Below are 144,179 nucleotides of genomic sequence, written 5' to 3' on the forward strand. Positions count from 1 at the left end.
AAACTCAACTTCACGTTCATTGTGACATTTATAAAGAAAGACTCTGTAACTAACGTAAGTCAATTATTTTAATTTTCTTAGACAGGAACCGAGTTCCTTCATTATTATTATTATTATTATTATTATTATTATTATTATTATTATTATTATTATTATTATTATTATTATCAACACTAAAACATGCAAGAGAGGCTTTCTTTGCAGATGTCATAAACAAAAACATTAACAATGCTGGAGCTTTATTTGCAACAGTTGACAGGCTCACAAACCCTCCTATTACATTACTACCTGAATTTTAATCTAATGCTGCCTGTAACAAGTTTTCCAGCTTCTTTTCAGAGAAAATTTTTAAAAAATCAGAGGATTAATCTGCACATCAACTCTAAAGCCAGAACCATTGCTGTACCCAAACAAAATAAATACAGAAAAAATGACCCATTTTCAACTACTTCATTATAAAACTCTAGACCAAATTATAAGTCAATGAAGTTCAAGCTCCTGCTGTCTGGATGTTCTAGATCTATAACTCTAGAACATTTCTTTCAGAAAGTCCTGCCTGTTATTGTTACTGATCTGATCCAAATAGTAACTCATCACTCACATCAGGCGTTTTCCCCCAGGCTTTGAAAACAGCAGTCATCAAACCACTGCTAAAAAAGAACAATTTGGACAAATCACTACTGCAGAATTACAGGCCGACCTCTGACCTCCCATTCATCAGCAAAGTTATTGAAAAAACAGTGTAAACAATTAAATATTTCCTCATGATGACCAACTGCTTTGACTCTTTCCAATCTGGTTTTCGTGCTCACCACAGCACGGAGACTGGCCTAGTCAAAGTATTCAATGATATCCATATAAATACAGACTGTGGGAGAACCACAGTGCTGGTTCTGTTGGACCTCAGTGCAGCTTTTGACATATTACTGAATGGACTGGAGAGTTGGGGGTTGGACTCTCTGGTTCGGTGCTCGACTGGTTTGAATCCTACATAAAGACAGGGATTTCTTTGTTTCAATTGGAACTTCTCATCAAAGAGGTCAAAGGTCACAACCTAGGTTCAATCCTCTTATTCAATATTTATATTCTCCCTCTAGCTCAGGTTATAACAGGAAATAATATAAGCTACCACAACTATGCGGATGATACTCAGCTCTACATTATGATGTCACCAGGTGACCTTTGACCCCATCCAATCACTGAATAAATGCTTAGAACAGATAAATGTGTGGATGTGCCAAAACAAAACTGAAGTCATTATTTTTGGACCTAAAGAGGAACGATCTCTAGAGCTATATAGATCTAGATCTAAGAGCTGATAGAGCTATAGATCTAGAGCTACAGATCTAGAGCTATAGATCTGGAGTCAATGCACAGCTTCAGTTATTACAACTAAAAACTAGAGATCAAGTCCGAAACCTGGGAGTAGTGATGGACTCAAGACCTGAACCTTGCGAGCCACATAAAGACAGTTACAAAGTCGGCCTTCTATCACCTGAAGAACATCTTCTGCAGCAGCTTCTGTCTGGCTGCTGCAGCTTCTGCCTGGCTGCTGCAGCTTCTGTCTGGCTGCTGCAGCTTCTGTCTGGCTGCTGCAGCTTCTGTCTGGCTGCTGCAGCCTCTGCCTGGCTGCTGCAGCTTCTGCCTAGTTGGCAGAAGCATCTGCCTGGCTGCTGCAGCTTCTGCCTGGCTGCTGCAGCTTCTGTCTGGCTGCTGCAGCTTCTGTCTGGCTGCTGCAGCTTCTGTCTGGCTGCTGCAGCTTCTGTCTGGCTGCTGCAGCTTCTGTCTGGCTGCTGCAGCTTCTGTCTGGCTGCTGCAGCTTCTGTCTGGCTGCTGCAGCTTCTGCCTGGCTGCTGCAGCTTCTGCCTGGCTGCTGCAGCTTCTGCCTGGCTGCTGCAGCTTCTGTCTGGCTGCTGCAGCTTCTGTCTGGCTGCTGCAGCTTCTGCCTGGCTGCTGCAGCTTCTGCCTGGTTGGCAGAAGCATCTGCTTGGCTGCTGCAGCTTCTGCCTGGCTGCTGCAGCTTCTGCCTGGCTGCTTCAGCTTCTGCCTGGCTGCTGCAGCTTCTGTCTGGCTGCTTCAGCTTCTGCCTGGCTGCTGCAGCTTCTGCCTAGTTGGCAGAAGCATCTGCCTGGCTGCTGCAGCTTCTGCCTGGCTGCTGCAGCTTCTGTCTGGCTGCTGCAGCTTCTGCCTGGTTGGCAGAAGCATCTGCCTGGCTGCTGCAGCTTCTGTCTGGCTGCTGCAGCTTCTGCCTGGCTGCTGCAGCTTCTGCCTGGCTGCTGCAGCTTCTGCCTGGTTGGCAGAAGCATCTGCCTGGCTGCTGCAGCTTCTGTCTGGCTGCTGCAGCTTCTGTCTGGCTGCTGCAGCTTCTGTCTGGCTGCTGCAGCTTCTGTCTGGCTGCTTCAGCTTCTGCCTGGCTGCTGCAGCTTCTGTCTGGCTGCTGCAGCTTCTGTCTGGCTGCTGCAGCTTCTGTCTGGCTGCTTCAGCTTCTGCCTGGCTGCTGCAGCCTCACAGAACCCCACTTTGTGCGACATCAATAACCGTCCTCCCAAAACAACATCAGGAATCAAAAACAACAGACATGTCAATTCAACAAAAAGTTTTTTGAGAAGGTTCATAATTATTATAAAAAATAAGTAAATAAAATCAACTCCGCTACATAGGCACTCGGGTGGATTTGATAAGAGGTAGAGAATCAGATATTGATCTGACCTTGGTATCTCAATTTTTGCAGATAGATGGAGCTGGAGGGTATGTAAAAAAAGTACAATAGAAAGTGATCATTATCCAATTTTTTGTTAAGGTAGGAACAAATATAGAAGAAGACCAGGTAGAAGTTGAAGGGAAATGGAAATTTGGGGAGGCAAATTGGGATAAATCTAACATAATAAATTAGATTAATATAATAAATATAGATTTGAATAAACCGATAAATGAATTAAATTTAGAAATTAGTAAAAGCACTATTAATACAGCATAAATAGTCATTCCTAGAAGTAGTGGTACTAAAAAGAAGAAGATAATTCCTTGGTGTACACTAGAGTGTTCAGTAGCAATTAAACTGAGAAATAAGGCTTTTAAAACACTTTGAAAAAATTATTTGTTTCCAAAATCTAATAATCTAATAATAGCATTTATAATTCCGGAGGTAGATATTATGAGAAATAAAAGAATAACAGATAAGTTGATAGTGTATACCAGTGAACTAATGGCTATATTAATGGCTTTAGAATGGATTGAGGAAACGAGAGAGCGAGGTTTTAATTTGCTCAGATTCAAGTAGTGCATTAATAAGTATTTTAGAACTAAATTCAGAATCAAAGCAAGATATTATATTGGATAGTATTCATTCAATTTTTAGGATGCAGCAAAAAAGAGTATTGTTGATTTAAATATTAAAATAAGCAAAAACGAGGTTAAAACTTTAGTAAAATGTATATTAAGATGAAATGGTAGGAACAGTGGGATAGAAGAAGCAATGCAAGATTTTATTATAGCTTCCAAAAAAAAGTTGGGGAATTCAGGAAATGTAAGAGGAGTAAAAAAGAAGAGGATAATATATCTAGATTAAGGTTTGGACATGTAGGATTAAACAGTACTCTTAAAATAATTAATAAATGTAGAACAGGTCTTGTAATTATTGTGGAAAATTAGAAACAATACAGCATATGTTTTTAGAATGCAGTAAGTACGTTCATGAAAGGGAGGTTTTAATTCATGATCTAAATAAGAATAAAAATAAATGAGATATTATGGATTTGCTTCAAAGATATTCTGGGGATGTAGTTTTTAATAGTATATTTAGTTTTTTAAGGAGAACAGGTATTATAGGAAGATTATAGTGGATTAACATCTTATCCATACTCCAGTCTGGAAGGTGGCGGTAATGAACCTGTAAGTTGTTTGCCAACTGCCATAAAACAAAAAGAAGAAGAAAAAGGTCCGTCCCTGCCCGTTTCTGTTTGCTGCAGCGAGGTCCTTCTCGCCTGGTCTTTCTCGCGAGTTCTTCTCGTCTGGTCTTTCTCGCGAGTTCTCTCGTCTGGTCTTTCTCGCGAGTCCTTCTCGGTGAACTTGCTTCCTGCAGCTGCTTCTTCGTGGAACCATTGTATTAACCACAGACGTTGAGGCCAGTCGGAACAAAACAGTAGGAACACAAAATGGCCGCCTGGTTGCTGCGTTCAAGTCGACTTGGTGCACTCAAGGTAATATTTAGTTATCTGATACAAAAGCTTTTAAACTGTATTCTATGATGATGTTAGGTCATTAACGACATCATATAAGTAATTTTTTAAAGCGCATGCTTGGAAGCTGATGTTGTGACATGATGGGCGGTAGCGTTCCTAATGACCCTCAAAGTTGCAAAAAAAGAAAAATGAAATTGACAATAGATTTTTTAAAAACTAAGATAAACACATCTTGAAACTATTTATGTGTTTTAATTTAGAACATAGCGTTATTGAGAAGTTATGACTCCTGTAATAAAGCAGAAAAAAGCACAGCCTTATCCTGAGACTAGGGCTGAACGAAATAGATTTAGGATTTATTGCGATATTTTGTTGTATTATTGTGATAGTGAATAAAGTGAGAGCTATTTCTCAATACTTTTAAGTAACTTTATTTATGGCTGTGTCCCATGACCTCAATCATTGTTGCACAAGTTGTTTTAGACATCTAGAAAAATAGACTTCAGGGATTTTGTTTATTTTCTTGGTCAAAGCAACCAATAAAAACCTCCGATAATTTTATTGAGCACAACAATCCCATGAAGAAATTTTAAAGGTGATAATCTCAATAATCAAATTTTCACAGCATCAAGTAAAATTTTCATTGTTTTAATTTGTAGAGCTTATCAGATACAGATCATAAAATGTTGCAAAAGAAAAACAGTACAGAAGTTACAAAAATCCTAAAATCTTATTGAGTTAACGTTCTCTAAATGGCTGAGTGAACTTTTTGAAAGTAATAAATTTGCAAGAAGATAGTGAGAGAAAGACTCATGTGACATGAAAAGGTGTTTTGTGGGTTAATCTTTTTGTTTTTTTTGTGTAGAACACATTTCCATCATTTCCACTCAAGATTTACACACAACAAAAACATTGAATACTGAACTGAAATATTATTTTACAGTTAATTCTTTAAATTAAGGGACAACCTGTTATATTGCAGGTATTTTGACAGCTGTCAATAAGATTGGACTACAGATGATTACATGTCTTCTGTGACATCAGTACACCAACATTCATTAATTTAAAAACAGATTCCACCTCTGAGGTGCAGTATGCCCCAAAAAGCTGGAAGCACAACATCAGAAGTGGATTGTCTGGGTTGTACTCATTGTTCAATGTTTTAGTGAAGCAGAGGGCAGAAAATCCTTGATAGTCTAAGTTTTTAAAACTTGAGAAGTGACAATTTGTCCACTTTGTTAGGGTGGACATAAAACAGGTGGATTGAGGACAAAGGTTACAAACTCCTTATTTCTGAAGCTTCACAAGCACATCGAAATTCCTTAGTGGGTTTTGTTTGGAGTTCTTTTCTAGTTTAAGTGTCCACATACTGTAAAAGCATAGAACATAATAAGCACATAAAATACTCAGGCTGTCATTATCTGCACCATTTTCATGTTGTTCAGACAATAAAATATATAATTTGTGATTTTAATTTTTTTTTTTTTTTTTTTACTTTTACTCTATTTACAGTCAGTCGTTTTGTTCACATTCAAGATTATTCCCACCCCCTTCTACAAAGCATTCTATGGAATCCATATCATACACCCAATTACTGCAAAGTAATAGCACCGATGCCAGGAGTGTGTCCTCGACCTGAAAGTTTGAGGTGCACAGAGAATAAAAATATTGATGGAAATTTAGTCCCATATGGTGTGCTGCTGACTCCTGGGTTAAACACATAACCTTCCGTCTCACAAATTGTTCTCTGTGTGTCATGTAGACATTGATGGAGGCAATTGTTGAGGCCTCTACCTCATGGAGTTTCTAACAAACCTGTCTGAATCGTGTCAAATGCAATTCCTCCTAATTTGAGTCAACTGAGCTGGCTGGAACTTTATACTTTGTTCAATGTTTTTGGCTGAAAAACAATATGTAATACTTAAATTTGTTTGTACAGTATTTCTTTCCAAAACTTTCTTCTTTTTTTTTTTTGTTCCTCCAGTTTGACAGCTGGGGCACTCTGAGACGTCAACCCCCTGGTTTGTTCTGCAGTGAAGCTAAAGAGTCGGTAAAACCAGTGAAAAATACAAAGGATCCAGACAAGAGTAAGGCCAGTTACATGTGGTGATATTATGTTTTACATCTTTCACTCTAATGCCGCGTATGTGTTCAGCACGTAAAATAAGTAGGGCACACGTCAATGTTTTTCTCTGTAAAAAAAAAAAAAAAATCTGTAACGAGACTAAGTGTTGGAAGTGACCCAAGTAATTCACACTCAGAAAAGCTGCCTATCGAACATAATGGTAGTTTCATATTGTTATTTTTTTATTTTGACAAATTCCCTTCAAATTGTGAGGGTTTATGGGGTCTCAGTATCACACACCCTTGTTCCTAGATGGGTTGAGTGGGGTGCTGGTGCGTATCTCCAGTGGTCAACGGGAGAGAGGCGAGATCACCCTGGACAGGTTGCCAGTCCATCACAGACAAAACAATAATAACCAATTTGATCAGTTTACCCCCATGTCCTTTTGTGAGAGCGATCTGAAACATCAGGGAACATTCTACCAAACTTATACAATAAGTTCAGTAGAAGAATTTAAAGTTCTGTTTCATGTATAGAAATCGTAATGGGGAAAACCCCATTACAGATCTCTCCCTAACCTGTGGAATTGAATGTCTGCTGTAGTTCTTTTATAGTTATTTTGCCAAGGGTTGTGCAGTTTATTATTATTATTTTTTTAATTTAAGAACAACTTAACGAAAATGTGTTTCATGTGTTCACAAAGAGCAATACAATCTTTTACATTTCTCTGGATATTACCACTTCATAATCACTTTGTGATTATTAAATATCTGGTATCCTGCAGTTTATTAATTAAATTTTTTGCTAGTTATGGCGTTCCATTTTCCGGGTGGTGTCTTTTATGGTGTACGATCCTCGACTCCAACTCACGTCAGAAAGAAATGGGATATGTTCGACCCTTCTGCTCCTTTTGTCCTTTTTGGTTGGGTTGTTCTCTTCTACAAGCATCCAGTTTCTTCTTATATCCCTCCTGTGTTTCATTCATTGATTGCTCCTTCTCTGTCCTTCCCGACTTGGCCCACATCACACTCTTAATCTTGTCAACCCAGGTTATAGATAGTTGGATGACGGTGACTTTGAAGCCTCAACTCACCATGTCTTTTATTGCTACAGATGTGTAGTTGCAGAGACGTGTGTTGTTCTCGTAAAATACAATCAACTTGGCTGGGAATGGGGTCTGGAATTCGAGCTTCGTTTCTCAGAGGACCAGCTTCACTTCAACTTGTACTTGTCTATGTTTTAGCAGCATGTCTGGGACACAGCCATTGTCTATTACTCTTTTCCCTGCCAGCTTAAAGCCTTTCTTTTGCCAGGCTCGTTTCAGTACTTCATCTTTGAACTTGACTATTATTGAATATGAGGGAGCATCAGGTGGAAGCCTGGATCCCAGAGAGAGGTGAGCTCTTTCAATGCCCAGGTCAAATAATGTCAGAATATCTCATTTGTCTTATAGTAGGATCTCTATGAAGGCTGCCATAGAGGAAGAACTGTGCTCAGAATCTTTTACAATGCCATGGAGTCTCGATCTCCCTCGAACTCAATTAGTTCAGCTTCAAGCTCATCCTGTGATTTACTTAGCTTCACAGCTGGCTCTACAATCTGCTAGATCCGTCCAAAATACGTCCAGTCTCCCGCTTGGTTTTTTTCCTCTTTAGCTTCTCGGAAGCCCTCTGCATTTTCACAATGTGATTCTCTTAGTTCTTGGAGAACAGTTTGTAAATTAGCTGTCTCGTCAGCTATATCGTTAGCTGCCAGTAACGCTTCCAAGTCCGAGAGGCTAGTCATGCATTCTTCATTCATTTTTTCTTCTTGTAAAATCAACTGTTGAGACAGTAGAGCTTATTTGTATTTGGACTTAGGCATTGTGACTCACTCATTAGTGTATTTTATGTCCTGCATAGAAAAAGGAAACTTTTAGAATTTGTCAAGGAGCTACTTTGCTGAGCTTTTAGCATCTCATTTGCTCATCGGAGGTCCTGGGTTGTACAGTTTTAAACATTGTTTTAGTTGATTACAGCTTATGATTAATTCCTATATCACAATGTTAAGAAAACTTGTGATCATGATGTTGTGTATCATTAACCCACATTTTCCTTAGATTTTTTTTTGTATTTCTGTAGCATTTTTCTGTTTTCTTATGTGCAAGTAACTATAGTCTGTCACTTTATATTGAAATGAATTTTAATGGTCTGTGTGTATGGAGATTAATTTTAAATGGGCTATGCATCACTTGCATCATTGTTTTTTAAATCTGAAATTATCATTTTAATTTGTATTTTGTATATAAATGTACTCCTTACTTTTTAGTAACTCATAGTGATTTTATTTCATTTACTTTTCAGTGCATGTGTTTTGGAAAACATTATACATACCATATTTTTAGCTCTCTGTAAGATAAGCCAGAAGTAAGCTAAATATGTATTCCGTGGTCTTTCTGTGGTGAATTTCAGTAAAGTTTGTTTGCAAAGTGTGAGATCAAGATTTTGGAAAATAGTTTTTAGAAAAATGTTCTGTTTAGTAACATTTGCTAGCATTGACCTATTTGTGTACAATTTATTTTCTTCCTCAGCAGGTGAAGATGAGAGGGCAGCTATGTGGACTTACAAGACTACTGTGGCCTTTCCAGTTAAATTGTTGGAACCTGGAATTTTGCCAAACTTTCTAGGTGTAACTAAAGAGCCAGTCCACTTCACTGCCACATCAGAAAAAACTGCAGCATCTGTTACAGCTTCCACTAAATCTGCTGGAGAAAATCACCGACTGTCACTGCTTCATCTGATCTGTATCAAAGCCAAGAAGAAGTTTCTCAGATACTTGCTCATGATACTTTACCGGTATATGTACCAGCAGAAGAAGCTTCAGTTGAGGCACTTTGTAAAGGCTCAGTGCCAGAAGACATTCCTTCCCTTGCTGTGACCATAGATGATGTTGTAAAACCAACTACGGTTTCTTCTAAGCTTGGGAATTCAGCAGCTGAAGAACTGTCTTCCTCATCATCCAGTGAATCTGATTCAGACTCAGACTCAGACTCAGAGTCCTTTCCTGAAGATGAGAATTTAGAAACCCAAACCAGAAGCTTTTCTCTGGAATTGCAACTACCAAGTCATCAAGAACAGAGAGAAATGAAAGAGTTTACAGTTAGCGGAGTGACAAAGGGCCTACCTAATTCAGAGGAAGCAGAAGATCAATCTGTAGTAGAGGCCTCCAAAGATAATTTGCAAGTCTTTGATATCCTTACTGCTACAAAGAGTGCAGCTGAGCTTACCAGTTCTGCTTTTTCAACCCATACTGCTCCTACTGATACCCTGTGTGAAGCTCAGCTGTACTTGTGAGAGCAACATGAAGCTCCAGAAAAAGCCCAGTCAAATTCTCCTTTAAAAGCAGCAGATGTGCTTATGGAACTTGAAGATGGCTTTGTGGATGCTGGTGAAGAATCATGGGAAAAAGCTTCTACTATTGGGCCTGTACAGTCAAAAACTGTCTCTGCTGAAGTAGTGGCTGATCATCCAGCTGAAGTTGGCCTGTTGAGACGGAGGACTCTGCCCGGGCGCTCGTGGAAGCTTCTGGAGAGGAGCTGTATGAGGAGACCTCTGCTGAACAGCCTGAGGGTATACAATACACCCGCCTTGCCCCTCACTCCAAACTTTTAATGCTGCAGATAGGCTTTGTTCTTCCTGTCCCTAAGAATAAGGTCTTTGGCAGGTTCCCTCACATTCTCTTTCACTCATATACTGTTAAACTTTTATGACTTTAACATCTAACCTTCAAACTTATTCCTGGCATCCAGCTAATTTGAGGGAAACATCTGAGGATACTTTTCCTTGACTTTATGGTTCATTCCTTCTTCTGGTTTGATTTAATTATGTATGTACAATGGATACACAAAGTAATCAGACTTCTTTAAAATTTTCACTTTTTGATCACAGCCATTTTCTAAAATCAAACAAGTTCATATCATTTCTCATGAATGTACACTCAGCATACAATTTTGACAGAAAACCCCCCTGAAATGTAGACATTTTTGAAAATTTATTGAAGGACAAAAACTGGAATATCACATGATCATAAGTATTCAGACTGTGGTGTGACGGGTCGCAGCAAAGTGGCATATAGCCTGAATACCTTTTGTATCCACTCTGCATGGAAATATATACACTCTTACTGCCAAAAGCATTTGCTCACCCATCCAAATGATCAGAATCCAATGTTCCAATCACTTCCATGGCCACAGGTGTATAAAATGAAGAACTTAGGCATACAGGCTGTTTTTATAAATATTTGTGAAAGAATGGCTCACTCTCAGGAGTTCAGTGAATTCCAGTGTGGGACTGTGGTTAGAGGGCACCCGTGCAACAAATCCAGTTCTGAAATTTCCTCAGTCTTAAATATTCCACATTCCTCTGTATTATAAGAAAATGGAAGTGTTTGGGAATGACAGCAACTCAGCCATGAAGTGGTAGGCCACATAAAATGACGGAGCAGGGTAAGGAGACGCTGAAGCGCAGAATGCCAAGAGGTCAGCAACTTTCTACAGAGTACATCACCTAGTGCAATGCAAAGCCTTGGATGCAGTGGTGTAAAGCACACCACCACTGGACTGTAGAGCGGTGGACATGCGTCCTGTGGGGTGATGAATCGTTCTTCCCCATCTGGTAATCTGATGGACGAGTTTGGATTTGGCGGTTACCTTGTCTGACTGCATTGTGCCAAGTGTAAAGTTTGGTGGAGGGTTGTTTGTCAGGAGCTGGGCCTGGCCCCTTTGTGCCAATGAAAGGAACTCTGAATGCTTTAGCATACCAAGACATTTTGGACAATTCCATGCTCCCAACTTTGTGGCAACAGTTTGGAGCTGGCCCCTTCCTCTTCCAAGATGACTTTGCACCAATGAACAAAACACACAGTTCATATAGACATGGATGGCAGAGACTGGTGAGGCTGAACTTGACTGGTTGGCACAGAGTCCTGACCCAACAGATCACCTTTGGGATGAATTAGAGCAGAGTCTAAGAGCCAGACCTTCTTGTCCAACATCAGTATGTGACCTCACAAATGCGTTCTGGAAGAATGGTCAAAAATCCACATAAACACACTCCTAAACCTTGAGGACAATAAAGGAAGAGCTAAAGCTGTTCAGGCTGCAAAGGGAGGACCAGCATCATATTGAACCCTATGGATTAGGAATGGGATCTCACTTAAGCTCATATGTGAATTAAGGCATGTGAGCAAATACTTTTGGCAATATAGTGCCAAATATTGCCAAAGGTTATATACACACTAATATATATGTAATCAGGTGATGTGCAACTGACTAATATTTCAATTGCTCTTGAATTTTTTTCTCCTTTGGTTGTGAGCTTGACATTTTCATTGCCAGCAGTTTTCCAGTGATATTTAGATGTAAATGTATATGACTAAATATGTGCTGATTTTTCAGTTGCCCCGCCCCCACCCCGCACCCCCATTTTCCTCATGTCCTAATGAGTCTTGTCAGTGGAAGTTTCTCTGTGTTGTATTTTACTTTTACAGGCTTCTATTTAATATGCCATGAACATGAGCCTTGAGGTCTTTCCCACAAATGTGTCTTCATACAAGCCTTGTTATTTTGGGAAATGTGATATTATAAGCTTCTTTATCAGAGCATGTGAATATGTAACTGCAGCCTCCAAAAGTCCTCGTAGTCCATTTCTGATTTCTTCCTGCTTATTGATGAATGCCTGCCAACAGTTTGATTTTAGGGGAAGAGAAAAAATGCTTCCAAGATAATTGACCTGGTTTGTGTTTCATGTGTGAAATGCAGCAAGATGCATCTCCGTCATGAGGTTCTCATTTTCTTCTGCAGAGTCAGCAGCAGTACCTCCAGAGCCTGAGAAATCTTTTGACAACAGCACTTACAAAAACTACCAGCACCACAGCTACACCAGCTACACATTTGCAGACCTGGATGTAGAGATGGCCAAGTATCGTCCTCAGCCCTCGTCCGGAAAACTGTCACCCAGACACTAGGGAGTAGGTGGTGTGCACAGTGGTGGTGGTTATGTTGCTAAATCGTTTGTTAAAATGTGATATGATTAAAGAAGTGTAAGAAATTAAGTGTTTTTGTCTGATGCAATGGCTCCTTTCTTTAGTGCCATGTAAAAAGAGAACTTGCTTATGATACCCTGCTGGTATTTCTACCAGCTGAAGAAGCTTCGGTTGAGGCATGTGGTAATTAAAATGTGATTTTTTTTTTCATTTTTTTTTTCAAACTTTTTTGTAGGCTACTTCTAAGCCTTGAGGGGTCGTGAAAATAGAGCAGAATGAGCACATGGTGTATATATTTCTATTGTAATGATTATTGTTTTAAACCAGTTGTCCTGATTAGAAATGAATCATACGAATGTTAGCTCATTTTTATGAGCTAACATACTTATGTTACGTATCTTAACTGAAATGTAAATGTTGAAATCAAAGAAATCCTTATTCAAATGAGCAAAAAATCGAACTAAAAACATCTACCGACGACGCCAAGCGTCAGGACGTCATTTCTCCGCCCGCCTCATACATATACATGAGCATAGCGCAACAACGTGCCCTTGCGTGATGACGCAACACGACAACTGCGGGTCCCGATTGCTGCAACCGCTTGTCAGTGTGACGAAGATTGGCACTCAGGTAAGCTGTCACTCAAAATCCCTCTTTTTCCGTTCCCTATCAATCAAACAATCTGGGCCGCACGCTAAAATGCCCCGGGGCAAAGAGCGTGAACCTGGGCAAAACAGCCGAGACTGTTTTTGAAATGAAGTCGAAGCGATAAAGCTATTGTGATAACTTCTATCTATCTATAGGTCTCTATATTTTTTATATAAATATGTATATAAGGGAGGGGGTCAAGAAAAACCTCTGCGTTTTCGGGGCAGAGGAGAGGAGGATTGTGCTGAAGTAAAGGGCCACAGTTGTAGATTAGGCCCGGCAGTGTTGGCGCAGAGGGGAGGGGAGAAGAGACAAGGAGACGGCAGCTGTCCCTGCATGATTGATTGACTGATGGGAAGGATTTGAGCTCAAAGCAAGCTGCCGTCATGTGCTGCTAACGTTTTCCTTCTTCTAATCTATTTTCAGTAGAGAAAACTAACAAGCACTTATTGTTTTTTCGACCAAAACCAAAATGAAACGTTTCATATCCGTTGGTCTTGCTGCATATCAATCTGCTGCGGTCTTATTTTCCGTAGCCGCTTAGTTACGTTAGTTTTATTTTTGCGATATATTTCTACACTTATTTAATAATTAGATCTTCGTCTTAATGTGATACTGTCGACGATTGTTGGCTATTGCCGTCCAAGACTAGCAACTAGCTCACTATATTTAGCATTAGCTGGATGTTTTGCATCAGACTTGTATCGCAAGCTAACGCTAACGTGGTGCTATCGTTACAGCACAGCTAAGAAAGCGACTTCATTCAAACTTTGCAGCTTATAATTTTAAACATTTGCATCCACGTGTGAAAGTAGTGTGTTAAAATTGTCCCAAATAATGAAATGTATTGTGTACAAAATGTCTGTCGCTAACATCGGGTAAAAGCTAATTCATGGTGGGTGTGTTAACACGGTTGCACGCCAACTCTACATAACTATGTTATTAACTGAATTATTAAAGGTGTACAGAAATAAAGTGATGAATGCTGTACCTAGACCCTGTCTCACTTTCCTTTCTTCTTGTAATGACTCTTCCACGTTCCGTTTTGTTCTTGGAATCAGGAGATTTTATTGAACTTTTAGCTGTCGATATGGTTAATACTGTATCGCAGCAGTGTTAAAGGGGTTTGTATGTGGAAAATATATTTTATTACTAAGTTTTAGTCTTTTTCCAGATATTTATCCAGCCTGTTTGGTTGAATTTCTAGAATTTTGTCTTCATTGTGGCAGTGGTTTAACTGAACTTGTGTATTGTGTAGGTTGGCCATCTGTCCCTGGTTTCTATAATGCCCCAGTGCTGGCAGTGAGTGATGGCAGCCCAGGCGGTTTCTATAGACAAATACCCAAAGGGGGAGCAGCAGGTGGGTGCAAGAGAGACCTGAGTTTGAATACATGTATGTAAAACCTCTGTTAATATTGAACCAATTTGCAATGTTCTAAACTTTAATTTTATAAGGTAGCTCCACACCATTTGGATATGTGTGGACACCAACATAACCAGGAGCAGTTGTGTTGCACAGTTGTGTTGCACAGTTCAAACCAAGCACAGTTTATATTTTTTTCCCTCTTTTGTAAACATTCATGTTGTCAGCTCTTGATGACACAATAAACATTAATTTCATTCAGAAGTGGGACAAAGTGTTTGCCCTCTCAAAAGAACCCCACAACATCATCCAAAACGCTGCAGACTTCATTTGCCTAGGTTAAGGTCAAAGGTCATGCTTCCACCATAAGAAAGAGACTGAGAAAATATGGCCTGTATGGCAGAGTTTCAAGATGAAAACCTTTGCTGAGTAAGAAGAACATTGAGGTTCTTTTCAATTTTTCAAGAACACTTGTTGGGCCGAAGAGCACTATCCTAACCTCAACATGGCTATCCTGTGTTCAAGTTCTGTCCTTGGTTCTTTTGCAGCATGTCTTTTCCCATTCTCTAGGCAGTTTTCCTGTTAGATTACGGTCAAATAAAGACTGCTAGTGGCAAGAAAGAAAAGAAAAATAAAGGAACACATCTGATTCCTAAGCATAGAAAGATGAGTCAAAATGTAACTGTTTGGAATGTCTCCTACCACGACAGCTAGCATAAAAGTAACTCTGCATTTCGGAAAAAAACTTTATGCCAAAAAATGCAGTGGTGGTAGAGTGACGATCTGGGGCTATTTTGCTACTTTAGGACCTGAGAGATTTGCTGTGATAACTGGAACCATGAATTCTGTTGTCTACCTTAAAATCGTGAAGGAGAACATCCAGCCATTGTTTTATGACTTTATAATGAAACAAACTTGGGTTCTGCAGCAGAACAATGATCCAAAAGACACCGGCAAGTCCACCTCTGAATGGCCAAAGAAAAACAAATTGAAGACTTTGCAGAGGCCCAGTCAAAGTCCTGATCTGAATCCTGTGATGCTGTGGCATGAGCTTCGAAAAGACAGTTCTTGTTCGAAAAACCATTCAATGTGGCGGAATTACAGCAATTCCGCAAAGATGAGTGCCTTGGAAAACTATGCAAACTCTTTGCTAGTTTTCTAACAAACTTTAAGATTATTGAGATTGCTGTTAAAATGTGCATAATTGTAGAGGGAAAATGTTACATGCTTTTCAAACTTTTTAACAAACACAAATGTTAACTTGAAAGTGTGCATTTCCTATGAAAATGCAAGAGTGAATGCTGAATGCTTTTGGTAAAAATGGCAATAGGGTTTGAAGCCAACTGCCGAAGACTTGCAGAAATGTAAGAAATAGTCGATGCAGTGTGAAAAACCCAAGTAAAAGACAAAATTAGCACTATTATGCCGGATCACAGGAATATATTCTATGTAATGTAAAAAACAAAAACGTAAACCTAAAATTTGAAAAGGATAGTAATGTTCCCCTATTCCTTTTGATAAAAATGGGGTGTGAATGAAATCCATACCTTTTATGGTTCCTTACCTTTCATTTGTTTGGAGGCATCGTTTAGCACTGTGACTACAAAATGTGCCACATGCAGTATGAAAAAAGCAATGTCAAGAGCTCAAATTATTCCCAGGTGTTAAAAGCTGTTAAACTGCCCAACTTCAAAATGACCACTGCCTTGTGTCCTCCATGACAGCCCTGAAACTGGATGATTGATTGCCATTAATAGGCAGGACCTAAAACATCCACTGTGAAACACAACAGACATTTTATATTGTAATTCTCAATTTTGCCACTGGATGGGGCATTTTTCCCCATGGGGTAAAAAATTAATAAAAATATGAATATTCTAAGAAGTATGAAGGTTATGAATACCAAGAGATATAGCCGGCATTAGGAGATCAAGCTGAATAGTATAAAAGTTGAATGGTGGAAATGGCACAAAGAATGCAGGAGAATAAGTGCAATGAAATTTACAGAGCAACTAGAAAAGTGGAATGCATAGTGCATTCATACTATGAATATATAACAAGAGCAAAGAGCAGTCCACTGACTTTGTACAACCACTCTTTGCTACAGTTACAAGTCTTGACTGATTTTTCAAGTTTTTTAAATTTCATTTGAATTGTTTTTCTAGAAGATGAATAAGATCACCTCAGATTGGATGTAGAGCATCTGTAAACATAATTTTCTTAAGTCTTGTTTAAAAAATTCTGTTTTGGTCTCAACAATTTTAGTGGAAGAGCGGGTTTTGTGTTTGAGGTAGTTGTTCTGCTGAATGGGGAATCTCACATAAAATCCCATTAAGTTCACTGAAGTGAGATTGTCTGGGGAAACGGGTCAAAAGTTTAAAGTGTATGAATACTTTGCACATAACTATCCCAAGAGGTCACATTCCGATTTTCGATTTATTTGACTTAAAACAGGGACAGTGTACCTTAGTGGAGGTGCCCCGTATCAGTTTATGCCCCAAAGTGCAAATGTCTGCCTGTGGTCCCTGGGCCACCGGATACACCGGATACACCGGATACACCGGATACACCGGATAATAGGACCCTGAAGTAGAATCTCAGTATTGTGCTTCATCTCACTTTTGACTTTCACATGATTTCAGTAACCCTAACCTGTCTCATGTTTTCTGTTCATTTCATTTTCTCTCATTTTGCTTAATTATTGCAGATTCAAAGTGTGGTAAAAGTAGACTGTGACTCTGAGTCTAAATTTGAAGGGACACTGGTTGAAGTGTCCAACCCGGTACCCTCTGAACCACAGACACCCATGGATGCTGACAAAGCATCCATATATCGGTAATAAAACCTCATTTTTATGTATTTTGTGAAAATATTGTCTCAGGCATCATCCATCTAATTTATTATGACATGTCCTTGTTATTCTCAGAGTAAATATCACTGCACCATTTATGAAATGTTGTAAGGATTTCTGATATTGTGCTTTGTTTTCATACATGAAACCCAATGACAAGTGCTAAAATAACTAAGTGTAGTTTAGCATTGTAACTGTTGGTCAATATTCCACAGACATCCCCTGTTTCCCTTGTTGGCCCTGCTTTTTGAGAAGTGTGAGCAGTCCACACTGAGCTCTGAATGCATCACATCAGCGAGCTTTGATGTGGACATTGAGAACTTTGTACGCTGTCAGGAAAAAGAGGGGAAGCCCTTCTTCAGTGAAGATCCCGAACTTGATAACTTGGTGAGTTTCAAACTATCAAAAAACTATATTTTTGATAGTTTTGCAAAGAAATGAATGCAGAGCTCTGCAGCCTTTTCATGTTTGTAAAATTTCACAACAGGCTTGTAAACTGAGAAAGAGTTCACAGTAATATAGAACATATTTGTTTATTCCATTTTCATCTGTCTTCTTCATATATATCAATATCTAGATATGTAGATCTATATCTATATTTAGATATATAATATATATATATATATAGAGAGAGAGAGGAAGAGAGAGAGAGATAACGTGTGTATGTGTGAGGTAGCCGTTCCCTGAGTGTTGTTTGAATAAACTCTGAGTCTGTTTTTAATTTTTTGACACAAGGAGGATATGTCACTGGTTTTACTGTAAAGATATCAATAGTTATCTTTGTGACGTTTGCAAATGCGTGACTCTGCTTACTTTCTCTTTAGCAGAGTGGCTTGTGTCTCAGCCTTTTAGGTCTCCCTCCTTTACAACACCTGGCAAGTGTTGTGTATAGTTGTTCTAATTTTCTTTTACGCTGTTATCTTTATTAAAAGTGATTGTATGAACAGTGCCCGATGAATAAAGTCTGGTTGAAGGTTCAATTGATTACCCCATCTTTGTTTCTATATTTTCAATGTTAAGATGGTGAAAGCTATTCAAGTGCTACGGATCCATTTGCTGGAGCTGGAGAAGGTGAGTGACCTGTGTAAAGACTTTTGCAGTCGCTACATCGCCTGCCTCAAGACTAAGATGAATAGTGAGACTCTTCTGAGTGGAGATCCCGGCAGCCCATACTCCCCATTGCAAGGCCAGGCACAGAACTTCTCACCCACCAAGACTCAGGTGTGCAGTGTAGGTGCACAAGCACCAATTTAGGCTTGCTGCCACTACAGCTCCACCACTTTCTTCTGTGACTCTGAGCAAAGCATATGTTTTAAAACCAGCCGTCTGAGTGGAAAACATTTTGTGTGTGAATGCTTTAATTTCCAGACGTCAAGCTCCATCTCAGGCACCCTCAGCCCCCAGGGTCAAATTGTGGTGCCAGCATCAGCCCTGCAACAAGGGAATGTTACTGTTACAGCTGTCAACCCCACCCAAGTAGTTACAGGTAAGATATTTTCTAGCTTAGTAACTAGTTAGTTTGTTCTTTGCTTGTGGAATAAAGCTGTTATTCACAACAGCTCCAGAAGTGAAATGTGCTGGTGAGGCACATTTTACTTTCTCTAAAGCTTCCCAGAAAAGGGTAACTGCAGCCACTACTACCAGCACTAATGTAGCACTGATCTTACTTCAGTGAGCTCTTGCAGCAGTAAACTCCACCCAGAGCCTCGAGGTCAACCGACCAGCCTAAAGCCAGGCGACGACCAGACGGGACAGAACCTTCCCTGGCAAACAGTCAGTCAGTCAGTCAGTCAGTCAGTTAGTTTAAGGTCCAGACTGAAAACACATCTTTTCTCCCTGGCCTTCAACATCAATTAAAAAAAGGGGAGAAAAAAGGAAAAAATGTGGATATCAGTACTTTACTGATTCCATTTTTTAGGGTTATGGGCAGGAATCACTGCAGCTGACATGAAATATGTCTTGGTTTTTATTCATATCATTAATTTTGGGTATTTTCTGCCAATTTTATAATTTAATGGTCCTATTGTTTTTTGCCATCTTAATATTGTTTCCTGTTATATCATATCTACCTGTGATGTCATGATTGAAGCACATTGGTAAGCTGAGATTGTTGCACATGTGCTATATAGATAATTGAAGAGCTGCATTTGGTGCTACCCAACTCTGAAGTCTTACATAATGAAGAATTTTTTTTCAACAAAGTTGTTACCATGGAGGGGAAAACAACTGAGAAAGACAAGAAAAATAAAAGCACAAGTGAAAAGATGACAAATAGGGAAAAAGATTCAAACGAACTGTGATTCATTTCTTCATCTTATGTAAGAATGTGACAAGATTTTCAGGGAATCGCAAAATATTTGTAAATTTCTGTCGGGAACTAGGTCTTAACTTTTATTTAGAATGGTCTTTAAAAGTCTTTAAATTCAGAAGTTGGTGAAACCTGCAGGAACCCTATAAATTCATGAAGGAAACATACCTAACGCTTATTCATTATTACTCAGTGCTGAGTCAATTTGAGCTTTTCAGCAAAACACATGACACTCTGAGTGGATATATGTATGCTTCTTTCAGGAAGTACAGTTTACCAGCCAGTAACAGTGGTCACTCCTCAGGGCCAGGTGGTGACTCAGGCCCTGTCTCCTGGGACAATACGTGTCCAAAACAATCAGGTAGTGCTTCTCTGTTTTATCCCTGTGAACCAGCTCTGTGTTTCTAAGTCACATCTTTTGGGGGGGCTATGCTGTGGTATTGCCTGAAAATTAAAAGAAAAGCTAGTTCTGTATTAATATTCTTTTATGTTCTAATATTAGAAACCTATATGGTTTCTGTAGGAAAGCACATTAAGTTTCCTACAGTCATTCTGAACATTTTCCAATGCTATAAAATGTGGAATAAATATTAAACTTCAACATTTCTCAACGAAAATTTTCGTCTTAGCCTGCAACGCTAGTTTCTTTCAGCTGGGCAGGGTGCGAGGCAGGGGGGTGTTGTAAACAAACTGACAGATAGCAAAAGGAAAAAGAGGAAATCAGATGATTCTACAATTCTTGGACCAAATCATTTGCATTCATTGCCAATGTGGAAGGATCACCTGAATGTTTGCTTGAGAAGTTGTCAAATAACTAAAAGAGTAATGTAGAAAGACATTTCCAGGGAAGGCTTGCTTTAAATATGATTTTCAAACTGAATTTATAAAACTTATGTGATGTGTAGATCATCTGTTCTTTCATGATATGGCAAGATTTATTTGTGGAATAGTAACTTGACAGCTTGTGTTGCCAATTCATCCTTAAAAACTAGTTCTAAAAACTAAAGTTTAAAAAAATCTCATGATGGCATTCATAGTTTATGCTTGGTATTTGTTTTCCTTTTTGTGTTTTCTATGCTCTCATGAATAGATTTTTAAAATCGATGAATTCAAAAATAACAGCAGATTATCAATGTGTGACTGATGAGCTGAAGATCTCATGCAGCAGGGGAAATATTCCAAGCACTAGAGCAAATCTTTCCTGAATGTAAAAATGAATTTATAAAACTTATGTTTTATAAATGTAGGACTTGAATCTGCACATAGACCTTAAGCCAATCTTTTATAAAAACCTATGGAATTCAATTAAAATGTAAATGTATCACATCCTTTGCACACATGTAACAAATTTACTTACAAGAGTATGTCAGATTGCTTTGAACAGTTTTCCCTAATAAATTAAATCATCCCTATAAATTAACACAAAAAACATGAAATTATAAAAAAATTTGTATTGTGTTCTGAAACATTTGTGACAAAAGTTGAACACAGAGGCTGCAGAAAATAACTGACCATGTGTTCTTAGCTTCAGCTACAGTTTCACCAGGACTTGAACTCTTTAATCACGAGGACAACTCAACGAAAAATAAACGGGGCGTTCTACCCAAACATGCCACCAATGTCATGCGCTCTTGGCTCTTCCAGCATATTGGGGTAAGTAGATATTAATGACACCATAGGAATGGACCATACCTTAACCTTTATTTATGAATTTTCTATTCTTCTCTCATATAGCATCCTTATCCAACTGAAGATGAGAAGAAACAGATTGCCGGTCAAACAAATCTGACACTCCTGCAAGTCAATAAAACTGGTTAGTTTTTCTTTGAGTTATTTATTTTCACAAAATAAGTTTTTGTTTTTGTCGAAATATCAATGAGATTAACATTTCTTGCTTATAACAAGACCTATGAAAAAAGTTCCAGAAAATCACATCATGCAACAATGTAGTGTTTTATTTTAAAATTGAAGTACAGTGGGATTTGGAGGAAAGGAAAAAAAAAGATTTTTATTGTGTATGAAATATGACAAGGTTTTAGGATCCTGTAAAATTACTTTGCATTTCGAGAGCATTAAAGCTGCAGTATGTAACTGAAAAAGAAAAGTTTTTTACATATTTGGTAAAACTGTCACCATGTCGAGACAGATAACCTGTGAAAACCTTGAGCTACTGTGCGATCTGCAGAAATGAGAAATGGCCTGTACTTCTGACCACAAGGCAGGTCAAGTGTCTTGTCCAAAGACACAATGACAGAGACAGACAAACCAGGGATTGAACTAGCAGCCCACTGATTGTGTGAGGAACTCCTACCAGTCACCCCAATGCACCACTCCCAATTCAAAAACAACCAATCAGACCAAGAGTGTCTTAGGGCTGTCAATTAAGTTTCTGTACGTGCTGCTAAATGTGATAATGGCAGAGAAACAACTTTGAATCAGAATTCCTTTTAATGTCATTGTGAATGGTTAAAGCACAACAAAAAAAAAATATAGCAAACTCGACGGCAAAAACCAACCGGGATGTTAAGAATAAAAGATAGATAAACAAATGAATTTATGAATTGATTAATCAAGATCAAGTTTTAGATTGATTAGCTGTGTTCAGTGCAACAACTCTCAGAGAAAAAAAACTAGTTTTAGCATTTGTCCTTGTCTTTATTGCCTTGAAGTACCTCCTTATGTCAGAAGTTTGAAGAGACGGTGGCCTCTTCAAACATTCAGTTCCTTTGACCTGAAGTTGTTCAAAAAGCTTTCCAGGGTTCCCTGCCCTCAGGGTTCTCCATACTTCCTATTCAGTGATGGTGGAGGGATGCTGGCTGCAGTAGTGGCTCTGCTGGTGATTCAGCCTCAAAACGGATGAAGAAATAATTGAGCTGCTCTGCCAGTGAAGCATCCCCAGAGATTTTGGTGGTGTAGCTGGATCTGAAATGAGTGAAGTGCTGGACCCCTTCCCTCACCTACTAGCTGTTGTTGCAGCTGAATTCCACCTCAGTACTCTCCTGTAGTTCTCCTTGTAGTTCTCCTTGTAGTTCTCCTTGTAGTTCTCCTTGTAGTTGTCCTTGTAGTTCTCCTTGGCCACAGCTGTACAGGTTCCTGTGTTTGGCTCTGAAAGCTCTATGTCTCCTCAGGAGTTTCTATCCTCTTTCTTCATCGAGTGCTTCTGGTTGGAAACACGCTGATTAACACAGTACTGGATAAGTACTGAAGTGAATACCTCCAGGTCCTGGTGCCAGAAAATGTCCCAGACTGTGGTTGCTGTAGTTGCTGAGTGACACCGTCAGGCCAAGATTTCACAGTCTTTATTTTGAGGGGTGCTGTCTGTTGGTTTGTGTGCCAGAAGAAGAAGCAGTGATATGTGCACAGAGGAGCCCAGATGGGGGAGCCGACTGGTCCTATATCCATGCTTGATGTTAGAGAAGGCTTTGTCCAGCGTCTTAGCTCCTCCAGTGGCACATTTGTTGTGTTGATGGATTTTAGGGAGATCTACTTTCAGATCAGCATGGTCAAAATCACCCACAACCACATGCATTGCCTCTGGGTGGTTGTTGTTGCCAGCCGTGTTGTGGCAGGGAAAGGGGGAGGATGTGACCTGGCACACACAAAAATAATTGACATCACTAAAGTCCTGCTTTTATCTCTGATTGGTTGTTTCTGACTGAACTGTGTATTTCTGTAGTGAGCATTGAGAGAAGGCAGAGGAGCATGACACAAATTATCTGTCTCATACCATCTGTTTTTTTTTAATAAAAGCTACATAATTAAGAACAGTAACAAGAGAGATGAAATATTTCTGCCTGTCTGAGGTTTTGTCCTCTGCTGCCTTGTTGTTGAAGTGTGAGCTTGTCTTGTCAAAGCTTTTCAAAGACATTCAACTGACTGTCTTTGACAGTTGACAGAAATGGTTTTAATGAAGACAAAAAGCAGCCCACCATGACTTTACAGACCAACTGTTTAAACTGAAAAAAGTACTACTTAGTTTGAATGAACTACATCAATTGTTAAAATTCCTACACTGCTCTTTGGCCTTTTGAATTTGGGAAATGTTCTGTTCCAATACAAATCACACCTATTTGGTTGTTAACCCCAATAAATAATCTATGGTACTTTAAGGCAGATAAGTTTTTGCTTCCTATCTACCTAAAATATGTACAAGTTGATACAAAATCCAACTTGAAAAAGACCCCAGAACATCTGGTGTTTCTAGGTTCATCAATGCACGGAGACGGATCTTGCAGCCGATGTTGGACGCTAGCTCTTCTGAGACCACCAAAGCCAAGAAGAAAACTCCACAAAATCGGCCACTGCAGCGTTTCTGGCCTGACTCCATTGCTGCTGGGGGAGGAACTCATCAGCAGGTTACCATGCCTGATGGTAAGTAGCTACTTACCTATTAGGACAAATCAATTATTATATGTGAAGAGTCAGCAACCTTTTACATATGGTATAAATTGCACATTTCAAAGATCAGGAAAAAGGTTACTTTACATTAGCTACAGGTAAAAGACAATATTTTAACTTTAGCATTTTACTTACAAAATACAAATCAGGTGTGGCCATGATGAAGCTAACCCCCAAGTAGCTTCATCTGGGAGGATAACATAGCTATTAGCTGAGCAGATAAGCTCTGAGCCAAGTCACAAGCCTATAGGAATGAATGAAAATAATTTGCCCATACAAATTATTAGTAACAGCAACATTTCAGCCAATAGGATGAAATTTAAGCGTATCATCTATGATACGGCGTATCATCTATGATACGGCGTATCATCTATGATACGGCGTATCATCTATGATAAAGCGTATCATCTATGATAAAGCGTATCATCTATGATACGGCGTATCATCTATGATAAGGCGTATCATCTATGATAAGGCGTATCATCTATGATACGGCGTATCATCGATGATACGGCGTATCATCGATGATACGGCGTATCATCGATGATACGCCGTATCATCTATGATACGGCGTATCATCGATGATACGGCGATCATCTATGATACGGCGTATCATCTATGATAAGGCGTATCATCTATGATAAGGCGTATCATCTATGATACGGCGTATCATCGATGATACGGCGTATCATCGATGATACGCCGTATCATAGATGATACGCCGTCATCGATGATACGGCGTATCATAGATGATACGGCGTATCATCGATGATACGGCGTATCATCTATGATAAAGCGTATCATCTATGATACGGCGTATCATCTATGATACGCCGTATCATCTATGATAAGGCGTATCATCTATGATACGGCGTATCATCTATGATACGCCGTATCATCTATGATACGCCGTATCATCTATGATACGCCGTATCATCTATGATAAGGCGTATCATCTATGATACGGCGTATCATCTATGATACGGCGTATCATCTATGATAAGGCGTATCATCTATGATAAGGCGTATCATCTATGATACGGCGTATCATCTATGATACGGCGTATCATCTATGATAAGGCGTATCATCTATGATAAAGCGTATCATCTATGATACGGCGTATCATCTATGATACGGCGTATCATCTATGATAAGGCGTATCATCTATGATAAGGCGTATCATCTATGATACGGCGTATCATCGATGATACGGCGTATCATCGATGATACGCGTATCATAGATGATACGCCGTATCATCGATGATACGGCGTATCATAGATGATACGGCGTATCATCGATGATACGGCGTATCATCTATGATAAAGCGTATCATCTATGATACGGCGTATCATCTATGATACGCCGTATCATCTATGATAAGGCGTATCATCTATGATACGGCGTATCATCTATGATACGCCGTATCATCTATGATACGCCGTATCATCTATGATACGCCGTATCATCTATGATAAGGCGTATCATCTATGATACGGCGTATCATCTATGATACGGCGTATCATCTATGATACGGCGTATCATCTATGATAAGGCGTATCATCTATGATACGGCGTATCATCTATGATACGGCGTATCATCTATGATAAGGCGTATCATCTATGATAAAGCGTATCATCTATGATACGGCGTATCATCTATGATACGGCGTATCATCTATGATACGGCGTATCATCTATGATACGGCGTATCATCTATGATAAAGCGTATCATCTATGATACAGCGTATCATCTATGATAAAGCGTATCATCTATGATACGGCGTATCATCTATGGAAGGAGAACAAGTTGCTGGTGGCAGTATCTCAACCGATGCCCCAAGGAGTCACGGTTCATATGAAGAGATAGAACTGAAGCAGATCCTAAAGTTAAAACATGAAGGGGGATTCATCTCATGTTATGTCATTCCCTCATCAAAATGATATCCGAGTGTTGTGGGCGATATCAAATGTTTTTGGCCTTTACTTGCTAGCCACGCAGACGATGCATGTGATGGAGCATTGTCATGAATGAAAATTGTTGTTTTTTGAAAGACGCACACTCTTTCCTTCTTCAGCCCTTTTGCACACCTTGATACTGAGAGCTGATACATTTTAAAATCCATTAAGCAGAGGCATCAGTACAGCTTGTAGCAAGAAACGATGCCTGAAAATGACATGCGGTGTACACCTAATGTGTATGTATATGGCAAGACTAACATAAACCAATCAAAGTACAATTTTATCAAAAAAGGAAAGTTTTAAGTGTAATCTTAAAATAGATGGGGTTGTTTGCCTCCACTAAACTCTAGGAGCTTCTAGTAAACCTGCATTCTGACACAAAATGCTCCGTTTCTCAAGCTTTTTTGGGCCAGCGCCCCGGATCCACCGTTCAGGCCCCTTATCGCCCCCATCAAATAAAATGTAGGCTACTTGCACTGAATATTATTTTCTGATAAATATTTATTAATAAATATCTTATTAATAGCTCATATAAGCTCTTGATTTTTCACTGTTCACTGTAAATCAGCAACAGATTCTCTGTTTTCATATCCTTACTCACATCTAGTTTGTTGCTCTTTTCTATTTCCCAGTTTTCCTGTTTCTGAGCTTTTGCAACATGCATGTTTTTTTTGTTAACCCACTGTCCGAGTTGCTGTCGGGGACCGATAGAAAGACTGATGTAAACCTTTTACAACAACAAAAAAAAAATCCGGTAAACTGATAAGTGAGATTTTAAAGTACCATTGCATACAGGTGTTCTGACCGCTTACAGGAGTAAGTATTAAAAGTTGCCTTAAAAATGCTCTCATTATTTGGTAAGGAATGAATTAGTGATCCCAATTTATCTAAAACGGTTTATTCTGATTTCACGGCACCATAGGTGACCCCAAAAACTAATCTGAATGGAAGTAAAGAGGTAAAAAAAGGAAAGATGAAATAATGTTTCAGTCTTCAGGATTTGAAGGAATGGGTCAAGATTACAGCCAAAAAAGCCATGCAACTTGTTTCTCCATATAGTGAAGCTGTCATCAGCAAGAAAGGCTGTTTATGCAACATATTCCATTCATTTCAGTTCAATACCTTTCCTATGTCTCTTCAATGTATTATACATTATTTCATTTCCTATTATTTGATCATTTGCATGAGTGGATTGGATAGATCAACATTTGGTGAGAATTTAGTCAATTGCACCTTCAGAATGAATTGATTAGACAATTTGTGACATGTTCAACACTTCTTTCTTTATGTGATCTAGAAAGAAACGTTGCTCTGAAATAAAAAACAAAACAGATTATTGAGGCCAAGGCTAGTAAAGTTTGATACAATCTAACATTTAATAAATACATTGATCTACTTAAAGGTCTCTCTCAAACATTTTTCATAGCTGTAAAACTGTATTTTAATTTGATATTAAACCTCAACTTTACCAGGGTAAAGTGTTGCTTTGGGTCATTCTTTGCACAAGGATCACATGTCTAGTCAAGCTCTTTATTTATTTCTTTATTTTCCCTAAAGTGAGAATACTAAGTTTTCTGGCACATTGCATATGGCTACATAATTGGAAGCTTCAAGCTTTTATTTGGTTAAACACCAAGTCACAGATATTAGGTGACGTGTATAAATATTTATACCAGCATGAAACATATTAAGTTTGGGAATGATTTGGTTTTGAAGTTTCATTTGCATTGGACTATTCTATCACCTAGAACAGGGCTGTCAAACTCATTTTCATTTTGGGTCAGAACAAAACCATGAACGTCCTCATCAGGGTAGGTCTTTTTTTAAGCTTACAGGCCCTCTAATTTTTTTAACAAATCATAAATGGAGAAATACGGGTTTTTCACTCTTCATATGCTTTGATAATTAATTAAGAATTTATGTCTGTGGCCAACCTGAAATTCGGTCAAAATTATTCACCAAAACATAACCTGCTCTGACGTTTTGGGACATGTCTGCTGCCTCTGCATTAAACTGCAGGCCGGGTGGGCCGGGCGCCGGCCGGGGGGTGGGCGCAGGCAGGCCAGGTGGGCCGGGCGCCGGCCGGGCGGGTGGGCGCAGGCAGGCCAGGTGGGCCGGGCGCCGGCCGGGCGGGTGGGCGCCGGCAGGCCGGGTGGGCCGGGCGGGCGCCGGCAGGCCGGGTGGGCGCCGGCAGGCCGGGTGGGCCGGGCGCCTGCCGGGCGCAGGCAGGCCAGGTGGGCCGGGCGCCGCAGGCCGGGTGGGCCGGGCGGGCGCCGGCAGGCCGGTGGGCGCCGGCAGGCCGGGTGGGCCGGGCGCCGGCGGCGGGTGGGCGCCGGCATGCCAGGTGGGCCGGGCGCCGGCCGGGCGGGTGGGCGCCGGCAGGCCGGGTGGGCCGGGCGGGCGCCGGCAGGCCGGGTGGGCGCCGGCAGGCCGGGTGGGCGCCGGCAGGCCGGGTGGGCCGGGCGCCTGCCGGCGCAGGCAGGCCAGGTGGGCCGGGCGCCGGCAGGCCGGGTGGGCCGGGCGGGGCGCCGGCAGGCCGGGTGGGCGGGCGCCGGCCGGGCGCAGGCAGGCCAGGTGGGCGCCGGCAGGCCGGGTGGGCCGGGCGCCGGCAGGCCGGGTGGGCCGGGCGCTGGCCGGGCGCCGGCAGGCCGGGTGGGCCGGGCGCCGGCAGGCTGGTTGGGCCGGGCGCTGGCCGGGCGCCGGCTGGGCTGCCAGCAGCTGGCTGAGCGCTTCAGGTTTGGTGAACCGGTGAGAACGCCTGATTCTTGACACTGTTTTAAAAACTCCTTCTAGCTTTCCCCAATGAGTGGAAATTAAACACTGATATGATTAAGACATTAAATATCTAGTTGTAAAATGTTTGGTTTACTACATTTTATTGAATATTAATTAAACATAATTAAAATGAAAAATGTCATTTTTAAAATTGTTTGGTAAAAACAGAGGATTTAATTTATTTTTATGAATTTATTTAATTTATTCCTGAGCAAATCAGCTTGATTGACTAAAGTTAAGTTTCAAACATACTAGTTTTATTGAACTGTAATGGTTTATCCGAGTTTTGAATAAATACTCAAAACACAGATGCTTGTGTTTTGAGTATTATATTTGAAATGGAATAATTTGCTTCTATTTATTCCTGGTAGAAATACATGTTTGAACATTTTAGAATCAAACTAACAGATTTCTTTTTACTATAAAAGGTGAAGAATAATCAGGAGTAACACACGACTGACAAATAAACTTCAGCTCCATTGTGGGTTTTTTCTTCGCAGCTCTTTGCTTCATGTTGTCACGGTTTCTAGTTGGTGAAGGCCAGACCTGTCCGAATTCACAGCTTTTGTATTCCGGTCTTAGTTTATTGGAAGGATCCAGATTTTGCAGATTTTGAATTGGGACACAGCTGAAATATTTAGCAGCTTCCTTCAGATGTAGCCATAGAAACAGCAATGCTTCTCTGCAGGTACAATGGTGACGATGAACATGGAGAGTCTGCAGAGCCTCACATCAGATGGAGCCACTCTGGCAGTGCAGCAGGTAATGCTCGCAGGCCACAGTGAAGATGAGTCGGGTGACAGTGGGGAAGATGATGACGACGCAGACATGAGCGTTCTGGGGCTGGACAACAGCGACTCGTTGCAGTAAAAGCTGACACACTGACCTACACATACTCAGAAGGCAAAGGGTTTACACCGAGCACAAAAGCACAGAATGTCCATGGATAGTCCTGTGCTCTTCCAGCTGACCTCAAGTCTGCGCTGCGTGTGTGTGTACTTCAGAAGTTTCACTTCAGAAACAGTTTTTTAACAAGTTTATTCGTGTAGGCGAGTGCACTTTTTTTGTATATTTAAGCTGAAAAGATGAAATCAAGCAGAAAATACGTGTTGAAAACACAAGAAACAAGTTTGTATGCTCTGTTATTAATAGACTTTCTTGGTTTTTTGAATTATTTTGCTTTTTGATCTTTTTTGGATGCCAACACATAAGTTGTATATGTAATGGTTTGTCTTCATTCTTTGCATGCTTGTGTTTTCAGTAGATGTACGCATTCGTCAGACTTGCTCTCCAGTACTCATGTGAGCAGAGTGAGAGGAAAAAAAGTAGATATGCTTATTTTTCTATACAAACATAACATTAGTGTTTTTGTTTTTCATTTTTGTGTTATGTTTTGTAAGGAATGTTTATGTACAGATTCCTAATAGCAGGCCTTTTTCAGGGTTCCTTAAAGTTTTCTAAAAAAATGGAATGGTGATGAACATTGCTATTGAAATTGATTTTTAAACTCAAAAGACCAAGTAACATGGCCTTATTATGTTTTCCTTTCATAGACCTTTTGCCAACAAGCACAAACAATGTTGACCCTTTGGAAAATTAATGAAAAGACACTAAACTGCAGAGCAAAGTTGTAAAAGATAGACTTTGTGTGTTGCAGCCAGATAGATATCTGAAGAAATAATCATGCAAAGTCAATTGGTTGTTGTGCTCATGTTTTCTTTTAATCCAACTCCTGGTTGCCCATATTGTGTATACTATGCATTACGTATTTGAATCATTTCACAGTTGTACCCTTGGCATGACCATGTCAATTGCACAATCAAGAACACTATGCTAACTACACAATCACAGGGTGAGAGACTGAAATCTGTGGAAAAACACACTCCACATCGGATCACACCAACAAGCAGCAGAGGATGTTTTGGATGCATTCAGCTTTTATTTCTTTGTGATGAATCTACTCCATAGATTAAGGAAATTCAGTTGAAGAAGAACTGGAAGGAAAACACCTTCATTTGTCTTCTGTCACTGTTATAGTGAAGTATTCAAAATGTCTTCATTAAGCTGTTACGCCACAAATTGGGGTGGACATTGTTTAAATCATGGTAAGCCTGTGCTGAACAATAGTTAAGCGATCTAGTTTTCATCAGTCTTGTTAGACACTTGGCCCATGACAGCTGTTCTTCATTTGGGTTTGTTCACCACGATCTTGTCTGTTTTTCCTTAGAGGTTTCTATTTTGGAATAAAGAATGCCCAACTCTCTCCTGTTTGTCTTGTTCATATGTTCACCTTATTAAAGTATAGTAGATCATTTTGTCTCACTTCAAAAAATGTTAAAGTTGTTTGATCTGAATGTTTCTGAAGCAAGGATGTTGGTCAGATCTTAATTTTCAATGATGTGTTGTAGTTGGCAGACTCCAAGCCTCTTCTCTCTGAAAGAAAGAAAGAAATGGAAAGTGTTTATTATGACCTATGCATATCCAGATTAGACATGTTTTATATTTCCACAAATTTCTATAGTGTGGTGCTTTTATCTGCAGCATTAAAGCAGTTGGTTTCAGTTGTTTTGTTTGTTTCTTTTTGTTTGTTTGTTGTTGAACTAAGGCTGAGAATATGGGAGGGAAAAATCCTATTGTTTTGGGGTTTTAAGATGTTTAATCTAAAAATGTTATTTCTGCCTGAATGTATGAATGAATGCACAAATGAGCATACCATATCACAAATCCATTTCTGGCAAATTAGTAAAAATTGATAAGTTGATTGTGTCCTGGTCTTGCTGTAGTTTTGAAGAATAGCCCTTTAATAAGTAGAAGTAATTTCAAAATGAATCAACGATAGCGGCTGTGATTTCATCTAGCTGTAGACAGAAAAAGTCTCCAATGAGGTTTGCTTTTCACATAAAAATGAACGTTTGAAAGTAACAGGTAATAAATAGACATTTTGTTAAGCCTGCATTTCTTTTTTAGAAGTGTTTATATGTCCAAAGTAAAACTCTAAGCTTTATTTTTGCAGAAATTCTTTCTTTTGAGCAAAGGCTTGAAAATAACAGTTTATGTTGAATTATTCTTTGTGTTTTACTAATTTGAGTTCCTGAAATGACTGAATTCACAAAAATATTCTACAGGCACATCTTTACTGAGATGTTCCTGTGGAATCAAAAGTTCAGAAGGTTACTGGTCGCAGGGGGAAGCAGGTGAGCCAGAGACGAGGCCCGGTCCTCCATGCGGCTGTCAGCCACAGGTTCGACTCTCGGCCTGTTCGCTGTTGCCTCATGCTTTCTCCCTCTCCCATAATCCACTTTCTAGTCACTTCACTGCCAAAGGCCAGTATGAACAATTTTCATCAGTTTTAGTTGTGATTTGGCATTAACATAAAAGTGTGTGTGGAGAGGGGGGGAGGAATGGAGGAATGTATTTTTTTTTCGAGTCAAGCAATAGTGTGGGGAATTTATTAGTACTTTGTTGATGGATGGAAACATCACGTTCTTATTAAACATTTTGGCTTTACATACTATTAATTGTTTTCTTATGAGAAAGAAGTTCAGTTTAAGAACAATTTTCAATTGTTCAGCATAAATTGTAATTTTCAAACATATCACTTGCATTCAGCAATAGTAAACTCATAAACGGGTTCGGTCGTAACACAAAAACAAAACGTTTCAACTAAAACGTAAAAGTGTTTGCGTGTCATACTAACTCTGTTCAAAGTTTCATGAAATGCAGTTGTTGGGCTTACATGCTAAAATCATTTGAATGATTCATTCCCAGGTTTGGATTAACTCACAAAAAGTTTTCAATACTGCTTTTCTAAACATTCTGCTTTTAATTTTGAATACTTACATTAATCTTCACACAGAAACCAAATTCTTTCACAAAAAACAAATGCTATCAGAGTCCAAATTATTAGCCCCTTAAGAAATGAAATATTTTTTTAGCCAAAGCATAAACTCTGATTGTGAAATCATGTGATTCAACTATGTAATGCTCACAATTTGTCTTCAATCAATCAAATCAAATCAAATTTTATTTGTACAGCACATTTCAGCAGCAAGGCATTTCAAAGTGCTTTACATCATAAACACAAAGTCATGCATCATAGAATAAACGATACATTGTTCCATATTACATTTCAAATACAATTCTAAACAGGTGTGTTGTTAGTTGAGATTTAAAGGAAGTCAGGGTTTCTGCTGTTTTACAATTTTCTGGAAGTTTGTTCCAAATTTTTGGTGCATAGATGCTGAAAGCTGCTTCTCCTCTCTTGGTTCTGGTTCTGGGGATGCAGAGCAGAACCAGAACCAGAACCTGAGAGTCTGGAAGGTTGATACAACAACAGCAGATCTTTGATGTATTGTGGTGCTAAACCGTTCAGTGATTTATAAACTAACAATCAAGTTAAAACTAAACTAGCCTTAATTTCTCAGAACAAGATTAGCCTGACAAATTTCATCCGAAAGTTCTTTTTTCTGACCATTTTAAGACTAACTTAATGCACAAATCAGAAAACAATTCTGACCCTTGTCAATGCAAATTAATATTGGCTGGTTCAATATTAAGGTGGCCTTTTTTGATGGTCACCATCAGAAACGGTGGCCTAGGGACACACTAGGAATATCTCATGATGAAGGACTTGAGACTCTTGCTATGTTATTGTTGCAAAACATTTTGATAGATTTCTAAACTTCTGAATAATAATGGAAAGAAATAACATTATTCGATCACAAACCGGCCACAACCAAGTGTTCTTCGCAAGATTTCTGACAGAGGAGTGAAAGGAATTCTCCAAAGAATTCTCCAAATCTTGCAGAGAGCTTGGAATTGGCTAGTACAATTGTTTCAAAGAAAATAAATAAGTAATTAACTAAATAGCCATGTATGAATGCTCATCATACCAGACTCCATTTATGAAGAAGAATCTGAAGCTTGTTTAAAGTTTGCTGCACAACATTTGAACATACCTGTAAAAACTGGGAGAACATATTCTGTCCATTAATTAACAACTAATACAAAATTTAACTCTTTGGATGTCATGACACATCATGTTTGGAAGACCATAGGGCCCGAGGAAAACTTTGGTTTTGGGTCCCTCTCTTTCTGCTAATAATGTGAATTGCTGCAATCAACAGTCAGACGATTAGATCATTGACACACCTGTTACAAACCTACTGCATCTCTCACAGTGCTGTTCCATTATGCCCTATATGTACAGTATGTATAATATAGGATAGGGTTATTACCCAGCCAATTTTTCAGCATAAATTTCCTCAACTTTGGATGATACTTATGACTTTTTGTATTGGTTGATCACCAATCGGATACTTACAGTCATATCAAAAAGTTTGGGCACCCATATTATTCTTAATTATTTTTATTTCCAAATATTTGGGTATTTGGAACAGCTACTTCAGTTGACACATATATAATAATTAATGGGCACAGTAATATTTCAGTATTGAAATGAGGCTTATTGGACTAACACAAAATGGGCAATATGATTCAAACAAATTTACACAGGTGCAAAAATTTGGGTGCTCTTACCATTTTATTGATTTGAATACCCTTAATTACTTATCATTTCTTTATTGAAACACAAAATTAGTTTGGTAACCCCATTAAGCTTTCAACAAAAGGTGTAGCCAATTATGAGAAAAGGCATTTATGTTGCCCAATTATAAGATAAACATCTTTCAATGTTCATCTTGCAAACAGGAAACTGCTATTTGAATCTCCTCTGAAGAATGGCATCACAGGGACCTCAGAACAACTTGACATAAGCTGTCAAGCATATATGTCAAAAAAAAAATATTTTTTATAAACGTTACATACTACAGCTTTAAGGTGTAAATTCAGGACTAATCCTAAAACAGACTGAGTTGTTTTCCATACTCACTTCCATCTGTCGGCGGATCCAGCCCAGTGCCTTTGCGATGCTAGTATAAACTCCTGGTTTGTTCCTCTCAGCACAGCCAATCCCCCAACTAGTCACCCCAACAAGCTTCCACACGGATGAGTCTTCACATGCAAGTGGACCCCCACTGTCCCCCTGTGAAAATGTACATGCAAAAATAGATGTGAACCTCTCATTCAATTTCTACTACTTCACTTACTGATACTCCTCGTATGACTCTAAGAATTGATAAAGATCTCTCACAGCAATGAAAATGGATGAAAGTAACGCACAAGTCATACTGTTTAATCTTTTTACATGTTCTGTGTGGTTTTTTTTAGGTTTTATTGGCCTTTATTTGAAGGTAGGTAATGAGAGGACTCCAGGACAAATAAAATAAGAACTTGTATGTTATACCAATCTGCCTGTCAAAATGATGTTGGCTAGATTGACAGGTCAAACTGCTTCTGTTTTATTTCTTGTTAAGCCAGTTTCCCTTGCTTTGCTCTTAGTGTTTCAGACAAACCAAAAACACAAAATTGCCCAGAACTATTCCAAGTTCTACTGCTGCAGAAGAGTTTAGCGACTCTACAATGGAATACTTACTACTTTAGACCAACATTTAGCTTTATACTTTTAATATCAGAGGAAGAACTGGAAAACCAGATTTGTAGACTGTTAAGTTTACAAATCTAGAACAAACGTACAAAGTACCATCTACTTAACAACCCAGAACAAGAAAGCACGGAGAACCAACTTTTAACTCAACATTGTAAAATCTAGAACTCAACCCAGAACAACCGCAACCAACATTTAGCTTTATACTGACTAATAGAATTAAACATGGCGAACCAACATTTACTTTTATCAACACGAGAATCCAGAGAAACCCCTACTAGTTCATAAATTATGGACTATTTATTTTTTTTCTTATTCAACATGAGGAACCCAGTTTTATACTTTTACTTTTTTTTTTTTCTTTTGGTTTTGTTTTGTTTGTAATTCCTTCTCATTCTTGAAAAGAATGAGAAGGAATTTATTTATTTTTATTAAATGTGCTACATAAATAAAATTACATCATCTACCTAAAGTCGATGGCAGAAAGCTGCTGTTGGAGTCACCCACAATACAATATTTAGCTTTCCTAACCTCCTTGCTAAGCCTCCTTGTATTTTGCCTCCTTGTAGCGGTCTCCCTCCCATTCCCAAATGCTGTCTTAAACTCAGGCAGCCAAAGCTTCCCTCAGTTTAAGGCAAAGCTGCCTGAGTTTACCTGTGAACCAAGACTTATGATTGTATACCCCGGTGCTTTTTTCTATCCTCAAAGAAATTGATATACGAGATCACAGCATCAGTAAACTCATCCAAATTATCTGTAGCCGCCCTGAACATCTCCCACTCTGTGGAATCCAGACAGGTATGTAGCTCCTCCATAACCAATTATTTGACATCTCCCTTGCAGGGTTGACAAGGTTCATCCTCTGCCTGTAAGCAGGGATCAGATGAACCATTACATAGTCTGAAAGTCTGAGAGCTACTTGAGGCACCATCTGATAGGCTCCACCCACAGTAGTATGAGCTGGTGAAATTAGGGTCAAACCAGCCACAACATATGTTTTGGAGTCTTTATTCCCACACCTCTCCTTGGGCTGACACCTTATGGTGGAGGGGTTTGAGGGTCCCAATGATCACAAGAGCTATGCTGTCTGGGGTTTCTTGCCCCTGGTAGGGTCACCCAAGAAAGACAGGTCCTAGGTAAGGGACCAGACAAAGTGCAGACCCAAGACCCCAATGATGAGAAACAACTTTGGACTTGGTGTTCCCTCGCCTGGATGCAGGTCACCGGGGCCCACTCTGGCGTCAGGGCTGGAGGGGGGGGAACAATAGCGAGCACCTGGTGGTTGTTCATGGTAAACATGAAAGGGAAACCCGAAGAGGAACCTGAAGAGGAAACATGGGTGCCCCTCCCATGGGCCCACTACCTGTGAGAGGGTGCAAAGGAGTCGGGTGTGATGAAAGATGGGTGGCAGCCAAGGAAGGGGGCCCTGGCGGTCCGATCCTTGGTTGCAGAAGCTAACTCTTGGGACATGGGATCTCACCCCTCTGGTGGAGAAGGAGCCAGAGATATTGTGTGAAGTTCAGAGGTTCCGGCTAGAAATAGTAGGTCTCACCTCGACGCATGTCTCTGGTTCTGGAACCAGTCTCCTTGAGAGGGGCTGGACGTACTTCCACGCTGGAGTTGTCTGCGATGAGAAGCGTCGGGTAGGAGTGGGGATACTTGCTGCTCCCCATCTCAGTGCCTGTATATTGGGGTTTACCCCGGTGCATGAGAGGGTAGCCTCTCTCCGCAGACGAGTGGGGGGATAGGTTCTGACTGTTGTTTGTGCTTCTGGGCCGAACAACAGTTCAGATTACCCAGCCTTCTTGGAGTCCTTAGAGGGGTACTGGAGAGTGCCCCTCCTGGGTATCCCTCATTCTGCTGGGGCACTTCAACGCTCACGTGGGCTACGACAGTGAGACCTGGAGGGGCGTAGTTGGAAGAAATGCTCCCCCTGATCTGAACTCGAGTGGTGTTTTGTTGTTGGACTTCTGTGCTCGTCACAGATTGTCCATAATGGACACCATGTTCAAGCATAAGGGTGTCCATATGTGCACTTGGTACCAGGACACCTACGCTGCAGTTTGATGATCGGCGATGTCATTGTTTTGTTGGAACTGCAAACGTATGTCTTGGACACTCGGGTGAAGAGAGGTGCAGAGCTGTTCGCCGAAGGGTGTCAGAAGATCACAGTCATGTTGCTACACCAGCCATTGTCTATGCAGAAACATCCACCTCCTCCTTTGGTCTTGCTGGAGAGCTTTGAGTCATGGTCTGAAGAAATTCCTTCCAGTGTAGAGCATTGACTGGAATCTGACCACAAAGCCAAGTCTTTGTGAAGCACAGTGCACAAGAGGAAGAAAAGTTTCTGTTCCTACTTATCAGCAGGGCCAGTCCATCCATTTTCTTGCTGAGTTAGCAAATGTTAGAGAGGAAAATCCTAGGTAAGGTATCTTGCTTGGCACCACTTTTGCGATGCTGAGCAAGAACCTCTGCTCTCGATCTTTAGTGGTGACTTGCTCTTTTAGTCAAGAGATATGCTAAATCTGCTGCAGATGCTACAAAGATTGGTAATAAATACAAAGAAATAGTATGTCTAATAGCTCTTCAAGGTATTTACACATAAAAACAAGCAAGGCAGAGAGCACCAAAACACAGATGTAGCCATTTGCGGCATCATGGAAATAGAAGCAATAACTAACTGCATAAGAAGAAGGCAATATGTTTTTGTAATACTGCTGTTTTCCATGTTAAATGGAAACAACCCGAACCTGACAGGAGTCAATTCCTCCTTCCAGATATCCTGCACATATCATCCAAGAAGAGATTAGGCCTTTGTAAACATCTGCATGGTTGCAGGTCTTGGTAGAGATGAGCGGTATCATAGCTGAGTGAAGAACATCACTGGACTCTCCTAGCAACATTAGTTAAAAATGAAAAGCAAATATTTAGAGATATTTAACTAGACTAGTCAAACTCATAACATTGAAATGTAACATTACGTAGGAGACTGGATTGACAAACCACACAGACTTACCATCTTCCTCTGTGGCTCCCCAACCAGATATCCAGCACATTTCACCTTCTGTAATCTCCTCTCCATAGTTAGGCAAACAAATGGGTTCCACAAGGCCTATGGAAAACGTGTATATCTCAGAGAATTTGACAGTATTTACTGTATGTTTATCTCATGTGTTTGGATTACATGCACACCAGCAAAATCTATATAGCATTACTTCTCAACAGATGTAGTCTCAAGGTAAAAGAAAACCCCCAAAGTAATACAGTCAATCAACACAGCAAATGTAGCAACAGTTCTTATGCAGATTTTTACAATGTTGACTAAAATGAGTCAGAACACACTAGCATTTCATTTAATCAGAAATTAGGTTTGATAGAAGGATATGATAAAGAGAAAAGCTCAACCACTTTTGTTAAAATGCTAACTGGCAGTTAACAAGGATCAAGAAAACAAAGTGCATTTGCTTTTCAATCGAGAAAATGTCATTACAGTCCTTGAACATCCAGATCAACGGGGACCCTACTGAGCAAGTATCACAAGAAAAACATTTAGGATGCTCAGTTAAATTTTAGGAGCCATGTTGATAAAATCAACAAAACTGCTAGATCAAATACTATAAACTGTTATAAAATTAATAGAAATTGTTTAACACTTCACTGTGCAGTGATGTTCTTGAACCCAAAGATCCTCTCACATTTTCCTGTGGAGCGAACGACTAGAACAGGGGTGCTCAAGTCCAGTCCTCCAGAGCTACCATCCTGCAACTATCAGATGCATCCCTGCTCCAACACACCTGAATCAAATGAATGAACCAGGCCTGTTCATAGCTGAGCCTGGTCTACTGGAGTAAGGCTGCAACTAAAAGTTGCAGGACGGTAGCTCTCGAGGACTGGACTTGAGCACCCTGGACTAGACTATTCAAACTCAAACCATTAGCAACTTTCTATAATCAGGCTTCAAAGGTTTTTTCAATCAAAAGCCAATCAGATTCCATCAGTCACATTTTGGCTAAATTTGGCATTTTGGACTTTCCCGATTTTATAAAGTATAGCATTTTAAAATATGCAGAATATGCACATACACCATTAAGCGATGGCATAAAGAGATTGCAGGGCTGTGTCATATCCACAGACTGGTGTGCGTTTGGATTTCTGCTCTCTACTGTTCTCCTCCTCTGCAGGGTGTAATGAGCAGCTGCGGCTTCCAGGTGTCATGCATTCCCCTCATCAAGTAGCAGGTCTTAGAGGAGTGGATTCCCAGGGATGCCAGATGGTTGACTAGTACTCTTGGTACTACTGCGGTCGCTGTGTCTTCACAGACAACTTACTACTGGTCTTATTTTTGATCTCCTCCTTCCTTGTAGGTAGTGATGGTGAGATGAAGCCTCATGAGGCATTGAACCACTTGAGCCAACTGGTTCAGGAAAGGGTTCATTTCTTGAAGCTTCATGTGCTCACGAAACCACCTACTGGCCAGGTGTATAATCACAGCCAGCTGTATCTTAACACGTGTGATGCATTGAATTTTTGTCTATTATGGCTCTTGGGAATGACGTCACAAAAGGTGTAGGATGAAATCATTTGTCTAAATTATGTATATACATATGTGTATTATAAAATATTGTTTGAATGTATTCTCCGTGTGTAATTTTTACCAAAATAGTGGTGTTATGTGATATGGCATGTTGTGTAATAATGTTAAATGGGCTTAATCAGGCAGAGGACAGTGAAAGTGCTTGTGGAACTAGAGGAGGTAGTGAATAGGCTGATGCTTCTGTTATTATTGTACCCCAACTGCTTGGAGCACAATAAACACGTTACCTTTAAATAAAACAAGAAACAGTGAAGAATACAGTTCCTCATAACCTAATGCATCTGCAAATGATCAGTTCACCTCACCTTGTTAGGGCTTAAAAAATCGAAATGTTCCCACATAGGGGAAATCCTCCTCTTTCTCGCCGGCTTCATCCTATTCCTGTCTATCTATCTATCTATCTATCTATCTATCTATCTATCTATCTATCTATCTATCTATCTATCTATCTATCTATCTATCTATCTATCTATCTATCTATCTATCTATCTATCTATCTATCTATCTATCTATCTATCTATCTATCTATCTATATCTCTCTTTCTCTCTCTCTCTCTCTCTCTCTCTCTCTCTCTCTCCAAACACCAAACTAAGTGTCTCAAACTAAATAACCACTATCCAAACTGTTTTCCAAACTATCAAACCTCTATCCATTCTCTAACTGACTGCAACTCGCCTACAACAACCCACAATTTGAATGGAGCCTGTGGGGTTTATAAAGCTGTCAAACCACTTCCTGAAGCAGTCACATGGTACAGCCGGGCAGCAAGGCCTCGGACGTCATCGTTTTCGGCTCCTCCCCTAAATGAAGCTAGCCTCGATACGCGCTTTACGGAAACGTCCCCTCCATTACTGACACACACTCCGAAGCCTCAGCACGTCACATAACATCACTACTTGTAGGTATCCAGCGACATGCTCATTCATGGGCCCAGAAATTTTCTCCTGTGGTGTCTGTCTCTTGTCCTCCTCACTCTGAAACATCTGTGGCTCACCTCCAGTCCTCACCTGTCTGTCCACCCTTCTACTGTCCATCTCAGCCAACCACTGGGGCTGTAGATGCTCTGTGCCGCTCCTTGTTTGCCTCCCCTGCTTCGTAAAGTAAGATTCAGACTATTTCCTCCGCACAATTGATTATCCTGTCACTCCTACTAATCGTCTCCCTTTCTTCCAGTGAGTGTCTGGCCTGGATTTGATGCTGTTCCCCTGCTGAAAAAATTATTCAAAAGCTTTTGTTTAAATACAAGTCTTAACTGTGCTATCCCTATTGTTCTTAGTTCTTGCTCATCCAGGATCATGACAGAACCATCTGGCCACCACGACTCTGCAGCAGAATTACGGGCAGCATTCTCTGAACAGGGAATCCTCTTGGGATGTCATGACATTGCAATTGGTGCCATCTCCAGCAACAGGGCTCAAATATTCAGTCTCTTAACCGGATTTCAGATCAACTAGTGGATGGAGGTTGCGCCCCAGCCTCCGCCTCCACTGGTTCCTGCACCAGTGTCTCCGACACGTCCGCTCTCCACGCCAGAAGAGATGTTGCTTCGGCCACTCTGGAGCCGTTCGCTGGAGAGCTGGATAAGTGCAGAGGGTTTTTACTCCAATGCACACTTGTCTTTTTGTCACTCCCCTTGATTCTTCCTGACAACTCAAGCAAAATTTCTTATATTATTGGACTTTTAAGGGACAAGGCTTTGAGGTAGGCAGAAGCTCTTTTTGATGAAGCAGCTATTCACAGTTCGTCTTGAACTGAGTTTCTCGAACAGTTTAAACGAACATTTCATCCAAGTGTTAGTGAGGAAGAGGCTGCTAAGAGACTTTGGAGCTTAAAACAGGGGAACAGATCAGTGGCTGAATTTGCCATTGTCTGATGGCAGACTCAGGGTGGAATCAACCAGCACTGAAGGGGGCGTTGCACCATTCACTTAATGAAAAGATTATGGATGAAATGGCCTGGAGAGATGAACCTGCTGGGCTAGATAAACTAATTTAACTCGCTATTCGCCTAGACACCAGACTTAGGGAAAGAAATAGAGACTGTCGCCAACTTCGTCATCTCGACCTATAGAACTTTGGAGCTGACGTCACTGCATGAGACGTTTACATCGCTCGGCACCATGTTGTTTGGCCACAGACCAAAGCAAACTTTTTCCAATGTTTTCATTGTGTTACCGATCGCAGTGAAGTTGTTTTCATGTTGGATATTGGATATCTGCGCTCCGCGGAGTAAGGGGCGTTTAGCTCATTTATGAACGCTGATTAAGCGGAAAAAGTGGTTCTGGGCTATCAATGATTTCAGGAACATAACCCCAAGATTAATTGAAACCGCATAGAGTCCTGGAATCCCCAGTGCCTCAGTAACTGCCTTCTGTCAGCCATCTCTTCTAAAAATACTGTTTCACTTATAGAACCGACTCCATCTGATCTATAACAGGGAAGTTAAGCCCAGTTCACACGACACGATTTTAGAAAAGTCGGCCGATTCTGAAAACGTGAGAGAGAGACCACACACTAGGCGATTTAAAATGTAACGGGTTCGATCGTAGAGTGTGAGGTTTCACTGGAACATATTCTAATTCCAGATATGAAATCCCTTCAAATTTAAATTCTGTGCTGAATTTAGAGTAAACAAACAAACATGGACAACGACGTTGAAGCGGTAACTTTAGTTTAACCCAAAAAAGACGTAACCAAAAATTAAAGCTTTGGATTAAGAACTGGAGACATCGTGAGCAAGGATTATATTTGTTAGTGTGTTTCAGATGCTTTTTTTTTTAACTTCCTGGCTGATTTCAATTAAAAGTAAACTTTTTTAAATGGAGCGTTTCTTAAACATTCTCGACAAAAGCTCAGGAATTATGCAACTATTATAGTTGTCTGTTTATGTATAGGCTAATTTGATCATTTTTTGCTGTGTTGATGTTGTTGTACAATATATGCATATACTGCACCTTGTTTCAGAAAACGGAATGACTGAAACATCAGAGCAGCTTAAAGTAGAAGAAAGCATTTCCCGCATATTCGTTTTTAGAAAATCAGATGGCAGTTATCCTTTTTTCCCCCAACTGACTGCGAAAGCTTAACGTATTCCAGCTCCTCTAAACGAAACTTGTTGTATTGTTTAAAATTGTATTATGACTGCAGAATAAAATCAAATGTGCCATTTCAACCATAGATTGGAATGCGCTTCTCAACCAGATGTACTCTGAGCAATAATTTTATAATTATCTTTCATTAAAAAAAAAACAAGTCGGGGGAATAGCACAGACATTGCGATGAATGAGCCAACATGATTAAACACGTTCAATATCCCCGATTTTAGATCAAAGCGGTCCCGATGTTCCACCGACTGGACCCGATCAGTCCTAACCCTAACCCTAACCCTAACCCTAACACACTACAGGATGATCGGTTACGATTGTCGGGAGCAACAATCTTAGAACTCTGAATGTTATAAGATTGTTGTTATAAGGGCAAAAAATTATGTAGTGTGAACTGGGCTTAAACTAAACAGCTTACTTTCCTGCCCCTTGGTTCTTATTCCTGAAGTCATTAGATTCTCCTGTGCTATGCAGCTACACCTTGTTTTTGCATGGCTCTGGGTGTATTTTTTCCTGTATTAAGCTCTGCTCTTTCTCATTGGCTTATTTAAAATGTGCTATTTTAAATGATTATCACTTACATTTTGTAGAGGTACTTTTTAAAAACCCATCTAGAGACAAGTGCTGTGAATTAGCTGTTGCAATTGCACTATGATACAAACATGAGATAGCTGTTTTCTTCAATTTGTCTATGTCAATGTGTGTCTGTCCTTATCAAAAACTTAACATAATGAAATCACAGGCTCACTGTTACACTGTGAAACTGATACACTGGCTAATCCTAAACATAACTGATATTGGATTAAACACAGCATCCCAGAAAGACGCAACTTATTGTAACTAGTGGAGAAAATTGAAGGAAGAAATTAGGATTTTATTGAATGTCTATTGAAACATTCTTTGACTGGAAATCAGCAAATACGCTAAAATTGTCCCACCCAAAGACTATTGGATGTTATTGGTTTGATAAATATTTTTGATATTCTGTGGTTATACTGAATTATTTTCTACTCATTTATTTTGGTTGATGATAAATTTGTTTATTTTGTTAATGAAAATTCCCTTTAAAAAAAATTATTTTCTCAAGTTATCTGTTTTTCGACTCCTATGTAGAAAGTTTCCCTGACACAGGAACTCCTACGGCTTTGTGAACATCAAAAGTACATAGCCACACAGACACACCCAATAGAACAAAAGAAACATTTTGAGAGGGAGCAGAAGGGATTTTGTAAGCGAGTAGAGAGGTTTATGCTTGTGGAGAGTTAAGCCATGCAAAGGGAAGTTTTGCGTGCAAGAAAAAAATCTGAGTGTCAGCACAAAGACTTAAGAGGCCACAGAATATTTGAAAGAGAGGATACATTTTGAGTTATTGCAAGTTGTGAAAACAAAGAGATGAAATTCTGCTATAAAACTGAAAATAAGCAGAAATATCACAAGTTTTGATAAAGAAATGAAATTCTTCTTACAAACAGAAAACATGTGCTCTTCAGCAATTGCTGGCAAAAATTCCCCAAACTGATATCGGTATTTTACCCACAACTTTCCTTAAGAAATGTTGCCTGTCTTAGAGTTTGATATCATTAAAATGAAACTCATCTCTCTTACTTCTCTCCCAGCCTCCATACCTTAAGACAACCATTATCAAATAACTGTTTGATAATTGGATAAGTTGCTTTTGCAAAATTACAGGTTCATCTTAAATTCATGCTAAAAGCAGACTGAGGAATTGCTGCAAAGTTAAGAATCCAATGCAATCAGTTCACGGACCTATATGCTTGTCCAGGAGCTGTCTTTGCTACAAATCAGCGACTCAGAGCAATTTGCTGGGTTTCTTTAATGAGAAAACCTTTTTTTTTTATTAATAAATTAAATATAACTGCATTGTTTGATAAGTAGAAGAAAGTGAACAGATTTGAACCAGAACTGGCATGAATAAAGTAGAAGAAAGCACGAGTTCATAAGCATAAGAAAATGTAGTCTAAGTAAAGGCTAGGGAAAAATCACCAGTACCATCAAAAACAAGCGGTTCTTGTAGCCTCATCAGTGCAATGTCATAATCCTGTCCTTTTGGCCAATACTGAGAATGCCGTATAATTCTCTTACAGCCAGAGAATGGGCACCATGGATCAGCTGTTCTGTCAGCCCCACGTGAACCGTCCACAGGGAGAGTTTTCAAATCTGGTCACAGAAAAAAAGACAAACAAGACATTGGATTCAAATTCTAATTCAAATGAAAAAATACTTTATCAAATGTAACTCATTCTTCAAAGAGTTCATCCTTTACTTTTAATTTTTTTATATCCACCAGACACACGCAAATCTAGAACTCTATATCAACATTTGCCCCTTTTCCACCGGCTCGACTCGGCTTGCTTTCACAGCTTTCCCACCGGCTTCGTTTCGAGGCTGGACCTGCTTTTTAGGTCCTGCTTCGGAGCAGGGCCACCGAAGTCCAGTGGACATTTTGTGTAAAGAATATAGAAATGACAATGGGAGGAGTTGGAGCAAAATTGCTACCCAGTAACATTTCAGCTGTTCTTTGTTAGCGTGACATAAATTGGTTATAATGATTTTCATTCAGTCAGGACTGACACTAACCACATATTGCAGGTAGATTCCAGTAAAACATTGATTAATGCCAGGTTTTAAAATTAGTTTACTGGACTAATAGCCATTATTTTGTGCCCATTGTTGGACACCACACGGCACAATCGAACCATGTGAACCGTTATTTCTGTCGGCTAATGTGTGGTCTCAGGTTTTGAAAATGTGCGGACAATGGGCCGACAGCTCTACAATGGTGCAATGCACGCTGGGTATTACACTAAGGAAATGAGGACGTGAAAGGTCAGTAGAGGCACTGGGGTTGAGACTTTTTTATTCAATGTCATCAACAAAGAAAAAAAGGCCAGAAGAAATGATAAAGACGATAATGAAAACGAGGTCGCCCAAGGGACTCCTCACTACCAGATGCACTCAACAAGTTCTACACCTGCTTTGAAGATCCTAAAACCTCCCTCAGCACCAGACTGATACCACCACCTGGTGACATGCCTCTCTGTGTGACCACAACAGATGTGAAGAAGTCCCTCCAGAAAATCAACCTCTGTAAGCCTGCAGGCCCCGACAACATTCCAGGGTGAGTACTGAGGTACTGTGCAGATCTGTCTCAGACATCTTGACAGACATCTTTCACATCTCACTGTCACTGTCATTGTGCCCACCTGCTTTAAGACCGCCACTGTTGTCCCTGTCCCCATGTGCTCCACAGTCATGAGCCTGAATGACTACCGGCTTATTGCCTTAACATCGGTAGTGATGAAGTGCTTTGAGAGGCCAGTCGTGAACTACATCAATGACTCCATTGACGTCGCTCTGGACCCCCATCAGTACACCTACAGGAGGAACCGATCCACTGCTGACGCCATTTTATTGGTCATCCACACAGTCCTCACCCATCTAGAGAGCAGGAACTCCTACATCCATCTGCTCTTTCAACACCATCATCCCACAGAGCCTGGTGCAGAAGCTCTTCTCTCTTGGACTGAGTCCCACACTGGGGAACTGGATTATGTACTTCCTGACCAGCAGACCTCAGACAGTGAGGATCCACAACACCGTCTCATCCTTCATTAAAACTCTTCCACCAGCTCTTCTTCAGCAGCTGAGCTTGACTCTATTTTGGAGTGACCGCGTTCCCATCGGCCCGACTCGGCTCTGTACCAGGGTGCCTATCTCCAACTACGTTCCAGGCGAGAGGCGGGGTACACCCTATAAATATTATATGATATATAAAATAATATACACTGCTCAAAAAAATAAAGGGAACACTCAAATAATACACACACACACACACACGTAGGGAGAATTTAGAGAGACCAATTAACTTTATTTTATTTATTTTCATAGTATGTATAGAAGGACTTTACAATCTGAGGGCACAAATATAGACTGTGCCAAATACGGTTCAGAATTGTGTTATTTAAACACTTCTTAAAGTGAATATTTTTGATGCATTTCAGTCTAGCATGGTAGTAAACTACTCTCTGAAGATGAGTAAATTCTGCATTTGAATCGGATACGTATTGAATACCTTAGATCCATCAGACATCCAGAGTCCTGCTGAGTCCTGCTGTTAACTTTTCTAATCTTGAATGCTCAGTAAGACATTTTTTCTATTAATCAGCCTTGACAGAATTTCAGAGAGAGGTTTGATTTTATGACTTACCCATACACACAATGGGCTGCAGTAAGGATCCAGCTTGACGTTATGATGGATCCTCCACAAGTATGTTCCCTCTGGAAGTGGAGGCTGACCTGCCAGGGAAACTGACCTGGTTTGGAGATATTACCCCCCACAACTCGAGTGTTGTAATGAGGCCTCGAACCACACGCTGAGAAAAAATGCAGGACAACTACTATCAAATGATCAATTTAAAAGTCATGTTTTGTTAGTGATCTACAATCAAATTGCAAAAATATTTGAGGACTTGGGCCCCATAATAAATTCACATAGCAAAATATTAACGTAGAAAAGCATTCCAATATGTATGGATGTCAAAGTAAAGATAAAATTGATGACAAGTACGTTTCAACTCCTCATCTTTGATTTTATTAATTTTTTGTCATCTGCATAACTAATTTACTAGGCTCTCATTGAAGCTAATGTACATTGACATGTTTTCTCTGGATGTACAATTAATCAGTATACTCTTCTTGACAAATGCCAGTTTGCTTTTCGTTTTTCTCACCTGACAATAAAGTGGAACTTCTATTACAATTAAATTTGAATTGTATAAAGTCTGTTATGACGTGTGTCTAATCCATTCTGTTAGTGGTGTTGACACCACCAGAATCAGATTTGCTGGCCAAACACAGGCTGCCTTAAGTGACTCAATTGTGATTTTTTTTGTCAAATTGGATTCTTTGATATGGATTCTTGTTGCAGTGGTCGTTCACACCTCCACACATATGCGACTTGTATATGTTCTCCAGTGTGAACGGGCAGGCGACCTGAAGGTGTCCTGCATCCGCTATTACAGTAGAGTGTGCAAGAGCGTCAGCATTCTCAGTTTTCTGCCAACCACCATGAAAGGAAGAAGCACTCAATGTTTGCAGAAGTAAACATGGATGCTAATGGTGGAGCATAGCTCACACATTTGAAGTTGTCTGACTGGAGCAGCATATCAACAATTCAATCCTCATTGTCGTCCATCATAGTTGTAGTTTTTCTTCCAACTTGTGCATATCAGGATGCAGAATAGTGACATTTTCAGTGATGTTCAGGTCAGATGAATGCAACCTGGACATTAAGCTGCATTTGAATCGTATACATATCAAATATCCTAGTAGCCTGTGTCGCATTCGTAAAGGATCTGACTTGTGTTGCTCAGACTAAAACATCAAATACAGGTCACATTACATAAAAAAAAATTAGAATTGTGTCACTTCAGGCTTCAGTGTGAACACAGCCATATTAACTTGGCTGCAGCTTTTGGTGTCTATCTAGAGACCCACTTTTTATAAAAAATGATAAAATAGTCAATTAATTTCTTCTACATAGCAGTTAAAACTGTTACCATGTCATAATATAAGAGAGGTGATATGTGAAAAACAATCCAATAAATCCATGAAGCAGTCAGACTGCAGCAGAATTTCCTTTTTTATGCACCGGCGAAATGCTCACCCCTCACAGATTATCTGTCTCACGCTCTACCATTGCAACACAATTTTTAAAAAATAATATGTTACCTGCTGCAGCTTATATTTTTAATATCCACTAACCTGTGCAATGGTGCAATAGTATTATGTAAGATCGGAAGGGATGTTTTATGTTGAGGGATACTGACTAGGGACGCTCTGATCCCATTTTTTCCTGCCATTTCTGATAAGGATCACCAATGAGGGCCGATCCCTGTCGAGCACCAATATTGATCACATGGACTGGCTCTTAATTTTTTGCTTTAGGTATAAATGCTACTTTGTTATCTGGTAAAAGAAAACCATAAAATGACCAAATTTAGAAAAAACATGCAAAATACTTGCAGGCACAAGGCAGCAAGTATTCTGTCAAAAAGACAACTGAAAATATATCACTAATACAATATTTAATAGTAAGGCTCTCAACAGCCTAAAATTATACATAAAGTCAAATAAATCTTACAACATTGCCTATATAATATGACAGAATGGACATGAGAAATAGTTACACCTCCTCCCTTTTCTTATTCTATTTAAAGACTTCTACTGACTATACTGTAACATCAATTGCCCATGTGGGATCCAAATAAAAAAATCTGAATCTGCATCTACTCTTAAGCTGCACTTCTACTCAAACTGCAGTTACAGCGGTTCGCCACCAGCTGGCACATAGAGCACGGTTAGCACTCCTGACTCATTTAGCGCAGTAACGGCTGGTTAGCGGAGGCGCTCCCTGTTGCGCTTGTCTGTTAACAGTGTTTGTCAAATAAAAGACCCTGTGAAAATCACACTGATTAATCATTAAGTGTGCAACAAAAACATAATGCCAAGTAAAAATGGAATCGTTCATTAAAAATCAAATGCAACTTGCATTAAAATAAACAATCCGAGGTTACTATCATTCTACAATTGAGCCGCTTTTTCAAACTCATTTTTGTCTTTTAGAAGAAAAACAGCTTTTTGGTCAACTGTTCCTTCTTGTTTGGATACTGTGTAGTTGGACTGATTTTGGGTAATACGTTTCATATTTTTATATTTGTTATGATGCATAACCATAGCAACATGTAACATTTAGGTAAATGAGCCAGAAAAGGCAAGACTGGAACACAATAACAGAGGTGAGTGATACGCCTGGATGAAAAGCAGGGAAAACCAGCAAGAGACGGATCCACCCAGAGAGGGGTGAACCCCTCTCTGGGTGGATCCGTAGTGGCCAAAACTCCAGCATTGGAAGGGTTGGGTGAGCAGCCAATGGGAGAGTTTGGGCCCTTAGGTATTCACTGATGAAGACAAACATCCACCATCCAAAGCTCAGTAGTAAAATCAGTCATGACATCACCCCCTCCTCCGGGGACAGCTTGTAATGCTCCTCTGGGTTGGTCCGGACGCTGGCGATGGAAATCACGGATGAGATCATTAGTGGATGGGAGGGTGTCCAGGATCTGTCCTCAGGGCCTTTCAGTAAAGGCCTAACAGTAAAAGCATGAGGCGGATGACCAGAGGGCATCTGTTAGGAGGGCAAAACCTGGATGACAAAACAGCTTTGAGCTTAGAGACATGGAGACTTGTCTCCAAGCTCAAATGAAGAAGGCAGTTTGAGACATATAACTGCCAGATTAATTACATTGGCAACAGGAAATGGACCCACAAAGTTTCTTGCCAGCTTGCAATTCTCTGTCCTGATGGGCAGATCCTCAGGGAATAGCCACACCCTCTGACCCACCGAGTATCTTGGGGCCTACGATCAGTGGCGGTTGGCATTCCAAGCATATACAGTAGCAGTCTTACAGAGTCGCTCTGGCCCTTCTCCATATTCTGAAGCAGCACATTCTGACACATGGGCAATGGCAACCTGAGTAGCCATTTCTTGAAAGAGTACTGGATAGCCATGGACAACGTGAAATGGTGAGAGACCCGTGGCACTTTACGGTAACCCATTGATGGTGAACTCCACCCAATGTTAGTTCCATGCATTTATCCTATGCATGGAGCATCCATGCATAGGATAAATAACTTTGACTTGACCTCCTGAACCATCCTCTCTGTCAAGCCATCTGTCTGAGGGTGAAAACCTGAGTTGATGTCAATGCTGAGAAGAGTGCAAACCTCACTCCAAAAATTGGAGGTGAAATGTATTCAGACCACATGAAGTCTGAACACTTCTTGAGACATCACATCAGTGAGTTTTGGGGGCTGAAGGGTTAGTGTTAGGTTGTGAAGAGTGATGAGACTGACCATCTTGGAAATGGGTTTGACAGATCAGGAAGGCACAGGATGGTAGCTGAAGTGAAAAAGTCTTCAAGTTTCTCAAAAGAATGTTTGACCTCTGAACTTGAACTGAGTCTTTAAAGAGGAGCAGTCACTGAACTGTAGTTCTTAATAAAGTGCCGAAAAAATGGGCAAACACATGAAACCATTGAAACTCCTTCACATTAGATGGCTCAGGCCAGTCCAAAACCACTGTCACTTTAGAAGGGTCCATGTTAATCTTTCCTGAAGCAATGACAAAACCTAGAAAAAATACAAAAGACATGTGGAACACACACTTCTCTTTCTTAACTATTCGTTTGTTTTGGACAAATGTAAGAAGAACCTCACTGACATGTTTGATATGACAAAATAAAACCTTTGAATAGGTTTGGCCTCAGAAGACCATTGTTTTCAGCAGCCAAACTGCAGTCTTATTTGAACTTCCTTCCTCTCTCCTCTTTCCTCCTGCTCTGCATCCACAATGCCTCCTTTTCAACTCCACTGGTATTTCTGCCTTTAGCTGTGATATTATTTTAGTTCTTCCAATGTTCCCTAACAAGGTGTAAACCACCTTGTTGTGTCATAATTTCAGTCTGTCTTCCAGTGCTTTTTATTCTCCCTCCCTCTGATTACTCATCATCCTCATTATAACCTGTGTTGTCCTACTCCCTATTTAAACTCCTGCTCATCACCTTCTCAGTGCAAAATCATCTGTTGCCTCTGTCAAGCTTTCAAGCCCTGATTCATGTTCCAAGAGTTTCTGTTTTTTCATCCTGTCTGCCTGTCTTTGACCATTGCTTTTGCCTAGTCCTCACTGGTGTTTTGAGAAGAGTGTCTAACCTCCCGTTGCTGAACCTTCCCTCCAGTCGACCCAATCATATTTTGGATCTTCTTTGCCTGAGTCCTTCCTGCGCTTCACACTGGGCTGTTTTTACTACTGAGCTTCGGGTGGTTGTTTGTCTCCATCATCAGCAAGTACGCAAGACAATAACCTCTTCCATTGCCTGCTCACCCACCCCTAAGAACGCTGGATTCTTGGTCACTACAGAACTCCCATTTCCCAGTAAATCTCTTTCTATTTTCCCTGGTTTTCATTTAGTCACATCCCTCACCTGTTTTGTGTTCCAGACCTGCCAGAGTATTCACACCTTGCAGGACCCCGGCAACACTATCACATTGTTTCTAATAAACGTTTTTGATAATCATTCTCCTTGTCTTGGCTACATGTTGGGTCATTGCTCATTTACCTAAATATTAAGGTACGATCTTGAACAGAATGAAACCAAAGCCAAATCAAGATTGGTATTCGAAGGTTGAGGGAGCTATTACTTCCCTAAAAAGTAATGTTCAGGAGATTTGTACTGTACAAGACAGTACAGACCTTTTATGAACCAGTGCTCTCTGCATTTTGAACTCTAGCCTTCTGCCTTCCCTTCTGAAACCGGCTCTGACAACCTTGCGGCCATAGCTCCTATAAACCGCCTCAATAATGAAGGCACAGTACATGGTCCACTCAGACTCAATGTCCCCTACCTCACCCAGAACATGTTCAAAGTTCTGCCAGATATGGGAGTTAAAGCTCTGTCTTACAGGGACTCTGCCAGACATTCCCAGCAGACCATCACAACACGTATAGGTTGTGATGGTGTTTATAAACATGTTCAGATCAGGGGGAGTGTTCCTCCCAACCACAACCCTTCAGGTCTCACTGTCATTGCCCAGGTGACCGTTGAAGTTCCCCAGCAGAACAAGGGAGTCCCCAGGAGGAGGACTCTGCTGTACCCCCTCCAAAGACCCCAAGAAGGGTGGGTAAGCTTGTAAGAACAAACAACAGTCAGAACCCTTCCTCCCCACCCATCAGAGGAGGGAGGCTACCCTCTTGTTCACTGGGGGTAAATCCCAACGTAGAGGTGTTCCCTAGGATGGACTTGGTGTTCCCTCGCCCAGATGCGGGACACTGTGGCCCCAATCTGGAGCCAGGCCTGGAGATCAGTCTTTGAAGTAGACCTTCAGGCTCATTTCAAAGATGGCCCCCGTGGGAGCACAATGGCTCCCACGGGGGAGCCATTGTGCCCCCTGTGTAGTGGGTGCACAATGATGAGCACCTGGTGGCCGGGCTCAGCCCTTAAAGGCAACATGGGTCTCCTCTCCCGTTGGCCCACCACCTGTGAGAGTGGCAAAAGAGGTCAAGTGCAGTGTGGGATGGGTAGTGGCCGAGGGAGGGGGCCCTAGTGATCTGATCCTTGGTTGCAGAAGCTGGCTCTTGGGACATGGAATATCACCTCTCTGGTGGGTTAGAGTTACTAACCCCAAATTAACAGTACTCTTCAAGTGAATTCTGCATGACACAAGGGAGAACAATGCCTCCTTGTGAGCTACAATTTTCGTCATGACTATGTTCCGTAGATCCTTTGAATTTGATCCTTTAGATCGGAGAGTCTTAATGTCAGATGAGGAAATGGCCAGCTCCCAGCTGTTGTCACAAAGTTGGGACCATAAAATCGTCCAAACTGTCTGGGTATGCTAAAGCATTCAGTTTGTTTCATTGGTACAAAGAGGCTCCTGAAAAACAACCCCCCACCAAATTTAATATTTGGCACAATGCAGTCAGACAAGTACCGTTCTCCTGGCAACCACCAAATCCAGACTTGTCCATCAGATTGCCAGATAGAGAAGCATGATTCGTCACTCCAGAGAATGCATGTCCACTGCTCTAGAGAGGACATACCATGATTTCTTTATTTAAATCATGGTGTGGTTTACACCAGTGGTCTCCAACCCCCAGGCTGTGGACCGATACCGGTCCATGGATCAATTGCTACCAGGCCATGCAAGAAATAATTAAATACTTCTGTTTCATGTATTATTTGAGTCTGGAGGATATTTTATTTTGAAAATCCTTTAACCGGCTTGTCTCTGTTATGTCTTGCACCAACATTGAACCCACAGCAGCAAAATGAGTAAGAAACAAATCAGATGTCTTTGGAAAGTTTCTTTGTGAAGGGGAAAAGGCCCAGAGAAGAGACAGGAGAATTATTATATGGTGACCGGCTGGTTAATGAGGCAATGAAGCTTCAAACTGTTTCGCCAAGTAGAGACCGAGCACCCTGTGTATAAGTAACACTTCAGGTGTCATTGTCTCTCATCACTCCAGACAGGAGAAACAATAGTCATTATTATGAGTTAAAATTTTCATGAAAGTAAAATGTTTGTTTTATGTTTGTTATGATGAATGCTAACAATGGACTCGGTATTCCCTTGCCTAACCATTGCCTGGACGCGGGTCATTGGGGCCCCACTCTGGAGCCAGTCCTCAAAGTGGGGCACGTTGGCGAGCACCTGGTGGCCAGGCTTTAACCTGACATGGGACCCCCTTCCAATGGACCAAAGGGGTCGGGTGCAGTAAGTGCTATGTGGCAGTCCAATCCTCAGCTGCAGAGGCTGGCTCTTGGGACGTAGAATGTCACTTCCCTGGTAGGGAAAGAGCTAGTGTGTGAGGTTCTGGCTAGAAATTGCCGGTCTTACCTTGATGCATGGCTCTGGTTCTGGAATGAGTCTCTTTGAGTGGGGTTGGACGTACTTCCTCTCTGGAGTTGTTCACGGGCAGGAGTGGGCATACTTGTTGCCCCCCATCTCGGTGCCTGTACATTGGGGTTTTCCCCGGTGAACGAGAGGGAAGCCTCCCTCCGCCAGTTTCTTGTTGTTGTTTGTACTTGTGGGCTGCATGGCAGTTCAGATTACCCACCCTTCCTGGAGTACCCCTCCAAGGGTAGGGGATGCTTGAGAGTGTCCCTCCTGGGGACTCTTTTGTTCAACTGGGGGACTTCAACGTTCACCTGGGCAATGACAGTGAGACCTGGAGGAGTGTGGTTGGGAGGAACGTTACCCCCAATCTGAACTCCAGTGGTGTTCAGTTGTGCTCAAGGGTGCAAGGGAGTTCGCCCAACCGGTCTACATGTGGACTTAGAGAAGGCATTCGACCGTGTCCCTCGGGGAGTCCTGTAGGGGGTTCTCCGGGAGTATGGGGTACCGGGATTGATACGGGCTGTCAGGTCCCTTCTGTATGACCGGTGTAGGAGTCTGGTCCGCATTGCCGGCAGTAATTTGGGCTAGTTTCCGGTGACAGTTGGACTCCACCAAGGCTGCCCTTTGTCACCGATTCTGTTCATTACTTTCATGGACAGAATTTGTAGTCGCAGCCAAGGTTTTGACGTGATGCAGTTTGGAGGCCTGCTTTTTGCACATGTTGGCTCCATCAGGACGTGATCTGGAGCTCTCACTGGAGTTGTTTGCAGCAGAGTGTAAAGTGCGCCTCCAAGGAAAAGGGTACAGTGCCTTCTCAGGGTCAAGGGTTGGTGTCCTGCCCCAAGTGGAGGAGTTCACATATCTCAGGATCTTGTTCATGAATGAGGGAAAAACGGAGCAGGTGGATTGGCGCATCATCTGCCGTGAAGCAGGCGCTGTCTATCATGGTGAAGAGAGAGCTGAGCCAAAAAGCAAAGCTCTCGATTTACCGGTCGATCTACGTTCCCACCCTCCTCTATGGTCATGAGCTTTGGGTCATGACCGAAGAACGAGGTCATGGATACAAATGGGTTTTCTCTGTAGGGTGGCTGGGCTCTCTCTTAGAGATAGGGTGAGAAGCACTGAACTCCTGAGTTCAGTGAAATGTTTGTAAAAACAGTCTGGCTGCCTAGGTTCTTCATTTGATACACCTAAAGCCATGAAAGTGACTGGAACATCTGATTCCGATCATTTGGATTAGTGAGCAAATTTGTTTAGCATCATACAGCTAAATTATTTTCAATCTTGTCCAGACCTGTTTCCTTAGTTTATTTAAAAAAATGATGACAATGAACCTCAATTTAAAAACAATGTCTCATCTTTAGTGGCTTATTTTCAATAAATTCTTATGTGTTATTACTTTTGGCAGTTTCAAATTATTGCAGTGACCTTTTCATTCTTTAACAGAGAATGAACATGGTGCACATGTCCACCAATTTTGGACACGTGCATGTGAATCATGATTCCACCCAGAAAAATATCTGTTCAAATATAAGATTGCCTCAAATTTATTATATTAATATTAATTTAAAAGCCTCAAATTAATATGACAATCATGCCCAAGATGAGTGCAAGTCCTGGTCATAAACTGTACTTCTCAAGCTTTACATTAAATACTATTGGTAAAAAAAAAATGAAGTCAGATGGAATGTGTTCTCTCACCAATACATTTCAGAGTGGTCACCATGCCTGAGGTGCACTGGTTCTTACTGCAAAGACACAGTCAGGGTCATATCACATACAAGCACATATAAAAAAGTTACATCAATTATTAGGCAGATCCAGAGCAGAACTTATCTACACTAGAAATTATTTAAACTGAGATGCTACACACAATATAACCTAAATTAGCCGAGATATTTTTTTTATTTATTTAAGTACTAAACTTCCAGTTAGCAAAAAACTATTTCACACATCAGAGTTTAAATGTATTCCTTCTAGATGTACAGGGGATCATCAGATAACTTTCTGAAAAAAAGTGAGAGATATGACTTCCTGTTTGTCACAGCAAATTAAACACATTATGTCTGTTGATTTTAAAGTAATCTGGAACTGACAGAACCTCAAAAGAATAACAGAGTTTTTTGTTTTTTGTATGTCTTTTGTCAGACAGTAAAGGAGGATAAAACAGTTTGTCTTTTACAAACTTTATCTACGCCAGTGTTTCTCAAGCTTTTTGGGCCACCATTCAGGTCCCTTATCGGCCCCATCAAATAAAATGTAGGCTACTTGCACTGAATATTATTTTCTGATAAATATTACTATCATTATTGTTCTTGTCTTGAGTTGTATTGTTGTTTCTGTATTTATTGTCAAAAATCCTTAAAAGAGAAACATTACTGATTTATTAGTTTCTAAAGAACAAAAAAGCCGTGTGAATAGAAATTAATTTTAAAGGTCTCATAAGAAAAATGCAATAAAAGGACATTCAATTTAAAATTGGTAGCCAATCAGCAGCCAATCAGAGTGGGGAAAAAAATCTTGTTCTGTGCCATTTTCTGATGTCACTAAATCCTGCAAAAAATGGCCAATTGGCAATACCAGTTTTAACTTTGAAACTTTCCAAAAAGGTCTGCAACATTAAAAGATGGATTGAACTGCAACTATATCACTCAGAACTCTTATTGTCTTCAGTGTTTCTGTCAGTTTCTGGTCGTGCAGGAGAATGGGACATATCCAAAAAATGTCATCCACATGGATGTGCAAACCAGAGCTTTCAGTGGAAAAACAAAAGTTGCATTATCCTTTTAATGCCATAGGCATATGGAACAGAACCATGAATGATTTTTTTTCAATTAATTTATAGATTAATAGTTTCAATGTACAGAAATTGCAAAGAATGAAGCTGGCTCTTAGTCAAATCCAAGTGAGTCAAATTGAAAGTGTTATTCAGTCACTTAACAACATCGTGACATTAATACTGACATGAAAAATAATATTGAAGGAATAAATATAGAAAATAAAATCTAATGAAGTGATAAGTTCCTTACTGTTTTGTTTTGGTCTGTAAAACTCAACACCGCTAAGACGAAGGAGCTGGTTATAGACTTTGGGAGGTCCAGACCAAAGCCGAGACCAGTCGTACTAGAGGGAACAGAGGTTGAGGTCGTGGACTCCTACAAGTACCTTGGGCTGTGGCTGGACAGTAAACTGGATTGGTCAAAACACACCAGCCACCTGTATGGGAAGGTGCAGAGCAGGATGTACTTCCTGAGGAGACTGCGGTCCTTTAACATCTGCAGCAAACTGCTGTGGATGTTCTACCAGTCAGTGATCGCCAGTGTCCTCTTCTACACCGTGGTGTGCTGGGGAGGCAGCACATCCAAGAAGGACACGTCCAGACTGGACAAACTGATCAGGCGTGCCGGCTCTGTGGTCGGCATGAAGCTGGACTCTCTGGTGACGGTGGCAGAGGCGAGGACACTGAACAAACTGCTGGACATCATGGACGATAGCAGCCACCCTCTACACGCCGCCATCAGCAGCCAGAGGAGCCTGTTCAGTGACAGACTGCTGCTTCCCAAGTGCCGGACCAATAGATTCAAGAACTCCTTTGTCCCCCACGCCTTCAGACTGTACAACTCCTCACTGGGGGGTCGGAGGTGACACAGGACAGAGGGAAGAAGGAGTGTACTTTTCTGCAAATATCCATACTTGTCAGGCCAAACCAGATAGTGTAATATCATATCACTGGTCAATCTATCCGCCAAATTCCTATATTTTCTCTTGTGTTGCATTTATATTTTTTATTTATAATTTATTTATATTCTTATTTCTTGCTTATTTTTGCTTAATTTAGGGTTTTGGCTACTCACATTTAGTGTGTACCTTTGTATTTAATTTGTATTTGTTGTATTCTTTTGTATTTTGCTCACTGTGTGCCACTTTTCTGCCTGTAAGCTGCTGGTGACTTCAATTTCCTGAGGGAGTCTTCCCAAGGGATCAATAAAGTACGAGTCTCAGTCTAAGTCAATACATTACATGTCCATCTACTGCAACACATACACCATACTTTGCAGGGATCTGCAAAACACACTACCACACATTTTTGGTTTGAAGTGTTTTGAAAAATATTAGTTCAGTCAGGTTATTTTGGATACTAAGTGTCAGGAGCCACCTTTGCTTGTGGCTCCTGACAGTGTGTGATGTACCAAAAAGTGGGAGCTTTAAAACATCACTTGTTTATATAGTCAAGAAAATCTGTTTGAGTATAAGCCACCACATAAATTATTAGATTCCAGTGTATCATATACGTGTATTTTTAGACCAAAATTGATCAAAATACCATATTAAATAAAAAAAGGAACCATAATGCAGACAGCATTTCACCAGGAGGCCTAGAGTGGGGAGCCCCATCCCTTCGCTCCTCAGACAGAGTTTGGGGAAGAAGACGGTGGTCGCTCCTTCATTAACAGAAGTTGTTCATGTTTTCAGGTTAGTATTGTGAAGCTGGTGAAAACTGTCCCCCCTAAAATGTGAAGTGGCAAGTTAGTTTGGCACTGATTTTGGAACCATATGCTTAGATGTGCTTAGACGCTAAAAAAAAGAGTGATTTCTGTCATAATTGCAGTTAGTGAAATTTTAGCTGCAACAGTTGTATAATGGTCGTTTTAGAGATGGCCATATGTATCTAGAAGCTCCGCTCCCCGACCCAAATGTATGAATGTTACAGTGGTATCCTGATGTGTTGTGTTGTTTGTTATCTGTTAAAAGTAAGAGTGCTTAATTTATAGAAGTGTTAAGGTTACTCCCAGCTACCTGAAATCAGCTCTCATCACAGTTTCAAACATTTATTATAGATGTTGCTCCTTTCCCCTACTGTGTAATCAATTCCACTGTACAGTAAGTCTCAGAATTATCCAACGGTTATGACAGCTTAAAATATATTTGATCATCTAAATACGTCCATATTGAATTATATCACTAATAACATGATTAAGTCTTTCAGAATTATTATAATTTAAAGAAATTAGTACCCTTAAAATTTGACTGCACTTGAGAAATTGGTGGTTTTTTTTATGTAAATCTGTGAGATTTAAATTTATGGTTTAAATGTTCTGATCGGCATCAAAGAAAACTTTGATGCTGTCACAGCTGGTGTGAGCTGATGCTGTTCACAGAAGTGGATGATATATGATTGTTTTAGAACAGGGGTGCGCAATACGCCGATCGCAATCTTCCGGTCGATCGCGGGAAGATTTTGAGTGGATCTCTGCAGCAGGTGACAAACTGAAGGCCTCCAAGATGCTGAGACCAGCACTTCCTCTTCTAACAGGCTTACCAAAATATTCACTGAGATCCAAAACATTTGTAGCTTCATTACAGAATAATAATTTTAAAAAATCAACAAAACGTGTTCAAATGAATATTCTCAGTAATTATTGTTGTTGTGTTCCAGATCCATTAACAAATGAAAATGCGACTCAAAGACCGAATGACAGCAGAGCAGGAGTTTAAATGAGCTGATCAACCACCGCTGTGTTCATGAGCGGCTCATCAGTAATCAATAAATATCAAGCCTGGAAACCTGATATTGTAACTGAATGTTATGTTCTTAATGTAATCTTTGCTCGGCGCAGGCAGTTGCCACAGCAACAGGTGTGCTTAGCGATAAGGACAGAAGGAGAGTAAAAAGGTGCGAGTGGTTTTGAGTTGATCACCTGTTCGGGTTGTTTCACCTTTGTTGATCTTCGCTGTGGTTCATCACAGCTGCTGGAGTTTCTGAACGTTCAATAAACGACAAACTAATGACCTCATTTGTTTACAGTAAACGTGTCGTAACAAACATCAAATAGGACAAATATATTTGATTAAGTTTTAACAAACAAATGGCTTCTACCACGATAATTATGTGACATTTAATTATATCCCAACCTCAGAAGATTTGCCTTTATCTTTGCAGAGCTCTTTGTTTCCTCCTATCAGTTTGAAGTTTCTCATATTGAGGTCAAAGTTCAGATCTGACTGACACCTGCTGGCCTCAGCTTTACAACCAGCTTCTGACTGAGAAACCAGTAACCTGCTCCCAGTGCCAGAATCTCACTGAGGAAGAAACTACATCAGATTTCCTATCACTTTATCATTTCTGATATATTTGTATAGAAAATGAGTCAATAGGGTTTAAGTTACAATTTTTATGTTTTCGTGTCATGATGTAGATCTCAGCCGGCTGGTCAGAGAAAAAGTGGATATTGTTTTAGAACAACAGAAGGACACTAAGACATAATCACACTGAGGAATGTTCATTGTATAATTTCATGATTTTGTTACAAAAAGACAGTTTGGGGAAGAAGACAGCGGTCGCTCCTCATTGATAGAAGTTGTTCATGTTTCAGGAGAAAGGAGAAGCGGAGACAGAAAAAAAACATAATTTGTTACATTTGTTTCAACCAAGTTGACACATGTAACACCTTAAATTGATTATTGATAGATCCAAGACAGAAAAGTTTTATTTTTGAGACTGATACAAATTTTTTTAATTTTTTTCTTTTTTTTTTTTTCTCTTGTGTTCTATGTGTAAACTTGAACTGTCCTGTATATGCAAGCAGATACCTCATTCAGTTTTGCCCCTTTGCTACCTTTTTGCTGGTTGTTTTCATGGAGACGGACTCAGCCAAACTGCTGCAAAAGTTGTTTTTTAATTCTCAAGGTCAACAAGAATTCTCAGGGTTGTTCTGCATAAACTTCCCTCACCTGTGATGATGAAATGTTGCATACCTGAAGGTTGCAGCATTTTGAAGCTTAATGACCTCTGCCTGGCTATAGTTGATGGAAATCAGGTTGGTTCGAAGGTCCTGCTCAATGGAGGTCAGAGAGATGAAGAAGGACTCCACATACCTAGTAACACATTTTCAAACACAGTTATAAAAATATAGGTATGTGCAAGGAACGATTTCTTTTATTGTAAAATGACATAGCTTCCGAAGGTCGTATTTTGTGCTTTTTATAAATTTTGATATTGAAGTCATTCAGAGTAAACATCTGTTCACTATGCTACACATTAAATAGTATTTGAATCATAGGTAGATTATGACAGTAGGAATTAGGTCCTCCTCAAGTACCAAATAACTCTTCAAAAATAATTATCAAGTAGGCTACAGTGGGAGTTCTTTGAAGTAGCTCTGCTTTCTTTGCAATTTCTTCTGTTTTTCAAATATTCATTCCTGCTTTTTTGTAGGAAAATAGCTTTTCTGGACTACTTCTTGTTTTGGATTCTGTGTGGTTGGACTAATTTTTGGCAATATTTTTGTATTTTTGCTATTTTATTATGATGCATAACCATATATTTACAACAGGGAGCAGCTGGTCAACATCAGAAAAGCTGAAATAATCTCACAGCTGAGAAATAGTGATATGAAAAATGCTAACTTGAAGGCGTAACGTGAGGGTGGCACCATGGAGTAGCTCTGCTTACTTAGCGATTTTTTCTGTTTTTCAAATATTCATTCCTGCTTTTTTTTTTTTGTAGGAAAATAACTTTTTTGCACAGCTACTTTTTCTTGTTTTGGTTTCTCTGTGGTTGAACTGATTTGGGGCAATAGCTTTTGTATCATCCCAATTTTGTTATGATGTGTAAACATAGCAACCAAGTGGTTTACAACAGGGAGCAGCTGTCAACATCAGAAAAGCTGAAATAATCTCACAGCTGCAGCCAGAAATCCAGAGGAGTTGAAAAGGAGGCGTTGTGGATGTAAAGCTGGAGCAAAAAAGAGAGAGAGAAGCAGGAAGTTCAAACCGTCTCTACAATCTCACATCTTAAGGGGCTTCATGAGATTGTTGGCTAACAAGATGGATGAACTTCAAGCCCCGACTCCCAAGCCCAAGGACTCAGCAAGGTAATGAATGCAGCATAAAGGACAAGAGACATGGCTGCAGGATTGTATTCCCAACTCCAACATGTCTCTGCCATGACTATGACTTCAAGCAGACAGAGATTTAAAGTGCATCAGGAAAAGAAAGGAGATGGATTAACAGTTTTGTGAACAACACATGGTGTCACCCAGGCCATGTTAATGTGAAGTGTCGTCTCTACAGTCCAGACACTGCAGAGACGAACTCTTGGCAGTAAGTTTCTGTCCATACCAAGAGAGTTCATCAGTGTTATTTTAACAGCCGTTTACTTTCCACCCTTAGCTGTTGCTAATGTTGTACATGCTATACAACATCAGCATTCATGCCAGCCTTCTGGGCTGTTTCTCTTCTGCTACATTTTCAATCTATAATAATAGCAATAGCAGCAAAACAATGTGGTTTTGTTTTGTTGGTTATAATTAAATTTTAACCACTTTGTGAGATATGAATTAAATAATTCATATTTCACATATCATCTCAACTAATGAGACACCACCACTCAGCACCTTAACAGTGGTATAGTGATCTTTGCGATCTATATTAACTATTCAACGTGTTGATCTTATTTTAATTGTTTATTGATTCTAACTTCTTTGTTCGTGTCAAGTCGTCTTAAGTTAACTGAAATAAACTATTTTCTGCCTTCACTGTTGATGGAGCTTGACTCTTCTTTAACAGAACAACAGGCTAAAGCTTCAGATTAAAATATTAACCTAACTAAGCAGAAAAAGAGGAACACATTTCAAAATTAGCCATCAATATTAATAAGGAAGAAAGCAAGAAAACCTTGAGTATCCCAGTTGCTTGCAGGCAGATATCCCGAGCTGATTGTTCCATTCCTCTGAGCAAACTGTCCTCCATGCTCCTCTTTTTTGAACCTGCAGAACTGAGCTCCTGCCACTCAGACGTACTAATGAATGGACAGATCACAAACACAACAGTTAGTAAAATGTTATCTGTTATTATATTTGTTTGAACAAATCTCAATTTTAACTTAACCTTCCTGCATTCGGGCAAAGCTCAGAAGGAGCAAAGAAAATTTCACAGTTGACAGGTGGGAAAGTAGGAATGGTTTCATCAGAGCGTCAATTTCCAAAACCACACAAAAAATCCTACTGGACCACGCACAGAAAAAAAAAAACCCCTAACTCACCTTGACCCATGATCTAACAGCTTTTTGGTCTGACATTTTTTGTCTTTATTGAGCTGCAAAAATTATGCATAAAACTTCAGACTGTTTTATTGCCATCTTTGAGGTATCTGACTTTTGCTCCGCTCTTCCTTTGTCTGTACAACAGGCAATCTCTTTTGGGATGTTTGTCATTCTCACAGAGTGGAAGTCTGCCTCACCCCCCTCTTTTAAGTACTGGGTAAAAAACATGGCTTCCTGTTTGCATCTTAAAAAATATGCTACACTCTCAATGATAATGTTCCCAGACATATTAGGACTTTCTTGAAGCAGAACTCAATTCTGCTCAATAGTGGTAGCCTTGCTCCTATTTGGTAGCCCTGTCCTCTCACTGCTTACCAGTCAGTGCACATGTGGGGTTGGTATATTTTACCTTCACACTTTCATACTCATGACAGATTGAGGCAGAGCTGAAATGTACAACTATTTTTCCACCATCTCTCTCCCCTAGACATTTGTGGATCGGTGTCAGGTCTCTGCCTAAGGCCGTGATAAACTTTCCATCACGTATCAGACACTGTTGGCTTTAAGTCTATAAACACACTTCTTTTGCCATAATCCAAGAGCACACCTTTTCAGTCTGAAAAAAGGATTGTGATACGATTATTATGTTTATCATTCTTACATTTAGTAGTTTGTATTATTATTATTAGTTTTTCATGTAAAGGTTAGTTTGGTTTGTTTTCTTATCCCCAGTGAGCAAAGGAATTTACTAACGTGTGTAACCTTTCTTTAACCCTAACCCTAACCCTAACCCTAACCTCGAGCATGTTTTATAGGAGGTCGTAGGTGAATTGTTGAGATATCTCTCAGTCGTAAAACTCTGTTTGTGTACAGGGTTTCCCCTTTTCTTGTTATCAAGAAACCCCCCCTTTCTGTTTATGGAAATAAAAAGACCAGCTCTGAAACGGAGGGTAGACCACATGGGGAGCTGCTTGGAGAAGTAGCTTTGTTGTATGCTCTCCTTTTGCATGAGATTGGTTGAAACTAATAAATGTTGTCTGTGGTTCTTTCTTTCATGTAGGTTGAAAAATTATACTTATCAGATTGCATGCCTTTTGGTTTAATATTTTTGCTTACATTTTCATTTTGAAAGCAGGACTTTGCGTCTTTCTTCTCAAAACTTGTAATGCTTGTCCTCAAAACATTTTCTCGCGCTCAAACTTAGTCTTAGCTTGGACTAGCTAGCTCTGGTTTGCTAGCTTACAAAACATGGAGCTGCTTTTTGTCACATTTGCTTGGCAACCAATAAAATGAAAGTGTTGCTTCCTTCTAGCAGGTGTGCCTGTGTGGCTACTATCACCAGCGCCACACACTGGATGTCGGGAGAAACAATGTCAGCTTTCTGTTTCGTAGTGCTACTCTTTCAAGCTCAGTTGAAAGAATATAAAGATTAATTTTGTAGAAAAAGAAGGAACTGAAGAAGCTAACTACATAGAAGTGGGGGTTTAGACTTCAAGGAATTGAGCGATCTTGACAGCAAATGGTCAAGCTTTTCACCATTTGCTGTCCATATGCTTTTCAAGCTCAGTTGAAAGAATAGCAGTCAGAGGAATGTTGTAGTGCCTGTCCGCACTTTGCCAGCTTGACCATTTGCTGTCAAGATCGCTCAATTCCTTGAAGTCTAAACCCCCACTTCTATGTAGTTAGCTTCTTCAGTTCCTTCTTTTTCTACAAAATTAATCTTTATATTATCGCAATCAGGAGTTCATTGTGTATATTTTTATCATTTATTGTAAATAATTTCCCTTCTTAGCTTATTCTGCATTTTCATGATTATTCTGCATGAGGGTCAGGAGAATGTTGGCAAATAGGAGGGCATGAATACCACCTAATACTCCAATGTTGGATTTTCTTAAACTAAATTTAGAGTAGGTATGTGCAATTCACAAATGGATAGGATGATGAAGAAGGAACATATGAGAACATATGGTATATGTGAATATTAACTGAACATTTAAAGACATGTCAAACCGTGGGTGCGTATAGGTATATTGGACAAAGTTTGATTGACATTATACACGTAAAAAATCAGTTAGACAAAATACAAAAACAAATTATGCAAACTTTCAACCTTGGACAAAGTTGGGAAAAAAAAAATCTAACAACTTGTCTCAATAATTGGCTTCAAAATTTGGAAGCTATGCTGGTAATTCTTGGTTACCTAAAGTAGAAAATGTCTGATTTTACACCAGACAGTGTAAAAACTGCCCTTAATCCCACCTTTGCTGCTTCATTAGTTAGAGTGATAGTCAGTCACACAGAGCATTCAGCCAATCATTGCACCTGAAGTGGTGCAATGCTCCAGCTTTCCCAATCAGGTGTGACGGGGAGAGCTGGAGACAAAGGAGCTGCAGGTTTCCAAACAATTTGCTTATTATGTACTTTTAAAACCTCACAATATAAAACTCATGTAGATCTGAGTATCCAGTGAGCTTGGAGCCAGGAAGCTGTCATACACTGAACTATATATGAAATTGATGAGTTGTGAACACAATGTTTTGTTTGTTTGGCATGTTGGTGGTGGTAGCTAATGCTAATTGTTTGATTATCAGACACACAATGTAACTTTTTCAATTCAATACATGTGTTTAAGATAATGAGATAAATGCTGATATTTTTATTTTTGTTTTAAAGATTTGATTGTGGATATTATTGCATTTATTTCTGGATATTACTGAAAAACCATCTAGTTAACTAGCAGACTGGTAATGTACTCATTTCAATACAGGCCAGGTGACCCTTTTTGGGTTAAAAGATGGCGAGTTTCTGACAACTGGCTGGAGCCAGAAGAACTTGAATTTGACTCCATACTGGTCTGGTAGGAGGCTGATGGTCCATAATATTTTCCTCTCCATTTCACTACATAGACACACAATTCATTATTCATCTTTTCATTGGACACAAATTGCGCTTGGACATTTTTCTCTTAAATATCTGAACAAACGCACCATGGACCTTTAAATGTGTCGGTCAGACGCTGTGCTGACCAGCGGGGAAAGTGAAGGACTCTTTGTGCACAACTATATAGAAGATCTACTGCAGTACTGTGTATATATTTATTGTATTCTGTTTTGTTTCTATGTATGTTCTGTCTTGTAATGTTTACTTAATTTTTTTTCTTTAAAATACATAGTATTGAAAGCAGTTATTCTTTTGTGTTGTTTTTATTGATTACTGACAACAGCTCCAGTGGATGAATTTAGTCTTCTAGTCCTTTAGTACATTAAGTAGTGGTACACAGTGAAGGAAATAAAAAATCTGGTTTCAGCTACAGAGACATGAAATGATACCAGTGCAACTCACCACAACCAAGCTCATCTTCGTGGTTTTCACAATCCATTGTTCCATCACACTGAGCCATGGTATTGACACACTGGGATGATGAACCGCAGCGAAACTTCCCACACAGCTTAGACCCACTGTAGATGAAGAGAAGATGAAAAATGTGTGCAGTGTAGTGTTGTTAAATTTGATAATAATGGATTATCATTTCTTTTACTTCTCCTCAACATATTTAGTATTTTTTTCAAAATATGACATACAAGAAGTTATAAGACAATGATTCTATGCATGTACTCACTGACAGAACACATATACTAGTACATATGCAGTCAAGGGAACTACACATTAAAAAAGGGTTAGATATTATAAACACATATTATATGTTACATAATATATAATATATTAGCTCTACAAACACACAAAAATGTGTGTTTGTAGAGCTAATATTGTGATTACTAGATCTCAGAGGATATGAGGGTACAATGCCCCTCAACCTGACTCTTATGTTCAAATGTCAAAAATTGTTTTATTTCAATCAATCAATTTGATTGAAATAAAGCACCCTTCATGTTTGAGCCAGCTCGCTGGAAACACATAATAAAGGGTATTTCTGACCTGGGTTTGAACCATCCAGCTGCAAATACCAGAGTTGTGAAGTAAACTGAGACTGGAGATGGGAGCAAAACTCTTTTTTGCTCCCATCTCTGTAAGAGGGCTGGTGGATATTACAAGTACCTTCAGCTTTTCTTCACTTCCCTGGACTAGCCAGAGGAATCATTGCTCATATTTTTTTGCTTAATTTCTTAATAAAATAATAATCAAAATGCATTTTGATTCATTCTTGATTGAATCAGTGTTTCATCTTAGGTAAGACTTATTTCCTTAACACACCGATCATGTTCACTACAAATGGCCATACCCACATGTTATCAGTGCTGATATGAAGATCAGTAATTAGTGAAAATATATGTTGAGTTTCTCTATATGTTGCCTTACCCAAATGTTCATAAAATTGTCATATTTGATACGAGGCTCAGCCCGAAGAGGATACATGGGTCCTCCACCTGAAAGAGGGGCCAAAGAGTTCAGGTGCATTGTGAGATGGGTGGGGGATGAGGGACGTGATCCTGGCGGTCCGATCCTCGGTTGCAGAAGCTGGCTCTTGGGATGTGGATTGTCACTTCTCTGGTGGGGAAGGAGCCGGAGCTGGTGTGTGAGGCTGAAAGGTTCCGACTAGAAATAGTTGGTCTCACCTCGACGCATGGCTCTGGTTCTGGAACCAGTCTCCTTGAGAGGGGCTGGACTTCCACTCTGGAGTTGCCCATGGTCAGAGGCGCTGGGCAGGAGTGGGCATACTCATTGCTCCCCATTCGGCACCTGCACATTGGGGTTTACCTGAGTGAACGAGAGGGTAGCCTCCCTCCGCCTTCCGGTGGGGGGATAGGTTGTGACTGTTTTTGTGCTTGCGGGCCGAATATCAGTTCAGATTACCCACATCTTTTGGAGTCCTTAGAAGGGGTACTAGAGAGTGCCCATACTGGGGACTCCCTCGTTCTACTGGGGGACGTCAACGCTCACGTGGGCAATGACAGTGAGACGTGGAGGGGCGTGGTTGGGAGGAACACTCCCTCCGATCTGAACTCGAGTGGTGTTCAGTTGTTGGACTTCTGTGCTCATCATGGATTATCCAAAACGAACACCATGTTCAGACATAGGTGCACTTAGCACCAGGACACCCAAGGCCACAGTTTGATGATCGACTTTGTTGTTGTTTCATCAGATCTGTGACCGTATGTCTTGGACTCTCGGGTGAAGAGAGGTGCGGAGCTGTCCACCAACCACTCCTCCACCATCGGAGTTGGCTCCAAGAGTGGGGGAGGATGCCGGACAGACCTGGCAGGCCCAAACATGTTGTGAGGGTCTGCTGGGAACGTCTGGCGGAATCCCCTGTGAGACGTAGCTTTAACTCCCATTTCCAGCAGAACTTTTAACACGTTCCATGGGAGGTGGAGGACATTGAATCTGAGTGGTCCATGTTCGGTGCCTCCATTGTTGAGGCGGCTAATCAGAGTTGTGGTCACAAGGTTGTCGGTGCCTGTCGTGGCGGCAACCCTCGAACCCGTTGGTGGAGATCTTCGGTAAGGGATGCTGTCAGGCTGAAGGAGGAATGTGGGACTCCGGAAGCAGCTGATGGGTACCGGCGGGCAAACCAGTATGCGGCACAGGTAGTTGTTGATGCAAAAACACGGGCGTGGGAGAATTTCGGAGAGGCCATGGAGAAAGTGTTCCACACGGCTTCAAGGCGATTCTGGTCCACCATCCAGTGTCTCAGGAGGGGGAAGCAGTGTAGCACTGTTACAGTGCTGCTGAACTCGACTCGGGACGTTGTGAGCTGGTGGGCAGAATACTTCAAAGACCTCCTCAATCCCACCAACATGCCTTCCATTGAGGAAGCTGAGCCGGGGGACTCTGGGTCAGGCTCTCCAATCTCTGGGTTAAGGGGTTAAATGACCAACATAAAATGCAATAAATTATAATTGCAGTTTACTAGTTTGTTGTGAACAAACTGAACTCAATATCAAAGATAAACCTCACAGCATCGGATTGTAGCTGTGGTAAGAAAACAATCTAACTATGAATATTGTTCTTTGAGACCTACACAAAGTAAACTTGCCAGGTCCTTAAAATCTTACATTTAAATATTAAACAATTTAAAATATTTTATGCTAAAACCATTAAATCAAATTGAGCAGCAAACTTAACAATTGTTACATTTATATATGTTGTGGTCTGTGTTAAAATATTAGCATTTATGGGGCCTTGGAAGCACTGAGGGGCCTTTTGGAGTCGCAGGCTTAATTTGGATTCAACAGAAGTGCAAATGATTGATATTCATATTAATTGTATTTTTCGATTTGTTTTAAGACTAGTTGTGGGTTTAAATCACATTTAACTGGAGATATATTTTTATTATTACTGTCTACCTAACATCTTATAAAACAAAAGATGTTAGATGGATTGCCTCAACGCCCCGACCACCAGGCTCAGCAGATTTTCTAGGGGAACCTCTGCTTTTTACATTATTCTCCAACTATTGATGGAACACAGTACATTTCAGGTATAGAGTAACAAGGGCGTTCACAAGTGATTCAGTTCTTTTGAACAGCTCTTTAATGTGAATGGTAGGACTCAAGTCTCAGACAGAGCTGTTCTTTGACTTAGCATATCAACAGCTGGTATTTTTTATTTAATTTAAAAAATTTAATTGGGGAATAAGTAAAATAGACAAATACAACTGATAGAAATGGATGGATAATTTTTATATTTATTGGAGCAGAAGGGGAATTTTTTTCTACCAAAGCAACTCCAGGCTATTTTTCTTTTATTATGCTTCTAAATTACAAATAGCCCCAAAATGTTAGAAATGAGATTATTCATGATTTTATTATAACCAGTCACATTTACAAAACATCACCACTCTTCTCATTAGTATGAACAAAGAAGACAACAATAAATGAGCTACATACATATGTATATATACATATTTATATACAAATAAATATGTACATATTTATATATATCTATACATATATATGTGTTTTGTGGGGCAATTTCTAGTGAGCATCATGAGGTGTTTGTTGGTGGACCCAAACTGCATATGTGGATTATATTGAATGTTCTTTAATGATAAAACTGAAAACTTAGAAATATCACATTGAATGCAGGAAGCCAGAGAGGAGGAAATGAGGTATACTGATTAGGATGATTAATCCTAAACCACAAAAAGGATGGCTGAAACTGGTTTCAGGTGTGAGGGGAGACAGCAGAACAAAGAGAGAGGGAGAGAGACAGAGATAGTGCTTAGGGCTCAAGGGAGCTCACATGGGACTATGAAATATGAATAACACTAAAACATAACAAGAAACATAATTAAACTGGAGTGATTAAGAATAACCAGACACAAGAAATAAACTAGAATAATTCATAAAGGTCAGAACAAAAGAAAAATAGGAACACAACTGATCTAATTTAAAAAAAGAGACTATTTATGAAACACAGAATAATAAACAAACCTCAAAACAACTCTGGTTTGTGAGTGTTTGTGGAACGGGTTAAGTGGTCCTCAGCTGGAAAAAGTTTGAGGAACATCAATCTAGCACCGCACAACAACTAATGGGCATTTACTGTTTTATACAATTGTTATCAATACTTTATTGTGGCTGGCAAGTTCTTTTGCGTTATGGAGGTCCACATTGATTCACTGGAAATGCATCCTTGCAGTTTTCTCTATTTTGCTCAAATAATACCAAAAGGAGAATGTCTGTTCATCTGTATGTGATGCACTTAGGTTTTGCAGCAGGACAATAATTCAAAACACCAGCAATTCCACCTATGAATAAATGAAGAAAAATAAAATGAAGATTTTGGACTGGCCAACCCAAAGTCCCGACATGAACCCTATTGAGATTAAAAAGACAGTTCATTCTTAAAAACCCTTAGAACTATAACAATTTTGTCTAGATAATTTGGCCACAATTCCTCCACAATTGCCTAAACTGTTATTTCCGCCTTTAACAAAACACCGTCATTTAAAAACTGCATTTTGTGTTTACTTGTGTTGTCTTTGACTAATATAATTGGGTTGATGTACCAAAACACAGAAGAAGGGGTCAAACAGTTATTCACAAAACTGTAATGAACTGATGATAAGCCTGGAATTAAAAAAAAAACTTTCTGTACAACAACTGTGCATCAGGATCTTGTGGTTGTCTCAGTCATTGCCAGCTCCACAGAGGTAACACAAAGCTGAGCTCCTTACCTCCAAGGCCAATCCCAAGAACCAGAAATATCATCAAGACGAGGCTCGAAGCAATCAGCAGTTCAAATCGATGAGGAATGAGTCTGTTTTTCCATCCCTTATCCAAGTCATTGTCTGCCAATTAAAAAGACACAACATTTTGAATATTTAGCTGAACCCCATATTTTTCCTATGAATAAATACTTTCTCCCAGTATTTTGTACTTTCTGATAATCAGAATATGTTTTTCATATTCACAAAGGTTGACATTCGAAATGGACTGTGCCTACTAATGTTCACATGAGCATATTTTGTTCCAAGAGCCTTTTTGTTGGTAGAGTCACATATTGTTTCTCTGTTAGTCTTCAGTTCAAGTGACTAACCAACAGAGGTTAGTCGCTTGGGTTAGGGTTGATTGTCTTGTACAATACGACTAATCGACTATCCTCAGGACCAGGAAAGGCTGCATTCACACTGCAGCCTGAAGTGACCCAATTCCGATTGTTGAAAATGGACTTATTTAACTGTGTGTACATCACTTTTAAGAGCTCAGGAAGCCATCTGAATAAGCTTCACTCTGATTGGTTCATTTGTTATCTCAAGCTGCCATTAGTTGTTGAAAGAGCACATGTTCAGTTTTAGTTGACGAAGTAATGGTTGGAAGCCGTCCAGAGTTGTTGTTCCAGAGATTGGGAAAGTGTAAATGAATAAAAACCACTCTCAGCTCCATCAAAGGAAACCAAGACCTGAAAACGTTTCATCATTCTTGACCGAATGCTCATCGTTCTATTTTAAAGAACACTAACTAAAGGGAGCACAACACCGATTTTTTTTTTTTTTTTTTTTGCCGTAATGCAACCTGTATCTGATCTTTTCATGACGGTCTGAACTGATTCATTTAGAATCCAACAGAGGCCACTTGGATATCCGATACGTTTCTGATACAAATGTGACCTAACGCCCAGGTTGCATTCATCCAATCGAAATGTCATTGATAAATGTCATTGACATTCTGCACCCCATATTCTCAAAATTGATAAGTACAAGCAGGAAGAAAAAGAATAACTATGGTCGACAACAAGAATTAAATTGTAAATATAATCCTTCTTTAGCATCCATGTTTACTTCTGCAAACATTGAGCACTGCTTCTTTTTTATGGTGGTTGGCAAAACACTGAGCGCGCTTCTCTGTGTGTGATGTTATTTCGCCCTCTACTGCGCATGCGGGATACTTTCAGGTTGTGTCCCGAGTGCTGAGATCAGAGATCACGGAGTCGCATATATTTGGACGTGGGAATCACCACGGCAAAAAATTGATTTGACAAAAAAATCGAAATTGGGTCACTGTATCCTGCAGAGTGATCATAGCCTAAGTCTTCTTAAAATATGGCATCTTTGAGAACATTTCTAAAAAATATAATGTTTTCAGCAAAGTTGAGGTGACTGTTCAGGAATGACCCAAGGTATTTAAAATTTGAAACAGTTTCAACAGGTTGGTCATCGAGTGAAACTGAATTAATAATAAAGACTTTGTGGTATTCTGATTTAGTGATACATTTATGTTAGTTGTGTTACCAACCCCACGACACTAGAGGCAGTAATAGACTCAAAAAGATGAAACAAAGGAGCAGAATTAGAAAGACAAAGAAAGCTTTAGAATTTAAGAACTGTGAGTTGTGCTGAAGTAAAAAACAGAGAAGTTCAAATACATGCTGAGTGGAACTTCCTAAAGGTGAAGAAATCACAAATTTCAAAAGAAAAGAAAATACTTGAACTCCTCCACTTGAGGCAGGACATCTTCCTCGACCCGGAGAAGGCACTCTACCCTTTTCTGGCTCAAGACCATGTCCTCGGATTTGGAGGCACTGATCCTCATCCCGGCCGTTTCACACTCTGCTGCAAATCGCTCTAGCGAGAGCTGCAGATCACGTCCCAATGAAGGCCACCAAAACGGATCCCCTCAACACCTTGGCTCGCCTAGAAATTCTGTCCATGTAAGTAATGAACAGAATCGGTGACAAAGGGCAGCCCTGGTGGAGTCCAACTCTCACCGGAAACAAGCCCGACTTAATGCCGGCAATGCAGACCAGACTCCAACACCGGTCATACAGGAACCTGACAGCCAGTATCAAACGGCCCGAATCGCCATACTCCCAGAGAGCCCCCTACAGGACTCCCCGTAGGGACACGGTTGAACGCCTTCTCCAAGTCCACAAAACACTTGTAGACCAGTTGGGCGAACTCCCACAGACCCTCCAGGACCCTGCTGAGGGTGTAGAGCTGGTCCAGAACTGGACCACACTGCTCTTCCTGAATCCGAGGTTTGACTATCCGACAGACCCTCCTCTCCAGGACCCCTGAATAGACCTTGTCAGGGAGGCTTAAGAGTGTGACCCCTCTATAATTGGAGCACATCCTCCGGTCCCCTTTTTTGAACAACGGGAACCACCACCCCAGTCTGCCAATCCAGGGGAACTGCAACCAATGTCCATGCGACATTGCAAAGTCGCGTCAACCAACACAACCCTACAACATCCAGAGCCTTAAGGAACTCTGGGCAAATCTCATCCACCCCTGGGTCCTGCCACCGAGGAGCTTTTTAACCACCTTGGTGACCTCGTCCCGAGATTGGAGAGCCCGACCCAGAGTCCCGGGCTCAGCTTCCTCAATGGAAGGCATGTTGATGGGATTGAGGAGGTCTTCGAAGTATTCTGCCCACCGGCCCACAATGTCCCGAATCGAGGTCAGCAGAACACCATCCCCACTGTAAACAGTGTTGGGGCTACACAATGGAGGCATGGAACATGGTCCACTCAGACTCAGTGTCCTCCACCTTCCCCAGAAAGTGTTGAAAGTTCTGCCTTAGATGGGAGTTAAAGCTCCATCTCACAGGGGATTCTGCCAGATGTTCCCAGCAGACCCTCACAACATTTTTGGGCCTGCCAGGTCTGTCCAGCGTCCTCCCCCATCATCGGAGCCAACTCACCACCAGGTAGTGGTCAGTGGACAGCTCCGCACCTCTCTTCACCCAAGTGTCCAAGACATACGGCTGCAGATCCGATGAAATTATGACATATTTGATCATCGTGTCATGGTGTCCGTTATGGACGATCCGTGGCGAGCACAGACCTGGAGGGGGATCGCCCCTCCAGGTCTCACTGTCATTGCCCACGTGAGCATTGAAGGCCCACAGCAGAACAAGGAAGTCCCCAGGAGGGGCACTCTCCAGTACCCCCTATAAGGACTCCGAAAAGGCTGGGCAATCTGAACTGCCCATAAGCACAAACAACAGTCAGAACCCGTCCCCCCACCGAAAGGTGGAGGGAGGATACCCTCTCATTCACCGGGGTAAACCCCAACGTGCAGGTGCCAAGTTGGGGAGCATCTCGGCACAAGTATGCCCACTCCTGCTCGATGCCTCTCACCGTGGCAACTCCAGAGTGGAAGTATGTGTCGCCCCTCTCAAGGAGACTGGTTCCACAACCAGAGCCATGCGTCGAGGTGAGACCTACTTAAGCAGAGTCATGCTTATGTGGCAATATGCCCTGTAGGCTCTGAACGCACCACACAAGAATCTGAATCTAATTGGTTGTGGCGCTGGCTGTCTGTATAAAAGGGGCCTCCCTCACCTGGTTGACATCATGTTTTCCTTCCGGTTCAGTCCTCAGCATTTACTGGCACTGCATGTTTGCTGCATATTTATGCACTTGAATGATGTGCTTAACACTCTAATCGCCGCTCGATCCTCCTTGTGCTAAGAAGTTTCCCACAGTCTTAATGTTGAAGCATAGCTTTAGCTCAGTTTTACCTGTATGACCCGTACAAGCAGTCTGATTCCTCTTCCTGCCAGAGCCACTACGTATAGAGCGCAGTGGTAAGTGAAATGCTTGTCTTCTGTATGCTTCCAGATTCTATTTGTGACATTTATTTTTGATAGACGCTGCTGTTTGTCCTTGACCGACTGTTTTGCCTGTTGTTCCTGGCTGGTGGTCCATCTATTATCTAGGTTATCTGTTGTCGCTGCCCACCTGTTGCTCTGATTTGGGCTAGTGTGTGACCAGCTCAGACCGATTCTTCTAGTGCTGCTCTGGGTGCCGTCTGCTGCAGCGTGGCGGTTCATCCTAGGACGGATCTTTAATTTGAACTGTTGCTGCTTGATTTGTTGCGACTGAACTGTATCATTGTGAATTAATGTATGCAATTTGAACGTTTCCTTTCCTTTTATTTTGACAAGAATGGCCAGATCGTGGTGTTGGTGGTGGACTTTCCGGTTGGTGTACTTTTTCTGGTTTGGTGCACAATTTTCTTTTCATTTTGCTGTGTTTCTTATTAGGTCACTATCTATAATTTGCACTGCCATCTCTGAGTTGAGCCATAACTATCTTTTAATGTGTGAGTGGTTAGTATATTCATGATTAAACTGAAAACAATTGTGCAATAAATAAAATTATTGAATTGGGTGACATTGTCTCAAGCCTCATCTGTAGCAGGTCTGTGTGCCTTAAAGGAAACTTTTCAAGTAGAGTTATTGTAATCTTATCTCTACTAATGTGGCGGTCATAAATTCAAGTTGCCTATTTTGATCGCACAGATCCCACATTTATCCGACGTCAGAACAGTATGGTTTTGTGGACATTACTTAAAGCATAGTAATGGCGCAACAAACAAGTTAAGACTTTTGCCACTTGAAGTAGAGTTATTTGCCAAACTGCCATTGTAAAGTGCAAGTTGTCTGCCAATAACAGGAAGTGTGCTCATATTGAAAACATATCTCACCATGAACAAAAGGCTGAACTTTTGTGACTGGCATGGTTGGACTGGCTGCAGCTTGAGAATGAAGCTCTTCTGGGTTACCTGGATCTTTCTCTGGTTGAAAATCTGCGATAAAGCTGCCAAGGGGGCTGATAATAAGAGTGTTGGGGGTTTCTACAGTGGGGAAGTCTTCCTCCGTAACCGAAACCACTTCAATCTTGGAGCTATCTGAGCCTCCAACTGTCTTCGTCTTAAATTCCTAAAAGAAAGTTATGTAAAATTAATCATTTATTTAGACATCCAACTGATCAACATACAGTTAACCCAAAATCATTTTATGGCCATGAAAGATTTATAAATAAGATGATTTTCATTCAGCAACATTTTTTTGGTTTCAGATAGGAAATATGAGACCAGCATCTCTCAAAAGATGAAAAAAAAAACAAAAAACACGGCATCAAAAAAAAAGATTATTTTCTCATAAATTTTGCTCTACAGTGTCATGTTGAAAAACATTTATACTCTTCTCAATGATCAATGGAAAAATTATTATTGGCATTATAGCAATTCAACTCTTCCTACAATAATTGCTAACTTGGTATTCGCTATTTGATTTGTTATCTTTATGCTGCTTGAAAACAGAAGAGTGGGAATTGTCAGAGCACAATGTCCAAGGTGAAGGCAATGAAGTCACTGATTCTGACTCTCTTTTTGACGAATGTCCTCTCACTAGATCAGGGGTGGCCAACCAGACAAAGACCAAGAGCCTCATTTTTTACCAAGTTACTGTGAAGAGCCACATCATATGCATGGGCACACATGAACATCAACCCATCCCTTCCTCATACTCTCATACTTTTGCTCAGCCAGATTTATTATTTTCACACACTATTTTTAACACTGCAAAGACCACAGGCCAGACATTATCAACAATGAACACTGTGCACTTTCTCATGCAAACAAACTCTGTTTAACCAAATAAACAATAATAGAACAATTTACAATTCATTTTTCCTTTTATTATGTGCATTACATGTGTTATTTAATGAAGTGGTGCTGAAGGTTTGAAGCCTTAAAATGTGACAAAGACACCTGACACATAAGGCAGAATGGCTTTCCACTAAGTTCAACAAAAAATATCAATTGTCCCACTCTGTCAAAAATGTTTCGTGTTCATCTTCATATTTTTGTTTTCCTGTACATTTTTTTCCTGCTATTTTGAGCGTGAAAGGTTTACTCAAATAATTTTAATCTCACTGAAAAAACTGCGCACAAGCGCATTTGACGAAAATACCATATTGAACTCAAGCGAAGCGAAACTTGGATATTATAGCGACCCTACAGTATGTGCTAAATGTCACTGGATGTTACGCTGTTTAGAAACAATTTAAATTAGAGTGTATGATTTCCCATTGTCCGCAATGCATCAGGATGGATGAGAGAGCAGGGGATGGGGGAGTGAGAGTGAGGGGTGAGTTTGTGTGAGAGCAGATGGTGAACGACTGGAAAGACTAAGGCTGCGAGAGAAACAAAGATTGTTTTTTTGTTTGTGTTGTTTTGGCGTGGTTACGGCCAACAGTAACGGCGTGCTGCTGTTGTCAATAAATGACAGTTCATTTGACTACTTCTCGTCATTATTGCATGTCTGGCAGAATGCGACTCTATGAACGTAAGAGCTGCATGGAACCGGTCAAAGAGACGCAAGGAACCGGTCAAAGAGACGCATGGAACCGGTCAAAGAGACGCATGGAACCGGTCAAAGAGACGCATGGAACCGGTCAAAGAGACGCGTGGAACCGATCAAAGAGACGCATGGAACCGGTCAAAGAGCCGCATGGAACCGGTCAAAGAGACGCGTGGAACCGATCAAAGAGACGCATGGAACCGGTCAAAGAGACGCATGGAACCGGTCAAAGAGACGCATGGAACCGGTCAAAGAGCCGCATGGAACCGGTCAAAGAGACGCATGGAACCGGTCAAAGAGACGCATGGAACCGGTCATGCCTAACAGGAAACTGGAAAAAGAACATGTTGGACTTCCGAGAGGATCGTGACTAACAAAAAATAGGGGAAGAGAACTCTGTATGCACATCAGTGAAGGTTGGTGTTCGAACTGTGGACTGGTAAAAAGCTGCTGCTCTGAGGAAACTTATGACAGTGAAATGTCAGCCTTGATATCTACCTTGGGAGTAGATATCAAACCAGTCAAAATGTAAATAATGGTGCTTGTCACCATTATTTACATTTCACCAGGTGGAAATGCTAATAAAACATCGAAGAAGCCGTATGACACCATTAGCTCATTGGAAATAAAACACCTGTGTTTCTTAAAGTTTTGTGTGGTTGTTTACTACGTGAAACTGACAAACACTCTCCCAGTTTTTACTACCATGTCACCTTTCCCACACGGGGAGGAAACACTCTGGACTGTGTGTACGCCAACATTCACGTGTGTACAGAGCTCTTCTTCGCCCCCATGTTGGCCTCTCCAATCACATCTCCGTCCTGCTGGTTCCAGCATGAGACAGATTAGACCAAAGAAGAAGAAAGTCAGTGTGTGGCCCAAGGATGTTTGTGTGCTCCAGGACTGTTTTCAGGTTACAACTTGGCAGGTGGACCTGGAGGAATACATCTTTTTCTGTTCTGAGCTTCATCTCTATGTGCTGTTGATGTCACCACCACAAGGACAGTAACCTGTTACCCGAACCAGAAACCCTGGCTGTTTGCTGAGGTGAGAGCTCTGCTGAAAGTTAAGGACACTGCATTCAGGACAGGGAAGCAAGGAAAGAACTGGCTGCAGGCATTGTGAGGGGCAAAGCCACATAGGCCTGGAAAATTCAAGGTCACTTCACCACCAACGACCCCCAGTGCATGTGGAAGGGCATGAGGTGCATCACAAAACTACAACATCAGGGACGCGTCATCAAGGACTCCATCAATATCACTCCATCAACATCTGAGTGCCTGATGGAGGAATTTGGGTCCACACAGACCTCACCCAGCTGGAGAGCAGAATTCTTACATCCATCGGCTCTTCTTGAATTTCTCCTTGGGCTTCAACACCAAGGAGTTGAGCTTATTGCCACAGCACTGTGTCACAGGTCCAGCCTTTTCTTGTAGACAGCACCAGGGGGTAGAAGAGTGAGAGAAGTGACCGGTTGTTGTTGAGAGCTGGAGGTGATAGTTTATGGAAGGCAGCTGTATTTGTTTACCCTTCCAGAAGAGGAATAAAGTTCTTAAAGCATTCATCTACCTCCTCCTTGGTTTTGTTGAGCTTGTTACCAGCAAATCTGTGAGGATCATGTTCTTTGATTGGATGAGCTGAGGGATCTGAGAGATTCTAATTCTTGGTTCATTCTTTCTGTGAGAGCAGAGCAAAAATGTTTCCAGACTTGAGAAGTGAACTGGGGACCACGATCTTGTCTCGGTAATCTGGAGAGAATTCTCGGGAAAGAGCCTCCGGCTTGACATTCTTAGAATCTGGGCGATAAGAGAGGGAGAGGTTAAAGCATGAGAATATAGAGACCAGCAAAACTGATGGGGTTAAGACGTTTGGCCAATTGGAAGTATGAGAGATTCTTATGATCAGTCCAGACCAACATAGGAAACTCTGTGCCCTCCAATCAATGAGGCCACTCCTCCAAGGCAAGTTTTATGGCAAGAAGCTCTCGATAGTTGCACTCGGTAGGACAATCTACGGGAATAAAAGGTACAAGGATGTTATCCGAGGATGATTGTGAGAGAATTGCACCAACCCCTGCATCAGAGGCATCAACCTCAAGAATGAATTGTTTCTGTGGATAACATTGAATGAGAAAGGGGGCTTTAGCAAAGTGGTCTTTGAGGTCAAGAAAAGCTGAATTGGCTTCCAAAGTCCATGGGAATGGAATCTTGGTAGAAGTGAGAGCAGTTAGAGGTGCTGCGGTCTGACTGTGGTTTTTAATGGATAGAAGTTAGCAAAACGTAAAAACCTTTGGAGTTGTTTGCGTGTCTCAAGTAGGGGCCAAACCAGAGTACTCTCCCTGGACCTGTGTGTACCTGTCCACCCTCGAGGATGTAACCAAGATATGAAATAGACGTCTTATGAAATTCACACTTCTCTGCTTTTACATAGAGATGATTCTTGAGGAGATGCTGAAGAACCAGGTGGATATGTTTTTGAGTAAATGAGAATATCATCTAAATATACAAAGACAAATACATTCAGGAAATTACAGAGAACGTTGTTGATCAGTGCTTGGAAAGTGCAGGAGCATTACAGTCCAAAGGGCATGAAAGTGCAAGGGGAGGGCATAAAAGCTGTTTTGCACTCATCTCCCTCCCTAATAGTGGTAGGGGTTGCGGAGGACTAATTTGGTAAAGTGGGTTGTTCCATAAACAGGTCATAGCGCTGAGGAGATGAGGTAATGGATACTTGTTTTTTGTATTGTGATCGGATTAAAACTCCTGTAATCAAGGCAAGGGAGCTGTCCTTTTTCCCCACAGCTCCAAGTGGGGAGGACAAGAGGCAAATGATTCCAGCTGCTAAGGAGTCACTTAGATATTTTTTCATTACCTCTCTCTCAGAAAGGGAAATGTTGAAAAGTCGGTTGGCGGGTAGGGCGGCTCCAGGAAGTAAATCAATAGCACAATCATATGGATGATGAGGTGGGAGATCTGGGAATATCACTCCCAGATTGTGATATTCAGGGAGGATGAGAGAGATCGGGAGGGTCAGCTCCATCAGGATCTGCCGGGCTGGAACCTGGAGGAACGGGACTGAAGGCAGGAGGCACATAGACCAGGATTCTATGGGTAAGTCTGACCAGTTGAGACGTGGACTGTGTCTGGAACCACTCGAAACCTAACACTATGGATGAAGGAGAGATGGGGAGGACAAAGAATGATATGACTTCATGATGGTTACCTGAGAAGATGAGTTTGAACCTCGTGGTTCCAACATTACAGTTATTTTTGTAATATTTTGTAAATTTGTTGATTTTATTGTTTTAATGACTTATTTTAATTTAGAGTGGACAAGATATAATTGATTTGTGAAAGACCTCTGAAGTGGCAAACGGCCACCAGGTAACTTGTCGAAGCATGTGTCACCTGTAAGTGTAGCTATGTCTAAAGCTTTGGTTTTTTTATTTCTGTTTTCATGGCGTTAATAACGAACCCGTCAAAAGAAAGCCGTACCAGTGTGTTATTTTGTATGGATAGGGGGAAGTGGAGACCCAATGATCCTCTCTGCTGTCTTCACAGAGACTCTCAGGCTGAGGCCTTGCAGATCCCAGACCAGATGGAGTCATTGCTGGTCAGCAGGTTCTCAATGGTTCCTCTGTAGAAGGTGGAGAGGATGGGGTGGGAGCGAAGCCCTTCTCATTTGTCTCAGAAAGTGCAGGCGCTGCTGTGCCTTTTTCACCAGTAAAGTGATGTGAGGTGTCCAGCTGAGGTTGTCTGTAATGTGAAGTCCAGGGAGACCAGTTTGCATACCAGATCCTGGGGAATGATCGTATTAAATGCCCCTTATCCAAAAACAGCATCCATCTTCAGTCGAGTGATTAGGTTTGTATACAAACTGGAATGGGTCAAATGATGGAGGCAGTATAGAGATCATGTGACCCTTAACCACTCTCTCATGATGATAGATGTTAATGCAACTGGTCAAAAGTCATTAAGACATGTGATGGTTGGTTTCTTGTCTTGGGGACTGGAATAATAGCTGACTTAAAACATGAGGGGACAATTGTCTGGTGCAGAGACGTATTGAAAATGTGTGAGCACATCGGCTAGCTGATCTGCACGTTCTTTGATCAGTTTTGCTGGAATGTTGTCAGGACCTGCAGCTTTTTGTATGTTGACCTTCCCCAGGGATTTTCACACAGCAGATGTTTCAAGCCTGCAGGCCTGTTCATTAGGGTGAGGGTAGCTTTCTTTGCAGGGTTTTATTTAAGGCTTCAAATCTTCCAAAGAAGCTGTTGAGTTCATTAAGGAAGCAAATGTCATCTTGTCAGGATGGAGATGTGTTTTTATAGTCAGTCACAGGCTGGATGCCCTGCCACAGTTGTCTGGTGTTTTTGACATCATGAAAGAAACCTTGGATCTTTTGACTGTAGGTATGTTTTGCTGCCTTGATGATACGTTTGAAATTGGTCCTTGATAATCTAATAGTATCCATGTCACCAAATTTGAAAGCAGGATTTCACTCTCAGTCTAGAATACGCCTCCTTTGTCATCCAAGGTTTCTGGTTGGCCCGTGTGACTTGACTTTGTTGCTGTAACCTTCTCCATACACCATTGGATGTAGTTTGACACAGATGCTGCATACTCCTCTACTGTGTGTTGGTTGTGCATAGCGCCCTCTCTGAACATGTCCCACTCTGAAACAGTCCTGCAGTGCAGACACAGCTCCCTCAGGACACACCGTTACCTTCTTCACCACAGGCTTTTGTCTGGTGAGCAGAGGTTGGTATGCTGGGATGAACATAACCGAAAGATGATCTGAAGAGCCAGATAGGGCCGGGGCATTGTTCTGAATTGATATTGGTATAGACCAAATCCAGCTTGTTTTCCCCTGTGGTCGGAAAATCCACATGTTGATGGAAAATAGAACAGTCTTCATGTCAGCCTGGTTAAAAGCTCCAGCAACAATAATAACACCCTACAGTTAACTGGATTGTCTGTCACTGATGGTCTGTATGGTAAAAGTTACTCAGTGCTTGCTTGGTGTTGGCACTGGGTGTGAATGACCAGGGTGGTGAATTCCTGCATCTCACAATTATGAACTCAGTGTTCACAGAGCAATGACCGGAGGCCATTGTTACATGAGCTGTTGTTAATGTAAATACAAACACTACTTCCACTGGATTTACTAGTAAGAGCATGGCTCCTGTCAGCTCTTATTATATATAATTATTAGATATTTTATTTCAAATATTCTTTCAGGGGACATAAGGTCAGTTAACAAAAATAACATTTATATAATCCAAATTCAAAAAAAGAAAATAAAGAGATTGTGCAAATGCCTGTTTGAACAGCAGAGCATTCAGCTGGGATTTAAAGACACAGCGTTCAGAGTGGGGAATGTGGACGTTTATTCTAAATAGAGGAATCATGTGCATAAGTTGTACATTTAGAGAACAGATATGCTTTCTGTCCATACAGTAGCATTTACAAAGCGGGCAGCTCGACTGCATCGGTACTGCACAGCTCCTTCTTTAAGTTTTACTCAGAGCTCCAGGATGATCAGTCTGAACAATCCAACACTAATAAATCATCATCAATAGATCAATATGATCGCTGATCAATCGTTCCCTCTGAATCCATCCATTGGCAATGTTCCCCATCAGAGCCAAAGCAGTCCTCAGTTAGCGGCTCACCTTTGCACAGCTATTTATATACTTGTGATCACCTTAAAATAATCAGACTAACCTGTACAACTCTCTCACTGGGGGGTCGGAGGTGACACAGGACAGAGGGAAGAAGGAGTAGTTTTTTCTACAAATGTGAACTCCATATTTATGAGGCCAAACCATACAGTGCAATACCATATCACTGGTCAATCTATCCACCAAATTGCTATAATTTCCTTTTGTGTTGTATTTATATTCTTTGTTTTGTATTTAATTTGTATTTTTTTGTATTCTTTTGTGTATGCTTACTGTGTGCCACATTTTTGCTTGTGAGCTGCTGGTAACTATAATTTCCTGAGGGAGTCTTCCCAAGGGATCAATAAAGTCAAGTCTAAGTCTTTAAAGTTAGTCTGCTGATCCATCCCTGTTTTCTTCTTTTAGTGAGAATGAAATGACCCCATAGAAGCATTTCATGCCCTTTGGTGCACACATCAATGCATTACAACTACATGAGACAAAAACTGACAAAAAGTACCATTTACATTTGAGTGAGGTTTTCACATACTTTTCTTTTATTTATGTTGTGTTTGTGTTAGCTTATTGTCTCAGGATAAATGCAGTTTAGTTTCATAATTTATATTTAAGCAGTAAAATATTAAAATCATGATAGAACATCTGGTTTGTTGCTTCCTGTTCTGAATAACACTTAAATGTCGTCAGATTTCAGTGCATTTAGGTGAGTTTTGATAGTTTGTAGTTTGATATTGTCCACAGAAAAAGTTTAGTGGCTGTTGCACATTTTCCCGCCAGCGAAAAAATGTGCATATATTTATGCAAACTTTGACGCAAAGTTCATTTTTATACATGCCAACTTGTGCGTAAAATATGGCACTGCAGATTTTTGTGCGCTCACAGGCTTTATGCATGAGGCCCCAGGTCTGTCAGTGATGCACTTCACTAACAGACATCATTCATATGTTCATCAACGAACTCATGACCACGTCCGGATTTCATCTCGATGTCATAAAAGTCAGATAAAATGCGACGACTGTTCAGACTGGAAACAATTTAAAAATAATCATACATATCCAACTTATTACTACATAACATATATGTCATATAGTGAGGGTTAAAAAATAGATTTGGTCCCATTTACCCTCTGTGTGAAAATAGCCTTGAAGCCTAAATGCATTGAGTTTCTGCAGGTGATAGGCTAACCTGTTCCCAGGGAAAATAAGCAGGTAGGTGTCACTAATGAGGGATGCAGGTTGTGAATATTGAAACTGTTTTCAATTTTATGAAGTCAAGTTCTCATCTTCATTTGCTCATGCATATTTTCTTATTATTAAGGAAACAGAAATGAACACAAATAAAGTTAGAAATACGAAATATACACATAAAAATTACTTCAGAATTGCCAAATGCACCATTTGTTTACATAAATTCTAAAAAAAAAAATACTTTGCACACATATTTAATTTGACCATTTTTCAGTTTTCGTCCCTTACTGTTGTTGTACTTGATGTATCAGTGGATTGTACTGCAGTATCTGTGAAGAGACATGTAGAGGGTCAATGGAGGGGGAAAAGATCATGGAAATATAAGAATCAGAGGAACTATCAGCAGAGAAAAATATAGTATGAAGTCATTCTATGCTTACAAATTAAACATACCTGTTTCTGGAACACTCATTATGTCATTGTCCATGCAACTTGAAAAAAATTAAGCCCAACCACACCGTACTTTCAATTACATTGTGCTCCCGTTTTCGTTCTTTATTTCCTTTGTTCCTCGTCTTCTGTCATGTCTCCAGTTCAAAAGAGACACCTGAGTGGCTTGGTTCTCAGGTCCATGGCTCAGGTTGCAGAATCCCTCCCACTTGCTGCATTGGATTACAAATGGCCATGGTCCAGAAATCTAGAGGATGAATCTTACTTGCAAGTACTTTCAATGTACCTTTTATAATTCTGTACACTGAGCAAAGAGTGGCTCAACTATTCAAACATTTCACATCACATAGGGACATGTAGTTCTATTTTTCTTTCTTAATAATAAATACTTTCTTTCATAAACAGCATTTTGTGTTTACTTGTTTTGTCATTGAGTAATACTCAAAAGGTCAGTACTATGTATTTTCCAGACACATAGTGCCATTTTTGTCAGATCAGGTGTTTTAGGACATGAAGTAGTGAATGGTGGCGTGGCATCTTTCAGTTTATCTACTGATGTTTTTAGACTGGAGTGAGCAAAATAAGACTGACACCAGATGAGACACATACAGGAATAGAACAGGCTCGATCTAAAATACTACAGGAAACAAGTGAGGGCAATAACCAATCAGGAGGCACAGGTGGAAAACATTAACGGCGGAGACAGAGCTGGAGAACCAATGACCTAAATCCATACAGACAAAAAATAAAACTTGACACCTGAAAGAAAACTAAATCTATGTTACATAAAAAAACCACAACACATCCGAAAACACTGACATTGTGACAATTTTATCGCATAATCAAGCAACTAAGTGATTTTCACTTGTTATTAAAATGCTATATGTCATGGAAAAACACTATTCCAAGCACTGTTCAGGTAAAATCACTCAACCAGGTTTATTTATGAATTGTGCATGACTCAGAGAACTTGGAAGAGAATCTGTAATCAAGCCAGTCTGGATGCGAAACTCGCAAAGCTCTGCCAGGCAGAGACAACACGTACGTTTTATACAATGATAAGAATGAGAAACGATGAAAACAAGGGATGAGACGGTCTGGTTCTGATGCAGCTGTGAAAAACAACCTTCCAACCTCATACATGTAACCCAAGTAGTTCTTTTGGTGAGAGTTCACAAACATTTCATATGACATGATTAGCAGATGTGACCTTATTGCATTCTTTTTCATCACATTATACATCAAATATGATTGAAAATAAATTTTACTTTGTAATTTAACATCTTGAAATTGGGCTTCTGTCTTTTTAAAAACTTGTGCTTTTCCTGAAACTCCGCCCTCAGAAAGTCATTACGTCATGGCTCCTCTATCTACCCTCTAAAAATATTTAGATCAGAGAAGTAGCTCCAATGATGGGCTTAGGAGATGTGCACTTCCACCAGATGGTTGTGAATTTTGCTGACTGGTATGAAGGAGCTGAGTGGGAGTTGTGAAGGACTGCGCTGTTGGACAGAAGCTCTGAAGTGAGGAAGGTTAGAAGCTGTAGCTCAGAGGAAGAACTTGAAGTCTAACCAGGCCTTTTGCACAACTGAATGGTTGCCACGGGAGAAAGGATTTTTCAAACTTACATGAAAGAATCAAAGCAACAGTTGGACTGGAGTTTTTCATTTTACGATGGTTGAAATGGCTCTATTGGAACCATCAAGTATAAATTGTTGTTAAAATAGTAAGCTTCTGCCATCTAATTCACCTTACTGTGAGTAAGGTTAAACCGACACCGTACAAATACTAAAATTCTATTTTCCAGACAATAGAAACACAAAAACACGCACAAATTATTGTTTTTTTGTACTGTCCATCCATCCATTTTCTTCCACTTATCCGGGGTCGGGTCGTTTGGGGAGGTCCAGACTTCCCCTCCCCAGCCACTTCCTCCAGCTCCTCCGGGGGAATCCAGAGGCGTTCCCAGGCCAGCCGGGAGACATAGTCCCTCCAGCGTGTCCTGGGTCTTCCCCGGCGCTTCCTCCCGGTGGGACGCGCCCGAAACATCTCACCAGGGAGGCGTCCAGGAGGCATCCTGACCAGATGGCCGAGCCTCAACTGGCTCCTCTCCATGTGGAGGAGCAGCGGCTCTACTCTGAGTCCCTCCTGGATGACCGTTAAAATGTTCTCAGTGAACCTACATCATCTCTCATGAACTGGCAACCTACCAGATGTCTGTTCACTGTATTTAACGCTGCCAACCACCAGGAGGGGGTGCTGTTTCACCCATCACACCTGAACCCAACTTGGCAGTAATGACAAGTGGAATTCTATACAACATTAACTATGTTACACTTTTGCTGACTTCAGTCTTCACCTCATCTCGCACTTGGATAGTTTTGTACCAATTTGCCCTGGAAGTGGAACGTAAGTCCAGATCTTAAGCTTCTTCTGATCTGCGGGTCAAAAGCTACATTTGATCCCCAACAATGGTCTATCTGTCGAAAGTACAGCTCCATTTAACAAATATTTTTACTTGTTTTCCTTGATTACACACTTCTTGTTCTTTCAAACAGAACTGGCTGGGAATAGCTGAACAATATTTCATTAAATTAAATTGAATTATGCAATTGTCACAGCCTGGCTCTGACATAAAAGTGAGAAAATGACACAAGGACATGCTTGTTGATGTTCAGAGGAGAGACAGAGACCCGGAATTAGAATAAGGACAGAAACCCTGTGTTGTAACTTGGACATAAAAAATGGTGGGACTGGTGTTAGGCATTTGTACTGCTTAAAAATACAACAAAAATGTTGAAATGTACAGTAAAAGTATTTTTGCTTTCCACATTCATTGATGGAGATATTTGACTGTTTAAATCTGTTTTTTTATGACTTATTAGAAACAAAGGAAAATTTGATTTAGTCACTCAGTAGAATAAAAAAGATAATCAATACTTTAGTTAAGAATTTTTTTTGTGACAGCTTGCTCTGTTAACATTGTCATATCTCTAAGATGGCAAAACCGCTCCCCCCCCCAAAAAACAGTAAAACTGAATCTAACTGTCAATTTGACTAATTAGAGACATGATTACATATTCAGCTGTCACTCTGGGAAAAACAAACAAACAAACTCATGAGGTTAAAAGTTAGCTGTATAAAGTGAAGCTAATGAACTAACAAATAAGGACAAACATGGCATATAAACAACAAAACAGAACAAAGGCCTGATGCTACATTGTGAAAAACAAAAAGACTGATGGAAGTAAAATGTCCTCCTTAAACTAATTGTTACTTTTGTGAAGTAGCTTTTAAAGGAGAAAATGTTTTATTTTCATCATACAGTGTTCTTATGTATCACATAAATGTAATTATATCATAGTCAAGATGTTTTGTCATGCAGCTGCAGAGGATGTACAAACTAAGTGAACAAGATGTTTCTGTTGAAGTTCCCAGACGGGTTATCTAGGAACTCGCTGTTTTTCCCTGCATGGAGATCAAGTGTTTAGTTTTCACATCCTGTAGACATGATAGTGAATGAATGTATGAGGTTGAACTGTTCCGCCTGTTTTCCTTTGTTTGATTCTTGAAGATTAAATCTCCACCTGTTAGCAGAGAGAGGTGAATAAAGCAACTACGTAACTCAGTTTGTTGGAGCAGATTTTGATTTTCGCCTAATGCAGTGCATTTTTGCTCTCCGTCTGCAGATGTATTAAAGATTGTCTAGATCTCAGTCTCTGAATTGTGTACTTCACATTTTATAAACCCAAAATGTTACAGGAAATTTCTGGGGAACACCAACATCAAATTTCTTTCACGCTAACCTGAAGACATTTGTTTAAAAATCATGATGACATCTCTAAAGAAAATGTATGACGTATTCCCTGTAATGACCTGGCAAAAGAAATTCTAATATCAATTTCAGCATTTTGTGACAGATTCTGAAACAATGCACCTTTTTTTTCCCATTGTAACTTCATTAATGTTTTTAGAAAGATTTTCAAAAGTGAATATTGTAAGGAAATCTATTCCATCTTTAAGTTTTAATATAATGAAATTAGGAATGAAGAAACAAATTATGATAACAATCTAATCTTCTGGGTTAAGTTTTATTCACAAATACTGCTTCCTAAAAATCACCTCTATATTGAAAGTTCAATAATTTATTTAAGACAGTATTTCAATTTTGCAACATCACAAAAGCCCAATCTTTATACCAATACGTTAGTAGCTTAGTTTAAGAATTGAAATTTGTCTTGCATTTGTAGCATTTTATTTTCCTTAGTTTGTGATTATTCCAGTTTATCATATCAAACTTTTTATTACTAATATGTGCCGTGCCATAAACCTGTCCAATTAAATTTTGTTGAATTTCATCTGAAGATGGAAAAAAAAACATTACCATAAATCCACCTTTCAACTCAAATCATCATTTGCAGTAATAAATTGCTTTGGTAATATATTTCACCAAAAGCCCTGAACAAAGGAAGAAGTGTGTTTATTGGGACAGGACCAATGACTAGCAGCAGACTATCAGGATGCTGAGGCTGCAGCCAGAGGGCAAGAGACCAAGAAAAGGAGATTTATGGATGAGGTGATAGTTGGTGTAAGGGAAAAGGACTAAATAGAGAGTGATGATTTGCTGTAGCGACCCCTGAAGGGAAAAGAAAAGAAGAATATATATATTAATGTCAGAATCTTTACATGTTCATTGATTTAGATTTTTTTTCATGACTCACCTGGTGGAGATTGAAGTTCAGATTGCACACATTCTCAACCCATCGGCTGTTTATTTCATAGACTCATCATTGACCACTTTTACTTTTGGGCATCAAGTTTTCCAATATTTTATTGATCAACAGCTAGTTACAATAATGTAATTGTATTGCAATAATGGCTACAGCAGGATCACAGGCACTAAAGCAGGAACAGACAAAGACCTTTTGATGACTCTGGGAAAGCAAACAGTATCAGGAAGAGTGTTTAGCTCAGTCTGGTTATAATACACCAATAACTCGGGCTTAACAGATATAACAAAGCATGTTATAATCTTTATGTTACATGAAAGCATTCTAAAGCCAAATAACACATTTACGGTAAAATCTGCTGTGACTAAGAAACTGGATTTCTGGCCTGTGAAGCGCAACTAAAATATCCGTGTTCTGTGATCCCACAGCCTTCAATCAATGTATATCAAAGCTGCAGGCTAGCTTAGGAAAACAGAGCTAGCAGGTACAACAAAGTTAGGAAGCTCCTTTTGCTCTCAGTTTGGACAGCAGCATCTCATTTTTGCGACACTCCTGGTGATAAAAAAAAAAAAAAAAAAAAAAAAGATTATGTTATACTCAAAACTTTATAAAACGTTGCACACCTGGAACTTTGATCATCCCAAATTTCACTTTTTTTTTGTTTTTTGCTGTTCTCACAGGAATACTCAGAGCAAATGCCTTAATTTGTTAAAAGCATTTGAAGGGGTTATTTGTTCTGTATCCAGTTTATTCTTCTGTACAACAAGAAAAGCTTTTTGGATGCTGTAATTTGGGGAATCAATACAAAAAGATTTCAGTTTTGCAGTCTGCAAATGCACCAGTAAGAAGTATGTTCTTTGGTTCGCTTTGTTGTGAGTTGAGTACACCATAAAGCATGCTCAGCAAATTCCTCAACCTGACGCCTATCGTGTTCAAAGGACTGTCAATCTGCTACAAATGGCCATACCATGATGCTATCACTCCCAATATGAAGATTAGTAATTACTGAAAATATATTTTAAGTTTCTCTATATATTGCGTCACCCAAATGTTCAGAAAACTCATATTTGATATGGGGCGTTTATATTTTTGTTCAGGGTACATGTTGTATCTGAGCAAACTCCTCTAATAACTTTTTCATGCACACGTCATAATCACTCAACACAGTCTTGAGGCTTTGAAATAAAAAAGTTATTAAAGATATTTTTCTACATCAAAGCATTTGGGCGTACCCAAGTCTCAAAATCTGAGAAATCTCTGCACACAATCTCATAGCAGGATGAGACTTTCTATGTGTCATTACAGACCAGCACTCATCACATTCACATGGTCAATTGGTGACATCACCTTAGTCCTGCCCCCTTTGAACAGGAAGTCAGAAGTCTATCTGCTTGCCATCTTCCTTTTACTTTTTGATTCAAACAGATTTCAAATGTTTCTGATGGCAGAACAACATGATGCTGAATCCTTCTCTTGACATTGGCTGATGGCTGAAACGTGGGCATGGCACAATGGTGAATTCCAATCCATTGCCATTTGGATGCAGTTGGCTTGAAATCAAATGAGTCATCTAATTTCCACCAAACTGGATATTAATGACCTTTATTAATCTCTGAAGAGGCCAATAGATTTGATTCCACTATGCTCCCTTGATTACTCCAACAGCTATATCTCCATAAGTACTTCATATCTTTTTATTTCTGTTCCCTGTAACCTCATGTCTCCACTTGGGTACATACCTCTACAGGTATATCATATGGACCTTTTCAATGCCTCCCTTTCTTCATCTTTATACTCTTTGGTACTTCCTGATCCACAGGCACAGCTTCTTCTCCTTTCTCCTCTCTGATTTTCTTCATTGGACTACTTCCAGTCTTCTTATCCGACTTTTTGGATCTGTCAGTAGATTTCCTAACCTGTTGGACATACTTCCCATCTCCATCTTTGACTCACCACCCTGTATAAGTCCTTCTCTCACTCCTTACTCTCCAGCCTCTTACACAAGTCAGTCACAATGCATGCCCTTTGTTTGGCCTTAGTTACCTCTGCCTTCACTTCAACTGAAACTGTCCACCATGCCTTGAATATCAAAATGTTCAAAATCCTACAGTATGTCCTCATCAGTGGTTTGCCACAAACCAGGAAGTGACCATAACTCCTGTCTGGAAGGTTGGACTGAATGTGATTTAGAAGGTTCACCGAATGCACCATCTATTAGCGGGCTGTTAGTTAAAGTGTTGGCGATGTGGTGGAGACAGTGGGTGCCAGAGCTCACCACAAGGCCAGAGTAGCACTGAGCTGTGAGAGCAGCTTGCAAATTTAATTCATTGCATTCAAACAATGACACCCGAAGTGTTGCTTATGCACAGGGTGCTTGGTCTCAACGTGGCGAAGCAGTTTGAAGCTTCATTGCCTCATCAGTGAGCTGGTCACCAGATATTATTTAGAGCGGGCACTGATTCAAAACTTACTTGAAATAAGACTTTCTTACCTCTTTAAAATCTTTAACAGTCTTGAAGTAGAGCCTCTGCTTGTCAAGCAGCTCCAGGTATTCATCATTCAACTGATCTCTTCTCATTTTGTTTTCTTGTTTCTTCTTCTCCATCTGAAAAGACAGACAGGTAGGAGAAGCATCTGTTAGCGATGCAGGCCAACAGATGGAGGTAATGTCTTATAACACCAGTGACCCAGTTGCAGCAACACCTGTACCTTGATGCGACTCTGTTTGATCCCATCCACTATCTGCTCCATCTGTCTGAGGAACTGATCCCTGGCAGCTGCAGACGACATGGCTCTGGAGACAGCGGAGCCATTTCAAACCAAAGTTACAGAACAAAACCACAAACAACAACTAAAACAAAAGCTGCACTTTCCTTTACATCAAAACTGTATTTTACAAATTCATTTTCAACAATATATGTTTTACTTACTGTTGAAAGTTGTCATGAATTGAATTCAGCAGATTTACCTAAATGAGATTATTATTCTTCAGTGATGTTTTGAACATGTTTACCAAATCACTGTTGCAGGCAGAATTCAATCTGAGATTCAATTTTGGTGCCACAGACTGCTGTGATACTCTACCTCCTTCTCGAGGTAGACCTTCTTATCATCCAAGGTGTTATAGAGAGTGAAGAACTGCTTGGTCTCTTTGTGGGTAGCAGAAACTGGAAGACAAGATTAATAAACATTTACAGAGACAGGTCCACATGAAGAAATTATGCAACACCATCTGTAACTATATCAGATATAGAAAAGGAATCCACCTTGGCTGTAGAGTTCAATAAATCTCTTCTGGTACTGGGTCAGCTCCGCCCGGCTCGGCACCTCATCGATCTTTCTCTGCAAGATTGCGATCTCACGGTTCCTGCGAGCCTGAGGAGAGCAAAAGCAGTTGGTTGACAGAAAATATGTTCACAAATGTGTCTAAAGTTCAATTAGAACTTAGTTGGGACAATGCTGGTTCGATCCCCGCTCTGTGGATCAAGTGTCCTTGGCAAGACCCTTCATTCACCTTGCATTGTGGTGGGAGGCCCAGTCAGCACATGGCAGCCACCATCAGAGTGTGTGCGTGAATAACACATTTTGGGCTCCACTGGGCGCTGTTCAAGTACAAACCGTTTACCAAAGTCTTGACCCATAGCCAAAAGTAGATTGTACTTCCAAAATCAGACTTGAAGGCCAGTAGTCCTGTTAACCTTTAGACATAATGCTGTTATCAACTAATCGTTCTCTCTCCCCTGCTATTCATTTTTGGAGTTTTATGTTGTTTTTTAATGATCATTTTATTATGCTTGTCCAACAAGAAGCTATGTAATTGTTGTTCACGGGGGTCTCAATGTTCAACGTATGCATATTTCTAAAACTGCAACAACAAAGAAAGCTAAAAAAAATCAGTTCATCCTTTTCTGGTGCATTTTGCTCTGTCTTCTCAAACCTCCAGTCAGTCGAGGCAGATGACCACATGTACTGAGCCAGGTTCTGGTTCTGCTGGAGGTTTCTTCCTGTTAGGGGAGTTTTTTCTTTCCACTGTTGCTACATGCACAGTGTATGAGGGATTGCTGTAAAGTTAATGACAACGCAAACGATTGTCACAACATGCTCGTCCAGGAGAAGTGAATGCTGCAGGTCATGACTACGTAATGTTCTGAGTTTCCTTAGAGAGTTTTTAATTTACTTTGACCGTTTGCAGAGAGCATGCTCCACTCTGTGCTGTCTCAGCAGCACAGAGTGGCAGTCTCTTCAATTTTAACATACAATTAGCTGTAAATGCCATGTTATTTCAGTCTGATGCTTTCTCCTAAGTGTCCTTTTCTGCTAGGACTCCAATTAGACAGTGCTACAAATGGTAAGAATGCTGCACTGCTTAGAGAGAGAACTCCACTCTGTGTGTAATGTTAGAGCAGCAGTGGTTACCATGAGCAGGCGGACTTTCTGCAGCTTCTCGCTATCTGAATTGTACTGTTGGTCTATTAGCTGCCTCCTCTCCTGAAAAGAAAAGGTCTCATTTAACACTCTGGTTTTTGGAAATAAACATTCTAATTAAAATAATACTACATATATTAGTTCAGCTGGACATGCACCTGCTCCTCTGTGTCCTGTCCTGATGCTGACTTCAGCTCTTCAATGTTCTGCTGTAGACGGACCATCTCTTCCTGTATATAAAGCAGATTTTATTAAATAAAACCAAAATATACCAAATACCATTTTAAGATTGAGAGGAAACAAATCCCATCAGTACTGCTGGTTTATGTGCTCACTCTGCAGTGTGTCCGAAACTGCTGCTCTTGTTGCTTCAGGTTCTCATTCATCGTCACCAAAGCCCTGAGCTTCTCCATCAGACTGCCAACAAAAATTATATTACTTCTGCCACTATTCCAGGGTCCTGTGTTCCAAACCTGCTATTTATTCAAGCCCAACTCTGTCTTCCTGTGTGCGCATGTTCATGTTTCGTTAAAAATCTGACCGCTGCTGCCTGTCATCAACTTTGTGATGAAATAACTGTATAGTTCTGTATGATAAAAATAAGATGTCTCACCCACTGTCTGCTTGCTCCTCCATTTCTTCTAGTGACTTCATCTCAGTCTCCAGTTTTGTTGAGTGTTCTGTAGCCTTGGAACAGATAGTGGGACACATTTAGATTTGTATTTTCAAAATTGATGTTGAGAAAAAAAAAGAACTACCTCGCTCTGACTAGGTACTTTAAGGTAGGTTAAAATTGCTGTATAACAATCAAAAGAGTAATTTGAGCGTCAAACTTCACTAATTTTGAGGTACATTTGAGCATAGTCCAAAAGATCATGTGATCAGCGAGGCTCCATGTCACAAAACGTATGTGTCTACATATAGTCCACAACCGTTCCCTTTCATAATACAAACCGCTCTCACATGTCTGATAAACTCTCATATATATGCCAACCTATACCCATAAATTCATACGTCTATCATCAAGATCTGTTTACATACTTACTACTACACAAAAAAAAATAACTTTTTGAAATAAACTTAAATACATCAATTCAAAATTTGAACTATATTTACAATAAAAAAACAAAACTTATTGTAAGGCAGAGATGTATTCATTTTCAAACTATTTTATTCTTTAATGATCATCCGTGTTTTTAGAAGTTTCGCTTTGACTTTCGAGTTTATTGTATTTAGTTTAGTTTAAACTTATTCAAAAGATTTACAACCATTACCCCTATTTAAGCAGCTCTATAAATTTAACAACATGATAGTAAATGTGAGAATGAATGACAGAAACTGGGAAAGAGAATATCAGTAGATACAGAATAGATTGATTGTGAATGTGAGAATTAATTCACATTCGTTCTGAATGTGTGAGATAGTTTGATTGAAACAGGAGTTATCTTGATTTCTCATTTTCTGATAGGGCAACTGTAAGAGGGTGAGTTTTTGTGGACATTGAGATGCCTGAGCTTTAAGAGAACATTATTCTTCACTAATAGCGTAAGATGTAAAACCTAGTTTGTGAGCCATAAAACTACTTTATTTGTAAAAGTTTATTAAAAGGCCATGTTATTATTTTTTGCACCTAAACAGTAGAGCTGTCAAACTTCAGCATCACCACAACGGCAGATGTATCTGATGCTGGCTCAACCTCAATAAGAACATTTCATTGTTTAAAACCAGCATTTAAGCTCACACTCACTAAGATGATGAACAAATATTATCTGGTCACAAGTCAGATCTCACTCACTCAGATCTAAAGATGTGATTTCTAGGTCTTGGCAAGTTTTTGGAATGAATAAATACAACTGTACTACTATTAATGTCCATTTCTATAAGACAGAACTTTTGTCAATATTTCAAAGATATTAAAAAATGCAATCGTATAAGCTTGCTTTATGAGCAAATCAAAGGATAAAGGCACTCCATTTTAAATCTGTCTCTATGATAAGCCTGTGGAACAGCTGCTCCTTTCACCAATGGACTGGAGGACTCCTTAAAAACCTCAGACTAAGTAGGCAAGGAGGAGCTTTAAGACGATAATCATGACAGAGTTGCTGGGATACAATAGAAAACGGTAGACACCCAGTAAACTGGGTACATTTACCAGTTGGAGGAGGTTAAAATATGTGATGTGGGCAGAAAGAACCAGGTGACAGGTTACATAAATTTAAATAGAACATCACACTCAACAGGAAGAGCCACACCACAGTGTGGGAGGCTGGGAGAATTATAATGAGAAAGAGATAGAGAAACATATTCTGGAGACTTGACAATATAAGATGGAAGAGCAGACATGTTGAAAAGGTTATAGGTGGAAGATCTTTTAAAATAAGTGGAAATGGGACGGGTGGAAGAAACTTGAAGTGGATCAATGCAGTGTATTGTAGGACTAATAGCCCAACATGTCTGATTTTATTATCACATTAAATCAATATTGTAAAAAGAGCCACTTTTTCTTTGGTTTTGTAATGTATGCCACCTCAGCATAAGCTATAATGTGATGGTTGGGCAGCTGGAGAATCCACTAAAAAGACAAACTTTAATTGAATTTGATATGGAAAATAGACTCTATAGTATGTCAAAGTCTACCATCAACACTACTAAACATTTTGTGCTTTACCAAAATGTTTCAACCAAATGCATTGTATTCACTACAAACAACTTTAATAAGAGCTGGCGAAAGGTGATTTTGTAACCAAAATACTTAATGTAAACAGAATTTTGTAAAGATTGTATGCATAATTGAAGTAATTTGGTCATGTAAGGTTGCTAACTTGTTTTTGCGAGTTATGTGATGTGGGTGGCACTAAGAGAAAAGAAAGTTCCAGACCAACAAGATGGGGAGTGGAGCCAAACGGTCTTTTGACCTCCATCTCCTTCGCTCTTTTTTGATAATTGCCGACTTGTAGATATGTTGCTTTTTCTTCCATTTTATTGCTGATAAGGATTATTTTGGAGATAATAACAATGACATTGGCAGGAATTTGTTTTTCCCTCTTATTTAAATACAAGTGGCTTGTGAAGGTTAATGTAACATACCCTGATTAACTTGTCTGCTCTCATTGGGTAGAGAAAGAGAAGTAGTTTCCACACAAAGCCCTTAAACTTTCAGGAGGCTCTTCTGATTCTGTTTGTGAGAAGCTGGTTGTCCAAGAAACTTGTTATGAATCTTTCAAACTTGACTAGAATGCAAGTGTCAAAGAAATTTAAGAGGTGCTTCTGACTGAGGGGTAGCTTGGCCAAAATATACCAGGAAAAAACGACAAGCTCCACTGCAGCATTTCATTTCCACTGAGATTTTGTTTATGTTCAAACGAAACACTGTCAACTTTAAGTTGAAATTATGATCCATTTCTGACCATGACACTAAACATGGCTGCTCCTGTATCAAACACACAGCTGCAGTAAAACAGATTGTTTCGCAATAAGTCAGACCCTGTTGGAAACCAATTATTACAAAACAAATAAAAACATCTATTTGTAGTTACCCTGGGTTCTCATAGCAATAATCAGTTATCACCACTGACACAAAAATAGATATCTGGATAAAAATGCCCAGGAGTAGTTACCTCTAGCAGATTCCTCTTTGCTTCTTCATTGCGTGCTTTCACCTCTGCATGCTTTACTTTGAGCTGTCAGGACAGAAAACATGAGTTTAGATTCTTATGCAGTCTACTCTCTACATAATGTAGTCTGTAGCCAAGGATAAAGTTGTTGGGAGAAAAAAACCCTGTAGAACTTAAAATACATCAGCTTAAAGTGCACTTCAGACTTGAATACCAAGTAGTGTTTGCAACTGATTCTGTGAACTCAGTTGAATAAAACTTCTACCCAATAGTACAAATTTTCAAATGACCCACTCAAACCCAAATAAATAAGGTTGTGTAGCCCAGAGGTTAGAGCGGCGCTACACCTCTGGTTGTAGCACCAGAGGTGTAGCGCTGCAGACTCTGCATATGAGTCTGCAGCCTCGTATACAGAGACTGCAGACCTCAACCCGGCCATCCTCACTTCCAATGTCATTCTCGGTTCTTTCGCCGCGTGACTTTCCCTGCCTGTCAAATTACTGTCAGATGAAGACCACCAAGTGTTTTCAGTTTTTTATTTTTAAAGGTGCCAGGCTCTAGTTTACAGTGAAGCAAAAACTCAACAGAAAGATGCTGTAAACCTGTGTTCTTTGTGAGCAGGTTGCAATAATTTCCCTGGCTAGCATCTAGAGATGCTAGCCAAAGACACAGTTTACATGTGAAATGCCAGGAAGTGCCGCACTGACCTCCTTCAACTGCTCGGCTTTTTGTTGGATCCGTTTGTCCAGTGAGGCGACGGCCCGGCGGTGCTGCTGCACTGGACCGAAGCGTTCTGACTGCTCCTCTGAAGAACGTTTCAACTGCTGCAAGGTGATACACAGAAAGACGAAATATGAGCACAAAGCTCAATTCCATAATCACAAAATGTGATCATGTCCTCCATTGTTACTTATTCTGTGTTTCTGTGGTTTTTAGGGTGCATTAAAATAAACCCAGGCTATACAAATGTATAATGCTTTGCTGACCTTTCCAGCATACTCCGAGGCAATCAGTTTGATCTCCTCAGATTGGAGTCCAACTATCTGACCCACAGCACTCGCAGTCAGCTTCCCCTGCACCAAAACAAACACAAAGCCCAGCAATTCATCCAAGTAACAATTTCAAACTGACTTGATGAAAGATTTGATCTGTGTAACCTGTCTAGCCACAGCTGAATAGACATCCTCATTGGTTGTGGAGGATATGGTGATATTAGATAGTAAAGAATTTAAATGTCTAAATGGAATATTTTGCACAGTTTTTTCAAGGCACTTCTAACAAGTCTTAGTGCTGCTCAGTTTTTAAACTAAATAAAATTTTTTGAGAAAGACTAAATACCCAGAGTTGCAACTAGTAAAATGTCAGCAGCTCCTTCAGCCTGAATGCTCCTTCATGTGTCTTCAAAGTTTCTGGTTTTACATACAGAAAATATCAAATAAAAATAATTTTTCTGTCAGAACATTGCAATATATTTTTGCCACGTCACCACCATTACTAAACATATGTCTGTGTAATTTACTTTTGTGGAGTAAACTGGTCTTTGCCAAACAAATTGCATTTCTAAGCATTTGATGGAAGTAATGTGTTTATTGAAGGTCACAAGCAGTAGCCCTAACCACAGCCTTCTCTTACCAAAGGTAACATCCCTGTGACATGGCTGTTGTCCTGATGGACTGTGTCTTTACGTAGATCTCCAGCAGCTTCGATCACTAGTTGATTAAGGTGGGATCGTCTCTACCAACACCTCCAGAGTTCGTGTTGTTTCAGGAACATCGAGAAAGTCCTTCAGGATACATGAGGGCAGGTACTGCTGGAACGCCTGCCTTCATGCAGATGTTCCAGCTTTACAAAGACTAAAACTCACAGTCTTAGAAACAGTTAGCCTTAGCATCACCATGCTGAATGCTATCACAATCTGACCTTGTTTATTTTGACATCTATAATCCAATAAAATCTTAAGTCAACTTCTACCAGGGGACAATCGGATGTCATGACATGGTGTGACTGGAGAGCAGCTACAGGCTATTTCTTGTATTTGCTTTTCTCTTTATTTTTTATCTAGAGAACAGCAGCCAACATTGATTGTATGATGTTTAATTTTTACAATGACACAAACCAACTTAATTAATCAACAGTCTAAACGTCTATAATCAATAAGTCCATAACCAAGTCAAACACATTATATAGATTAAAAACTGATGCTTTAACATCTTTATTTCTCCTAATCATGACTTTCTACTAACAGCCAATGAAAACTCATCACATCAGACCAATAAAAAAAAGCAAATGTGGGATAATGAAAAGTATTTTTAATATCTGCTTAAATTGTGTTATTTTAAAAGGTTTTTAGGGTGCATTAAAATAAACCCTGTTTAGTCCACTTTAATCAAACTCTAGTTTGTCTGCCTCAACATCCCGGTTCGATTGGTTAGGTATGAATGCACAATCGAATTCTGGTGCGGACCAAAAAAACCAAAGTCTGGTCCACCTGAAAACCTTGGTCTGGGTTCAGATAGAATCAGATATAATTAGAATCTAATTTACACAAAAATCTACTCCATTTTTGTGTAAATTTTGTGAAGAAGGAAGAAGTGGCAAGTATTTTCGTCAGAGGATTTTGTGTTGTTTTCTTCAGTAGTTCTTGGTGAACTGCCATCACAGGTGAGGAGGGGAAGCGATTACTGAAAGGGTTATACTGCAGTAACTGAAAATGAAACAAAGGTTGCCACTTTGGTCCTCAATCGAACGGAGATTTGTGGCAAAAATGAGTTCTGCATCTGCCTTATGAAACTATGTGAATATTTTCCAATCCCAATTTACCAACAAGTGGTAAATTTGGCAATTACATTACACCAATTCTATCAACAAATCTTAAGTTAAGTCAGAGAATTCTGTGAATACTTGTGTTTTTAAGCTAATCTTTTGGGTTTCTTAAAAAGAGCTTTGTAAACTTCAGGGGTAAACTGAAGAAAAATGATTAACCAAAAATAGAACATAAATTGATAAGCAAGTGTAATAATTATATTTCTGGTATTGTTGTTGACATTGTTGACAAATCATGCCACAGGTATGTGAGGAATCAGCCCATATGATTTTCACACGACTTGTCAATGATACAGAGGTACAGATGTACTTGGATTAAGTTATCACCTCTTCTGCTGCCTGCAGCTTGTCTTCTTCCAATACGTCTGCAATGCCAGCAGGAATCGCCTGAGGCCCACTGACCTGCGCGTCCTCTTCCTACAAATAAAAAAGAAAATGCACTGATAAGGCTAAAAATCCAAAACAAAAACTACTATCCCATGTAAATGTTTCTTCTACATTATCTATACAGCAGAAACTAATCAGCTGCATACGACGTAGGTGCACAATATTTCAATTGATAAAATAACTGAGTGACACAGCTCAAGCCACACAAGCTTTTGAAATTGGCTTCATGGCTAAATGATGATCATTAGCTGATCAAATCCTGGCCTGGTGACCTTTGCTGCACGTATTCCCCTTCTCTCATTACCCGATATTCCTGTCCTAGCACTTTCAAATAAAAGCTACTAGAGCAATTACTGACGCAATAACACATTAATTTAGACAACAGGGGAATGCAAACCTCCCTGTGTTGACTGAAGGAAGAAAACAGATAGGCTCTGCAATATCCTACTGCAGCTGAACAATTCCAAATCTATTTGACCTGCTACAAGCAAAGGATTAAGCTTGCTGCCATTTCTGAATCAAAATAAGGTAAAAAGTCTCACATGCAGGACTCAAATGTGTGCTCCACATGTTTAGGCTGTTCCAAATACAGTTACTTTAGTTCTTCCATAATAAAGCCCATGTGTTTTTCTGCTTGGTTTTTTCTCCATTTTTTTAGGGCTGGAGCTAATGATTGTTTTAGTAATACAGTACTCTCCCACAATTGAGGCAAAAAGACAGTGAAACTGATTTTGAAATTGGTAAGTCCTATAAAATTAGTAACTGCAAGCCAATAAGTTTCGTCCCGGTCTTGTCAAAAGTGCTGGAGAAGATTATATTAGAACAACTGTTATCGTAGAAAATAATCTTTTAATCCTCAGTTTGGCTTCAGATACAATCACTGGACAGAAACTTCTTTATGTCAGCTGCTTGAACAGGTTGAAAAGGAGAAACATCATTGGTGCAGTTTTTCTTGACCTTTGACATGGTGAACCACAGTTTACTGATCACAAAGGCCCTCATTTAATTTTTCTGAATGATCATTGTATTGGTTTCAGTCATATTTGAAAGATTATGAACAATGTGTTGTCAATATTAATAGTAAATTTCTCTTTTGAAGAATTGAAACAGGACTTCCACAAAGAACTTTCTTAGGTCCTGTTCGTTTTAGTTTGTATGTTAACAGTCTTCCTGAAATTTGTCCTGAAGTAACCTGTGTATGCTGATGACATCATTGTTTTCACATTAGACAAAAGCAGCATCATAGTCAGAGAAACCTTTAACAGCTTGCAGAGATCATCATCATGGCTAAATGATTTCTGGTTAACTCTGCATACAAAGAAAACAAAGTGCAATAAAGAAGACATCATTACAGTCCTTGCATATTCAGAACAATGGAGATCCTATTGTATCATAAGAAAAATATTTAGGAATAATTTTGGGTGCTCAGTTAAATTTTAGGAGTCATCTTGATAAAAATCAGCAAAATGGATAGATCAAATAAACTGTTTTAAAATTACTAGAAATTGTCCAACAATTTACTATTGTTGGGTTGAACTCAATCATCCTCTCGCATCCATCTGACGGAGCTACTGTCTTATCACACACTAGTAAAACTATACTCAAGTCAGTAGAAAGTCTATAACAGAGCCTCAAGGTTTTATATCAGAAGCCAATCAGATTCCACCACTTTCATATTTTTGCTAATTATGGCATTCTTTTGAGTTTTAACCTTTTAAATTTAATTTTTAAATGTCTAAAACAGACTTACTTAAACCAAACCAAACTGATTGTATACAGAAATTGCACGGCAGTAAATCTATCAGCGTGACATTAAATAGCAATTGTGTTCAAAGTGCTCTGTCTGAGAGGACTTTGACTTAAATTGACACTTCCTGTCAATTTCAAGTTTGTAAACGAGTTTAGTGTGTTCAAAAACACAAAAAACCAAAAACTAAAACTCTGGTTATGTCAAAATCAGAACTTCCTTAATGTTTTTGTTTAATTTTTTTATATGCATGATTGTGTACATATTGTCAACATCATGTTGCATTATTTTATATGGTTATTATTTCACTTTCTACTAGTTTTTAGATGTACTGTTTAAAAGCCCATCTAGGGACAAGTGCTGCAAATTAGCTTTTGCTATAAGTGTGTGTCTGTCCCTATCAAACAAGCTTAAATAAAAATTCCTCTAACTAGAACCTTCCTGCTCACATGAAAGGGAATTATTTAATATTATTTATTTAATATTTAGCCTTATGTAATGCTCTGTTTATTAAGCCAACAAGCAACAAATCCTCATGCTTACCTTGTTTTGTTTACACTGCTTATTTTAGACCATATCTCCTGGTGATGAAACAAAGAAATAGACTTAGTCAAGGTTTACAATGTCAAACTTTGATTTTAAAACAAAACCTCACAAGAACTGGTACAAGTCAACACAGAGGCCAAACTATTCACATGTATGTTTGAGTCCATGCTTAAACATGGACAACTTCTCTCACACTTCTCCAAACCGTTATCAGAGGCATGCAGAGGAGGATGCTATGTCACACAGTTCCAGTACTCACAGTATAGCTTCACACATTCTACGTTCAGAGATGGATGGTGATGGAAGAATTTGACCAGAAAAAGAGAATGTGCATATTTGAGATGGTTAAAAAAAAGTAATGTGTACATCAAAAGAAGCAACATGCTATGGTCAATGGTAAGTGTCGGTAATGTTGCATTTTTAATTCCACACATGACACAATAGAACCCAGTTTCTTAAGGTTTTATTGGCTGTAATGACCTTTATTTGATATTGAATAGACAGGTAAATCATTACTATTAATCTTACTTTTTATATATTGTTTTCAAACACTCACTGTGTGAACCTTTCTATCTGTTTCTGCTGTTGCAACTGAATTGCAGGACATCCATTTCTCTATCTGTTATCAGATTCTCTTCATATTTCAATTCAGGGTGGGCATCAAAAAAAAGCATGTTCCCAAGTGAGAGCATGGCCAAAAATAATTTAGAACCATCGCTGTGTTCAAATTGCCCTATGACAGACTCATTTGTCTGATACTCTGTATGAATAAGCAGGTACAGTAGGCAAAAAAATGGCTTAATAAAACTACATTGGAAAGCTATGAGCATCATATCTAACTAGCTGAGTGGTCAGAGAGCAGGTAGCCTGAGAAATACTGAGCTTTATAAACATATTATTCTCTAAATAAACAAGACTGATATTCATTACAACAACCATAAATTTATGCAATGAACAATTTATGAAAATAAAAATTACATTTTAAATAACTTATTTCTGTAATATTCAAGAAATATTTACACTTTTAACAACGGTAGGAGTGAATGTTGCTTTTCTGTGTGAAATAAAATACAAAGATAAAGTCAAAAATTGTTGCTTTGACTTTTTGTAAAATTGAAAGAAACCGTGGCATTTTTCTTTCTGGTCATGAACTCTTAATTCCATGTCAGAATGTTTTCAGACGCTGTTTTCCTCTGTAGTAAGGTCAAACGCCAGCGTAATTTTGTAATGTAATGAGGGTAAGTCAAAACGTGATTGAATAAGGTTGAGTGCACACAAGCAAAGGAAATTGTGAGCATTTCAGCAAAGATTGAAGCAATTTATCTGCAATTTAGAAGAAAGAAGCTAGATGGAGTGATGAAGAAGAGAGAGTTGGTTCTACTGAAGGACTGCAACTCTCTTTCCAAGAGACATGTAGTCTGGGAAGCAACAATGACTCCAACATTTCTGGGAAGGAAGGGCTGCACAAATATTCCCTCTCCCTTTTAATTTTTGTGGTTAAAGATGCAGTATGTAACTTTTATATATATTGTATTTTGTTATACATTTTAATTAAAACTGTCAACTGTAACGTTGTGACAGTATAGTATGAGAGAATCTGTGGGGGATAAAAAAGCCAGGTCTTCTGCCTTCTCCCAGTACTAACTAGAAACAACTAATCAGAGGCAGGGGCGGGTCTTTGTGCTGTCAAACACCCCTTTGTGTGGTGCTCACACAAAGGAGTGACCATCTGCCTCTGTCTCTGCTGCACTGCAGCAGACACTGCATCAATGCTCAGGCTAGTTAGCATAGCCAACAACGATAACAGTTGAACAGTTTTCCAGGGACATGGTAAGTTGCTTCTCTGCTCCTGGCTCTGATTGGTTGTTTTTGGTTGGGGCGACTCGGGAGCGGAGTATTTCTATGACTGTCAGTAGAAATACACTACTGACACTCATCAAATGACAATAGTAGCTGGAGGATGTCAATTTATTCACAGATTAAAGGTTTTTTGTATATAAAGGTTATATACCTTCAGTCATGGTTTTCTTTTTTATATATTTTTAACCCTTTTGGAACTTTTGTGCAACATTCTACAGTGAAATAATTGTAAAACAGTAAGGAAACCATCTGTTCTCTGTACTTGTTTTGTCCACTAATCTTGCAGATTTTTTTCTTTCTGGAAAGAGAACACGCATGCCTTGTATTTCAATGCGAGATTTGACATTTATATGACAATTTCTGAACAGCAAAAACTAACTAATACATTTATGTGTTTTACCTGTAAAAAGTGGGCTGCGCGTTTTGTGTTTTAATAGAATGCTATGACTCAACAGCACGTTAAACAGCTTGGCCACACAGTGCCCAGCATGGCACAGCTACCTGGAGGGAAATATTACCTGCCATACTCCAGCAGAGTAAAATGGATCCTGGACTCCTCATCCAGGAGGAGTTCTGCATCTTTCTGTCTTCTGTACTTTCTCTCAGGTTTGTACACTTCCTGAAAAACACCAGAGCTCATTCACATGTCATCAGTCTGTTACCTACAACCACATAATTTGTTCATAGTTTCAAACTATGAGACACCAAGTATTTCATTTAGTGTCAATCATATTGCACTAAATGCTCACCAATACATCCAGAACCGCCTTCACAGCTTTGTCTTTCCTCTGAAGAAGTTCTTATCCTAGACCAGAGTTTTACAACACAAGAACTAAATAGATAAAAGTACATTATAAAATGGCAAGTAAAATTAGGATATTTTTCAGCAGTCTGTTCTTCTAGGGTACAATAGATACTCAATTTCAACTGTAATGCTGAGAAATTCAAAATTGTAAATTCTACATTAGACTGGTATATCAAATACATACAAATTCTACAAAGGGTTATTTAAAACTGTCAAATCTAATCAAATTTTATTTGTATAGCACATTTCAGCAACAAGGCATTTCAAAGTGCTTTACATCATAAACACAAAGTCATGCATCATAGAATAAACAATACATTTGTCCATATTACATTTCAAATACAATTCTAAACAGGTGTGTGTTTTTACTTGAGATTTAAAGGAAGTCAGGGTTTCTGCTGTTTTACAGTTTTCTGGAAGTTTGTTCCAGATTTTTGGTGCATAGATGCTGAAAGCTGTTCTCCTCTCTTGGTTCTGGTTCTGGGGATGCAGAGCAGAACCAGAACCAGAACCAGAACCTGAGAGTCTGGAAGGTTGATACAACAACAGCAGATCTTTGATGTATTGTGGTGCTAAACCGTTCAGTGATTTATAAACTAACAACAGTATTTTAAAGTCTATTCTTTGAGCTACAGGGAGCCAGTGGAGGGACTTTAAAACTGCTGTTAGTCTCTATCTTCCTGGTTTTAGTGAGAACAGGAGCAGCAGCTTCTGGATCAGCTGCAGCTGGAGGATTGATTTGCTGGACAGGCCTGTGAAGATGCTGTTGCAATAATCAATGCGACTAAAGATAAACACATGGATGAGTTTCTCTAGATCTGGCTGTTTAGTCAAAAGACTAAACATTTATTGAAATGGCTCAATTTTATTTTTCAAATGAGTTGATATTCATTCAGAAAGAAAGAGAAATTGCACAATCAAATAATTCTGTATCTGCTCTAAACGTGCGCTTATACCTCAGGGAAGACATGGCTCTTCTGGAACTGAGAAATGGAATAGGCTCTCACATAATCTCCCATCTCTTCTCTCGTCTCTATGGCTCGCTTCACCAACCACTGAAACAACAACACATGTCTTATGCAATACAAGAACAAACCAAGTGCTATGGAGAGCGTCAAATTACAAGTCATAATGAACCTGGGTTATGAACTAATTAATGAGTCGTTAATTTTTAAAAACAGGAAATAAGTGAATTCATTAAAGATATAATGAAGACCCCTTATGATGCCTTATGATAGGGTTAGGATTAGTCTGTGGCAGCACACAGTGTGATATTATTGTGAATATTTCTCAAGTTTATGTTAATAAAATTAAGAAATCATTGAATGATTTTGCACACAACTGGAAACCTGACTTCTTGTAAGTATATGGAAGAAGCAGAGCAACAACAACAGCAAGGACGGAAACAGTCCATTTTAGGAACATTCAATAGTCTGTGAAAAAGAAAGCCAGGGCAATGCACCTGCAACCAAAACGTGATTAAAAAAAAAAAAAAACTCTACAAAACTTGAAGTCACCTGCACTGTCACTGCTTAGTCTACGTGTTGGTAAGTTAATGTATAGAGAAGTTCATGAATCATGGACCGCTGACGCACCAAACTTCTTTTAAATTAAATTCAATGGTACAACCTGAACATCCCCTCAGATAGCCTACATGAGAAACTTATAAGGCTTGGAAACACAGTCCATTTTATGTAGTTTTAATATTTTCTAATAGGCAAAGTACTCATTAAGTGAGTGACGACTGAATTACAGTAAAAACTATCCTAGTTTTGCCATTTTAAAATGCTTAATGGAAGTATGCGTCTTACTTGTATCACTGGGAAAATATGAATAAAATCTAAGCCTTGGATCTGATGGGGTTCCAGGTGATGAGGACACTTCATCTTTGGTAAAACAGAAACAATTTTCTCTGTCAGGGCTCTAAAAAAACAGACAAAAAAAACAGAACATTCATCAACAATAACCAAACATTTCTCCTGTTAGCATTGTGTTACACAATTATAGCTTCTGAAATTGTAAACAAAGAAATACTTATTTTGTAGGTCTTTTGATATTTTAGTTACACAAAGTAAAAGAAGGTACTTGAGATTTAAAACTGCCAACAGTTTTAAATATCAAAGAGAATCTGACACAAAATAAAAGCTATTAGATAAACAACCAAAACAAATTTTGAAAAGATTGCAATTATACAGAAAAAAACATAAATCTGAAAATATGGATATCAGTTAAAAGCTGTGTCGTCAGGCAAAATTACAAAATGTGGGGCGACCCGTAATATTGCCTTTTGAATCCAAAAAATTATATCCTGGGCCTCACAAAATGATTTCAGAAGGGCCCTTTATTTGTCCGGGGGAAAAGGACAGGTGCCACCATGCAGTGTCTATCTGTGTGTAACCCAGTGTTAAAAACACAAGTGAAAGTTAATTGTATTAATTTTATGTCTTTTTTTTGACATAAAAAAAGACAAGATTGGAAAGTATAAATAGATTTTGTGGTTTGTTTTACTCAGAAAAATATATCAAAAAGCGCTGAAATCTTTAAAAAGCTGTGAAGTAGGCCTTTAGTGATTGTTTTGCTGATGGATTGGGCAACCAATGGCTGGCGGGGTCTGATATTGCGTCAGCCAATGGGGTTGATTGTCCCGCCCCTTTCACTACTACGCTGTGATTCTGCTCAGAACGCGTCAGAGGCGGTTGAGAACTCGCAGCTAACCGTTGTTTCCGTTAGAGCCTGAAAGAGCTTATAAAATCTGGACAAATGGTAAGAAAAACAATATTGGTATAGTTTCGCAAAATATATAATTGAAAATAGTAAATTCGTTTTTTTTAGCCCTGAAAGTTTCTTTGAGAGCAGCTGAGACTGGGAAAAAAATCCCCGTTAGCGTCAGACACGTCAGAGCGTTGGTGAGTGACCGCACGCGCTCGGCAGTTGGCTCAGTGAATTGGTTGAAAATTGGCAAAAACACGTAATATCTGACCAAATTTAATCATAATAAAATAGTACAGTAAGATTTTCATTATTATTGTTGTGTATATTATATTTTTTCTGTGCAGTTGTATTTATTTTTCTTTGAGTACATGTCCTAATATTTCAACGGTTCTATTTCAGTTATGTGCTTTTTTCCGTTGGTATTACAAGACATTTATAGTGTTGAAGATGTACCGGCATTTTCTGATTGAAATATATGTTATTATATTATTTTTCTTTACCAAATATTAAGCTAATTTCTTTAGTTTTACTAATGTGTAAGTAACATTGTTTTCTGATAAACTGATGACTTTTGCACAACTTGAAAAGAAAAACTTGAGCAATGATGGAAGATCTCTACATTATAACAATTTATTGATACATAGGTTTGATTGATATTGGCGTCTTGTATTCTGAGATGTTTTGCTTTGGCCTTGTTGCAGGTCAGGTTTGTTTTTTTTTTACGGTGTGTAACATAGTTAAAATATTATACAGAATTCCACTTGTCTTTACTTCCAAGTTTGGGTTCAGATGTAATGGGTGAAACAGCACCCCCTCCTGGTGGTTGGCAACGTTAACTATAGTGAACATAGATATCTCGTTGCCAGTTCATGAGAGATGGGCGCGAGGTGCTGTACTGCCGGTGATGAACCTGGTCCCTGATTATTTTATATCCTGTTTCATCCAGGTACATATTGTTTCATTTATTTATTGTTTTATTTCCTTGTAATTCTGTCTAATGTTAATGTATAAAATACGGCCGTTGGCCAGTTCATGAGAGATGGGCGCGAGGTGCTGTACTGCCGGTGATGAACCTGGTCCCTGATTATTTTATATCCTGTTTCATCCAGATAAACTTCATCTTGTATCATCCTGTCTCCTGGTCCATATTCACACAACGCAGAGTAATGACGAAAAGCCATAATAATTAAAAAGGTTACAGGTGCACTTTTGGCCTGGAGTGCCCAGAGACTTTAAGACCCACTTCTGAATTTGGATGGCGAGCCTCGGCCCAGAGAACCCAGTGAGATGGTAGATAGTGACCCGACTGGTCACTATCCTTGAAATACTGAGAGGATCGACTGACACATTGGAAGAGACTGGACAAAAACTGAATCGACCGACACATTGAAACGACTTATTTATTTTATTTTCTGTTTTTTTTTAAATGCACGCTTTTTGTTGCAATTGTACATGTGGATCCACAATTGTTTTATTATTAAATTTTACTCTTGTTGACACTTTGTGCACTCCCTTGTTGTTATTCACACCTCGGCTCCCGAGAATATAGTCTTTTGATCCGGCCCAACTTCTTTTTAGATATACTTTCATAGCATTGGTGCTGGTCAGAGAAGTAAATTAAATTACCTGCCTTTTGCTATTATTAGGTGTATTTAAAGTAACTTTTGGGTTACATGTGCATGCCCCTTGAGCTGATTAAAGCTTTGTTAAACATTCCTGAATGTTTCCAGGAATGGCTAGAAGCCAGTTATGATCTTGGTATCACCAAAACAAAAACCCAGACAGGAAACAGGATATAGTAAACACTATAAGTGTGACTGACAACCTGAAGGTCAAAGATTGACAATGAGCATAAATATAAAACAAAGAAATAATTCTAACTAATTGAAGCTAACTAATCTTTCTTAACACACTGAAATCAGAAGTACATTAGCCCTTCAATGTCCTACAGTTGTTGTCAGAGTGTTTATCAAATCTCTCACAATGATCACAAACATTACTGCTAGGCATATAACTGTCCTCATCAAAGCAGCAGGAGTAATGTGTTGTATGAATACAATGGAGAACAGATGGAGAAACAAACTATTTTCAGCAATTACTGATCTTTATATTGCCATTGATAACATCGTGGTATAGCATGGTATTTGAGGCAGATTCAAAGTCTTTTGATCATAATAGAGGTCAGGTTGAGGAGTTTGACTTTCACCAAGTTGGGTTCTCCTAGGTCGACAACCCAAAATGTTGAAAGAGCCATATTGGACTAAAAAAACAAAAATGTCTGGAGCAGCAAAAAATTAAAAGCCTTATAATGAAGGCAACACATGCTGTATGTATCTATATTAGCCTACTATCAAAATGACTAAGTTGGCTACAAATACATAATGAGCCTTCACAATTAAATGTTTTTTCCCCCACAGTGCAACCTAGAGAATGACGCACCACGTGACTACTCTGTTGTACGATGCCACCTCAAGTTTAACTTCATTACAATATTAATGAATTATGTTTCATTGCTTTGATGAAATTATAGAAATGCAATAAAGAAATCAGATTTTTGATGTCGGCTTTATGGTGAGGATTCGAAAAAACAACAAAATGGAACGTGCATAACGTGCCCCTTATCTGGGCAACAAACAGTGCAATAAAACGCAGCCTGCATTTATAAAAATAAAACAGCAGCCTTTTGAAAAGGTAAAGTATATAAAATCAAATTAAGACAGTTTAGTTTGATTTCCCGCAGCAGCATCCTCTTCACTTTTGACACGCAACCAACACAGCCATCCTCGGACCTGAGCAACAAAACACAATAATGTCCCTACGTGTCATTCCAAATATATACTGACAAAAATCAGAAATCACTTTATAAAAAAAAGCCACTTTGTTACTAAATATGTGCCTATGACAGGATTGTGTTCTTACCCGTTTAATGTGACTTCTGTTTTCAGACATCACTGGTCAACTTCTCAACATCGGGCATGTAAGATATAACTTTAATCTTGACGCAGGACTGCAAGCTGCCATCTGTGAGGCGGGTGCGATATTTTGATTTGATGTAGTTCATGTTTGAGAAGATCTGCTCACACAGGTATGTTGATCCAAAGATGGATAATAGCCTCCTCCAAATGCATATGTCTTCATGTTCCTGTAACTGTCAGGAAGAGCATTTCATGCGTCATAGACAAGTTTCTCGGTTGCAGGGAGGCTTTCCATTTCGCTCCAGTTGTGGCTTTGGGCAAGCTGGGCTTTCTGGCGAGTGATGTCTTCAAGCTCGGCTGTCAGATGTTTGAATTTGGACACCCATAAATCTTTGTCGGCTATATCAGCCATTTCCATTTCAAGGTCAGCCTGATTTACTCCTGGGAATGTGCTCAACAAGGATGGGTCAATCTCCAGGGGTGTGACAGGGAAAGACAGTGTCATTTTTTCATTTCGGAACTTGCAAAATCTGCTCCCAAATGCAGTCTGCATATCAACGATGGCACCTTGTAAATAATCACCGTTGAGTGTGTGATCGTGATGGGCTTCTTTGAATTTTCTCAGGGAGGGGAAGTGGAGAGCGTGCCTCGCTGTACATCCCTGGCAAAGACAGTCAGCTTGCGCTCGAATGACAGAACAGCTTCCAGCATTTGCAGTGCAGTGTTTCCCCGCCCCTGGAGACTTTCATTCAGCTAGTTTAGGTGGCTTGTCATATCCACCATAAAGTGCAGTTTTTTGAGCCACTCTGTATCTTCCAGTTGCGGGTAGTTCAGGTCTTTGCTTTTCAGAAATGTTTTCACGTGTTCTAAACAAGCGACAAAGCGACGCAAAACCTCACCCCTGGACAGCCATCGGACTTTGTTGTGTAGCAAGAGATCGGAATATTCGTCGTCACAGTCATTAAGCAATGCACGGAACTGACGGTGGTTCAATGCTTTTGCAATTATCTGGTTCAGCATCTCGATGACAAGGTTCATCAGCGCCATACACTCCGATGGGAATGTTTGTGCAAACAGTGCCTCTTGATGCAAGATGCAGTGGAATGCAAGCAGATTTCGATCCAATGATTTCTGTAGCAAAGTCACAAACGCCCTGTTTGATCCTCTCATGCTGGATGCCCCATCTGTAGGCACTGAAATCAGGTGGTTGGTGTTTATTCCATTGTCATTTAAACACTTCAGCACAGCTTCACATATGTCCTCCCCCCATGTTTGGCCTTTCAGTGGTATTAATTGGATCATTTCTTCTTGTTCACATACCTGCATAAAAGCACAGTCTGTTCAATATCGATCAAATCACAGGACTCATCACAGGCAATTGAGTATGCTGGCGCTGAATTAATGTCCTTGATTTGCTGATAGGTGATGTTGCCTGCCATTTTAATGGCCCTTTCCTTCACTATCTTAGCGGAGAGAGGCATGTCTTTGATTTTCTGTATTATCTCGGTTTTGTTTTTGAAATCTGCAAATAGGTTTTCTGATATGTTGATGAACGACTCCTTCATGTAGTCACCATCTGTGAACGGTTTTCCACGCTTTATTATCTCCCGGGTTGCAACAAAACTTGCAGCAGTAGTGGAGTTTGGAGATGCAATCCACTTCTTAAATCTATTTTTGCGCTCCTCTAATTTCTCCAGAAGTAATGGAATTGCACTTTTCTCTCACTCCCAACTGGGTACTCGGCTGCAAATGTAGCATGCCTTCCCTGGAAATGGCTTTCCACATTACTCTTTTTGTTCTATGACAACTTCTCGCTACAGAGCAAAGATTCAGGCAATCCTTCCGCATTAGCAATGAATGCAAATGATTCGGTCCAAGAAACGTTGAAACCTCTGTTCTCCTCAGTTATTTTTCTCTTTTTCCCTTTGGGATCCATGGCCCATCACACAGCCGCTGATCTGTTTACAACAGCCACCTGCCTGGCATCCCGCCCTGCTGATAGAAATGTGTGTCGCAGGCTATGACGCAAAGCTTCGTTGACAGAAATGTTGAAATTTAATATTTATTCTACACATTTTTACAGCATTGGAAAACGTTAAGAATGTTTGTGTCATGTTTGTCCTCCTACAGAAACCATATTAAAACAAAAAATATATTTCCCTCCCCATCTTTTTCCATTTTCAAACATTTTTGAAAAAGCTCCAGGGAGCCACCAGGGCAGCGCCTAAGAGCCGCATGCGGCTCTAGAGCCGCGGGTTGCCGACCCCCGACCTAGGCGGTTACAGACAGTCTGAGGTATAATGCATCTGTTCTGCAGAACACTAGTCTCATCAGCTGTGTGTGCCGCTGGTCTTAGCCAATTCCACAGATGGATGAGCCAGATGTGAGGTTCTTGTGCTGGAGTAGTCACACATGGCCGATGAGGATTAGGTCAATTTGAAGTAATGCCAATCTGTGGAAAACAAACTTTAAATGGCCTATTGTGGACTTTGATCTGTGCAGCTCTGGTGGACATCCCCACATCCAATATGCCAATGGCACACTCCTGCATAACTTGCAACATCTGAAGCATTATGACTTGTGACAAAATTTGACATTTTGGGGTGGCCTTTTAATGTCCAGTCTAAGGATTGTCCAGTTGTTGCTCATTTTGTCTGATCACCCACTGGACATGCCCCACCCATGCACTGAGCAAAAAAAAAAAAACAACTCAATGAGTAATGCTCACTGACAGCAAGTTTGATTAAAAATTATACACAGATCAAGAGAAATATTAATTTTGTACAATAAAATGTCAGAAAATGGCCATTTAAAGTTGTTAACTCCACATGGCAACGATATCTGATATGGGTCATTGTAGTGACCTCTGTACTACAATGTCCCTTCAATAAATAAAATTTTGCAGCATGTTTCAAAAAAGTTCTGCCTGAGACATTTACATTTGCAAGTTTAGTAGAAATAGCTCAGAAGATTTCATGAACAGTGCCATCATATCACTTACATTTTCTGTCCAATAGTGGAATTTTCTTGGAAGAGTAGATCGACATCTATGTCAAAGTTACATGTGGTTATGCACCAGGTCATTCCACCAACAACCTGTGGAAAAGCAAAGGAAGAACAAGCTCAGAAAGATGGAATAATCAAGACTTCTGAAAGACAGAGTGATGGGAGGGATTCATTACAATAAGATTTTATTTTATAACTAAAACCGCTTCTTCTTTTAGTGGACAATTATAGTGAAATTATAGTGAAAGTCTAGTTGAAATTTCTTTCAATCCAAGGAGCAGACTGATTGCCAAAGAATTGGAGCAGATGCCCAGAACTGTGTACTGTTTTTCTTCACCTAAATCTCCTGTTCAAGAAGGACTCACAAGTTCTCAATGAGGTTTAGGTCTTGCGAGGAATGGGGACATTTTATTATTTTTTCATCTTTAAAGCTTTTATTGGTTAGGCACATAGTGGAGTACTTTTATGCATGCCAGAGAGCATTGTCCTGCATAAAAATTATGGTCTTTTCAAAGATACAGACTTTTTCTTGTACCACAGCTTGAAGACAGTGTCTTCTAAAACTGCCTGGCAGTAGATTAAGGTCCAACTTGTTCACCTCCACCCTGCTGGCGTCTGATGTGAAGTGGAGCTTTGTGCCTATTACTGATCCAGTCACGATCCCATCTATCTGGTTCGTCTAGAGTCACTCTTGTCAGTCCATATTGTCTTTGAAAAAAACATCTTCAGATATGTCTTGGCCCAGACTGGATGTTTCAACTTGTGTGTCTTGTTCAGAGGTGCTTGGGTTTCAGTCTTCCTTAGCTTGGCCATGTCTGTGAGCTATGAACATCTTGTACTTCTGGGAACTCCAGGTAGGCTGCAGTTCTGGAATATGACAGCACTGGAAGATAATGGGTTCCTAGTAGCTTCAGATGTGATTCTTCTCAAATGTTTGGCAATAAATTTAAATACTTTTTTCTTAACACATTTATTACGACCCTGTTGACTAGTATTTGCAGCAAAACACTTGATACTTGTGTGATCATGCCCCAATATCTTAGCAATTTCAAGAATGCTGCATCCCTCTGAAAGACTTTTTACAATGTTGGACTTTTCAGAGTGTCTTAAATCTCTTTTTGACACATTTTGAATGAGGAAAAGAAGCTGCTTAATAATTATGCACAACTTAATATAGGGTGTTGATCTCCACAGGCCTCCCCCTCCATTATTAAAGAAATACATACTAGTGTATAATCCCAAAACAGTTCCCCCCAGAAACTAATTCTGTTTGTGGAGGACATACCATGAAAAGATTTGGGTACCCCTGGTCAGGATTATTTTGCAATGATTCAATAATTTCTAAAATCAAATTCTTTTAGCTACAAAACTAGAACACTTGAACCATTATTGGTCAGTGCTACATCAAGCTCATTTTGAAACAATGCAAGTTAAAAATAATATTTTGCAACAAGTAAATTAAATCCAAAGATTGGTCTATGTAAGCTAAATTTATATATATATATATATATATATATATATATATATATTATATATATATATATATATATATGCTTCCATCCCTGAAAAATCCTTGCCCCCTTCTTGTCACCCCTTAGAGATTTTTCTAGATCCAGCCCTGCTTGGGTGATGACGTGAAGCACCTTATCAAATGGGGACAGGCCTTTGATGCGGGCCCGGAAGTAACCCGCAGCCAGCAGCAGCTCCAGGATTTCTGCCAGCTTCACGGTTTGTTCCTCGTCCTCTCTGCTCTCCACCTGAATAACACAAGTAGCTACAATCAGACAGCTGCGTGTTAATGGAGATTAGCCCCAGTTTTATCCTCATATAGTTTTCATTCCATCTTTTCTGTAGTTGAAGCTGAACTCGATGGAGTTCGTCTGCCCGGACGGGTTCTTAACTCTACCTGGATCAGCTGGCCTTCCTGGTCGTACTCTGCTCCAACCTTCGATCCTGTTCTCACTCTGAGGAAGACAGACGCAGCCGCCGCCATGATGAATGAAATGCGATGCTAAATCACATGACTACGTCACATGATCGAAATAGTCAACGATCTTCTTCTCCGATTGACATGCAGCATTTTGGTGTAATACCGCCACCATCCGGAATGAGGTGACGATTAGGATACCAGCCTGCAATTCCTCAAATTATATACTGTCTATTAATTTAGTCTTCTTAAAGTATCTCACAAAATATTATAATAACACTCTGAGTTAGTGTCGTGGAAAATGATTAAATCAGGTTTATTTATGAATTATGGACAACCCAGAGAGCTCATAAGACAATCAATAATGAAGCAAGTCTGGATGAAAAGCTCTGCCAGGCAGAGACAACACATGAGTTTTATACCAAAGATAAAGGATCCAAAGCATGGGAAACAGTCTGGTTCCCATGCAGCTGTGGAAAACAACTTCCAATATTGTAACACAAATAGCTTTATCTTTGTGGGACCATATAGCAATATGACTAGCAGATGTGACCTAATTGTAATTTTTCTACCACATTTAGAAACCTGTTGTCCTGTTGCATATTACAAACCAATTCCTTTCCCTCAAGATTTTTGACACAATGAAAACAGAACAATGAAGTTCCTCTGTGTTCTGGAAAGAAATAGTCACATCTTGTGCCTACCATGTTTTCCCAATTGTAAGAGTTTCTTATTATATGACTGTATGACTAACCAACAAGACAAATTAAACTAGGTCATTTTCAGGAGGTGAATAGACAGGGGGAATAAAGTAAATAGATGTCCCACCAGAAAGTTTTGTTGTGAAACTTGGTGTGGAGAAAAGCGTTGACACTTCAGGAACAATTCATGCTCTCAGACATGTAGCTTGTCTACAACCTCAAGTTGCTGTGGTGTAATGGCTCTGTGATCACAGAGACTGTTGAGCAGACCTCAGGCAGCAACTTCCAATATATAGCTTTTAGTCAATAAAACAACCTAGCTTAGGAAATTTTTTTACTAAAATTAGCCCCATCGTTATCCATCCCTCATCCAGTTTTCATTCTGTCTGAGGTCAAAAGCTTGATTCTTATTTATTCAGGGTTTTTGTCCCCATCAACTTATAGAAACCGTTTTATGTGTGTGCAATAAAATACAAAAATTAAACATGAGGCATTCTTTTCACACTTAAGTTCATCTGAATGAATAGAATATAATAGAAATATCTTCTATTCGCAGTGGGGAAATTCATGCATCATCAAGTTAAAGGTAAATAAAATGCATCCTCACAAAAGGTAAAATGATCTAAAAACTGAAAAAATAAAAATTCACACCTAGGCGATAAATCAATTAATCGCACGATAAATTAAAACTATCGATCTCATTTTAATTATCGTCTATATCGTTTCTTTCTGCTTTTTTCTCTTACTGTTGATGACACTGAATAAAAAAAAGGCTCAACTCCGGTGCTCTCCATTGACCCTCCCTTCCTTATTTCCTCAGTGTAATGCCCAGCGCGCGCTGCACTATGTTATGTTGCGGATTGTCGGCCCATTATCAAAACCTCAGAGACACATTAGCCGACAGAAATCGAACCATGTTGTGTCCAACAATGGGCACAAAATAATAAGTCCAGTTCACTAATATTAATCAATTCCTTACTACTACCTGTCATGCATGTGGTTAGTGTCAGTCTGACTGAATGAAAATCATTCTAACCTATTTATGTCACGTTAACGAAGAACAGCTGAAAAGTTACCGGGTTTTCTGGTAGAAATTTCGCTCCAACTCCTCCCCTAGTTATTTATACTTTCTTTGCACAAAATGTTAAATGAACATTCATGTTGTTTCCGATGTCTGCTGGACTTCGGGTTGCACCAAGTCAGCTGTTCGGGATTCCCTCCGTGTTTCTCCTCAAAAAGCACGAAGAGAATCCGCGCTTTCTGATTGGCTACCAGTCACATTCAACAGGTTGGGTCACTCTCCCAGTCTGGGCAAATCCTTGATTTAGATCGGAGCGGACACAATAATCTACCGTAACACACAAGTGACAATCTCAGAACGAATAACGTTCTAAGATTGTCGTTCGGGGTAAAAAAATCCTGTAGTTTGAACTATTGCATCAGGCAGTTGGATTCTTCTCTATTTAAATCTAATAATTACTGAAGGGCAATATAATATACAGACTTCATAATCTGCACTCTTTTGGTTGAATGCAGTATTCATTTCCACTTTGGCTTTATGTTGTTTAGTTTGTATTCAAGTACATTTATTGTTAATGGAGACTGAGAATCTATTTTATTTTTGTTTTTCGTTGTTTTATTTATTTTGTGTATCAGACCCTGTGTTAAGTGTTCTTTTGAAAGTAAAGTGTATCTATCTTTGGCAAGAAATTGCATGTATTATTACGTAATTTCCATTAAATCGATGTAAAAAGGTCTTCAAACAATATTATCGTTTATCGCAATAATTTTTGAGACAATTTATCGTCCAGCAAAATCTGTTATCGTGAGAGGCCTATTCACACCATTTAAAAATGTTGTAGTTATTAAAAATGGCATACTCAGAGTAACAGAAATGTCAGAGTATAAAAAAAGTACAAAATGTGTGCATAAAAACAGCATCATGTATTCAGGCAATAAAGACACCCAGAAATGTTTCTTCACTTCAGGTATCCAGTCCCAATCATCATCAGTTCTGATGATGCCACATAGCGAGTCCACAATGACTTAAAATTGTAAGTCATTTTTTTCTTTGCTGTTTTTCTGTATCTTTAAAATACAAGAGCTTTCTCTGTTTATCTGCTCTATTGTTCTTGTTTGAAGGTTTCTGTAAAGTGCAGTTAACGGGAATGTTCTGTCGTTGATCCTCACTGTTCTTAGGATGGAGAAATGTGTTCTCAAATGTGTTCCAACACAGAGACTATCTCCAGGGGCTCAGAATACCATTGCTGGCTACCACTCTGGCATCAAAGTACAGGCTGCTTTGTGGCAGCCTGCTCCTCTTGTAGTCTCGGCCTGATGAGGTGATGAAACACCGGTGTGCAGGATAATTGCGCTGATCTTCGGAGAGAAGGTGAGTCTGGCGCCATCTGGTGGCTGAATGGTGAGTAACAAAAGGAAACGAAACCCCACAAAGAAAAGCAGAAAACCCCGCTTCAAGACAATAGATGGCTCATCAGGAAAACTAATCCCATTCTTGCTAACAGCTGTCACCTTTTAAATGCTCAGTTGCAGCATCTACCTTCTGGCTCAGACCTCTAGTATGAAAAGTGACAGCTACAAACACTTCTTTGTTCCAACAGCAATTTTTCTTTTTAATGCAAGTCAAGGTTGGGGGCTGTTCCATGAATCACTGATGTTTGTGGCAAATATCAGTTGACGATTTTACACACTGCTGTACCCTTCCCCTTCGATGTAATGATTTATCTTGATGTCTTTTTTGGTTTGTTTTATTGTTTCTTTTTGGAGGGTGGGGGGGAGGGGGGTTAACATACTTTGTCTTTTAGGTTTTATAATATTAATTGTGCATTTAGGACATTAATAAATCTGAATCACCTGGAAAGTGTGTTGTAATTCTTTCTTCTGCATACTGTAATGGGTAGTGAAGCATGTTGTAATGTACATCATCTTCAGCAGCAGCTGCTTTATTAAAGACACAAATAGGTCCATATAAAAATAATACTAATAATTTAAAAAACAATCAAAAAGATAATAATCCCATGTACAAGTCAGTGATTTACAGAAAGACTAAACTGCCAGCGATTCCACATTTTGTACTTAGACCTGACTGAGCTTTGTGAAATATCTGTTTGTATCTGGATAATGTTGTTTGTAGAAACACGTAACCGCCACATAAACCTGCACAGAAGGTTTCATAAGACAGCATGAAAAGTTGAGACACCAACAAATACCTGGCTAGCATCGTCCATCTCGGCATCCTGAGCAGCATCCTCACTCCGTCATTCTATGCCACTTGGAGTGATAATGTTACTTTTCAATGCATTTTACATAATGTCATACTGCTGACCATATTGTGAGCAGGTCCTCAATAATTGTTGAAGACCAACACTACAAGGACTAAAAATGACTAAATCATCAGCATACATGAGATGGTTAATTATTCCATACATACACTAAAAAGAAGAGGAGACATAATACTTCCCTGTCTAACCCCATTCCTTATTTTAAAAAGAACTGACAAACAGTTACCCAAATTTATGTACATTGACTGATGTGTGTACCAAAAGGACAAGATTCTAACAATAGATCAGGGAACCCCTCTGTTGTGTAGCTTATAAAATAACTTTTTATAATGAACCCAAACAAAATTCTTCGAGGCGTCAATAAAACCTAAAAATTGTAGAGTGTTGGCTATTATACAAATCTAAAATCTCTTTCAAAGCAAATACACACATATCTGTGCCATAGTGTGATTTAAAACCAAACTGGTTATCTGAAGTCAGGAGAAAATGTTCAATCTTACTCAATATAATCCTCTCCAGAACCTGGGATAGAACACTGGCTAAAACCATGGGCTGATAATTATCCCTGTTATTTATTTTGCCAACTTTATCCTTTATAATAGGCACAAATATAACAGCTGAAAGTGAATCAGGTAAAATGCCATGGACTAAAAACCCAGTAAAACACAGAGGAAAGAGGTTTCTGTTTGAACATTTGAAGTGCTCTGCAGACACCTCATCCGTACCACAGGCCTTAATGTTCTGTAGGATCATGACAATATAATAAGTTACTTGAACCGAAACTTTAATGTCTTCATCATGAGTAATATGGTCCACCATCAACGGGGAACTTTTAACACAGTTAAATAGTTTATAATATTGCTTCTGTCATATTTGAGTAATTTCCTCTGGTCCATTCACGCCGTCAATATTTATGGCAGACCAGTTTTATAATTATTCATATTCTTTATTTCCTTCCAGAAATCATGTGTGCAGTTGTTTTGCATTTTTCTTGCAAGCAAATTAGATTAGAATTGTATTCTCATTACTTTCAACCAAACATAGGGCATATTTAAAATTTGCATTTGTTCATTTTTTATACTCAAAAAGAAGACTATGCTTCTCTCCGCCTGCCTCGACCCCAGCCTGACCCCAGCCTGACCCCAGCCTTAAGGGCCCACTGGCCTCAGCATGAAGCTCCTTCACCTGCTCATTCCATCCTGGCACAAAGTGTAGAGCAGAGAAATAAGGGACATTGGCAAGTATCTAAAAACTGTACTTCATCAGCAATTATGATAAACCAAATGATTTATTGGAGCATACTGTGATCACAGTACTTCTGCTTATAATCAATAAATCCACCCATCTATCGGAAGATAACTTGCTAGATGGCGCCCCCCAGAGGACAGCAGCTCACACTGGAGGGAAAGGCTGCATCGCTTATTTTAACAGAGAAGGAAATGTGACTTGCACTGTCATTTCTAAGTTAGTCAGTATATCTTAACATGAATGCCAAATACTTATTAAATACTTTGCTGTTCCCATGCCCCATTTCGTTCTCTGCAGTATCAGCGACAGACTGCGCCTTTAAATCTGATCACATAAGGAAGCTTTCTACCAAGTTAGAGTTTCATTTTGAATGATTGTGACAGAATTTCATCTGAGTGACAAAGAAATAATTTCTACATCACACATTTGATGATGTGGCCTGTGGGTTCGAGAAGTTCCTTCGTGGAAAGAGACTTTAGAAAACCCAAGGAAGGAAAGTCTCCAAAGAGACGGAAAACATTTTTACGACACTCTTGCTCTTGTTACGGTCAGGCGTTGCGACAGCAGTTGTGTTTGGGGCACATGTGAGATCGAGCAGAGTGTGGTCTTTAGCATGGCGAAAGTTTCCAAGACAAAAAGTAAGAAAAAAGTTAATGTTGAGCTGCGGTGTTCCTGACAGCAGCGAGAGGCTTCAACAGCTGCCGAGGGAAAACGAAGAAAAGAAGAAGAAGAAGAAGAAGAAGAAGAAGGCGGAATGGATGCAGCAGAAGAAGAAACCATGAGCAGCGAGGAGGACGAGGGACTGGATGAACGAAAACGGCAAAAATTGCTGGAGGCGATCAGGTCTCTCGGTGGGAAGAGGAAGAAGGCGCTGGGGGAGAGGTCAGAGGCGGCCGGACAAATGTCCGAGTTCTCCGTGAACCCAGACGGTGGTCCCGATAAGGTCCAGCTGTCGGATCTGATAGGAAGCTTAGAAAAGATCCCCGCTGTCCCAGCTAAAAGTAGGAAGCAGCTGAAGAATCTGCAGCGCTCTAAGAAAACCATTGAATCTCCTCTGAGCAAACAGGAGACTGAGAGGATCCAGAGGGACATGGCTTTTCAGAAGGCAGCCTCAGAGGTGAGCCGCTGGGACGCAGTTATCATCCAGAACCAGAGGGCCGAACAGCTGGTGTTCCCTGGACCGGGACCCGGCCGGGCCCAAACCTGTGGAGAGGCTGGTGATGGGCTGGAGCGCTCAGACCCCACTGGAGCAGGAGATCTTTGCTCTGTTGTCTGCCAACAAGCAGCCCCTGACTGACCCCATTCTGACCCCTGCTGAGGAGGCGTCAGTAAAGGCCATGAGCCTGGAGGAGGCCAAGATCCGCCGTGCTGAGCTGCAAAAAGCCCGGGCCCTGCAGTCCTATTATGAGGCCAAGGCACGGAGAGAGAGAAAAATCAAAAGCAAGAAGTACCACAAAGTGCAGAACAAGGCCAAGCGGAAGGAGTTCCAGAAGCACTTTGAAGAGATGGTTAAGACGGATCCAGCAGTTGCCCTGCAGGAGCTGAATAAGATGGAGCTGGCCAGGATGCAGGAGAGGATGTCATTGAAACACCAGAACAGCAGCAAGTGGGCCAAGTCAAAGGCCATCATGGCCAAATATGACCAAGAGGCTCGCAAAGCTATGCAGCAGCAGCTGGAGATGAACAAAGAGCTCACGCAAAAGCTGATTGCTCCACTCAACCACAATGACGATGATGATGATGAGGAGGAGGAGGAGGAGGAGGGGCTGGCAGCAAATGAGGCTGATCTGCTTCCTGACTTTGTGAATGATGCAGTGGATGGACGAGATGCATCAAATCCGTGGATGAAAGGCAAGCTATCTGCAGAACCAGCACAGCAGCAGCCGAGTGACTTGCTGAGGGAGGCAGCACAAGCAGCGTGTGAGGAGGAGGAGGACGAGGAGGAGGAAGAGCAGGCTGGGGAAACAGAAGACGAAGCCCTCCTCAGAGAGTTTAACAGTAGGAGGAAACTGCATCGAGCTCAGGAGTCTGACGCAGCAGGAAGTGTTTTTCCAGAGGACAGAGCTGCAGCGCTCGACTCGGAGGTGTCTGACAGTGACGACGTCTGTCTGTTGGAGACCCCAAGCATCTCCACAGGAAGAGAAAATGTCCTGAAAGAGACAAAAGCAACTGACTGCTCTGAGCGCTCAGCACCGCTGGAGGAGAGACTGATGAGGATCAGGACTGTGGAGGACTTGGAGTTTCTCCCTGATGAGCCATCAGATGGACCCAGTCAGCCTCCCTCTACAAAAGCCCCTCCTTCTGAAGAGAAGCACACAGGCAAACGGAGAAAGAGAGGAATAGAGTTGAAAGAAGTTCTCACTAAAGAGACAAAGGTTATCAAAGTTCCATTTACTCCGACTGTCACAGACTCTGAGGATCCAGAAGCTAAGATGGACCAAAGAGGACTGATTAAGGAAGCTTTTGCTGGAGATGATGTAATCTCAGACTTTCTTAAAGATAAAAGGAGGAAGGAGGATGAAGGGAAGTCAAAGGTGATAGACCTCACCCTGCCTGGCTGGGAGACTGGGGGGGGGTGGGTCTAAAGCCACCAAAAAGAAAACGCAGAAGGTTTCGGGTTCAGAGTGCCCCTCCTCCACCAAGGAAAGACCAGCAGCTTCCCAGTGTCATCATCTCTGAGAAGAGGAACGCCTCGGTCAGCCTCCACCAGGTTCATTCCCTGCCATTCCCCTTTGAGGACCAGGCACAGTTTGAGAACTGTATCCGCTCACCACTTGGCCGCGCCTGGAACACAGAGCGAACTGTGAAAAAGGTCACCAAACCCAGTGTGGTCACCCAGCTGGGGGCCATCATTCATCCCATGGCTGAGGAAGAACTGCTGAAGAACAAGAAGAAGGTGGCTGCTACAGGAAGTGGCTAGGTGAAGTCCATGCAGAGCAGAAAGTGGCAGCCAGCAGTTTTCACTAGAAACTGGTTAATTTGATCATTATGTCAAAGAAAAAATGACATTTCCCTTAAAATGCAGAGAATGGGACTGATTTGAAATATGAGTAACTGAAATGCTTTCCCTTTTCTGTTCAGTCACATTTATATCAACTGAGTAATAAAACAGGTTCAATATTTAATGCCTTGTGTGTCTGTGAACAGACAGACTTTTTACAGATCATCATGTTGCTGTGTGCTGCTCCTTTTCTCTAATGATCTTATTGTTGGATAAATTGTGGGAAAGTGTGTGCTTAGTGTAAAAGGTGGGAGGATCTACTGAGGCATTGTGACATTGGTGAAGCTGTATTAATAAAATATAATATGGTCAATTCTTTGGCGTGTCTTCTATAATCTAGGATTTTAGAAAGGTAAAACCTGCAATTATATTAGATAAACATTTTATATAATTGGCATGGTAGAAAAATATATATTAACAAAATAGAAAAAAGGCCAAGAAAGTTAATGAAATGAAGGTCCCCAGATGAATCTGTATGGAGGGACCAAAAATGTGCGTCTGCAGGATCGTATATGCTAATCTGTTGAAGCTGAGTTGTGTCTGTAAACCTTATTCATGAGGCCTGATCAAACCTTTCATTTCAATGCAAACATTGTTGATTTCAAATATCAACTCGGAGCTATCTTTAGGCTCACTTTATTTTGCCATTCCAGATTGAAATTTGACATTTTAATTCAATCAAGAAGTTACTTTCTGATAATAAAAAGATGTTGCCTGATTAAAAATATTTAGCTGTTCTTATCTGTTTGACCTGATATTAATAATGACATCTAAACTCTTCTTATAGTTGCTGACCACCTTCTTTACATGTTTCCATGGGAAATGATATTATTTTGAGTGGTTAGATCCAAGTCTTTGAGGGTAGAATGGTTCCCTGTCATCATCATAATCTAATTCAGAATAATTTTGGGCTTAACTAAAAGTTTCTATGAAAGGAAGGAGGGTTGCTGTTGAAGTGTCTGAAAGCAGCATTTTGTGATTTGGTGTCAAACTTCCTTCTTTTCTTCTGCTCAGCTATTTCTCAGAATACACAGGAGTGTTGAAAAGAAAAGCCATTACACTTGATAGACACTCTATTAAGGTGGACAAGATGCAATAATACACTATTCATCTGTTCAGGTACCGATTGTCAACCTGAATGCTCGAGACAATAGAATTGAAAATCATGTCATTCTCCACATTACTCTCTGCTGAACTCTCTACTCCTTCAGACCAATTACTAAACCTTTGTCAAGCTTTGTGGAATACATGAGAACTATCCTGCAGAGCTTCAGTGACTCCAACAACATTAGATTCCTTTGAGCAGATAAAAGCTGTGATCAAGCCGAGTTTTCATTGCTTTATGCAGGTGACGACAGGGAGAACATGTGTCCCCAGCTTTTCCCTCCATGTTGTATGTCCTTAAAATCAGACTTCTAAAAATCTCGTTTGTCCAAAAAGCCTCTCTTAGCATTGAACATAGAAATATTTTAATCTAAATAAAAATGTAGATTCCTGAAATCTGTAGTGATGGCCCTGCGTCACTATGTCTTTCAATGTCAGAGCACAACAGGCTCAACAGACGGCAAATAACATTAAAACAGCAAAGCTGGGGTAGAAAAGAAAAGTCTCACTAAAAATGTCTGGCACATTTTGGCTTAAAACATGTTATTGTTCACTCACTAAAGTGACACGGTGGGTAGAGTAACCAGAAATGTTACTCAAGTAAAAGTTGCAATATTTCATAATAATATTATTAGAGTAAAAGTAAAAGTACTGTGTATTAGAGAATTTTGTTTCACGCAAGTTCTCCTGCTTTCTCACTCAGTCAAATGATAATGACATCCACTGTCTTCTAGTCCACAGCTCAACATCTCTGGTGTGTAATTTGACATTTTTATGGAGATGTCAACAGAGTCACGTGTGAGTCTTCTGACACACAACTGTTTAGAATTTATCAATAGATTGTGAACCACTCGCGGATTTTGTGCCAGTGTGTGTATACTGTATTTCCTGTAAATAAATGAGAATCTTACAGATACGTAGTGTGTGTTTTTCTCTTTTTGTAGACATACTTTGAACAGACAAGGACTGTAGGCAGGCAATTTGGGATTTACACTCTGGTATTTGGATCCAGTGCTAATACAGAGGCATCCAGCTTGGAGCTAAAACTGGCACAGTCTTGGAATCTAACAAATTTGGGATTAGAACGGATTCAGAGGTAATAGGAAGGCTTCGGCTTGGGGACGAAGCAATCTGGTTGAGGACCAGCTTCTTCACTATTTTCAATTTTGTGATAGCAACTCCTAAAATTCTGTTTATTTTTTGTTGTGCCTGCAGGTGTGGTTTTCTTCCTGCATCCTGGCCGAGGTTTAGGCTGCCACCAGAGGGCGCATTGCAGTCGAGCAGAACTGCAGTTGTGCTGCTGCACACCTGAACTTCACTTCATTTACTGGCAGATAAGAAAATGGCTGAGAGTAACTAACTGTGATGCATCAAAAACAACTGAAAGAATAGGAATAGCTTTTGTAATACCAGAATTAACTTAGAAGTGGGAAAACAAATCAGACAGATTATCAGTATGTACAGGACAATAGTTAGTAAGTAGGGTTTGGGTTAGCTATAAAACTATTAAAAACAATCATTTTCTCAGGTTCAAGCTCTACATAATAAGTTTAAAACATAATCATTCAGATAGCAGCACATACATTTTATTAGAAATATTTGATATGTTGTTGAGAACACAACGTATGGGTTTGTGGGTAACAGCACTGTTGTAGTTCACTCATTTCCCCTCTGTGCGTCACCCAGGTCTGTTTAGCAGTTTCAGGATGTGACCAAAAGCCCTCAGAGTCATTACTTTGAGAAATAATGAGATTTGGTTAAATGTAAAACACACACACACATGATTAAAGTAAACAATAATGTAATGGATTGTGACCTATTTAAAATGAATTGTCTGAATTATTTTTGCAGCTTATTTAAATGAAACTATTTCAATGTCAATGTCAAATTTATTTATATAGCACTTTAAAACAGGTATAAAACTGCACCAAAGTGCTGCACAGGAACAACAGTAAAACAAGTGGATATAACAGAATATCAAAAAAAAATTGCTTCAGTTAAAAGTGAATTTTCTAATTGAAGACTGTTGCAGGTTGTTTATGGATGTTTGTCTGTTTTGATTAGCATGTTGGTGGTGTATATTTTGTTTAATGGCTTTTGCACTTTGTAATGTTTTGGGATTTAGTTTTGTACGTACCTCCTGGGCTGCCGTAGATAATGAGGGCAGGCCCTATAAAAACGGGTAGGTTCATTTAACCAAATGAAGTGTCAAATGTTTGGATCAAATGTTCCCCAGTGAAAGCAGCCAGGTACTTTTTGTTTGTTGCTTATATTGTAAGTTTTTCTTGAGTAATATTATTATTGCTACATATTAATTTTGCACCCGCCACAGAACCCCCTGGGGGACATGGGGAAATTTTTTATTTGCGTTCCCTCACAATACTGTACTGATCATGTCATGTTGGAATCAAATGTTTTGATCCACATGCAGAACAACCACAGGAGAGACAGAAATCAGTAAAATGATATTTATTGTGAACAATGAGATGTGATATGAATTGTGGAACGGGGGGCGTCTGTTCACTGCAGCACGACATTGGAGATGATGAGTTTGAAGGGAGTCAGAGAATGGAACTGCGAGGATAATCAGACTGATCTTACTTGTTGTAGAAGTTTTGTCCATCCAGGAGGGGTCATACAGCAGATTTAGGGCTTTGGTCTTCTTGTGAGGGTCCTTACAGAAATCCAGGTTCTGTAAGGACCTGGAAAGAGAAGGTGGTGGAACAATTTGAGGCCCAGACGTGGATGCAGACAGGTAAGTTCAAGCGTGGCGGGGAAACGGCAGAGCGGTCCGACTGCCAGCTGGAGATATCAAGAATCTGCTAGGGATCAGACGGTGAGGAGGACGGTGGAGCTGGTGGAGCCACCAGTGGGTATGATCCACAGCAACACGAGGAAGGGAAATCCAGGAAACCAGAATGGAATCTTCTCAGGAAATCAGGAGGAAACACCATTGCTGACAAAACACTCAGGCGATGATGTGCTGGCAGTCTGCTCCTTTTGAGTCCTGGAGATGATGAGCTGATGCAACCCAGGTGTGGTGCAGCATGGGCATGCCTCGCCATGGTGAGCCATGGTGAGCCATGGCGAGGCATGCCTATAAACTGTGTTTATTGTCATTATTAAGTTTTGGTGCAAAAAACTCATTAAAATCGATTTATTCACTGCATGTTTTTGTCTATTAAGGTTGAGATGAAACTAAACATGAAAATGGCCCTTTAAACCATTCAGACTACAAACAGAGACACAATCAAAACTGTCAAGATGACTTATTACCCCATAATAAGTCAGAAATAGTTCAAATTAGGATTTATTTTTATTTCTTTCCTACTTACAGAAAGTTTCTGTTTACATCATAGGTTTGTGACCTGCGACAGGCTGGCAACCTGTCCAGGGTGACCCCGCCTGTCCAGGTGGGGTCACCCTGTCCAGGCCCAGAACGAAGCTGGAGATAGACACCAGCGACCCCCGACCCCATTTGGGATAAGGGTGAACAGAAAATGAATGGATGGATGGGTTTGTGGCGCCTTTCTATTGTAAATAAAAAGATATAAAACTTCAGATATTTTACAAAGAGGTATTAACCTTCCTGGAAAAACCTCCCCTTTTGAAGTTTTTCTATTTTGCTTTTGTTGGCCATATGTACATACAGGGTTTTTTCACATCACAAAGGAGGACAAGTATATCCACCATTCCTCTTGCTACTCCATTTCAATGTAACATTTTTAAGATCCATCAGTAGGTGTCATGACAAAATAGATATTTTTCCTCTGTTACTCAACCTAATACAGTTTAATGTTGTGCAAAGTAGAATTCAACAGCTAGCACTGGGTCAGTCTCTGTCTTTCTTGTAGCCACTCTGCTGTGTTAATGCCCACATTACCTCTGCCTTCTTTTCTGCACACTCCAGATAAGATTCAAGGACGCAGATTGATGTTTTAGCTGTCTTGGATGCGTGTGTGTGTGTGTGTGTGTGTGTGTGTTGGTATGGGAGAAGAATGAAAGAGCCATTTTCTTGTGTAATCCCAGACCCGAGTCCATTTCCACCCTGACAGGAGGAAGATTAACTTGGTTAGGCGTATAGCTACTCAACCACACCAAATTAAATTAATGGAACAAATTTCCCCCATAATTAAGATGAAAATACGTGTCAGTTGTAACCTTGCCGAACACTAATTATGTACAAATGATTTATCATCTGTTTCATTCTGAAAAGCAATGGGCTCACCTCTCTGATGGTCCTTGCTGGCTGTTCAGAGATTGCTCCTGATTAACAGTGACAGATTGGACTGCGGAGAAGCTGCATGTCACTGGTGGACGAATCAGCAGCAGGCTGAGCTCCCTCTCACATCCCTCCCATTAACCTGTACTGTGTGTGCAGATGAGCAGAATAGGGCCTGGAATGGAAATAAAAACAAGGGATAAGAAGGGATTGAATTTGGGGTGGGGATGGGAAAAAGGGATTTCACCTATCCTCCCATCTTCTGTATCTTTCATCCATCGCTTGTCATTGGAAGGTCGTCCAGGAGGGAGGGCAGAGGGGCTGCCTCATGCATTTAAACATTCACACAAAAAGGTAATTTAGAGAATAATCAACCTCACAGAACTGTGGGACCCAGAGAAAGCCATGCATGTTCGGGGACAAAATGCAAACCCAGTGCAGATAGCGCCAGACCAGGATCTGCTTGCACCATGTAGGTCTCAGCTGTTTGATATTCAGGCTTATTAAACAGGGCAGACAACTTCCAGCTGAACCTCCTGTATGTATGGTTGGACGGATGGAATTTCCTTCCATCTGTCCAACCATACATTTTCTAACACACTTATTCCTAGTTGAGTTTCAAGGGGTCAGTGTCTATCTCCGTCCTGCAAAAGGTCACCAGTCCATCGCAGAGCCCTGGTTCAGTTTATGTCCATATAATTAATCTAACAAAATTCAGGGCATTTAATTTTTCTATATCAATTAAATTCACAAGAGTTTCTGTTAATATGAACATCATTGTTTGATGGCTTATTTCTTGAAGAGGAAGGTTCCATCGTATCAGCATGAGCCCAGCAGATGGAGCTCTAGGGCTAGGCTCTACATGCTCTACAAATTGCTGTGGTTAATTATAAATTATCATTATGCTGGCACACTTATTCACTTCATGTCTGGGAAGAATGGATTTATTTGAGGGAGCAGCAGCTTTGATTTGCATCAGAATCGCAGCCTCTTGTGTAGTGGTAGACACATTCACCAGTCTGTAATCATTGTTGTGCAGACTTACTCACAAGGGATATTCCCTCTTTTTTCATGATCATTATGTATGCCACACACATGCTGCCATAGGTTTCCTGCTGGCAGCAATGGTTCATTTGCATTTTCCTCTCCTCGTCCCAAACAGTTGTGCAGTGATATTGATTTTGTTTTAGACCCCCAGCACTTCCCCCTACATGAAAAGGAACAAAGGTTTTACATTCTTTATTTTTCTGTCTGATTCCTCTTTTGCACTAGAATGGTAGTTTATTTTTTTGGTTCCAAAATGTCAAACTCATCAGGCATGATTTGACTTTCTGTTGTAAGTTGGGTCCATTAATCAGATGCCACAGTGAGCTTCCTCTACATCTTACATCTCTGTTCTTCCTTCAGTCAGCTTGTTGGTACAAACTTGACTATTCCCCAAGCTGCGAAGAGACAAGGCAGCAGTGAAGAGGATGCATGTCATGCACAAGTGCATAACGGACAGAATGTCACACAATTGAGTTCAACATTTGTAAAGCAGTTTGCATTATGCAAAATAGAACTATGTTGAAAACAATCTGTATTTTATTGTTGATTTCCTACACAATAAAAAAATGTTTTTTTTTTTGTCTTAATGTAATCTCTCCTAAGCTTAAAAAATGTAACTTTTAAGGCTCCAAAATTCTAAAAACAAATAAGCTGCAACCATTTTCTTCTATTGCTCCCATTTCATGTTTCTGCCTTCAGTGCTCTTACTGGAGGATCTCGTCACCATCAGAAGTGTCTGGGGATTAGCAGACGGAGGATGCAGGGAGGGGTCTGGTGTTATCATAGACCTCAGAGGTCATGAGGCCTATTATTTCACAGTGGTCCACTGAAGATTACATTTTAAGCCAAGACCTGACTCCACCCCTCTATCATCATCATCCACATCCAATCCACACCCCATCTTTCACGTTTACACTGACAGAGGTGACAATGGCCTGATAATGAAGAGACCCACAGAGATCAGCGAGGGAAGTGGTGATATATTGTATCCCTGCCTATTGTCAGAACCCTCAAATTGACTACTAATTGAAAAACCTGCTTGAGCCCCAGCCCCGTCCTCTCCCCTTTACAAGGCTTCCATGATCCTCCTAATCACTGGGGTTAAGTGATTGTCCCATGAGACTGTTGATGGAAGGATAACCAAAACAGGCAACAGAACTAAGAATTCGGTTTGAGAAATCATAATATTCTTTCTGTGCTGCCAAGGGCAGATGGACACACTTTTAATATTTGAATGTACATGATGAATCAGGCTGAGCAATAAATCTAGTCAAATATCCATTTATCCAATGTCTTCCTCAATACAATATTCCCTATATTCCCTATCCCTATCAGCGCTGGCCCAACACTAAGCCGTTACGGAATGAAAGATTCTTCAATCACGACGGAAGCTCCGGTGTCTTTGGAGAACATTTCTGTTCAGTTTCTATTGAGCAGAAAACGGCAATAACTGACAGCTAAAGACAACCAGGGGCGCTGCCAGGAATCTTGGGCCCATGACAAAAAATTAAATTGGGCCCCCCCCACACAGCTGCTGTTACAATTTCTTGAGTATATCAGACCCATCAAAAGCGTCACAATTTTAAAGACTTGCAACTGCCTTGCTTTCTTCGGTCCAATACTGATAACTAGCACAATATTTACTGCTCATGAACTTTACATCTAATAGACCACATACAGTTTGCATAGGTTGCTTAAATTTGTTCTATTAGTTTTAGCTTACTGAAAGGTCTCTCCTCAGTCATAGGCAATGTGCAAAATATAGATGGAGCAATCCAGACTTCTCAAAAACTGCTATGTGGTTGCATTTGATTTAAGTTGCAATATATAACTTTAATTAAAAACATGTTTTCTCCATATTTGTTAAAGCTGGCATCATGTTGTGACAGTTTGTTACAAGACAGATAATCTGTGAAAACAATCAATCTCACTCACTGCTAAATGTGCTAATGGTGGAAAAACAACCTATCATGATAGGAAAAATGTTTATCTGCTGTCATTGATAGCTATGCTAACTAGACTGAGCATCCATAACAGGTTGCGCTAGCTGCAGCATTGGGATGTGCAGCCACATGAGATTGTGATTGACAGCGCTAAAACTCTCCTGCCACTGATTGGTTGTTTCTAGATCGTACTGGGAGAAGGCAGAAAAAATAGATTTTTCACAGATTATGTCCCATGCAAACTGTCACAACATAATGACAGTTTTAACAAATATGTTAAAAAAATATTTTATTTATTTATTTAAAAAAATTTTTTTTTTTATAAAAGCTTCTTATTGCAGGTTTAATTTCACTTAAGAAAGGGCAGGTCAGGAGGGACGTGGGTTAGAGCTGCAGCTGACTATGTTGGTAATTTCTTTCCTTTATCCATTAAATGTTAGTGAAATGGAGGCAAACTGTAGCTAAGCTATCTATGCTGAATGGTTGATGATCTCACATCATCAATGAGGTTGGGATTAATGAGGTTGATTGACAGCCCTAAGACCGTCCTCCTGGTTCTGATTGGTTGTATTACTTGAACCAATAGCAGCTCAGGGAGCAGATGGAGGAGAGATTGTTTTCACAGATTATCTGTCTTGTAACAAACTGTCACAACAGGGTGCCAGCTTTAGCAAATATGGGAAAAACTTTTTTTTCTGCTTTCTCTCTGAGAAAAACTGGGTTCTAAATTGACATGTTTATCCCTTTCTCTCTCTGTCTCTCGATTTTTTGGAAACCTAATTTAAACCTAAATTATTTTTCTTAGCAGCATAGTAACTCACAGTTGTTCTTGTCTTCGACTGACTGCTGGGCAGACTGTCTGGGAGGAGTAATATTTATTTGAGAAAACAGTATATTTCTTAAATTGACAGGGCTCCATTTAAAAAAAACAATTCTATGAAATATATATATATAAATGTATATATATATATATATATATAAATGTATATATATATATATATATATATATATATATATATATATATATATTTCACTATATATATTTTTTTTTCACTAGTCAAAAAAAAAATATATATACAATTATTAACATAGACCCTCTTACATATACAGAATACATATTCAGTATATCAGGAATGTCATTCTGACTAGTCAGAATGTTAATTTAAGATATCTTAAATAGAAAAGCTGTGTAATTAAAATATCTCTAATTCATTTGGAGATATATGAAAAGGAATCTTGACTAAAATTATAATTCAATTTAATTTAATTTTGTCTAGTCATTATTTGCTTTTAAGATATCCATAATTTAATTTTCACTAGTCAAAACTACATTTCTCCTATCCAAAAATACATTTAAGATATCTTGAATTGTGGAGTCATTCGAGATATCTTTAATTAGAATTATGAGTAGTCAAAACTACAATCGAGATATCTTGAGTTTACTTCATGACTGGTCATAATTTAATTGTACATATCTGAAATGTGTATTTCATGGTAGATGTATTGAATTGAAATCTCCATACGTCATTTCGACTAGTATGAAAATAATTACAGATATGTCAAGTAGATATTTTGTGTAGTCAAAATATAATTAGACATATCTTAAATTTCACAATGCAATGTAAGGGTAGTAAAAGTGAATTTATGATAAAACGGTCTGCCATACAGCAAGCTCCTTTCTCATTGTATAACGTAGTTGCGTCATAGATGTCGAGGCTGACCAGCCGGAAGTAGTCGGAGTGAAGAGCGAAGGAGAAATCTTAGAAACTGGTGGTCTTTGTTTGTTTGTGATAAGACTTTATAAAATCCCTCACAATGTTCTGCGGCGGTCAGAGATCTTCCGTTTCAGGATAAGGTAAGAGTTAAGTTTGATTTCATCCAGTTTGCTATGACTGGGGATGTTAAATTGCCTCCAGTAGCAATGTGAGCTGTTTTTAGTTCATTTCGTTCAGCATTAAGTGGCTTATCACAACCCACGTGACATTGTGTTATTAGTGTATTTTTTTTTTTTTTTTTTTTTTTTTTTTTTTTTTAGCGAGAAAGGCCATGTTTCTGTCTGACACACACCGAGCAGGACATGGTCGTGTGAAAACTTCTCCGCCTCTAAGCTTTTGTTGGCTCACAGGCGACCCATCTCACCCGGTGTTATAGATGAACTGGTGGCGGCAAGTGGCAAAGACAGATGTTTGTGTGGGCGTGGCTTTTTAGGACCCCTTTACCGAACCAGGAAGTAAACAAGGCGAGAAACTTAAAAAAAAAAAAACTACACATTTTTGCAAAAATACTGTCCGAAGCCGTAAGAACCCATTGAGATCTCGGAAATAACTAATTAGATAGACTTTTATTGGTCGAACATGGTATGTTTCCTTTTTTGTGTCTTTTTTTGACATTAATCTGCAAAATTACCAAAACATGTAAATTACGCAGAACTTGTCCTGATTTCTGTGTTGCTTCAGAGGTTGAAACTCGTCAAAGGAAGATCGAAATAGATCTCAAGATGCCATAAACAGATCTCAAAGCAAAGATTAATCCCTGAAATCCGACATAAATGTTGAAGAGCCATGAGATTGAAAATAAATGTTTAAAAAGATGGACTGGCTATGTTGTTTTTTACATCTCCTCATTATGATATTTCAATCCGATATCCACAGAAACGATAGCAAATGTTTTTTAAACTCTGTTTTTTTGCAACATGTTATAGTTTATTTCCCAGTTCATTTGCAGAAGACATGGCGGCCAGAGATCTATGTGACAGAGAGTATCATCGCTTCTTTATTGGTTGATATTTTTTCTCATAATTTAACTTGACGTTTCTATTCTTTTCATCAAATGACCCTAATACTCAACTATAAGAGACAACACAATTGTCTCATATACTTTTACATCAGAAATGGGTTAAAATCATCACTCAAACTGAGATTCTGAAAGTGTCACCAGTTAATCCAGGTTTGAATCTTACAGTGCGAGATATTATTCATTGGATCAGAATCAAAAACAGGTAGGATTTATGGACTAAAACAGCACTCTCAAAACTCAGCGACCGTGGGTATGAGTTCAGCTAGAGATTTCGTCTGATTCACATTTTGGACCCATTTATTTTATTGTCTAAACAAAGAATATTCACTTGTGTGGTATATTTTGGTGATTCAATATATTCTTGAAAATTCCTGCACATACAAATAACTATTATTGTTTTCAAGAGATTGTACAGAAAGAGATATTTTCTAATTTGTTTATTTACACTTGTCGCGTTTTGATCAGGAAACGACACAGCCGCCTAATTTTTTACAAACATCAGTCAAACGGGGTTGAGGACCCCGTTTGACTGTCTAGTTAATTCAGGTCTTAATGCGGCTCGTTTTGTTCATATGTCCCCTCGTCACCAGCCTGCAAACAGCTTCACAGGAGAGAACACAGACAAATACTGTAGATATGGCTCATAATCTGTTGGTGGTATCTGACACTATAGTTTATGATTATAACTTTGGCTTGAACATTTGGATATCACTACCAACTACAACAGATGTTTGTGGCTGTTAACTTTATATCATTTAGATGAGATCTTATTGCAGTATAACTGATCGACATTATTTGATATTCCTCTCTATTTGGACACGTAAACACCACAGCAACACCATCAGTATGTGATTGAAAGTTTATTAAATATGGTGACACCAACCTCATTGTTTAGCGACACTTCCTGTGGGTAGTGTCGCTAAAAAAGAGGAAAGTTCAGAAACAGTTTGGTTGTATTGCAGGATCTGAGCCAGAAACACACACTAGGCTAGAAGTGTTAAGTAATTCACATTACAGGAACTTGAGGGTCAATTCCAATGTTTTTCTGATCAAGGCTGGTTACAAAAAGCAGAAACCTTCCACTTAGTTTTACATTCTGGCTGTTCATGAGATGAAATTCATTATTCTGGTGAACCTGAATGTGAATGTGATTGTCGCGTTACTCATTGAACTGGTTCTGCTCAAATGTGGTACTTTCGAAGCGTACTGAACGCTGCTCTGTAGAAACTTTTGAAACATAATTGTCATGTGCAACATTAAACATATTTGCTTCAAATATGTATTCTTCAGAAAGAAATTGGAATAACTCGAGAGAAGAATGATCAATAGTGGAAATGAGAACAGAATAATAATTGACCTTATTCTCTGTGATGAGATCAAAATGATCCACATGGGAGAAAACTTCCTCTTCCTTGTTGATCCATAGTTTTCGATAAGAAGCCAAACAACACAAACTATCTCCATCCAACAAAACCCACAAACATGTCGATACATTTTCTGTTTATTAATACAATTTGGCGCGTTCACAACCAAACGACACAGGAACTGGATCGGTCACGTGGTTTTTCTTAAAGAGATACGCGCACCGACACGGAGCTTCGCCTTGTTTGCTCGGCGCATGTGCCGAGGTTTCAGTCTCGTCAGACCCATCATTAGGTATTAACATACTACAAAATATAAATATGGAAAAACGGAAGTAATCTAATTCATCTATGTAATGCAGCGGTGTAACTTTGTGTTGTAAATTGGTGGGGACGCATTATTAGGAACATCTGAGGAACGGAGGTAATGCTGATGCACCTTGGAAGGCCTTTTTTGTGCTAAGAACAAGGCCAAATTTAAATGTGAATGCCATGCATTCTTAATCAATAACCTAGGCTTGTCAGATGAATAGTACTTATTTAAAATAAAAACCTTTTCGAAGGTCTTAAACATACTAAGAGATGAAAGGATGTTGAACTATCCATTGTCTATAACAGTGGTCCCAAACCTTTTTATTACTGCGGACCGGTCAAGTCTTGGCAATTTTGACCCAATTTTCCCTTTATGATAATCTTACAACGTCCTGCAGTGTGTGCTGCTGTGTTGAATATGCCCAATATAAAATCGGCATTTTCAACATTGACTTGTCCCGATTATCGCAGCCTGTGGGGGTTTCCTGCCTGGGAGCGAGAGGGCAGCCTGTTGAATGTGACAGGTAGCCAATCAGAAAATGCTGTGATGTAAGAACAGAGGGAATCCCAAACAGCTGACACGGCGCAACTGAGAGTCCGGTGGACATCGAAGGTGATATGTGGAAATGTTTATTACTACATGTACAATACATTTTTATATACGTTTATTATATGTGGTTATGCTTATTCAGTTAAAAATGTTAACTATGAAAAATCATAACTCGTCACCAAATCATAGTGCAGAAATAGAGCAGTTGCTCCCGCTTTGTTTTATCCAATGCCTTTTCTTTTTATAACGTCCACAAGCTATCTCTACTGCTTCTACATCGTCATCTGTGTTTGATTATTATAAATTCCTGTATGGTATGTTGGGAGTTTTACTGATATTTCTTCTGGAATCGGGATGTTTGTGACTGGAATCGGTTCTTGTGGTGTGTTGCTCCTGCCATGTGGCTGGACACATGAACTGACCGAACCTGTTGGACTTTTATTGGCTGACAATCCTTAAATCGTGCTGTGTGAACCAAACCTAAACTCAGAAGCTCTTTTCCTCTCATCTCAACCAGTGTCCTGATGCTCACTGACTCTGGTCGCTATGGTAACGTTTACATCCCTTCAAAATAAGATACAGATGCGCAACAAAAGCAAACATTTTACTTTTGTGAAAATTTTAACTCACATTAACGACTAATGTCCGTGACTTCTGGGGCAAAACATAGATTTCTCCTCTCAGTGCCTCAGACAAATGATCTGCCAGTGCGGATGAAGGAATTTTTTTTTTTTTTACGAAATATTTTAAAAGGGAGCCGTGAGCTTGTTTCTCCCATCTGGGAGTGATGAGAGACAATGACACCCGAAGTGCTGCCAATGCACACGGTCTCTACGTGGAGAAGCAGTTTGAAGCATCATTAACGAATCGGTCACCATATCATGCAGAGCGTCTTGGAATGTGGGAATCACCTACCAGGATAAATTCACTCTCCTGTCTCTTCTCTGGACCTTTTCCCCTCAGCAAAGAAACTTTACAAAGACATGTGATCTGTTTCTTACTCATTTTGCTGCTTGTGGCTCAATATTGACGCGCAAGACGTAACCGAGAGAATCTGGTTAAAGGATTTTCAAAATAAAAGAACCTCCAGACTCAAATAATACATAAAACGGAAATATTTAATTATTTCTTGCGCGCCTGATACCAATCGGTCCACGGACCGGTACCGGGCAATGGCCCGGGGGTTGGGAACCACTGGTCTATAATGTATTTGTAGAATTGGTTAAAAATGACCTTTTTAGTCATATTCTAATTCATGGAATGAGGCTGTATATTTGCTCAGTGCTTGTCCACAGTTGAAAACAGTTACAAAATTCAGCTCATGCTGCTACCACAAGATTTTGCCCTTGTGGGAAACCGCCAGAGCATGTCACATCTGTGTCTCCACTCGTCAAGAATTTCAGTGGGACATTTTTGGGGCTATAGGCAGTTGGGTTGTAGAGTGACCATCAATATATTCTATTCAAATTTGAATTTAGGGGTTAGGTTAGGCTAACCCTATAGCTCTCCATCAAGACTCTGGTCTTGATGGAGAGACCAGAGTCTTGATGGAGAGCTATATTAAATATGAATAAGAATTTAAAGTTTATCAATATTTGGGAATGTGTTCTTGTATTATCATGGCATTATCATTATATTGCTTGAAACAACAATAATGTCCTTATTGTTTGCAAATCCAGCAAAGTTAATTTTTGTGACAGGCCTTTTTATGGAAGATATGATTTTGCCATCTAGAAACTTTTACTTAAATGCATTTTTGAAAGTATTCTGCTTTCATATTACTGGATGAAAAATATTTCCAGTGGCTAATTTTTGATAGTTACTGTCGTTTATTGGTCTAAAATGAACAAACAAGCAAACCACAGCAAACCTGCTAAACTAAAGAGAACATGCAACACACCCAAATCTGTCTTCTGTTGGTGGGCTTCACACCCATGCCTGATGAAGCCATCTCAGGCACATTGGATGTTAAATCACTTAAGTGTTTACATCATGTTTATCATATAAAAACATAAGCATCATTTTTTTAACAACTTAAAGATATTGGCTTGGTCTGATGGCTGAAATACAATTTAAAGGAAACCCAATAATAATCACTCAAACCTGCACCATTTGAGTGAAATGGTGAAGGCTGCACCATTTCAAACATAAGAAATGTTCTGGTCCAAAGTGAACTAAAGGTTCACAGTATGGCCTTCTACCTCAGTTGGTTCATAAAATGCACAAAATGATTAGCAATGAATAAAATGTATAGTTTTTGTAGTTTATTTTTGAAGAAATCTAAAGTAGCCCTAATTTATCTCAAGAAAATGTCAACTGTTTTGGGGGGAAAAAACTAACATGATCTCTAATCTATTAGAGATCACGTTAATTTTCCAGTTTTTCCAGTGCTTTCATTTTCACACATCTTAGCAACTGCTGTCAACACAACAGTGAAGTTCAGGAAATCCTTGTTGCCAAACTGGTAACTTGTTGATTGCAAAACTCAAAATGTGGTATAAGGAAGTGAAGTTAATGCATGGCTATTCAAATAAGTTGCAGCTATTAATGCTAAGACAGAAAATAAAGTTGTCAATAATTTTATGTCAAACAATTGTCAAAAATGTTTTGTGACAATGGATCGGACTCTTTTTCTGTGCAACCAGATGAGGCTTCTGGATTCAGTCATGGTGGAGAAACATACTTCCTCTTCTGAATGTGTGCAACACCGACTACGATGAGCAGCAGTGCATTGACCAGTGACCAGCGGTCAGAGAGACAGCACAATAGCCGGGGACCCTATGTGTCATTTATCACCAACAGGTTTGCTTTTGACTGTCTCACATTACCTTGATTATGGGGGAAATTTTCTGCCATAATTTGTCTGAAAGCAGGACTTCATGTCTTTCTTCTCAAAACTTGAAATGCTTGTACTGCAAACTTTACTGTGCTTTCTCAAACACTTCTCCTTGCTCTCAAAACTTTTCTATGCTCGGATCAAATCTCCGCTTGCAAACCTCTCTGCTCACTTGCCAAACATTTTCTATACAAGCTTGGAGCAGAAAAGTACCATCGCCTGGCAACCTCTCAGCCAATCGAATGTGTTATTCTAGGTGAGTGGACGTGCCAGGGCTCCCCCCAATACTCCTTTCCCCCACTTGAGTCAAAGTTTGAATTTGCTAGAATTGCCATGGCTACTGGTGAGCATTGAGTCACTCAGCTTTAAATGTGATTTATTTGCAATGTGGACACAGTGAAATGCTCGCCAGAGCTTTGACTATTTGGGGAAGATTTGGTGTTGAGTGGATGACTGTCAGACAGGCTGCAGTGCTGAGGAAGCAGGAGAAGTTAATATTCGCTTTGGCTGCTCTGTCTGCTCAGGACAGACAGGTTCAGTCAAGCTGCAGAGTGCTGTTCCCATAACAACATGATATATAGCTGAAAATGCTCTTTATGTCCGAGGTTGGTGTTTGTACCCAGCAGCTGTCAGGACAGTTGCTCTGTTAGTGTTAGTTGCTGCTATGATGACATAAACAAGCCAGAAGCTTAGAGCCAACTCTTTCCTTGTTCTATCCATCTTTTACACAGTATAAACACTAAATGTATTATTAGTTATTGTTTAAAAATGAACAAATAAATAAGTCTCGAAACGAGTCTGAAAAATTGCTAAACAGTGACAAAGTGGACTAGTTGACAACAGTGCTTCTTTTGTTCTGATCACTCCCATCTCTCTGTTCATCCCACTCAGCCATGTCTCTTGGCTCCTCACATTTGCTGGAATTTTTTCAAATTTGCCATAACTTTCCCCATAACTTTCAGAAATTAGTTATACTTTAAAGAGTCAGGACAAAAAATGGCTGTTGATTTTTATCAGTTTTATGGGTTTTCTATTAATATCCATCTATCTAGATTGTTGTTCACTGTCTGGCTGCCGAAGGAGGAACAGCTTATCCTCCTCTCTTTCGTCCTTACTGATAACTCTGCCTGTGAATTGTTTTTAAAGCGACAGTTTTTATAGTTAAATGATTTCAGGCAGTCCAAACCTAAGGACTGGGAGATTTTCTTACTTTTCTTTATCTCCAAGTTAAACCAGGGCTGCAGGGCTGACCCCAAGGACATGAGCAGTATTTTACAACGACTTCAGTCTATAGAAATGAAGATTAAGCTGCTGGAGGTGAACTTTGAGATCAACGCTACCTGTGGAAATGAAACAACCCTTCCTCAAATCAAGGCCCCGCAACAAGCAGCTCACCTGGAACGCTCTGGGTGCCAATCCGAAACGGGAGTCCCACACTGCGGATCCGATGAGACGACTATCAGGGAGAACCCTGCACCTGGACGAATCAGCGTGGCCGGCTCTGAGCCGAAACCCACCTTCAACTTCAACACCTGCTCCGCCAAAGGAAGACAAACAAGCAGCTGCAACCAAAACGCCTCAGTGGGGTCACCAGGTGACCCCACTGACCCCGCTCCCTCAGACAAAGCAACCAGCAAGAGCCTCAAAACATTCCCACACATTTCTTTCAGAAAGTCCTGCCTGTTATTGTTACTGATCTGATACAAATAGTAACTCATCACTCACATCAGGTGTTTTCCCTCAGGCTTTGAAAACAGCAGTCATCAAACCACTGTTAAAAAAGAACAATGGACAAATCACTACTGCAGAATTACAGGCCGACCTCTGACCTCCCATTCATCAGCAAAGTTATTGAAAAAACAGTGTAAACAATTAAATAGTTTCCTCATGATGACCAACTGCTTTGACTCTTTCCAATCTGGTTTTCGTGCTCACCACAGCACGGAGACTGGCCTAGTCAAAGTATTCAATGATATCCATATAAATACAGACTGTGGGAGAACCACGGTGCTGGTTCTGTTGGACCTCAGTGCAGCTTTTGACATATTACTGAATGCACTGGAGAGTTGGGTTGGACTCTCCGGTTCGGTGCTCGACTGGTTTGAATCTTACATAAAGAACAGGATTTCTTTGTTTCAATTGGAAACTTCTCATCAAAGAGGTCAAAGGTCACATGTGGGGTACCCCAAGTTCAATCTTAGGATCCCTCTTATTCAATATTTATATTCTCCCACTAGCTCAGGTTATAACAGGAAATAATATTAGCTACCATAACTATGCAGATGATCTCAGCTCTACATTATGATGTCACCAGTGACCTTTGACCCCATCCAATCACTGAATAAATGTTTAGAACAGATACATGTGTGGATGTGCCAAAACTTTCTCCAGCTGAACAGAAACAAAACTGAAGTCATTATTTTTGGACTAAAGAGGAACGATCTAGAGCTATAGATCTAGAGCTATAGATCTAGAGCTATAGATCTAGAGCTATAGATCTAGAGTCAATGCACAGCTTCAGTTATTACAACTAAAAACTAGAGATCAGGTCCGAAACCTGGGAGTAGTGATGGACTCACACCTGAACCTTGCGAGTCACATAAAGACAGTTACAAAGTCGGCCTTCTATCACCTGAAGAACATCTCCAGGATTAGAGGACTAATGTCTCAGCCAGATCTAGAGAAACTCATCCATGTGTTTATCTTTAGTCGCATTGATTATTGTAACAGCGTCTTCACAGGCCTGTCCAACAAATCAATCCTCCAGCTGCAGCTGATCCAGAAGCTGCTGCTCCTGTTCTCACTAAAACCAGGAAGATAGAGACATAACAGCAGTTTTAAAGTCCTCCACTGGCTCCCTGTAGCTCAAAGAATAGATTTTAAAATACTGTTGTTAGTTTATAAATCACTGAACGGTTTAGCACCACAATACATCAAAGATCTGCTGTTGTTGTATCAACCTTCCAGACTCTCAGGTTCTGGTTCTGGTTCTGCGCTGCATCCCCAGAACCAGAACCAAGAGAGGAGAAGCAGCTTTCAGCATCTATGCACCAAAAATCTGGAACAAACTTCCAGAAAACTGTAAAACAGCA

At 39.9% G+C, this 144,179-nt stretch overlaps 6 protein-coding genes across 7 annotated transcripts in view; 4 read left to right on the top strand and 2 right to left on the bottom strand.

Moving 5' to 3' along the window:
* The first annotated feature begins 4,036 nt into the window (after nt 1-4,036).
* Nucleotides 4,037-12,336, top strand: LOC129356599 (NADH dehydrogenase [ubiquinone] flavoprotein 3, mitochondrial-like). 2 transcript variants are annotated; one of them, XM_055026173.1, is made up of 3 exons: nt 4,037-4,199; nt 6,166-6,268; nt 12,086-12,336. In XM_055026173.1, exons 1-3 carry the CDS (start codon nt 4,155-4,157, stop codon nt 12,247-12,249), a joined length of 312 nt encoding a protein of 103 aa, XP_054882148.1. In that variant the 5' UTR covers nt 4,037-4,154; the 3' UTR covers nt 12,250-12,336. The 2 variants fall into 2 exon arrangements, with proteins under 2 accessions (XP_054882148.1, XP_054882147.1); XM_055026172.1 differs by lacking the exon at nt 12,086-12,336 and adding an exon at nt 8,816-9,557.
* Nucleotides 12,337-12,436: 100 nt separating this feature from the next.
* Nucleotides 12,437-30,834, top strand: LOC129356600 (homeobox protein PKNOX1-like). Its single transcript, XM_055026174.1, is given in 13 exon segments — nt 12,437-12,897; nt 14,174-14,275; nt 16,986-17,113; nt 17,345-17,516; nt 18,150-18,350; nt 18,498-18,615; nt 19,701-19,798; nt 20,963-20,990; nt 20,993-21,090; nt 21,172-21,243; nt 21,246-21,250; nt 23,642-23,808; nt 29,260-30,834. Coding segments are annotated over 12 exon segments (1,320 nt in total). The 5' UTR covers nt 12,437-12,897; nt 14,174-14,224; the 3' UTR covers nt 29,442-30,834.
* A 79-nt stretch (nt 30,835-30,913) lies between these two features.
* LOC129356601 (transmembrane protease serine 3-like) lies at nt 30,914-85,484 on the bottom strand. The gene is made up of 17 exons (XM_055026175.1): nt 85,171-85,484; nt 85,006-85,046; nt 76,188-76,422; nt 71,433-71,546; nt 71,052-71,071; nt 68,342-68,769; nt 66,635-66,750; nt 62,926-63,049; nt 60,979-61,125; nt 55,951-55,997; nt 47,003-47,168; nt 46,255-46,354; nt 44,785-44,851; nt 38,093-38,188; nt 37,827-37,969; nt 34,462-34,614; nt 30,914-31,004 (listed from the first exon to the last, which is right to left on the bottom strand). Exons 1-17 carry the CDS (start codon nt 85,202-85,204, stop codon nt 30,963-30,965), a joined length of 2,073 nt encoding a protein of 690 aa, XP_054882150.1. The 5' UTR covers nt 85,205-85,484; the 3' UTR covers nt 30,914-30,962.
* A 4,496-nt stretch (nt 85,485-89,980) lies between these two features.
* LOC129356606 (coiled-coil domain-containing protein 93-like) lies at nt 89,981-116,757 on the bottom strand. The gene is given in 25 exon segments (XM_055026178.1): nt 89,981-90,449; nt 92,389-92,502; nt 92,607-92,691; nt 92,828-92,865; nt 92,982-93,064; nt 93,164-93,272; nt 94,314-94,385; nt 94,481-94,552; nt 94,658-94,739; nt 94,936-95,009; nt 97,940-98,002; nt 98,644-98,760; nt 98,923-99,009; nt 101,087-101,176; nt 103,437-103,460; nt 103,462-103,474; nt 103,699-103,716; nt 105,818-105,918; nt 106,049-106,098; nt 106,228-106,234; nt 107,061-107,159; nt 107,916-108,027; nt 114,733-114,827; nt 116,381-116,494; nt 116,644-116,757. Coding segments are annotated over 25 exon segments (1,863 nt in total). The 5' UTR covers nt 116,731-116,757; the 3' UTR covers nt 89,981-90,392.
* Nucleotides 116,758-122,505: 5,748 nt separating this feature from the next.
* LOC129356602 (U3 small nucleolar RNA-associated protein 14 homolog A-like) lies at nt 122,506-125,232 on the top strand. Its single transcript, XM_055026176.1, is given in 3 exon segments — nt 122,506-123,091; nt 123,093-124,474; nt 124,477-125,232. Coding segments are annotated over 3 exon segments (2,163 nt in total). The 5' UTR covers nt 122,506-122,669; the 3' UTR covers nt 124,836-125,232.
* A 9,720-nt stretch (nt 125,233-134,952) lies between these two features.
* The window catches only part of LOC129356603 (insulin-induced gene 2 protein-like), a 14,628-nt gene continuing 5,401 nt past the window's right edge, over nt 134,953-144,179 (top strand). Inside the window, exons 1-2 of the mRNA XM_055026177.1 lie at nt 134,953-135,087; nt 140,897-141,053. Coding sequence (XP_054882152.1) covers nt 140,947-141,053 — 107 coding nt within the window. The 5' untranslated portion in view covers nt 134,953-135,087; nt 140,897-140,946. The remainder of the gene's footprint in view (nt 135,088-140,896; nt 141,054-144,179) is intronic.

This window comes from Poeciliopsis prolifica, unplaced genomic scaffold (assembly GCF_027474105.1).
Source record: "Poeciliopsis prolifica strain line A6 unplaced genomic scaffold, Auburn_PproV2 SCAFFOLD180, whole genome shotgun sequence".
In the NCBI taxonomy this organism is placed as follows: Eukaryota; Metazoa; Chordata; class Actinopteri; order Cyprinodontiformes; family Poeciliidae; genus Poeciliopsis; species Poeciliopsis prolifica.

Excerpts from the sequence above, each read along its gene's own strand:
- LOC129356601 (XM_055026175.1), bottom strand. The coding sequence starts at position 85,204 with ATGGACAATGACATAATGAGTGTTCCAGAAACAG. Across the intron at positions 71,072-71,432 it reads TCTTGGGATTGGCCTTGGAG|GGTTCATGTCGGGACTTTGG; the intron begins GTAAGGAGCTCA and ends TAATCTCAATAG. Across the intron at positions 44,852-46,254 it reads TGTTGAAAGAGCAGATGGAT|TATTGGCCAAAAGGACAGGA; the intron begins GTAGGAGTTCCT and ends CGGCATTCTCAG.
- LOC129356599 (XM_055026172.1), top strand. The coding sequence starts at position 4,155 with ATGGCCGCCTGGTTGCTGCGTTCAAGTCGACTTGGTGCACTCAAG. Across the intron at positions 4,200-6,165 it reads GTCGACTTGGTGCACTCAAG|TTTGACAGCTGGGGCACTCT; the intron begins GTAATATTTAGT and ends TTGTTCCTCCAG. Across the intron at positions 6,269-8,815 it reads TACAAAGGATCCAGACAAGA|CAGGTGAAGATGAGAGGGCA; the intron begins GTAAGGCCAGTT and ends TTTCTTCCTCAG.